Genomic DNA, 108403 nt, shown 5'->3' on the forward strand with positions numbered 1-108403 from the left:
TTCATGTCATGTTTCAAATATGCGTAATACTTGCTTTTAGATTGACAATGTTCGGAAGTATGATCACAGCCACCAGATCAAGATGTGTGGGCTTTGAGCACAAGGTTAAGCTTTCGCCGGCTGGATGAATTGTTGCACAGACACCAACAGACAGACCGAAATTTTGGCGTTCAGATGTCCGAAGAAAGAATATCGTCTTTGAAAGGAAAGAAAAAAAAGGCTGACAGACTAGAGTACCGTAAGAATCGTCACCTGGGTGCGTGCTATTGCATTTACCGTGAGGAGAAATGTCAGATACTCAAAATAACAATGGCTCAAGCCCCGGAGCACGATGGAAGAAATTAGTTTAAAAAGCATATATTCACAACATAGATGATCTTTCATTTCTACACCTAAAGCACGTCACGGTTGTTTTTTTCTTCGACATAACATTTTTAGAAGCCTCATAAGATAGGTCGTCATGTTTTTTGTACTCCTGATTGGGATGGAGTTTTTCGCACATTCTTCAAGATGTGGAGAGTTCAGTTGTTTTTTGCAAAACGTGATATCACTTATATACTTTTTATGAACCTTAAATTAGCAATTTTTATGTGCTGAACATTTTATGACTTCTGAAAGAGCAAGTTTTATTGTTGATTGAAATGCATTATGTACGCTTGCTTAATATTTACTTACCTTCTAGAGTTCATGAGGAGTAATTTGAACGAGTGATGGTAACCACTTTAAACGTTTAACGACAAAGAAAGTGTGTTAAAAAATCTCTCTTAGACGTTGTCGTGGTACAAAACTGGAACTGTGCAACTTACTATAACACTGATTACATATCTAAAATGGGTGTTAAACTCATGTAAACGGTAAACGTTTCCTTGCCCTAAATTGTAAAATAAATCCACTTTTTTATTATAGAAGCTCCCTTATTTCGTAAAGGTACCTATCTTGAAATGGCAACAGAGCATCCTACTCAAGCCCGTAATATTTTATGCGAAAGCAAAGAATGTGATCGTAGTATAGATATACCCCGCAAGAGGCAAAATGGGTGCTCAAACGAATGAAAATAAATATATTTTTTCACAATTCCATACCATTTGGCCCCAACTCATCTAGGAACTCACACATATTGATGGAAAAAAATTGACTAAATTCTCACCTAGAAGTAGGAGCAATAAGTGTAGGTTTCTCTTGAGCTCGTTTATTTCGCGCTGGATTTGTTTCGCCGTGACAACATAAAAAACACCTCAATTAGCAGACAGCGGGGCACGTTTATGTGAAAAAAATACCAGCAGCACAGGCACAAGCTGGTTTTAATGTTTCGCCACCGTTAGCTACGAAAAACCATGGCGCGGGAACTGCGCATGCTGTATGAAGCTCCACCATTTTTTACCCTAGGATTTCATGACAAGTAAAGAACAATTCAAGCACCTAGCGACCTTAGCTTGGTAGCGATTTGGGTGGAGCTACAGGCGTAGCAAGTGTTTCTTTGGAGTTATCTCTTCATCTAAAGAAGATCAAGACCACTGAGCCTCCCAATCACAGGTGGCGTTGGAGTGGTACTATCTCAAGAATCGAGTTTCGTTTGTCTCACAATGCAAATCAAATAAGCAGTGCAAGTTCCACGTAGCGCATGCAGGAACACATGGTAGCAGCACTGACTAACAATCAGAGGCTTTATTGCATCGATGAGATTGCGTGGAGTTAACAAAACTTTGAGTAAGTGCTGCTCCTGTGCATTCCTTCGCTGTCAAAGTACGTCGACGCGTAGCTAGTCGCTCAAGAATTTGCCAGCTCACCTGTGAGAACGACGGGCGAGGCAGTGTTTAGGCAGCGTCACGGGCGTTTCGTCGAGCAGCAGAGCAAAGGGGGCAGCCTGGCAGCACATCAGGGCTTCACTGAGGACGAAATGGCGAACCCCTCAAACCGTGTTGTTGTTGTTGTTGTTGTTTCCCTTTGCAAATGGCTCGTACCCAAAGAAGGGGATTGGCTGATTATAAGGTGAATTTGCCCTAAACTTTCAGCATTGCGTCATTCCTACAATTTTTTTGTAACTTAATTTTGATTTGAAATACCGATATCAAGTTTGCAGAAAAAAAAAGAAAAATAGTGAGACAGCAATTTAGCAAGAAAATCGTTTAGTCGCAGTGATGTATTCTTGAACGGCGAATAAAACATCCCTATGGCTGAAACCCAGTGTGGAGGCTCCAAATGAAAGAAGATCAGGTTGTGATAGTTGCAAGCCCAGTCTTTGAAGAGGTGGTGCTAGTATGCTTTGCCTCAATAAATCGAAACGGCAACAATGTAATAAAAAATGACTGATCGTTTCCTCTTGATTACAGTAAATGCACATAGGGGAATTCAATATGCCTGATCTATGCAAGTAAAAATTGAGGGAGGTAACGTGGCAAACCGTGGTCCGTGGTGCCCGCTGCGCGTGGGTAGTCCTTTCTTCTTCTATGGCCTTGGTAATCAGGATGAAGGCTATGCATATGAGGAATGATATTTCATTCGAGGATGTCACCCACTATAGCGGATAGGACAAGAAACAGTTAGCAGGAGGTTAAAAATGAGGACGACGTTAGGCGAATATGGGAGCCGAACATAAAAGAAATGAATATAATAATGAAACCAGTGCTAAGGCTATGAGAGTCAGTGTGTGCCATAAATAATAACTTGATTGGTGTTAATGATCTGGAGAAAATTTGTTGCAAGAAGAATGTTTTCGGCAAAAGGAACTCCGACAAGAAAAAAACTGAGCTCTGCCAGGAACTTTTTTTTCAAATATATATTCAAATTGAGCGGAGCAGCAAAATACTGTTGCTTTAGACGAATGCAGTGTCGCCAAGCGACGAAATGTCTCGAGCTAATGACATTGATAATACCATCGGCACTGCAGCGTCGATGCATGTTGTTCTCTGATTTGAATAGCGCCTGCAGAACACAAGGAAACGTGCTTGAATTTCATGGGGAAATTTCAACACCGATGGAGCTTGCGCCCCTGTCAACCACCAATTTACATCGCTTCGTGGCAGCGCTGTCCAGCCGCATGGCACCTTATCGACGCTCACCTGTCCCCCTCAACCAATGCGAGAGATACACTGTCGTCATTGAGGGCTATCTCTTCAATAATAGTTCGTACTAAAATTCGCAATATTAGTTAATTTTAGCTTGCATGAGTAATATACTGAAGAAAATGCAGCACAACTTCATTTAGTACTCGGCTGATCTCCTACATTGGGTGTGAGCCATCAGAGAACGATAAAAACAAGAGGGCGTTTTTGAAGTGAATCATAGATGCGTTTTTTCATTGAAATGGAAAATAAACGAAGGAGGTTTTGTCACACAGTTACTTGGTGACGGCTACCCCTTTCCACTTGATTGGTACAAATATAAATATAAAAAACAATAGCATATATACTGTACCACATGAACTATATATATATATATATAGATATGTGACGCTACAAAATGGAGACACGTCGTGGTCCAGATGCCATGCGTTTATTCTAATGCACGCGCACTTCCTCTTCGTCGGCTTCTCCTGGAATCACCTTGTGAATGCGTCACACTTCCCCCTCCCCTCGAGAAAGTCTCAGTTCAGAAGGTTCAAAATAACGCCGCAGTTTGCTAACATGCACAATGTCAGAGTTTCTACGTAAGGGTAGCACGGAGCGGTTGATCCCATAGTTCACTGTTGAGACCTTGCGTAGAATCTTGTAGGGTCCTTCCATAACAGAACTCAGTTTGCCGTTGTTGGGATGCCATGGTGTCTCGTAAAGGACAAAGTCACCGACTTGGAACTCCATCGGAAGAAATTTTCTATCATAAATGACTTTGTTCTTATTATGGTAGGCGATAGAATTGGTAACTGCAGTTTTTCGCGCTTCTTCGACGGTTTCTTTTCGTTGTTCCAGTACAGTAGGATAAGATGGAATTCCATACATATGAAAGGAAGGTGCGTAGCCGGCACTTCGTGGGGTGTTCTGTTGTATTCGTCAATTACCTCCGGAAGCAGCTTAGTCCAAGACTTCTGTGGTTCGTCATTGATCTTACATTTAAGTCTCGTTACGATAGTCTGGTTTGTCCGCTCGTTCATGCCGTTGCATTGTGGATGATGAGATGAGGTGAATAGTTGGTGTATACGATTATGTTTTAAAAACTGCTTGAATTTTCCTGCGGTAAATCCTGTTCCACGGTCTGAAAGGAGCTTCCGTGGTTTTCCAGAAGAAAAAATTGTTTTTAAGCATGAAATGTAGGCGTCACTGTTCTCACTTTTATGAGCAAACGCCCATACGTAGCGAGTCGCATGATCAATAACCAAGTGTATAAACCTTTTTGACGAGCCATATCCAGAAAATCCTCCTATGGTGTCTATTGCAAAGAGGTCGAAGGGCTCTTCAGCTGGAGGCAGTGATTCAAGCGTCCCAAACTTTTTTGTTTTCGTCTTCTTGCATCTCTGGCATGTATCACAATGCCGAATGTAAGTGGGAACATCGGTTACCATATGCGGCCAATAATATTGCGGAGACAGGAGTGATAGCGTCTTTTTCACTCCGACATGCCCAAAATGTTGATGTGCATTCTTCAGAATGGTTGGGCGTAGTTCATGGGGCACGTATATTTTCCGTAGTCCTTTTCTTTTAACGATGATGATGTTATTTTCCAATGAGTGCGTTCCTTTTGGACGCTCATTGTTGCATCGCTGAAGGTCGTCGTGTGATAGAAGATTAACTATTGGGGCTCTGGAGAGCGCATCTGCTTCGACATTACTTGTGCCCTTTTGATGTTTGATGTTCACATCATACATTGACAGTTTCAAAGACCACCGGAAGAGACGACCTTGAGGATTTTTAACATTCTTCAGCCACTGGAGTGCAGAGTGATCTGTTACAACAGTGAATGACTTTCCATGAAGGTAGCAATGCCATTTATCAATGGCATCTACAATGGCAAGACATTCTCTTTCTGTAATAGCATAGTTCACCTCGTGCTTAAGTAGTTTGCGGGAATAGTAAGCAACAGGATGTTCTTTGCCTTTGTCATCAGGTTGTTTCAGCACTGCACCGATGCCTTCGCCAGATGCGTCACAGTACACAGTACATGGTCTCGAAGGGTCGTATATGCGAAGCCCAGGTTCTTCAGTTATCCGCTCCTTCAGTTCACGAAAGGCTTGCTCGCATGCTTCTGTCCACACCCACTTGCTGCCTTTGTGGAGTAGTTTTGTGAGTGGAAGAGCGATATCGCTGAAGTGGGGGATGTACTGACGGTAGGTGTTTACAGTGCCCAGAAAACGCTGGAGATCTTTTTCTCGTTTTGGTGTAGGAAATTTGAGTATGGCAGCCACATTACTTTGCTTAGGTGTCACTGTTCCTTGTGAAATTTTGTGGCCCAAGTATTCAATGCTGCAGCGTGCAAATTGGCACTTTTTTCGTTTGAGTTTTACGTTCTCGGTTTTGAGAGCTTTCAATAGCGCCTCAAGGTGTCGTATATGATCATTAAATGTCTCTGAGTATACGACCACATCGTCAAAGTAATTAATAACATTGGTGAGCTGATGTTTCGCTATTATTGATTTCATGGCTCTTTCAAATGTAGCTGGAGCGTTCTTCAACCCAAACGGCATTACCAACCACTCAAAATGACCATCAGACGTGACAAATGCTGTTTTCTGAACATCGTCAGGATGCATTTGCACATGCCAGTATCCCGACGTTACGTCCAACGTAGTGAAAAACTCCGCCTTTCCTAAGTGGTCAAGAATATCATCTATACGTGGAATTGGTTGAAAGTCGGGCACCGTTATGGCATTGAGTTTCCGGTAGTCAATACATAGACGAGTGCGTCCTTCACCTTTCTTTTCTGCTAAAACGACAGGTGCGGCGTAGGGCGATAATGAAGGCCTCACAACACCTTGCTTGAGGAGAGCGTTAACCTGTTTGTGATCTCCACTTTGTCTGCCTGTGAACATCGGTATGGTGCTCGACGAATAAGGACAGCATTGGTAAGTGCGATCCTATGTTTCTCAGTAGTGATGCACCCAATATCTGTCTGAGATTTCGAAAATATCTCGTCATACTTGCTTAAAAGAGAGTCGAGCGCCACAGACTCATGCTCTGATAAGTTTTCTGAAGTCGGGGTTCGCATCACCGGGGCTTGAATGGTTCTCTTTTCATTGTGATGCGGAAGATTCATATTCTCACGTGCTTGTGTCACTGACTTGCTTTCCAGATTTACAGAAATATTGAAGTATGAAGCGCTGTCTAGGCCAAGAATTAATGGCGTTCTCATGCCTCGCAGCACATGTGCATAAACTTTCTTGATGACGTTCCCAATTTGTAACTGAATGTTTACGCGACCCTAAGTTCGAATGCTTGATGCAACTTGCTGGACCATGATGCTGGAGTCTCTCATCAACTGAAGCTTTAGCTGTTTGTACACATCCTCGCTGATACAAGTAATTGTTGCTCCTGTATCGAGAATTGCATTTACTGGCTTTCCGTTGATGAGAGCACTGAAGTGTACTAATGAAACTCTGGGTCGCCTTCCTCGTTTCCCTGTTCAGTATCAATAGCGGACACATTGCCGCGACGCGGACATTCGTTGTGCCAGTGAAACTGTCGTGGGAAACCAGCAGCTGAGCAGTATCTACATTCGTTTTGCGGGGCACGCGGTTGAAGAGTTATTGTCGGTTGCTGCGATCTGCTGAAGAGACGTGGAGCTCTTGATGCGATACTAGCGTTACGAGTAAAGGAAACTCCTCTCACCCGTTTTAAAGATGTCTCGACCCGTTGAGCAGCGGTGAGCCACTCTAATGACGGGTTGAAAGACAGTCCGGCGAGCGCCAGTTCCACATCAGGAGGAACACCATCAGTCAGTCCAGAAATGATGTGGCACTCTTTCAGGTCAGTCAAGGAACCCAGTCACATTTTCTCGTCGTAGTAGTCCTTGATGGTCTGCCCTCCTTTCAGTCGGTAGTGAATGAAGAGACGGAAGGCATCTCCGTCAGTCGAAGCAAAGCGGGCTTGCATGTCACGCTTGATATCGCCCCAAGTTGTCTCGCCGTTGCCAAAAATCTCTGCCAGGTACCACTTGAACGCTTCCCCTTCAATGTATTCGTTGAAGTGAGTGACCCGATCGCGGTGAGTCCATGATGCCTCGGCTGCCTTCATGTCGAAAAGAAGAAGCCACTTGTCGATGGGGACGTCTTCTGATGTTCCCTTGAACTTCTGTATGTTGAGCGGGGGCTTTGGCTTAGCCATGGCACGTTGATGAGGTTGATCCTGTCGGCTTGTGTGACGCTACAAAATGGAGACACGTCGTGGTCCAGATGATGATGATGATGATGATGATCCTTGACACTCTGGCGCACACCCACAAAGGGGGATCGGCCAAGAACCGGGCGGCAGGATCTTAACTAAAAGGCTAATGGTTTTTCAAAGAAAACGTAATTTTGGGCTGAAAAAAAATATATATATAGAAAGAAAAGCCGAAAATCGAAAAAGGAGTATATCTGAGCAGGGAGCGATGCAGGCCATCAGATGCGATTTGAGACAGAGGTAATGGTGGGTCTAAAATGATATATATATATATATATATATATATATATATATATATATATATATATATATATATAGGCAGATTAACATGGCAATCGCTTTGTTTCAATTATGTATTCAAATACCGCAGAGCAGACGTCCCTGTGGCTATAACCGAATTTAATGCTGCCAAACGACAAAATTACTGCCACATTTAATTCTAATCCCAATTTTTCAAGTGGAGCTACCAGGTATCTTTTCCGCTGATGAGAATACCGGCGACAGAACAAAAAGAAGTGATCTATCGTTTCCATTTCTTCGCAAGTCTGACATAAAGGTGACGCCTTTAGACCAACTTTATGCAAATAATAATTCAGTTGAGGAATTCCGCAACGCAATCTTGTAAAAGTAACTTCCAAGTGCCGTGTTGCACACCACTGTCTATTCCAGCGGCATCTTAGATGTGCGAAATCTCGATATTTATCCAATGAGTAGCAGTCGTATTCACGCAAACAGAGGTTTCTAAACCTTATTGCTGTCGCGTAAGCCGTATCAGGCAAAATCGGGATAATGGGACCGCTAAGAGATACTGTCGCTAGTGCATCCGCCATCTCATTGAGATATATACCACGATGACCTGGTACCCATAAGAGCTGCAGTTTTTTCAAGTTTGTCGGTATGAGTTGTCGAAACATGTGCATAAGTGTTAAGTTGGCTCCTGAAGACAGAGCAGCACATACTGAAAAAGAATCTGTAATTACGACTGCTTCCGATTAGCCCGAAGGAAGTTTCCGTAGTGCCAGTACAATAGCAAATAATTCTGCCATGAATATTGGTGTCTAATCTGGGAGTCTAACGGAAAAGGACCAGTCATGGGAACGTGAGAAGATACCTGCCCCAGCCTTTTCATTTGATACGGATGCATCAGTCGCAATTATGTTGTTCAAGTTCACATGCGCCAAGTAATCCTGCAGCCGATCATTTAAATATTGAAATGGCATTTGCTTTGCGTTAGAGGGATAAATATTCTCAAATTCTATCTTAAGATGGTCCAGATGCCATGCGTTTATTCTAATGCACGCGCACTTCCTCTTCGTCGGCTTCTCCTAGAATCACCTTGTGAATGCGTCATATATATATATATATATATATATATATATATATATATATATATATATACATAAGGGAAGGAAGTGTATACACAAGGGCTCGTTTTTCCGTGTTTTAACACAATATTAATGAGATATAACAGACAGTAATGACAAGGAATGTACAGGGGAAGTTATTAGAACCAATGGAATGTAAATAAGAAGAAAGAAAAGCGGATAAAAAAGTAACCAGCCGTGGGCAGGAATCGAACCTACGACCTTCGAATAACGCGTTCGATGCTCTAACCACTGAGCTACCGCAGCGGCCTTCCCTCCATCCACTTTTTTGGGGTTTATATGTGAATTTAGAAGTAGGAGTGACAGTCAGCGCCATCTATAGGCCAAACGACGAGTGTGAAAACACTGTTTACATATGTTTGGCGTCACGTAGCACGTGAACTTATTATGAGCGGGCAGCTGGGTAATTGTACCTCTTTATACAACCTAAACACACCTAGTCTGCCAGTACGAGACCCTCGTTCATTGAAATAAGGGAAGAAGTGTATACCCAAGGGCTCGTTTTTTCCGTGTTTTAACACAATAATAATGAGAAATAACAGACAGTAATGCCAAGGAATGTACAGGGGACGTTAATGGAACCAATGGATTGTAAATAAGAAGAAAAAAAAGTGGATGAAAAAATAACCAGCCGTGGGCAGGATTCGAACCTACGACCTTCAAATAACGCGTTCGATGCTCTAACCACTGAGTTACCACAGCGGCCTCCCCTCCGTTCAATTTTTGGGTTTATATGTGAACTTAAAAGTAGCAGTGACAGTCGGCGCCATCTATAAGCCAAACGACGAGTGCGAAAACACTCTTATGCGCATGTTTAGCGTCGCGTAGCACGTGAACTTATTATGAGCGGGCAGCTGGTTAATTGTCCCTCTTTATACAACCTAAACACATCAAGTCTACCAGTACGAGACCCTCGTTCAATGAAATAAGGGAAAGAAGTGTATACCCAAGGGCTCGTTTTTTCCGTGTTTTAACACAATATTAATATGATATAACAGACAGTAATGCCAAGAAATGTACTGGGGAAGTTATTAGAACCAATGGAATGTAAGTAAGAAAAAAGAAAAGTGGATGAAAAAATAACCAGCCGTGAGCAGGAATCGAACCTACGACCTTTGAATAACGCGTTCGATGCTCGAACCACTGAGCTACCACAGCGGTCTTCCCTCCATTCACTTTTTTGGGTTTATATGTGAATTTAGAAGTAGGAGTGACAATCAGCGCCATCTATAAGCCAAACGACGAGTGTGAAAACACTCTTATGCGCATGTTTGGCGTCGCGTAGCACGTGAACTTATTATGAGCGGGCAGGTGGGTAATTGTCCCTCTTTATACAACCTAAACACATCAAGTCTGCCAGTACGAGACCCTCGTTCAATAAAATAAGGGAAAGAAGTCTATACCCAAGGGCTCGTTTTTTCCGTGTTTTAACACAATATTAATGAGATATAACAGACAGTAATGCCAAGGAATGTACACGAGAAGTTAATAGAACCAATGGATTGTAAATAAGAAGAAAGAAAAGTGGATGAAAAGATAACCAGCCGTGGGCAGGATTCGAACCTACGACCTTCAAATAACGTGTTCGATGCTCTAACCACTGAGCTACCACAGCGGCCTCCCCTCCGTTGAATTTTTGGGTTTATATGTGAACTTAGAAGTAGCAGTGACAGTCGGCGCCATCTATAAGCCAAACGACGAGTGTGGAAACACTCTTATGCGCATGTTTGGCGTCACGTAGCACGTGAACCTATTGTGAGCGGGCAGCTGGTTAATTGTCCCTCTTTATACAACCTAAACACACCAAGTCTGCCAGTACGAGACCCTCGTTAAATGAAATAAGGGAAAAAAGTGTATACCCAAGGGCCCCTTTTTTCCGTGTTTTAACACAATATTAATGAGATATAACAGACAGTAATGCCAAGGAATGTACACGAGAAGTTAATAGAACCAATGGATTGTAAATAAGAAGAAAGAAAAGTGGATGAAAAGATAACCAGCCGTGGGCAGGATTCGAACCTACGACCTTCAAATAACGTGTTCGATGCTCTAACCACTGAGCTACCACAGCGGCCTCCCCTCCGTTGAATTTTTGGGTTTATATGTGAACTTAGAAGTAGCAGTGACAGTCGGCGCCATCTATAAGCCAAACGACGAGTGTGAAAACACTCTTATGCGCATGTTTGGCGTCGCGTAGCACGTGAACTTATTATGAGCGGGCAGGTGGGTAATTGTCCCTCTTTATACAACCTAAACACATCAAGTCTACCAGTACGAGACCCTCGTTCAATGAAATAAGGGAAAGAAGTGTATACCCAAGGGCTCGTTTTTCCGTGTTTTAACACAATAATTATAAGATATAACAGACTGTAATGCCATGAAATGTACTGGGGAAGTTATTAGAACCAATGGAATGTAAGTAAGAAAAAAGAAAAGTGGATGAAAAAATAACCAGCCGTGAGCAGGAATCGAACCTACGACCTTTGAATAACGCGTTCGATGCTCGAACCACTGAGCTACCACAGCGGTCTTCCCTCCATCCACTTTTTTGGGTTTACATGTGAATTTAGAAGTAGGAGTGACAATCAGTGCCATCTATAAGCCAAACGACGAGTGTCAAAACACTCTTATGCGCATGTTTGGCGTCACGTAGCACGTGAGTCTATTGTGAGCGGGCAGCTGGTTAATTGTCTCTCTTTATACAACCTAAACACACCAAGTCTGCCAGTACGAGACCCTCGTTCAATAAAATAAGGGAAAGAAGTGTATACCCAAGGGCTCGTTTTTTCCGTGTTTTAACACAATAATAATGAGATATAACAGACAGTAATGCCAAGGAATGTACACGGGAAGTTAATAGAACCAATGGAATGTAAATAAGAAGAAAGAAAAGTGGATGAAAAAAACCAGCTGTGGGCAGGAATCGAACCTACGACGTTCGAATAACGCGTTCAATGCTCTAACCATTGAGCTACCACAGCGGCTTTACGTCCATCCACTTTTTTGGGTTTATATGTGAATTTAGAAGTAGGAGTGACAGTCAGCGCCATCTATAAGCCAAACGACGAGTGTGGAAACACTCTTATGCGCATGTTTGGCGTCACGTAGCACGTGAACCTATTGTGAGCGGGCAGCTGGGTAATTGTCCCTCTTTATACAACCTAAGCACACCAAGTCTGCCAGTACGAGACCCTCGTTAAATGAAATAAGGGAAAGAAGTGTATACCCAATGGCCCGTTTTTTCCGTGTTTTAACACATTATTATGAGATATAACAGACAGTAATGCCAAGGAATGTACAAGGGAAGTTATTAGAACCAATGGAATGTAAATAAGAAGAAAGAAAGGTGGATGAAAAAATAACCAGCCATGGGAAGGAATTGAACCTACGACCTTCGAATAACGCGTTCGATGCTCTAACCACTGAGCTACCACAGCGGCGTTCCCTTCATCCACTTTTTTGGGTTTATATTTGAATTTAGAAGTAGGAGAGACAGTCAGCGCCATCTATAAGCCAAACGACAAGTGTGAAAACACTCTTATGCGCATGTTTGGCGTCACGTAGCACGTCAACCTATTGTGAGCGGGCAGCTGGTTAATTGTCCCTCTTTATACAACCTAAACACACGAAGTCTGCCAGTACGAGACCCTCGTTCAATAAAATAGGGGAAAGAAGTGTATACCGTAGGGCTCGTTTTTTCCGTGTTTTAACACAATATTAATGAGATATAACAGACAGTAATGCAAAGGAATGTACACGGGAAGTTATTAGAACAAATGGAATGTAAATAAGAAGAAAGAAAAGTGGATGAAAAAATAACCAGCTGTGGGCAGGAATCGAACCTACGACATTCGAATAACGCGTTCGATGCTCTAACCACTGAGCTACCAGAGCGGCCTTCCCTCCGTTCACTTTTTTGGGTTTATTTGTGAATTTAGAAGTAGGAGTGACAGTCAGCGCCATCTATAAGCCAAACGACGAGTGTGGAAACAATTTTACGCGCATTTTTGGCGTCACGTAGCACGTGAACCTATTGTGAGCGGGCAGCTGGTTAATTGTCCCTCTTTATACAACCTAAACACACCAAGTCTGCCAGTACGAGACCCTCGTTCAATGAAATAAGGGAAAGAAGTGTATACCCAAGGGCTTGTTTTTTCCGTGTTTTAACACAATATTAATGAGATATAACAGACAGTAATGCCAAAGAATGTACAGGGGAAGTTATTAGAACCAATGGAATGTAAATAAGTAGAAAAAAAAGTGGATGAAAAAATAACCAGCCGTGGGCAGGTATCGAACCTACGACCTTCGAATAACGCGTTCGATGCTCTAACCACTGAGCTACCACAGCGTCCTTTCCTTCATCCACTTTTTTGGGTTTATATGTGAATTTAGAAGTAGGAGTGACAGTCAGCGCCATCTATAAGCCAAACGACGAGTGTGAAAACACTCATATGCGCATGTTTGGCGTCACGTAGCACGTGAGCTTAATATGAGCGGGCAGCTGGTTAATTGTCCTTCTTTATACAACCTAAACACACCAAGTCTGCCAGTACGAGACCCTCGTTCAATAAAATAAGGGAAAGAAGTGTATACCCAAGGGCTCGTTTTTTCCGTGTTTTAACACAATAATAATGAGATATAACAGACAGTAATGCCAATGAATGTACAGGGGAAGTTATTAGAACCAATGGAATGTAAATAAGAAGAAAGAAAAGTGGATGAAAAAGTAACCAGCCGTGGGCAGGAATCGAACCCACGGCGCTGACTGTCACTCCTACTTCTAAATTCACATATAAACCCAAAAAAGTGGATGGAGGGAAGGCCACTGTGGTAGCTCAGTGGTTAGAGCATCGAACGCGTTATTCGAAGGTCGTAGGTTCGATTCCTGCTCACGGCTGGTTATTTTTTTATCCACTTTTCTTTCTTCTTAGTTACATTCCATTGGTTCTAATAACTTCCCCTGTACATTCCTTGGCATTACTGTCTGTTATATCTCGTATATATATATATATATATATATAGTGAGAGTAATATTTCAATGGTCCAGTTAGTCTTCGTGAAAGTATGGGATATGGCACAACGGGAGCGTTGTCAACAAGGATAAATATATTTATTTCCCAACAGTTTCGGGAGGGGTCCTCCCTTCATCAGGGGATGAGTTATACTGACATGAACTTCTAAACTTTGTTGCTGCCGCGTCCCTCTCGCCTTGAAAGATGTTTGCGAGAGTGACAGGGAACTAAAAAAAGAAAAGAAAAAAAAACAAAAAATGGGGAAGAAAAAAGACGAAAAAGAAAAAAAGAAAGAGGAAGAACCACTGTCAACACTGAGAACGAAAGCAACTGTCTGTGTATGTCCACATACGGTTCTTATCACGTGCTGTTCAGTTCTCGACGTGTGTCGGGCCCCCCAAGATTGTCGCCGCGGTGGCGGCAGGGTCCATGATGGCGTGCGTAAAGAAAGGGTTTCCCCTTAACGGGTCAGTCGGCGTGCGGGGGGCGTAAAGAAAGGTTTTCCCTTTAATGGGTCGGTCGGCTCATTTACCTTTTCTCTTCGTTCGTTTCTCTTCAATGGTCATCAAGTGGTAGGCGATTGTAAACACTTTGTATGTGCATGTGGAGAAAAAAGGAAGAAAAAAAGGAAGAAAAACAAAAACAAGCAAGGACAGTGTACACGTACGAGTCATTCTCTCAGCTATCATTCTCAGCTATCGATCTTTGTCGCCAATTTCCTCCGGGCTTACTTCTCGGAGGCAGTTGAGTTTTCCGGGGTCCTCGTTGATGCCGGCTGCTAATGTTCGAAATTTGAAAATAAAATATGCCTGACGCTGTTCGCGCTCGCGTCTATTTGAGAAACCAGACTGCAAAAGAGTTTCGCTGATATTTTCAAAACTGTGGTTTGGCAGGTGCAGATGTCTAGATAAAGTAGCTTCGGCAGTGAAGTGGCATGGTAGCGGTGATTACTGAACCGCAGCCGAATCGGCGTGTCTGTTTGGCTGATATATTCTTGTCCTCAGATGTTGCAATGTAGCATGTATATTACGTTACTGGAGTCACAATTAAGGCTTTGAGTTATGCAGATGTTGAAATCCGAGAAGTTCTCTTTGGATTCACGTGTTGTGACCTTCTGTGGGCATAGCTTGCATTGAGCTTTTCCGCAGGGATGGCACCCTGATTGAAATTTGGAGGTGTTTGTCTTTGCTTTGACAAGATTGTCCAAGTCGGCCATTTCGAAACAACATATCAAAGTCAGAACGAAGGGCACTTGATGAACTACGAAAAAATGCCGGAATTACTATCAAACCGGCTGATAAAGGGGGCTGCATAGTAATTCTAAACACGTCGGACTACTTAAAGGAAGGGGAACGACATCTATCAGACACAAAATTCTACAAAGAACTTCCAACGGACCCGACTTCCGAATTCGAAAGGGAGATAAAATAACCTTAAAGAATCTCCGCCGGGACAAGAAAATTACCGGCAAAATGTTAAAAGCAATGTTACCGGCCCATTCTGTTCCCGGTCGATTCTATTTGCTCCCCAAAATAGATAAAGCAGGCAATCCGGGACGTCCGATAGTATCCAGTAACAGCACATCAACAGAAAATATATCAGAATTCATCAATTCCTTAATAAAAAACATTCCCCCAAAAATTCCCTATTCCCTAAAGGACACAAACCACTTCATCTGCGAAACTTGAAGTCTCGACATCCCAGGCGGCAGTTTTCTGGTGACTATGGACGTCTGCTCACTGTACACCAACATACCCCACCATGACGGAATAGCGGCTATGGTTTCTGAATATGTAAAATCTGACTCATCAACCAGTGTAAGTGGCGAGGTACTGTTTACACTTCTTGAACTTGTACTAAACTATAACCATTTGAGTTCAATGGCAAGCATTTTCTTCAGGTCACTGGCACTGCAATGGGCACGAAAATGACCCCAAACTTTGCGAGCACCTTTATGGCTTCACTTGAAATCCCATTCATTGAGCGACGTACCTTGAAACCTTTCTACTACAGAAGATACTTAGACGATATTTTTATGATATGGAACCATGATGAGGGAAGTCTTTTCCGATTCATAGAGAATTTTAGCAAGTGCCAGCCATCAATAAAATTCACGCACAAAATTTCTAAAACTAGCATTAACTTTTGGACGTCACTGTCACGGTCAAAAATGACCGCTTGTCAACAAACCTTTACAAAAAGCCTACAGACCGTCAAATGTGCCTACATTTCAACAGCAGCCACCCAAAGCATTGCAAAACGGGTATTCCATATTCTCAGGTCTACCGGTATCGAAGAATATGCACCGATAAGCGGGAATTGGACAGACACGCGGAACACCTAAAGCATTCCTTATTGAAACAAAATTGTCCGGAAGACATTATTGACGATGCCATTTTACGTGCTCGCCACATGAACAGGAATTTTAATGATGATTGTAGTGGGTCATGCAAATCTCGGCACACACATTGTCAGTGCTAAGCACGAGACGCTCGGCCCGGACTGTCGCTGATTTTGATAGCTAGGCCTACGCTCCTACCTGGTCTCGGATAACAGTTTTGACTGTCTCCGTTCTATATTATAATTGGTGGAGTTTGCTGGGTCTCCTTGCAATCCTGGAGTTGCGAAGCCGGACTCTACCTGCTGTCATGACCACTGCATCTGCCACAAGCCCTCCTCCTATGGCTTCCCAGGCCATCGTGTGCTCCGGCGCGGTCCGTCAGCGGGATCCTCCCATATTCAGCGGCACTGACGACCACGACGTCGACGACTGGCTGGCTACTTACGAACTCGTGAGTGTCTTGAACAAATGGGACGAAGCCACGAGACGGGTCACTGTCGGCATTTACCTCAGTGGCATTGCCCACTTAAGGCTTCGGAACCATGAGACCGACGTTCCCACCTGGGCAGTATTCAAAGCAAAGTTCAGCGAAGTATTTGGTCGTCCTTCTGTCCGCAAACTTCGTGCGGAGCAGCGCCTTCAGTCGAGATCTCAACTGCCTGGTGAGAACTTTACAAGTTACATAGAAGACGTCATTGACTTGTGCAAGCGCGTCGACGTGAACATGACAGAGGTTGACCGCATCAAGCATATTTTTAAGGGTATTGACGAGGACGCTTTCCAGATGCTCATTTCAAAAAGCCCTGCTACTGTCGCCCAAGTTACCAAGCTCTGCCAAAGCTATGATGAGCTCCGCCGGCAACGTCTCGTCACCCGCCGTGCTGTCCCACATCAGGAATCGATGTCCGGCTTAACTCTCGCAAGACCCCGTCCTCCTCTCGCACATCAAAGATTTCGTGCGCGAAGAAGTTGCCCGCCAACTCTCGCTCATCTCTGGCCTACCGGAGCGCAGTGCACCGCTTAGCCCTACTCTACGGACTATTATACGAGATCAAGTGTCTGAGGTCCTTCCTCCACAGCTGGTGCCACCAGTCAATGCACCATTGACGTACGCCGAAGCAGCAGCACGACCACGACCACGGACGTTCCAAGCGCCGCCTCCACAGCCTGCTCCTGTTTATGCCGCCCAGCCGCCACGACCTCCAATTCGCCGAGTCCCTAATCCATGGCGCACTGCCGACAACCGACCGATCTGCTTTTCGTGTGGTCTACCTGGGCACGTCGCACGTCTGTGCCGCCGCCGCCCACTCCACTCACGTGAAAACCTACGTCCATACGAAAACGATTACACGTACACTCAATACTCCCCAGACCCCGAATTGTACGCTCCTCGTCCAAGCCACCGACCAGCTCCTGATCGCCGATCACCTTCTCCACGTCGACGCTCGCCCTCCCCGATGCGCCGACGCCCCCCCTACAATCGACGCGGAAAACTAAATGACGCAGTGCCCGAGGCAAGAACTGCGTCCTCGTCGCAAAGCACAAGCCCTCTTCGTTCGCCGCCGAATGTAATTAATGCCGTCCTTGAAGGTGTACCCGTACTTGCCCTTATTGATACTGGTGCCGCAATTTCTGTCATCGCCGAAAAAGTTTGCCGTTCAATTCGAAAAGTGACAACACCTTACTTGGGTTCATGTCTTCATACTGCCACTGCACAGCCTGTGCAGCCTGTGGCCGCGTGTACTGCCAGACTTGTAATTCAAGGAGTGCCCTACACAGTTCAGTTCGTAGTACTCCCGCACTGTTCTCATGACATCATTTTAGGTTGGGATTTTCTCTCCCATCACCAAGCCGTGATTGATTGCGCCCGTGCCGAAGTCGCCTTTTGTCCCCTTGGTGATGCGCTACCAGTGCACGATCGCCCTTCCGACGCGAAGTTGGTCATTAGTGACGACACCCAAATCCCTTCACGCGCTACTGTCTTCGCACCTGTGTCGTGTTCCACCGTCGTCGACGCTACCGCATTCTTCACGCCTTCCGCTGCTTTCGTTCATCGCCACCTATCACCGCTCCCAACCGCTCTCGTTACTCTTCAAGGTGGTGCGACCAACGTGCCTGTGAAGAATCCGTTCCCATTCACGATTACGCTACTTCGAGGCGAATGTATTGGTTCGATAGAATCATTCGAAACCATCGCTACACTTGACGTTCCTGATGAATCATCGGAAGTCAGCGCCCTCTCCTGTAGTTCCGCGAATGACCCTTCCACTACTGACATTTTCAACCGTGTCATCGACGAAGGCCTAAACCCACAACAGAGGTGTGAGCTTTTGAGCCTCCTTGACAAGTTTCGACCATCTTTTGACAGTCACAGCGCTACTTTAGGTCGCACATCTACCGTATGCCACCAGATCGACACAGGTAATCACCCACCACTACGGCAGCGACCATACCGTGTTTCGCCAACTGAACGCCGTATCATCGATGAACAAGTAGGTGACATGCTAAAGCGAGGCGTCGTTCAACTGTCAAACAGTCCTTGGGCGTCGCCGGTTGTTTTAGTTAAAAAGAAGGATGGCAAGATACGCTTTTGCGTAGATTATCGTCGCCTAAACAAAATAACACGAAAGGATGTTTATCCTTTGCCTCGAATTGATGACGCCCTCGACTCATTACAAGGCGCAGAGTTCTTTTCCTCCCTTGATCTACGCTCTGGGTACTGGCAAGTGCCCATGAATCCGGATGATAGGCCGAAAACAGCATTTGTTACACCAGACGGCTTATACGAATTTAACGTGATGCCATTCGGGCTATGCAATGCGCCGGCAACATTTGAGCGCATGATGGACACTATCCTACGAGGCCTCAAATGGAACACGTGTTTGTGCTACTTAGACGATGTAGTGGTATTCTCACCCGATTTTTCCACGCACCTTCGTCGCTTGGAACAGGTTCTACGCTGCCTCTCTGCAGCCGGCCTCCAACTCAACTTGAAGAAGTGTCACTTTGGAGCGCGCAAGCTGACCATTCTCGGACACGTCGTGTCGAAGGATGGCGTTCTTCCTGACCCCGCTAAGCTACGTGCTGTTCGCGAGTTCCCGAGGCCCACGTCTCTCAAGCAGCTGCGTAGTTTCATTGGGCTTTGCTCATACTTCCGCCGCTTCGTCCGAGATTTCGCCTCGATCATGGCGCGTCTGACAGACCTACTTCAGGGAGACCGCAATCTATCTGCGTGGTCTCCAGCTTGCGACAATGCCTTTGCGAAGCTCCGTGAACTGCTTACAACACCACCCATACTGCGTCATTTCGATTCAAGCGCTCCCACAGAAATCCACACAGATGCTAGCGGTGTCGGTCTTGGCGCTGTACTCGCCCAACGAAAGCCTGGTTACCAAGAATATGTTGTTGCGTACGCGAGCCGCACTCTTACAAGAACAGAAGCAAATTATTCGGTAACTGAGAAAGAATGCCTAGCGATTATCTGGGCCATTACAAAATTTCGGCCTTATCTGTACGGCCGCCCTTTCGATGTTGTTACCGACCACCACGCGCTCTGCTGGTTATCCTCCCTCAAAGATCCCTCAGGACGCTTGGCACGATGGGCTTTACGGCTCCAAGAGTACGACATCCGCGTCATTTATCGCTCAGGCCAGAAGCACGCCGATGCCGACGCTCTTTCGCGTTCGCCTGTTTCTACTGATATTGCGAGTGTCTCCATCCAAGACAACTTCCTTCCACTATCAGGGCCCATCAACATGGCTGCGGAGCAGCGCAAAGATTCGTGGATTGCGTCTCTGATGGATTACCTATCTGAAAAACTCGCCCACCCGCCATCTCGAGCGCTACACCGACAAGCCTCTCACTTCGCCATCCGTGATGGAATACTTTATCGCCGCAACTACCACCCTGACGGTCGCAAATGGCTACTCGTCATACCCAGGCATCTCCGCGCCAGCATATGTGCTGCTTTCCATGCTGATCCGCAGTGTGCGCACGCCGGTTTGTTTAAAACCTACGCCAGGCTACATTTTCGGTTTTATTGGCGCGGCATGTACACATTCGTTCAAAAGTACATTCGATCTTGCACAGAGTGCCAACGCCGCAAGCACGTTCCTAGCCGTCCTACTGCACCAATGCAGCCGTTACCGTGCCCAGTGCGACCATTCGACCGGGTTGGAATAGACCTTTATGGTCCTCTACCATATACATCAGCTGGGAATCGCTGGATTATTGTAGCGATCGACCATCTCACGAGATATGCAGAAACGGCCGCTCTACCAACCGCGACGGCACGTGACGTTGCGTCTTTCCTGCTGCAACGTTTTGTTCTGCGTCATGGCGCTCCACGTGAACTTTTGAGCGACCGAGGCCGCGTCTTTCTCGCGGATGTTATTCGAGAACTTCTTGCAGAATGCCATGTAATTCACCGCTGTACTACCGCATATCGCCCACAAACAAATGGCTTGACCGAGCGTTTCAACCGTACTCTTGGCGACATGCTTTCTATGTATGTCGCCTCCGACCACACCAACTGGGATCTTATCCTTCCTTACGTAACGTACGCTTACAACACGGCACCTCAAGCGACGACAGGCTTTTCTCCATTCTTTTTACTTTATGGTCGAGAACCATCATCTCCAATTGACACCATTCTCCCCTACCGACCCGACTCATCCGAAGGCACACCACTTTCCGAAGCCGCGCGGTATGCGGAAGAATGTCGGCAATTAGCTCGCACCCTTACTACACAAGAACAAGGGCTACAGAAGTTTCGTCACGACGATGGACGGTCCAACTACCAATTTTCGCCCAACTCTCTTGTTTGGCTGTGGGTGCCCCCAGTGCTGCTCCTGGTACCTCTACAGTGTTTGTCAGCAGGTACCATGGACCTTATCGCGTCATAGAACAAACTTCCGCTGTTAACTGCCTCATCGAACCCCTCACGGCCACTGTGGACCTGCGTCGCCGAGGCCGCGAAATCGTACATGTGAATCGCCTCAAACCATATCACGAACCACTTGTCCTCACGACACCTTAGAACACTTACTTGGCACCATCTTCAGCGAGGGGGAAATATGTAATGATGATTGTAGTGGGTCATGCAAATCTCGGCACACACATTGTCAGTGCTAAGCACGAGACGCTCGGCCCGGACTGTCGCTGATTTTGATAGCTAGGCCTACGCTCCTACCTGGTCTAGGATAACAGTTTTGACTGTCTCCGTTCTATATTATAGAATGATATATTTAAGGGACCAAACAGAGTGTCTAAAATGCCTTCCCAAACGAACCTTGTACTAACTTACTCCTCATCAGCGCCACGAATTAACAACATACTTTGCCGCCATTTAAACATAATCAGGCAAAGCAAACGACTAACTTCTATTTTCGCGAAGCCACCTCTCGTGGTGTAACGCAGGGATAAAAATCTGAAGGACATTCTTGTCAGAGCAAAGACAAACACCTCCAAATTTCAATCAGGGTGCTATCCCTGCAGAAAAGCTCGATGCAAGGTGTGCCCACAGATGGTCACAACACGTAAATCCAGAGCGAACTTCTCGGATTTCAAATTCTGCATAAATGAAAACCTTAATTGTGACTCCAGTAACGTAATATACATGCTACATTGCAACATCTGCGGGCAAGAATATATCGGCCAAACAGACACGCCATTTCGGCTGCGGTTCAATAATCACCGGTACCACGCCACTTCACTGCTGAAGCTACCTTTATCTAGACATCGGCGCCTGCCAAACCACAGTTTTGAAAATATCAGCGTAACTCTTTTGCAGTGTAGTTTCTCAAACAGACGCGGGCGCGAACAGCGTGAGGCATATTTTATTTTCAAATTTTGAACATTAGTAGCCGGCATCAATGAGGACCCCGAAAAACTCAACTGCCTCCGAGAAGTAAGCCAGGAGGAAATTGGTGACAAAGATCGATAGCTGGAGACCATGCTTTTTTCTGACTGACTCGTACGTGTACACTGTCCTTTCTTGTTTTTGTTTTTCTTCTGTTTTTTTCTTCCTTTTTTCCACATGCACATACAAAGTGTTTACGTTCGCCTACCACTTGATGACCACTGAAGAGAAACGGACGAAGATTAAAGGTAAAAGAGCCGACCGACCCATTAAAGGGAAAACCTTTCTTTACGTCCGCCGCACGCCGACCGACCCAATGAGGGGAAACCCTTTCTTTACGCACGCTGTCACGGACCCTGCCGCCACCGCGGCGACAATCTCGGGTGGCCCGACACACGTCAAGAACTGAACAGCACGTGATAGGAACCGTATGTGGACGTACAGTTGCTTTCGTTCTCAGTGTTGACAGTGGTTCTTCCTCTTTTTTTTCCTTTTTTGTCTTTTCTTTCCTTTTTAGTAGGCCCGTGTGCTCAGATTTGGGTGCACGTTAAAGAACCCCAGGTGGTCTAAATTTCCGGAGCCCTCCACTACGGCGTCTCTCATAATCATATAGTGGTTTTGGGACGTTAAACCCCAAATATCAATCAATCAATCTTTCCTTTTTCAGTTCCCTCTCACTCTCGCAAACATCTTTCAAGGGGAGAGGGACGCGGGAGCAACAAAGCTTGAAAGTTCATGTCAGTATAACTCATCCCCTGATGAAGGGAGGACCCCTCCCGAAACTGTTGGGAAATAAATATATTTATCCTTGTTGACAACGCTCCCGTTGTGCCATATCCCATACCTTCACTATATATATATAAATATATATATATATATATATATATATATATATATATAGAGAGAGAGAGAGAGAAAGAAAGAGAGAGAGAGAAAGAGAGAGAAGGCAAAAGTTTTCCTATATGGGCAGAACAAACACGAAAACCACACGCTCACTTTGAACTTTGGTCCACTCAGTATTCGTCACAAATATTCGTTTCTTCGAAAAACGGCTGCAGCACCTTCATTGCTTTGCCGTTTGTTTTGAATGGCCATGAATCTAGTATTTTATTCAACCCGAATGGTCGCTCAGGATCAAACCTATGCAGTTCTTGCTTTAGTCGCCTTTGGTGTGTGTCGTGTTTTGGACAGTCGAACAAAGGTGACAGATATCTTCATCGTCGGGGCCGCGTGAACATGCTGGCGATGTTGCAGGATAAATACAAAGTGGGAAGTGCTTTGTGTAAGCAGTTCTGAGTCGTAGGCGATGAATGAGTGTGTCGATACGTTTTGGGAGGTCACGGTCGAATTGGTATTCAAGATTAGGATCAACAGAATACAGGATTGATTCCTTTGTTTTGTCTGTGAACCAGGTAGACAGGCATAATTCACGTTTTGTTGTTCTTAAAATTCTATTTACTTACTATTGAGATACCGGAATGAGGCAGGTTTGAGTAGAGTTATGAGTGGTTTTCGCCAACTCATCCGCCATTTTATTTCCCCTAATTCCGCAGTAACTGGGAACCTACTTAAATGCCACTAGATGATTCAACTTCGTAGCTTCTGAGAGCTCTTTTAGTATAGCGTATACTATGCGCACATCAATGTGTCTTGAAGTGGCACTTTCCACACATGCCAGTGCTTCCAGAGAGTCTGTAATTACCACCCATTTTCTTGGTGTCCTTGATAGTTTAATAAAGCTTATGGCTAGCAAAATCGCTACGAGCTCCAACGTTGTTGAAGAAGAGAGGTGGCCCAACCGACATGCACATTCTTCGTGCAATTCCGGAATTATGAATGCTGATGTCACTGTCTCTTTGGTGACGGAACCGTCAGTGTACACACGTGAGTGTATCCTTGGTACCTGTCAAACAGATAATGTGATGCCAACTGCTGAGCGGCAACGATTGGCACTTCAAGTTTGCTGCGAAGTCCTTCTATTGACGTCTCAATAGTTGATAGCTCAAGGAGCCATGGAGAGTAGTTTTAGTCCAGTGGCCAATCTGTCGACACAGGAAGCCGGGAAATGTAGTGTTGGTACACATGCTGTATTTGTGCTCCAGCATAGTTCACGACGTTGGATATGAGCGGATGGGAAGGGTGTTGCGTGACTAGACGAAAGAGGTGCCGACATGTCTCCATATTTCTAATTATTGTAAAGTTGGGTTCTCTTGCCTCTGCCAGTATCAAAGAACTTGTTGTTGCCTGTGGAACCCCCAGACGTATGCGTAAGCTTCGTGCTTGTAACAGCTGAAGTCGGTGTAGCGACGTCTGAGAGATGTTTTGGAGAACTGGCGCAGAGTAGGCAATTTTTTGTCAGATTAGTGCACAATGGACATGAAGGAGAGACGCTGAAGTACCGCCCCATTTCGTTCCCGCGATGCCACGTATAACATTTATGGTGCTGTTCACTTGATTTTCTAGATCAGCAATATGCTGACTCCATATGAGTTGGCTATCTAAGGTAACGCCAAGAAAGCAATGCTGTCTTGTGATTTCGATTCTTTGGCCGTCCACAAAAAGCTTCAAGTTTTTCAGTCTTTTTCTCGTGAATGGCAGAACCACAGATTTGGCGTGAGAAATCTGCATGCCTCGCTCTTTGAGGTAATCACTTATTGCGTCTAGTACTTGTTGAAGCCGATGTTCGATCACTTCCAGTGATTTGTGAGACGTCCATATGCATATGTCGTCTGCATACATGGATATGTTCAAGGCTTCGGGCAGTAATTCTGCAAGACATGCAGTTGCAGCATTGAAAAGAAGCGGACTTAGAACGCTTCCTTGGGGTACACCTCTGCTCATGTTGAAGCGATCGCTGTCTTCGTTATTGGTTGAAATGTATATTTGTTTGTTACATAGGAAGTTGGCGATTCATTGAAGGATACGACCGTAAACCCCGAGGTAAGCCCGTGAAGCACAGAAAAGTGGCTCACAGAGTTGAGCACCTTCTTAATATCTATGAACGCCGCAACAGCCATGTTTCCACAGCTCATCTCATGTTCTACAAATGTAACGAGGTTGAAGACGCAGTCCATGGTGCATCGCCGTCGTCTGAAGCCAACCATCTGTTCTGGAAGTGAGTTGTTAGCTTCAATCCGCCGCTTTAATCTTCTGTCAACCATTTCTTCTATTACTTTAGGTACAGAGCTAGTGAGGCTGACCGGTCGGAATGAGTCAAGCGAAAGCGGTGATTTACCGGGCTTCAGTAGTGGGACGATTCTCGCGACCTTCCAACACAATGGAACGTACGCCTTCGTCCACATGTCGTTATATATCCGCAGAAGAACTGGAATGCCGTTGGGTCCTAGATTTCTCAGAACACTGTACGATACATTGTCGGGACCAGTGGCCGGTCTTACGCGGGTTAGTGATAGAGCAGTGCGCAACTCTAGTAGAGAATACGTGTTATCCAGTTGAGCATGTGATAAAGTGTATGCATCCTGGATTTGCTGCTCTACAGAACTAGGCAGTGCAGCAGTGTTGTGAACCAATTGCCCAGTTCCAGTCAGCATTGTGCAAAACCTATTACAAACATCATGTTCGGATAATCCAAAAGATATGGCCAATGCTCTGAATGGGTTTCGCTGAGATACTGGGTGACTTAGAGCAGTGGTTGTTTGCAAGATTTTTGGATTTTCGGAAGTGGAGTAATTGGGGTCACTGAATTGCAGAAATCATTCCAATTTTTCCGACCTAACTTTTGCATGTGTCGGTTAGATTGGGTGTGTGGCCTGATTCCTCTTACAATCTTCAAGCCTCCCAGTGCGGCAATAGCGATGTTCTGCTTGCCTTCTAATTACTCGTAGGCGCTCATAGTCTGCATCTACACTGGAATGGCCTGCTGGGAGAGCTGTAAACCTTGTCGCACGGGAGTAACTGCTTTTAATGTAGGACGTAAATGTATCCAATTCATTGACTTCCATGAAGTCACGTCCAGTATGTTGACGAAATTGTTTCCAGTCAGTTAGATTTGAAATCAATGTGGTCGTTTGCACTTGCATTCTCGGGTGTTGCATACGAACTGCGTAATGATCACTCCCTCGTGTTTCGAGGTCTGTACACCAGTTCATATCTCGTGCAATGTCAGGAGGAGCTATACCAAAATCTAGACAGCTGGCATAATTATTACTTTTTAAAAACGTTACTGATCCATCATTCAGTACAGCAAGACCACATCAGTCAATTGCTTTTTCGAGTGTTCTCCCACGTGAATCGGTATGAGTACTGCCCCAGGTGGTATTGTGCGCATTGAAATCTCCACAGACGAGGGCAGGTCCCTGGGCCTTACCGAACAAATGAACCAGAGACGATTGGGAGATGCGTGTCGATGGTTGCAAATAAACACAAATTACGGTGATGGTAAGTTTCTGGAACTGAATTTTGCACCCTACAAATTCTGGCACGTCCGATTCCGACGAGTATAAAACAAAAGAGGGTATGTCGTGCCGTACGCATAACAGTGCCCTGCTCAAGCCTGGATTTCTTTTTCATGCATATGTGACATAGTTAGAAATCCTAAGGTCAGGGCAAACGCTGGTTTCATTTAGACACAGAACGGGGAAGCTATATTGAGCAACCAGCTTCCTAAAATTTGCGCTTTTGGACCTAAGGCCATTCGCATTCCACTGAAACACAGCTGTGTTGCGGAAACAGTTGTTCATTTGTATAGCCATTTTGCTATACAACAATTTTTTATTGTACTGCTAGAGGCTTTATTGAAAGGACTGTGCTCACTAAGTCATTGGCCTGTGGAAATACACGCAGGATTGCCTTCAAAGCAAGGAAGAGCATCGACATAACCATATCCACATCACTTGTTTTCAGTGCACGTTGCTGTTGGGTCTTTGGTTTTGGCGAGGTGAAAGGTGAAGACGCTTGGTTATCCTGAGTTGCTGACGGTTTCGGTGTCCTGCTGTCGCTTGTCTGCCTTTGAACGCTTGATGATCGTCCTCTACGGTTAGTTTTGGCTGTACTTTTGTTTTTCTGAGCTGAAGCACGCTTGGTTACCGTCGCATACGACAGTAGTGATGTACTATTTTGTGATTTTAAAGTCAAAGAGAGTGGATGCACAGTTGCAGGGTACGGACAAGGCGATCCCTTTTTTGGAGCTCTTCCAAGTAAAATTTCTTGTCGCTTCAGTCGAGTAGCTGCCAGGTGTTTCGAACAACCAGCATATGACGATACGTGGCCTCCATTGCGATTGGCACTTTTCGGATGATTCTTACATGTGCATTCTTTGTAATTATGTGCTACTGCAGAGATTTTGCAGCGAAGTTGTCCATGGCACGATTTGGCAACATGTCCGTATCGTTGACAGTTGTAACATCGTGTAGTGGGCTGTAGGTACACTTCCACCGGATGACTTGTGAAGCCTAGGAGAATACGAGGCGGCAGTGGCTTGTCGGGGGAGAACTCAAGAATTACACTGCTGAGAAAATGTGGCTATGCTGAGCCATCTAGACGACGGAGCCATTTAGACTGTCTCATGACTGAGATTACACCACTGTCTCTTAAATATTCAAGCAGTTGATCTTCACTGTATTGCACTGGTACTTGTCTAATATTTCCTAGGTTCCTCACATACGACTGCGGTATGTACGGTGTCACTTCAAGAACAGCAACATGTGTTAACTCAAGAAGTCTGGAGGATGCAGTAACTGTAGAGACACTTACGGAGAAGTTGCCATTTCTGTTGACACGAAACGACTCCACTTTCTCTTTAGCAGCAGATACTACTTCACTGGCCAAATTGTTCGAATTGACTTTCCAGAACGAAGCGCTAGTGTCTGTCAGCTTGAAAATTACGGGTATTCCCACTGGTCGGGCTTTCTTGTACGTGACTGTTGTCAAAGGCCTGTCTTCTGCTTCTACATCACGGTTCATTTCTGCGGAGTCGATGATGGTTGCATCTCTGTAATCCTCTTGATTATCTGTTCGCGCCCTTCTTCGTAGTAACACACTCGTCGTCGGCGTTAGGTGTCGTCGAGGGGCCGTCACAGTCCTCATCGGGTCCGTGAAACACGGGATTATCTAGCTGTTCGAACGCATTCATCACTTCGGCTTCATTTGAATGGCGCCGAGAAGAATAGCCGCCACCAGTAGCCGAAGCTTTCGGACGTCGTGGCAGCCTAACATAAGGCTTCAACGCCTTGGAGATGTGGCGCCTTGTGCACCGCGAAGGTGGTGGCCAAATCTTGGCAGTAAGATGCAGAAGACGAGTAAGAAAACTTACAAAATTGGCGAAAAAACAGCAGCGCTAGAAAACTCAAGCCCAGTGATTCTTTACTTCGTATTCCTCCCCCGATAGATGCGTTATTTTCTCAGGAGCACCATCATCATCACATGGGCTCTTTGGTGCGTCAGTTCTCGTTTCACCTGCTGAATAAGCAAGAATTTTTTTCCGCTATACTCACACTATAAGCTAGGTATATAACAACCTCCAGTACGGAACTCGTCCGGGTTCCGAAGCTCATGCGCTTCACGTTCGTCTCGCTCTCGCGCGCAATCCGTCGTTTCCAGTTTTCCTTCTGCTGTGGGTAACACTCTTACCACAGATGACCACAGTTTTGTGTGTCACAGCCACAGGACACTGCCAAAGCATAAAATTCAGAGCAATCACTCCCATACACTTCTCAGAGATGACATATCTTTGTGGATAAATTACGCCACAGTCGAGCCAGACTATACCAAATTCACATTTATCAGATCATCACTTATTTCGAACTTGTCTTTTCGAACACGTCAGTGGTACAACTTCAACGCTATGAAAAAATCATGACTAAATTAGGCAGGAATAACCAGTACACGTGATATAATATATTGGATTTTATTATTTTCAATATTCACTCCTTGGGAGCCCCTTCACTAAGTCGTTGTCACAGGAATATCAGTTCCGCTGTAGAAATATTCTTGATCGAACCAGGGTGGTTCCGACCGGCAATATCTGAATCAGTAAAATATTGTGTTCTAACCAACTTATGCATGATGCATTATATATAAAATATTATGTAATCGCTGCTATCAAAGTTTTTGTTTCTTCACCCACAGTGGGTGTGAACCATATATATGGGGCATCATCATCATCATATGGGATTTTGGGCCGCGAGACGTACCACAAGAAAGCTTTTTTTCTCTTCCCGGATGTATTACCAAAGGGAGTGGTATGATTAGGAGGACCCCACGCAGAGCGAGTAGAAACAAGAAACGACCGCTTGCCATTGCATGCTTTCTCCCATGATTCCTTGTCGTCTTGGCTATCGTATAGTATAGGTGCACGCTTCTCAGTTTTCTTGGTAAACTTAACGACAGCCGTAAAAAGAATGATCTGGTTTGTTTTCGCAAAGCAGGCGGTAATCAACACGAACAACTGCAGAGAAAAGACGTCGGACGTTGTTGCCTTGTGCAGCATCCAAAGAGGCATGGTGAGTAGTAGTAGTAGTAGTAGTAGTATTTTTATTTACAGTAAGCCGGATACAGAGCTCACTGCAGGGGCCAAGGGCTAAAGGCGAACAGCCTGACGAAGGCCCTTGTCCCTCCGCAGTCCGTGACAGTGCAAAGCTTAAACAATATATATATTCAATACATTGGTTTCAAGCAACCTGAAATTGTAAACACAAAATTCAAACATAAATAGTATAAGAAGTTTACATAGCACATTTTAAGAATTAGAGGTCACTCTCATTATAATTCACAACTAAACAATATCAATGAAACAACTCAAAAACAGACACAAAATGCATGCCGATACAATGAATTCCGCTGTATACATTCGTATAACTGACATAGAAGTTTATGAACAATTCAAGCATTTGCAGAGGCATGAGACTCCATTACGTAGTTTTGATAGTGTAGACCCGTGGTTATGAATAAGTTCTTTATTTGTTTCTTGAAAGTCGCACTACTAGCCCTAAAGTTCAATTGATCTGCAATGGTATTTATATTCTAAGGTACCTGGTAAGCAATACTTTGTTTTCTATACTTGGTTGTTGTTCTAGGAGCTCGTTCCTTTTGTTTTCGCATACTGTAGTGTGGTCTTTCGGTGCAACTTTCTTCATATAGCTTAGTCTTTTGTATTAACTGAAGTAATTTAAAATGATATAATTGATCAGTTCTGAGTATGGAATGTTTAATGAATAGTGGAGCAGTGCGCAAGTCTTGTAGATTCCCCCTGTAATTTTCAAAGCAGCGCTATATTTTCTTTTGTATAGTTATTAACTTATGGTAATTTCCTTGTGATGTCGTTCCCCAGACTAACATCCCATAACTTACTTTAGAATGGAAGAGTGCATAGTACATACTTATTTTTAACCTCAATGGGATTAGGTGCATTGTTCTAAAAAACAACCAACTATTCGCGCTAATGCGGTGATCAGATGATTTACATGTGTATTCCAGTTTAATTCCTCCTGAAACCATACACCAAGAAACTTTTGTTCCCTAACATGTGCGGTGCAGTTTCCTTCGAATTTTACAGCTATGTTACTAATAGGTTTGTTTATAGGTCGGAATATCATATAGGTTGTTTTTTTGCATTCAAGTGCAGTCCATTTTGCCTTAACCAAATTGAAAGATTGCTTAGATAATTATTTACACTGACCTCAAGTGATACTAGATTGTCTGATGAAAAGAAAACATACGTATCGTCAGCGTACATTATAAGTTCAGGAGAATGAGGTATATCGACAATATCATTTATATAGACAAGGAACAATAATGGCCCCAGTATAGACCCTTGGGGGACTCCTTGGTTCAACTTTATCTTTGCAGAAATAGTGTTATTCAGTTTTACATATTGATAACGATCTTCTAGGTAACTTTTAAACAGTTGTAGTGCAACTCCACGCACCCCATAACTTGATAATTTATGAATCAATGATTTGAATTGTATCGAGTCAAATGCCTTTTGAAGATCGAGGAAGAGCCCAAGAGTATAATCTTTGTTTTCCATATTTTCGATTATCTTATCTTTGATTTACAGTAGAGTTTGTTCTGTTGATTTATTTTTTTGAAAACCATACTGACTTTTTGTTATTATTTGGTGCTTATCAAAAAAGGATGCAAGTCTATCATAAATAACCCCTTCAAATATTTTTGATATTGTTGGAAACACGGATATAGGTCGATAGTTCGCTAAAGTATAGATATCACCACCTTTATGTACTGTAGTGACTTTTGCGACTTTTACCTGCTCTGGAAATACACCGTTAGTGAGGGTGAGGTTGATAATATAGGCCAAGACTTTAGATATCAATGGTGACACCATTTTTAACTCAACAGAACCTATCTCATCGATCCCTGATGCAACATTGTTTTTAAGTTTTTTTCTAATTGATCTTTCTACTTCAACCGGATCTGTGGGTGCGAGAAAAATAGAATACGGCAAAGGAGATTTATCAGGAGTTGAAGCATTATCTCGCTTTTCATCCGTTAAAATGAAGGAACCCACATTTATGAAATGTTCATTCATGGCATTGGCCCGGCTTTCACCACTGAAAATCTGACCATTAATTGTTAGGTCCTGTGTCCTATTACAACCCTTTTTTCTGTTCGTAAGCCCATTTATGACCTCCCATAGCTTCCTCTGGTCATTGTAAATGCTTTAAAATAATCTTTCATAGTAGTTCTGTTTAGCGATCCGTATTTCTGAATTGAAAACGTTTCTATATTTCTTGTACTCAGCTAAGGCGTCTGTGTTCCGCAAACGGATGAAATCATGATACAATTTATTCTTTATTTTTATGCGCCGGTAAAGATCACGATTTATCCAAGGCTTTCTGCATTTCTTATTTCTGCCACGTGAGCGCTTCTGAAGTGGAAATGCCGCATCATAGCTAGTACTCAATAACGTCATGAATGTGTTATAAGCATCATCAGGATTTTCTTGTCTATAAACAGTGGTCCAATCTATGTTCTGAACTAGCTGAAAAAAATGTTCCTGAGTTTTGCTGTTTTTATTTCGGTGGAAAGATGTCTCTGTTTTCTGACCAATTTGAGAAGTAACTCGTGTAAGAAAGAAGATGGGCATATGATCACTTATGTCATACGCAAATACCCCGGATTTTATATTCTGTGAACTTAAATTTGAGGCGCATATACCAAGGAGCGTAGCACTTGTTGATATAATCCTAGTAGGTAAACGTATAAAATTTGTACTTCCGTATGTAAGTAAGAGCGCTTCAAAATCTTTGGCATAAGGATCATTGGAACAGAGGTCAAAGTTCATGTCACCCATAACTATGCAAGGAGTATTCCTGCGAACAGTGGATAACACAACATTAAGAAACTCAATAAAATTTTTTTGTGGCCAGGTGGTGGCCTATATACGCCAATTACTATGAATGGGCTAACACACATTGTAATGCATTCAACATCATCATTCATAACAGTATACTTATCAAGCAGTTCACTCGAAAGCGTATCCTTAAAATAAATAGCAAGACCTCCACCTTTTTCTGGTTACGACAGAGAAGTTCATGACTATAGCCTGGAAAGAACGGCGCATCTTCTTTAAAAGTAATCCATGTCTCGGAGAAAACTAGCACATCAAATCCGATAGCTATAGACCATATAAAATTAGCAATGTCGTCGACCTTTCTTTTTATGCTTCTACAATTTATATGCAATGCTTTAAACAAGCCTTTTCCGGATGGAAATGCCCTATTAAAGTCTTCAACACTGTAATACTTTTGGTTATTTACAAGATCAGTCATAGTGGAATGTTTTTCAATTTGTTATGACATATGTCACATTAATTTCTAATTTTAGCCAGGTTGTCTCATCCGCAATGTGTATCGCTCGCGATCCTTCATTTTCGCGTGCAAGGATTTCGCCACCGGATGTCCAGACAAATTTCCACGCGGCTTCTTTCTTTTTTTGTATTGCCGCTGCAAGCAATGCCTTGCCCTTCTGCGTCAAATGCTCTTTTACAAAAATGGGCGTTTTTTTGTCATCCCCAAGCATAGAACATTCGAGCCTCTTCCTACATTTCGCCAGTATGTCGTCACGTTTTGTTCTTTTTACAAAACGAACGAATATTTTCTTCACACCAGGCTTAGGAGTGGGAATCCAGTGGCATGCGTCAATATCAGACAGATCAACTGCCGTGCCGACAGCTTCGCTTATCTTTCTTACAACATCCACTGGATCATTCCCGACCGGCGCACCCTTTATCTCAAGATTGTTTAGGCACTGATATTGTTTGAGCTCATCGCATTTTTGTGACAGTCTCTTATTTTTCGCTTTCAATTCCCTGTTTTGTCTTATGAGCTCTTGCATTTAAGCTCTCATGTTCTTAATTTCAGTGGGTACATCTTCCACCTCACTGCAGGTGTCAGAGCAAAAGGCTATCCAGTCTTTAATTTCCCGAATCTCACTTCTAAAATCGCATTTGAAATTTTCAAATGCCTTCGACAGCTCTTTTAAATCCTTTACATCTGCTGCGTTCTTTTCCGCGTCTTTCCCCGCACTTTTAGCGGAATCCTTTCCCATAGCAAACCAAGAACACTTCCCTCAAAGCAAATACACTTCACGCTGTGTTCGGCAGCAGTGCACAGGCACAGGAACAAACTTAGACGTGAGTAACACCGTTTCTCACCTGCGAAAGCAGAAGATTTGTTTCGTTGCGTCCGGTTCGTGCACTGCCGCCGAACTGCGTGGTCCACTCGGCGATGCCGTCTTTTTAAGCGTTTTCCAGGTCCAGGTCACGTGAAACGTCCAGGTCACGTGAAATTCCAAGCGCAGGCGCAGAACCACGATGACCAAAGTGGTGGCGACGCGACCCGCGTCCGTGCTGCGTCCGGTTCGTGCACTGCCGCTGAACTGCGTGGTCCACTCACGTCCAGGTTACGTAAAACTCCAAGCGCAGGCGCAGGACCACGATGACCAAAGTGGTGGCGACGCGACCCGCGTCCACCTGCGAAAGCAGATTTGTTACGTTGCGTCCGGTTCGTGCACTGCCGCCGAACTGCGTGGTCCACTCGGCGATGCCGTCTTTTTAAGCGTTTTTCAGGTCCAGGTCACGTGAAACGTCCAGGTCACGTGAAACTCCATGCGCAGGCGCAGGACCACGATGACCAAAGTGGTGGCGACGCGACCCGCGTCCGCCTGCGAAAGCAGATTTGTTACGTTGCGTCCGGTTCGTGCACTGCCGCTGAACTGCCTGAGTATGAAGATGCTGACTTGTAATTAAGAACGATACCTATAATTCCTCGCCAACAACCTTTCCCACTCCCTTACTGCGAAGCGGGAAAACAAATAAGAATATAAATCGTGGTGTGTTAGTATCTGCAGGCTTTATTGTATTATGGTGAAGCTGTTCTGTGATGCCAACTTTAACTCCACAATTCGCTTAAAAAGTGTGCATAAATTCCTTTAACGTTCTATACCGCATTTACTAATATATCGAACAAAATGAAGGTTTCCAGCAAACAAGATATTTGAGCATTAGATTTTAATAAAATTTGAAACAGGATAATTCCTCTGTAAATATTAGGCGAAGCTATCACTAAGCCGCGCAAGCATTGAAGCGGTGAGACTTGGCGATTCTAAAGTCTGAAACACATGCTTTTAGGTTGTTTCTAGGCCTTAGGTAGGTTATTCCCATTAAAATGAGGCGTTTTAAAGCGGCACTCTTTTATAAAACAGGACAGTGGTCACGACAAGTCAAGTGGTAATGGTGGAACCAGCCTGAGTACCCAGACAACAAAACATCGTCTTCTTCCAAACTGAGTGATACACCCTGCCTTTCTGAGTAGCACTCATCTTCTTCATTACATTTTCCTCCTCTCCTGAAAAAAGCCATCCTGGCGACTCATGGGCAGGAGACAATAGAGGGATCGTAATACGGTTTTAGATGGTATATTTGGACGGTCTAAAGTCAACAGCGTTGTTGATAATTGGGCTTCTCAAGCGGCTCCACGATGTAATTGACGGGTAAAGTTTGTTTAACCACACGGTAAGGGCCGCTATACTTGTACTTCAGTTTCGTTGAGAGACCAGGACTGGTTGAAGGGATGCGAAGCCAAACAAGGTCATCCGATGCATAAGAAGCCGGAGGCGTCGGGCTATCGTAGTGGTGCTTCTGGTGTTGCTATTCAGCACTTGTGAGGGAGCGGGCAAGATGAGGACACTCTTCCGCGTATTTAGCAGCTTGTGACATCGTCGTCGACTCAGCAACATCCAGGCAGTAAGGAAGGATGGCATCTAGCGTGCAAGAGGGCTCGCAACTATAAAGGAGGAAGTGTGGAGAGAAACCAGTGGTTGCCTGGACAAAAGTATTAGGCGCGCATGTTACAAAAGGGAGAATACTGTCCCAGTTGGAGTGATCGGTTGCGACGTGCATTGACAGCATATCTCCTAATGTACGGTTGAATCGTTCCGTAATGTCATTAGTTTGAGGATGATACGCGGAGGTGGTGCGATGAATGACTTGGCATTCCTTGAGAAGCGATTAAACGGCGTCCGACAAAAACACACGCCCTCCGTCAATCAGGAGTTCACGTGGTGCACCGTGACGTAAAATGATCTGATCCAATATAAAACGACCGACGTCACTCGCTGACGCAGAAGAGAGTGGGGAAGTTTCTGCGTAGCACGGAAGGTGATTATTAGCCACGATTACCCAGCAATTTCCAGCCGGTGTAATCGGAAGAGCTCCATTCAGATCGATATCAACACGGTCAAACGGTCGGGCAGGACAAATGAGGGTTGTAGTGGAGCTGGAGGACTTGGAGTGGGATTCTTTCGGCACTGCCAAGCGAGACAGGAACGTACCGACGAACGAAGCATTCCATGACAGTAGTAGTGGTGGGATAGGCGGGTGTTGGGTTTTAACACTCCAGCATGCGCATTGTGGGTCGGCGTGAAAGTGGTCCACATGAGTAGAGCAATAATAAACAGTTCAGCAAAAATAGTGTGTGTATCATGCTTCCCGGAATTGAAGGAAACGCTTACAACAAAGAACATGCATTACGCAAATTTGGTGTCACCACCTCTTTAAGTCTACTCCGCTAACTTTTGAACAGGGGCCGGCGACTCCAGGGCCATCGGGTCGTAAGGCCTTGTTACACTAGGTGAAGCCCCAAACTCAAACTAAAGACCCACACGTGCGGCCTTCCAGTGCCTCTCAGGAGGCAACGAAAACAAAAATGGTACCTCTAGTGCAGCAACACTGGCGCGGTTCTCTGGACCGTGCCAAAAAAACAAAAAAGCCAATAATGGGGCCGGACGATAGTCCTGCCTCTTGAACCCTGTAGTACACTAAACCTATTAAAATACACACAGCACCGTCCTGTGCTAATCATGCCGACACAAATACTGCAGTGGAATATTCGAGGCCTTCTTCTAAACCTCGATGTCCTACGGGAACTGCTCCACAAACTCCATTCATAAGTGCTGTGCGTACAAGAGACCCACTTGAAAGAAAAACGTGCAATTTTTTTATGAAATTATACCATTTTTTGAAGGGATTGAGATGATGCAATGGCATTATCGAGTAGTGTAGCTGTTACTGCTAACCAAAGAACAGCATGCAGACATGTGCCTCTTCACACTTTCCTTGAGGCAGTGGCTATTTGAGCCGTTATCTTCAATAAACTCACCACAATTCGTTCTGTCTACATACCTCAACACCGCAATTTACAAAAAAAAAATTGCCCGCAGCTTCCTTCGGGAGAACACTGAGGCGGATGCGTAGCATATAATTGGTTAACGGGGTGTTAAAGTGCGACTTACTTGGGTCGATGGCTAAATTGGTTAACGTGGTTGTGAAATGGGGTGTTAAATTGCGACTTACTTGGGTCGATGGCTAAATTGGTTAACGTGGTTGTAGGAGGGGGTGTCAAATGAGTGAACACGTACACACGTATGCGAAAGGACGGCGCTGGTCGAAGGGACGTCGATCATTGTGTTTGTGGATTCGTTGGAATTCATTTCACCGCGACCTTGGACGTCGACGCGCCGTACAAACCAACCGACGAGCGGCAACTGAGCGAGCGAGCGCCGACCTTGAGTATATATACAGCGCGACGGCCCATGCACTGTCAGCTGTTGAATGTTCTCGAAGGAGAAGCGCGCGCGCGGCACAGATGGCGACGGCGCGACGGCGCATGCGCTGTCAGCTGTCGAATGTTCGAGAAGCGGTGCGGACGGCGCAGACGGCGCACTACAAGGCGCGAGTATCAGATGCTTCCGCATCTAAAACATGAATGACAGTTCTTAATAGACGAGCTACGAGAATTGCATCTAATACTTGGGGACTTTAATCCACATAAGAGTCTCTGGGTTTACTGCCGTTGGATGCATGAGGTCGCCTGATTGAACAATTTCTTTTTTCTTCCGCTGCGTGTTTTTTTTTAATCGAATGTCCCAATGTATTACAAACTCGCAAATAGAACATTCTCTTCAGTTCGGCCATTACGACGACGCAGGCGGCGCCATGCAGCCATGCTCTGAAGCTGTCACACGGTAAAAATTTGCGACGCAGTTGTTCGGTGTCTCAGAAGTTATGAACCAATGAACGCTTCTTCACGCTTTGCGACGCTCACGTGCACGCTCGCGACATCACCGTCTCGTCCACCATTTCGACGTACCGTCGCGCCGCCTACAGTCGCTGGAATGGTCGAATACTCAGCATTGCATCTCCGTCTCTTCTTTCCCTCCCTAATTGGGAAGCTATAAGGAATCCATATGGACGTGACCACTTCCCAATAATTCTAAGCACACCAATAGCAAATTCATGTCCTTCACTAGATACTTAATGGTAGAGGGAGGCAGCCGACTGGGAACAGTTTAGAAACCTCACTGTGTTAAGGTAAACTGACCTGTGTACCTTAAACATAGAAGCTGCAGTTGACAACACTACAGCTTTTCTGATCGACTATGCAACAAAACGCATTCCACAATCAAATGAGAAGTCTGGAAAACGACTTGTGTCATGGTGGAATAACGATTGTCGAAACGCGCGCAAGAAACAAAACAAAGCCTGTAGGTTGGTGCGCAACCAACAGCAGAACACCTCACTAACTTTTAAACTATAAAGTCTGAAGGTGGGAGGACGCGGCAACAATGCAGACGGGAAACTTGGCAAAATTTTCTAGCGGGTATCACTTCCTATGCACACGAGGGTAAAGCCTGGAGCAAGGTCAGTAGAATTATCAGAATATAGACATATTCGCTCCCACTGGTGAACGCACAAAGCAAGAGTTTGGAAGATCAGGCAAACTTTCGGGGCGAACACTTCCAACACGTGTCCAGCACTTTGCAATATTCTGAGGCCTTCCAACGCTATAAAACAAGAATGGAAAAGCAGAAGCTAGAGCAAGAATGTACTAATTACGAAGCTTATAGTGAACCGTATTGTTTACCTGAGCTATAGGCATCTCTAAACTGCTGCGACACGTCTGCCCCTGGTTCCGTTCGTGTATTTCACGAAATGTTTAGAAACCTACCTGCTGAAACAAAGAGCACCATACTTTCCTTTTACAATGTTAAATGGTGTTCAGGTGCGATACCTGCTTCCTGGATAGAAGCCATCATTATACCCATTTTGAAACAGGGCAAGTGCCTATCTTCAGAGGTGAATTACAGGCCCATGGCATTGACAAGTTGCATATGTAAACTTTTTGAGAAGATGATATATACACTTCGTTGAAACAAACAACTACTTGAGCCGTACCAGTGAGGGTTTCGAGAAGGCAGATCCACCAGTGAACACCTGGTACGTATCACGGCCGAGATCCGAGACGCTTTTGTCCACAATGAATATTTTCTATCAGTCTTCCTCAATATGAAAAAAGCTTATGACACGACATGGCGCTTTGGTATATTAAAAGACCTGCATCACCTTGGTGTGCACGGTAGATTGTTCACCATAATCGAAAGTTACTTGTCCAACCGGACATTTCGTGTTCGGGTGGCCAACGTGTTGTCCCAAACATTTGTACAAAATACAGGTTTGCCACAGGGTGGTGTGCTTAGTTTCACTCTTTTTATTATGAAGATAAGTTCCTTGCGTCTTTGCATTCCACGAAATATATTCTATTGCGCATTTGTCGACGATGCAAATAGGTTTTAAGTAATGCAATCTTTGAATGTGTGAGTGACAGGTGCAACTAGTTCTGGGCAAGATCACAACATGGTCAGTTCAGAATGGTTTCAGCTTTAATGCTCAAAAAAGTACTTGCGTCCTGTTATTTCTGAAGCGAGGCCTTTGTGCTGACCCAGACATCCACCTTGATGGTCAGCATTTCTCTATGAAGACGGAGTACAAATTCTTAAGCTTAATCGTGTATAGCAAACTGACATTCATAACACACATTAAGCGTTTGAAAAATAAATTCACAAAAACAATTATTATCCTAAAATGTCACAATGCACATGTGGTGGTGATAAAAAGTGCCAGATTGATTTGTACAAAATCCTCATTCGCAATCGCTTAGATTACGGGGGCAATAATCTATCAGTTTGTAACAGAAAGTGCCTTACAAATGCTTGATCCTGTCCGTCATCTAGGCATCCGCCTAACTACGGGTGCTTTTCGCACTATAGTCCCATAGAAAGCCTCTACGCTGAGTCGAATGACTGGTCACTTCATCTGCAGAGGTCCTACATATCATTTGTATGTTTCATAAAGGTGAATGCAAACAAGGATCACCATCTCAAACCCCATAGTCAATAACGTGTCTTCCTCAACTCTTTTTCACAACCGCTCTTCGCTACGACAGCCCAACACACTTCGTGTGAGGGACCTGACGGAAGAAACGGGTGTGCCGCTCTTCGAGCAGCATCTGGCAGCCCCCTCAGCAAATCTCCCGCCTGGGCAGTGGAGAGTAATAGATTTTTATGTGTCATTCATGGAAGTCACGAAACATGTACCTATTAAACATATCCGAACATACCTTCTTGGACTGTAACACAAGTGCACCTGTCCCGAGTTCTTTACGGATGCATCTAAATCTCACACTTGTGTGTCATACGCAGCCGCCAGTCTAGTGGCTAAGGTACTCGGCTGCTGACCCGCAGGTCGCGGGTTCGATTCCCGGCTGCGGCGGCTGCATTTCCGATGGAGGCGGAAATGTTGTAGGCCCGTGTACTCAGATTTGGGTGCACGTTAAAGAACCCCAGGTGGTCAAAATTTCCGGAGCCCTCCACTACGGCGTCTCTCATAATCAAAGGTGGTTTTGGGACGTTAAACCCCACAAATCAATCAAATCAAATCACTACGCAGCCGCCAGTTCATTTTATTCATATGTCGGCGTTCTTCAGTAAATACAAGCATTTTCACAGCAGAAGCCTATGCGATTCTTGCAGTTATAAAACACTATAAAGAATTAAAACTACAAAACGCCGATTCCCTGAGTGTGGTAAAGGCTTTGGAATGAATGAAAAACACACAAATCATGTCCTCGTCTCACTATACACAATAATATGCGAAGCTCAAACTCTTAGACAGCATATTGAGGTGTGCTGGGTGCCAGGGCACCACGACATCCATGGAAGTGTGTTGGCGGATCAACTAGCAGCATCTACCCAGGAAAGCGCTGCCAATACATCCATAGCTATTCCTGCACTTGACATGAAGCCATATCTTAAACGAAAGGCAGCGGCTATGGGACAGACAAACGCAGAAAAAACGTCATCTGATAAAGGCACATCTAGGGAGCTGGTCGTCAGTTTCGATATCACGCCACACACAAGTCACACTCGCCAGATTAGGTATAGGATACGCGCACATTGTCCAGTGATGATACACCTTTATGAGATAAGTGCGGTGAACCACTCACTGTCATTCACATCTTCATTCAATGCGCTGAGTTAGACACCATTAGAAAAAATCACTTTCGTTAGCTTCCCGCAAACAAACTCCTGTGTATCTTCAAATACGTAAAGACCGATTTTGAAATATGAGTCATTGTTTGCATTTTTAAATGATATTCATAGCTTTCATGTCATATATCAAGAAAATCCATAGGACGGCCTCTCCACAGAGGCTGTTTTTGCGGTACCTACTAGCAGGAGCACCCGCTTCCTTATTGACTTTGGCAACAAAAACCTTGAGGAAGCATACTTGCCTTTTTTCCCGATCGCTCACTTGTACGTACCATTGTTATTTGGAAATTATCCCACACCCTTGGATCACACCACATATCAATGCCATAAATTTATAATCTATACACACCATTTATGCTTGCATATAGCACGTGCTTTCAGGCCTCTATACAGGCACAATTCACCCTATCATCGCAATCATTGGTCATTCCTTACATAAATAAAGGGCATGGCGCTTTTTGGCCACGTATGGCCCTCGCGCCTCTAACCTCCACTAATCATCAGTTATCATCATTCTTACCAGATTTCTTTCTTCAACAGTCAAAACGTAAATTGCTGCATACTAATATTGGTATTCACGCTCTAATTTTTTTATCGAAATGTACCTTGAAAAGCCGAACACGCTGGTTCAGCCGACAAAAAAATGCGGCTAGCAGATGACAAACAAAAGTGTACATGACGTGTGTGCCTTGTGAAAAGAGTGTATCGCAAAGTACGTGCACCGCATGTGCAGTGCTTCTGCCGATGTGCATTACGCGACGCTTATAGTGAGTTCGCGTGTTCAACCCAAGAGTGCTCTCGCCCTGTACGTGTATTTTCACTTATCTTGTGAATGAAAGACCGCATTCTTGCGAAACCACTTTACGACACCGAGAATTCTTTTTATCCAATGGCCACTCAAACACGGCCACTCACAGAGGTGGTCGCTCACGCGTACATAACGCATCGCCTGCGTGAGATAAACGCAAAAGCCAGTTCGGCACACTTCATAAACTCTTCACAAGAGGAAGAGGCAGTGGTCGCATTTGTACGCGGAACATCTCGTGTCTGTCGCTGTAAGCCTTTGGCAATAAAACACGCTCAGAAGGGAACGCTCTTCAAGAGACGGCCTCGATCATACCTTATGAACGAAAGAGAAAAATAAAGCAAACATCACACGCTCTCTCTGTGGATAGAAGGCCAACGCTAAGTGAGCTATCACCTGCTTTCTTCGCCAAATAGTACTAGGCCAGACGCAGGTCGGCTTGCAAGCAAAATTATGTGGACGTCGCAAACTTACCTACGGTCTAGGGCTATAGTTTTGCTCTTCTGCCTCTATGTCTATGGAACCAACAAAGAGCCGAATATGGTACCATGTCGAAGTGTGATCGTGCACTTATTTGAGTGGAGGTTCGACGACATTGCCGAAGAATGCGAGAGGTTTCTTGGACCGCGTGGCTACGGCGGTGTTCAGGCAAGTCGCACATTTTGTCGTCATGCTTATAATTACCTCGTAACACATGTACACTTTTCACACATACTTATACAGACCAAAAATTTTTCTACCACCATGCGTTAGCGACTACTTCGTTATATTCTTTAAAGAGCCTATACGTTACGGTTGAATCGGAGTTCCTCGGATTGTACATGTAGCATGCTGTGAGAAAGTTACATCTGAGGCATAGGCAGATAGATAGATAGATAGATAGATAGATAGATAGATAGATAGATAGATAGATAAATAGATAGATAGATAGATAGATAGATAGATACGCCTACAAGCAACATCAATGGTAAACACACCAGAGAATACGACGTTGCGGTCATGATTTATGTATTCAGTCTATAACTTAAACGATGTGCCACTGGAGCATTGGAGCATGATCTATTAGTTGTTGGAAAATAAAAAAAAAGCCTTAGTAGCTGTCAGCTCGTGTGAATAGAATGCACTTGGTTCATGTTGCTTTCGGCGTACCTTATATACCTAACGTAAGATTTTAGCCAAGCTATGTGGGCCAACCTGCATACAGACCCTTGCTTAGCCGACGGAAAAAAGGCGGACCAGCATTCAGGCCCCCTCTACCCTGCCCGCCTGAAATTGTGCGGTCTTGCTTATTGACATATACACACACACACATACAAACGCAGCCACGAACCAACTTAAAGTGCGGCTGAACACGCCACCCGCGCCTCCTAGCCCCAAAAAATTGTTAGCTATGCTAGTGTTGCAGGGGGCTCAGTCGTCTTTGCCCACACCTGTCGTCTTTGCCCACAAGTTATGCTTAGTAACTGAGGGTCTTTGCCGCACCTAGACGTTCACTTAAATTAGTTATCAACAAAAACAGTACAACCGTTTTTATAGTGTTATCAGGACGTTTGTTTAAATAAAGCGCGTTATCGCCTTTAATGCATGGCATTTTTCTCTTACACGTTTTTTAAAAAAGTCCCAAATTAACACGTTATTTAGAATACTAATATTCGATGTTTAGGACCACGATTAAAGCGTTATTGAACCAGCGTGCGCCGAACGTGCAGGGGGGTGTCGTACATTGCATACACAAGCTTGATCGTTATTCGGTTGATTTTCGTTACACCTTGGCTCATACCAATTTTTTGTTATCAGAATAATTATGAATATATCACGGCCCACAAAGTCGTCCACAGCTACGTAAAATCGTCACTAAATGAAGAAAAAAAAATGCCAGGCTTCCACGGAACGCGCAGCACAGTCGCGAAAGCTGGTAGAGAAGCCTTAAATAGACTTTTCTGAACATTGTTTTGGTAGGTGCTACAAGCACGATTGCTGTGTACCCACTACGCAATAAATAAGCATACTTTATGAGTAGTGGGCCGGCATTCATTATGCTATCTTCAGTAATTCTTCAGAGAATCCTGATGTACACCACACATTTGCGAGAAATTTTGTTCTAATTTTTCGTGCAGTGGTTGACGAAGATGAAGAATTAGGTCTGAATTTTGGGTATGCTCTGCAATTATTAGGTAATCAATAAAAAGCCTTGTGATCGGTTGCAGCGTTGGATGACCCACTCGTTACGCAATTCGCATTGTGTGACGCCTGGTTGTTCCTATGCTATTTAAAACGCTTCAATACTCATATTAACGCGCTTCCTTTCCCAACATCAAGCCTGCCTATAGGGCAAGTTTGCAAGCGAGTTCCAAGCTCCGGCATGGCTCGGTGGCACAATACTGCGCTGGCACGCAGGGGACCCGAGTTCGTATCGCACTACGCCTTTTGTGTTTTTATTTACTGAGATTTATTTCTTATTTTGTGTGATAGTAGTTACCGACACCGGCGGCGACGGACAACTACAGCACCGCACGTGACCGGTGTTGTGATCCCACAACAGCTTTCGTTGTAATATCACTTAACGACAGAGCGAATCGCCATAGCTCTGCGAACATGTTTATGGCAATCACGAGCTGCAACATGGCTTGCGCAGCCTCCGTAACGACATTTCGTACGTTACAGCACGACGTTTGGCTTTGCACGCTTGCGCACAAGCGCCGTTTATGCGCACATGGATAAACGTGGCGCTCTTACGAAAGTAACGCCATTGCTGACGCCACGTATGCTGTGCTACAACATTCTAATGGCATATCAGTGATGCTTTGAACGAGGAATTCCAAAGAATAGAAATTTTCACAGCATTATGAAGACGTGAGTTTTGTAGAATTTATTAAGCTAATTAACATGGAAGGTGGTGGTACCATGAGCGGTCTGTTTACTGACCACTAACATGACACACAAACAATTAGGAGGGCGTCCAAACTGCTGAATGGAATGACTAGTTCACTTTAGATTGCCTTCATGTGCACAACTTCAGCATGACAGGGGCGGGGTGAGAAAATAAAATGTACAAAAGCCTACAATCTCCGACAGCTGCGAAGAGCCACTTTTTTATTAATAAGTTACGTTTTTGCGTGATTGAACATTTCATGTGCATAGCACTCGTTAAAAAAAGGCGACAAAGGCGTTACGGAACAAAATCGAGCAGGCCTGCTCTCCATGAAATTTTAAAATTAGGATATTATTTTCGAATGGTTCATTTTGAGACGTACAGGGTTGCGAACAGTTTTTTTTCAGCTCTAACTGTTTGTATTTATCATCAAATTCTAGAAAGCTACTGGTTTTACGGATATGCGCAGCTTTGCATGACGTGCATCAGTATCAAAGTAGCTAATGTATGGTTTTGCTAAACCGCCTAATACATCTGTGATTAGCGGCACTGCCAACAGGTGTCTAATGTTTTAGAGGTGAGAACCGTGCATGTTCGTCGCTTATTTAATAATAGCTAATAAAGAAGCCGAGTTGGATACACTTTCTGAGGCCTCCCATAAACATTTGTCTCCGTTAATGAGGTTTGTAATAAAGAAAAGGCGCAGTGCATATACCAGCTACCATGACGTAAGACGGATTCAATCCACCTTAACCTGCACTTTTGCTTGACTTGGAGCCTTCGTCTCTTCTCACAATGTGCACTCAGCAGAACACAGAAGTTAATACTAAGCCTTCTACGTATGAGAGCGAAACTAAATACCGTGCTCCTCGATATGACTTTACCCATACATACAGACATTGACATGCCCAGTATACAGAAAGTCACAGCTTTGCCGCAAGGACGAAGCAATGAATGCGATAGCAACAAATTGGAAGGTCACGCGCAGAATGACAAGCAGATTGAAACGTGCCCCGCGTTTCTCACGCAAAATGACGCACGAAACGTACCTACAGGTACATATGAACGCGAATAAGCATCTCAGTTGTTACTTCGCTGTGTCTGAAAAGCGCGCCCTTTTCGCAAATGGAGGCTGTGCAACAATTGCAGTGACCTTCGTGCGCCCGGAAACTACAACAGAACCACTCCGGCAAAATCCAAAGGCTAGTCAAGATGTACGATCAACCCCACTGCAAGATAGAGGAGACCCACGCTGAGAGAGGCGCTGCCGAGCGTGGCGCTGTCAGTCAATGTGGGGAGAAAACTGGTTGCTCGAGTGTTTGGCCCTTCCGCTGTCCCTTTCAACCTACTTGAAAACGCGTTGCTTTGCTCGTACGCTGCACGCGTTCTGCACGTGTTTTTGAGAGTCTCGCGTCGCGCGCGGATATGATGTATACGCTCTGTCCGCATTTAATAGGATGCCGCAATCGAGGATTTTTTTTTTGTGGCAGCAATTTGGTAAAAGGGCAGCGAAGCAAGTTGTAGCAAACGACGCCGTCCTCGTCAGAGCGAAGTGCGTTTCGCAAGTGAAAGACGACGCTGTTTACGACGATAGAGGTGAATAAAACTTTCTGTACGTTCATAATTATATACCTGTTTTATTTGGTGTGCTGTGTGTACTATGCACTATGTTTGTTACTGGATGCATGGGTAAGGCCGCTTCTCGTGCTTTAGGTTAAGTGGTTCTTGCGCTGTGACTGCTATTAGTTGGGATACCTTACTTTACTAGCACCCACCCAAGTTATCGTGCGGTATATACACAGCACTTCAAAAATAAATGGTCTATTTGGGGCTTCTTTCTCACCCACAAGGAAAATTGATATCTATCTCGCGTGTCTTTCCTTGCATTATCACCGTTCTCATCGCGGGTACCTTGAGTTCACGAACAGCGTGCGTACCATCATGATGAGCGCCCAGCTTTCAGAAAAACTTTTTTGTGTGTGTCTAATCTGCAGGGGAAGAGCGCATTGCTATACAGACATTTTATTTTGGTCACGTATCAAAAATGCACCGCGTTGTTCGGGCTGCCCCTGCACACTCAATAACAACTTGTTCACTGTATCTGCCAACGGACGTGCAACAACGGCCAATGCATTTTTTCTTTTTTTCATAGTTCTCGTGGTCGTGTCCACTCAAGCGGGAGCGTCGCATCTCCAGCGGCAAATGTAATTACATCGCTGGCATCTCTAGCGAATCAAAATCGCTTGAAAGCGAGTCATAGACATCGAGGAAAGCAGAATTTTCTTCATCTTGCATTGCTGGGTCGTCTTGAGCAATACCTTATGGCACAGCCTGCTCCACAGAATTTTGTGCTGATCCGGCTGACCTCACAGAATGACGCTTCCACCTAAGCAAAATAAAGTTGTGGCAGAGATTAGATCGTGGCGTTCACAACAACGTTCATACGTTGGAGTTTTTTTATGCAGATATTGTACGGTGATCATCATTGGGCATATCTGTAGTGCGGCAGATAATAATAGTTTTTTTTTATCATCTTCAAGTATAAACTGTACAAGAATTCTGAAGATGAGTAGACGCAGTTTCCGTGATCCTGTTAGTAACGCCTTACATTCACAAAATAAAACAAGTACTACATACGAAATCAAACTCTATAAAAACATAAACGATGGCAAAACGCCTAGTTAAAACTACAATTGTGTCCATCTGTGTGCACAGAAACACTTCATACAAGAACTTCACGGAGAAAGCAATAAAAATTTATTGATTAAACGTTTTGCACTGTCCGTTGCTTGAATCATTTTTACGTTGTACTAAAACTATCAAAAAAGTAATGTGCTTGTTACTAACTGCGTTCCAATCTTACCCTTAAAAGGTAACGGTGCTAAAGTGCCATGTTCGATCAAAATCCTTCTATTTTCGCTTGACTTCATAATTGCGCATACGCGGAACGAATTATCGCTGAGCTTGAAACGAGGAATCAAGAGCCCTTAGAAAATGCTTTAAAATGCATAGATAGCTACGCGCTTCACTGCCTATCATACCTCTGCGCCATTTCCGCGTGAGGTGCCCGTTTCTTGTAAGCCGCTGGAAACAATGTCGGCACATAAGACGGGTGCCGACTTGAGTCATTTTTGCAGTTTCTCACAAAATGTCTGCTACAAATTATTGTCCAAGCTTTTGGCAACCACACACTTCCGCCGGCGCTGCGTAGATATAGAAATATATAACAACACATTACTAATACCACATGCGTACACAGCTTCAACTACTACGTCCCCAAAAATATAGAATAATAATAGCAGCGTAAAATATTTTTTTTTGCTATTTTTAACAGCGCTCTAAAGATGGACGTTGAAAATTTACACATTTAAGATGGGGACGTGCAGTTCCCAGAAACTACATATATTAGAGGAACGGTGACGCAGAAATAAACACCTGTTATTTTTAATGCATAGTGCGTCTGCTAATTTTCATGAAAAAATTGTTTACTTACTTATTTCGGCGCACTGCTTTAATCCATTCCTGTCGTCTGTTTGTTTCGTACCATCGGTTTGGGAATCGGTAGAATTTCACTGGTGGAGTCGACCCCTTCGTGTTTGCATGGTTATTGTGACTGTTGACGACGCCGTAATAGTTTCCCCTTTTCTGTTAAGGTGACATCGCGGAACGAGGGACGTTTCACGTGCAGCGCGCGCTTCGCAAATGCGTGGAAGCCAAAGGGAGCGGAAGGGTCGGAAGGCGCTACTGTTGTGCGCTTTTTCTGGCAGGGGAAAGGCAATCGCTGGCGTCGCCGGGCAAACTTGAGCGGGTCTCCCCTATAAGGGCGCGTGTTTGAGCGTACACCCCTTATTCCCCAGGTGGGCCAAAGTACGCGTGAACGCTAAGAGCCGCCGCACGCTCACTGTGCCATCTTGCTGATAATGCTAAAAATACAGCAGCCCCCCCCCCCCCCGAGATAGCAGGAAACAGCGGTGAGTGGTAGATATAAATAGCTTACGGTTTGTATGTCCTAGGAGGTACCCCACGGTGGTTCAGTGGTTAACGCCTCGCATTTACGACGCGCCGGTTGCACGTTCGATGCCACGTTGTGGAGTCCTTTTTGTGGAGTGTTGTATTCCTTCCGTATATATATATATATATATATATATATATATATATATATATATATATATATATATATATATATATATATATATATATATATATATATATATACATGTACGGTGCATGACATCGACGCTGACGCCGGCGGCGAAATCCAGCCGAGAGCGTTAATGTAATTGCCATCGCAATAAAAGCATGACGAACGTAAGGCATATCTTCTGGCAGGTCGGCTACGAAGGTAACAGCTAAAACTTGCAGGTGGCTCTACGCAGTTCCAACTTCAATAAAGAGTTTTTAGCTTTACAACGGGCCCTCGTCGTGCCGGAGAGATTAAGCCTTTCAGTCTCGACGTGTGAGCAGCCCGCTGCGCACGAGCACACGCTCTAAAGTTGACAATAAGGATTTCGATCAGCCGATATATCGGATATGCCGCTTCTATGTTATCGGGGTTGAAAATACAAAAAATATTAACCTTAGCAACTGTCACTGTTTTATTCATTCAATTATTTCATCATACCGTTTTCCACAATCGATACCCATGTGTTTATTTTAAACAGACATCACCAGTGAATGAGCACGGTATGGTCTTCGTAGAGAAAGAGAAACAACCGTGGAACGAAAGGTATCGGCCTGTCAGTTACGAAATTGAAACTCGCAGTGGAAACGAGACTCAATTCCGTGACATGGTTTGTCGCTGCAACAAAGCCGGCGTCAAGTTAGCGCGCACCTACACATTGCTGCTCTTTTTTGCTTAATGCTTTCATATTTCTTTTGTAGACATGTATTGTCAGGAAACCCGTATTGTACGCGAAGGCTCTGATCAGAAGCAAAGCAAACATAGTACATAAAGCTGGTGTGATAGGGTCCTATTTAAAGAAAAAAATATGTCGATTTATTGTACTCGTGCTGCATACAGACGCTGCAAAGAAGAAAGGCACATAAATTGTACTTTTGCGAGATTGCTTCTGGTATTAGCAAAATCAAGAATTGTTCTAATAGTTTTCATAGGTGAGTTTCAAACCCGTTCTCACGGAAATTTCTTATCTGATGTATAACTTCCTAATTGTTTGACAATAGAACGCGCAGTTTTACGCTGTATGCCCGCCACGGTGGTATAGTGGCTAAGGTGCTCGGCTGCTGACCCCCAGGTCGCGGGATCAAATCCCGGCTGCGGCGGCTGCATTTCCGATGGAGGCGGAAATGTTGTAGGCCCGTGTGCTCAGATTTGGGTGCACGTTGAAGAACCCCAGGTGGTGAAAATTTCCGGAGCCCTCCACTATGGCGTCTCTAATAATCATATCTTGGTTTTGGGACGTTAAACGCCACATATCAATCAATCAATCATTTCTACGCTGCATGCCTTAAGAGCGCAGTAGATGTCATTGTGTACACTAGTGCACCTCCACCATAGCGATATAGCCTAGTGCATGTAATTCTATACTTCACGCAGTGGGGACGTAGCCAGTGGGTGGTAGCGCCAGTACTTGATAAGGTAGTTTATCTTTGACCTTACGTACAAGTTCCACGAAGAAAAAATGAAGGCCCTTCTCACCTCACTGAGGCACGAATGACCCGTAAAAGTAACTTCCTCAGCCACTCTCATGTGCAGAAAAGTTTGGCGTCATGAGTGCCGGCCTTTACTCACCGTGTCTTCTACGCACTGCCAAACGTCTTTCTTGTTTTTGTTGTAGTTGGTGCCTTTTTTTAAGTGGTGGCATCGCACAAACTTATGAAAGCAGTGTGTGCTAGCACAGCATATAATTGAGGTTCTTTAGGACACGTTGGCGGGTTAGTTGGCCAGGATTCATAATTAACACGCCGAAGCGCAACACGACAGGGCCTCAAAAAAACACGACACACACACAGCGGGTAGGTTTACCTTCACCGCCAGTCCAGCCCCAATATGCTCTGTGTGCTGCGGTGTGGGAACGTCAGTTTAGTGGCCGCCTGACTCGCTGCCTTGTCGTAACCATGTCGTAAACGATGATTCGTCTGTGAGAACCACCTTTTATTCCTGTGGTCCTCAGTCTATTCTCGATGCGACCTTGAAAACTCGAGGTGCTTTCGCTTGTTTGCCTCGCTTGCAATCGGTCTCTCAACCACTGTTCACAATTTTAAGCGATGGGTCACAGTCGTGCGAGCCCATCAGTCATTATTTTTAGTTCCTTTCACACTTGCAGTTTAACTGTTTACAGCTGCGACTGAAACGTTATGTGCTAACGTTTTTTAGACACGTTCGGGTGCGCTTTGCGGAGAGTATCCTTAATTTTTCCCTTTTCTATATGCTTGCATGATACAGTTCCCTGCTGATAGAAGCAGATTTTTCCTCGCAATTATGCGCCATTTGCTGTTGTCTTGTGGGCTGAGATGCACAATGTGGACGCGACATTGCTCTGTTCATGATTTTTGGCAGGAAAGTTCTGTATGCTTCCAAGACTGCTACCACTTTGATGTCTAGCGAGTGTGCGAATAGGCAACAAAATATAAAGGCAACAGAGCTGTCCTGTGCAATAAATTCGATACGACAAAAGCACGTAAAATGGCAGGCTTCCTCGAGAGCAGCCCCCCTCCCTCAGATAAATGAAAGGACAATGAACAAGATATTGTAAGGTTGAAGTAACAGCGTGTACCCACAAAGTGCCTCAAGAAGAAAAGACGCAACAAACACAAGCGGTCTGCGTCAGACCTTTTCTTCATGGGGGGGGGGAGTCATATGTGTTTGTGTTATGACATTACCTTGAGCACAATCTACAAACTAAGCGCAAATTAAGTCTTTCTTGTTTTCCTCTTCAGCCCCGCCGCGGTGGTGCAGTGGCTAAGGTACTCGGCTGCTGACCCTTAGGTCGCGGGTTCGAATCCCGGCTGCGGCGGCTGCATTTCCGATGGAGGCGGAAACGTTGTAGGCCGGTGTGCTCAGATTTGGGTGCACGTTAAAGAACCCCAGGTGGTCGGAATTTCTGGAGCCCTCCACCACGGCGTCTCTCATAATCATATGGTGGTTTTGGGACGTTAAACCCCAAATATGAATCAATGTTTTCCTCTTCAGATAATACCACATATAATAAAGTTTCATCTTGTGCTTTCATATTGTTATGGATAAGACGCGACGCCGTATCGAGGAGGCTGTGGATGAGATGTACTTAAAACCAGCAGTAATGGCGAGACTGGTTCACCAGTGGTTGAGCGGTGACCACCCTTCGTCCTCTTCGTCAGGCACACACGCGAATTGTCCCACGAATTGTCAACATGCATGTAGCATAATCCCCGGCGGCAGAAGCGCCGTCTCGGCGCATCTAGATGTCAACGTCAGCGGGAGAGTGGTATAGCTACTAGCGTGCCACATGTACGATATCGGTGGTCGGTGAGGCAGTTGAAGGCGATGGGGCAGCAGAGGCAATTTGGTATGTCAGAGGAGTAATTTCACGAAACACTCAGTATGGGTCCATGTAGCGGGAAATACGTTTTTCCGACAAGCCAACTTGACGGGTCGGGGACCACAGCAGCACCAATGATGCGGGTAAGAAGTGCACGTCGCGGTGCTGTTGATCGTACAAACACTGCTGGTTTTCTTGAGAGGCCAGGAAGCGAGCGCGAGTGATTTTGCGTGAAGGGCAGCCCGAGTGCTACCGTCAAGAGCATATTTGCTGGTCGGTGTCGTGGTAGACAGAATGACTAGGGTAATGTAGGTTCTCGGCTGAACAACAGAAAAAATGGGGAGTGAGTACCAGTGTCATGGCGAGAAGAATTATAGGCAAATGTGACGTACGGCAACGTGAGGTCCTAGTCAGTATGGTTGGCAGAAACATACTTAGTGAGCATGTTTGTAAGAGTTTGATTTAGACACTCCGTGAGTTCATTGGTTTGCGGCTAGTATGGCGTAGTCAGCTTGTGTCACGTTTGCCAGGATTGCAAGATGGCGGCTATCACCTTCGACAAAAGGTGCAGCCACGGTCTGTAAGCAGCTGCCTTGGGGCTCCGTGTTGCAAAATCACCTCCTTGAGGAGGAAGTCGGCGACATCTGTGGCGACATCTGTAGCGCAGCTTGTTGCAAGAGCTCGTGTGATGGCATAACGCGTGGCGTAGACGGTGGCCGTGGCTACCCACTTGTTACCCGAGGAAGAAAAGAGAAAAGGGCCAAGTAGGTCCAAGCCAACACGGAAGAGTGGTTCTGATGGTTCAACACGGAAGAGTGGTCAAGTGGTTGAAGGCATCCGGCGGGAAGTATCGATGGTTTTTTGCGGCGCTGGCATTTCTCACAAGCTGCAACGTATCTTCTGAATGAGCGCGCAAGCCCTGGTCAAATTAAGCGTCGGCGTATTCGGTCGTAAGTTCATGACTCACCAAGGTGACCAGCAGTCGGAAGGTCATGAAGCTCAAGTAGAACTTCCGAGCAAAGGTGTTTTGGAATGACAAGCAGCAGGGCCGGTCTATCCGGCTGAAAACTTTGGTGGTATAATACACCACCATAGAGCACGAATTAGCGATGGGACGGATTGGAAGATGGTGATTCGAGGCGCTCAATGATAGCGCGCAAGGACGCATCAAGGACGCTCGTCACCAATGCATGTCGTTTGTGAAAGGGAAAAGAAGCCAGGCTCGGTGTCGGTGTCAGGCATAGAGCTCGACTCAGCAACCGGGTAGCGGGACAGGCAGTCTACGTCCTGGTGTAGACACCCGGAATAGTACGCCACTGCGTAGGTACACTCTTGCTGTCGCAGAGGCCAGCGCGCGAGCCGGCCAGTAGGATCCTTCAGTGACGAAAGCCAACACAGTGCATGGTGGTCCGTTATTACTGAGAAACTCGTGCCATATAAATATGGGCGGAACTTCGTGATTGCCCAAACAAGAGTAAGACATTCACGCTCTGTTATTGAATAGTTGCGCTCGGCAGCTGTGAGAAGGCGGCTAGCGTAGGCGATGACTCGGTCGTATACCCGCTGGCGTTGGGCTTGGACGGCTCTAATCCCGTGACCACTCGCATTATTTGTAACTTTTGTTGAAGCGGACGGGTCAAAGTGGGCCAATATAGGTGAAGTCGTGAGGACGGTGATGAGTTGAGAAAAAGCGGAAGCTTGAGCGGAACCACACGTAAAAGTCACGTTTTTCTTCAGGAGTTTGGTGAGTGATCGAGTGATCGTTGCAAAATCTTTGACGAACCTTCCAAAATAGAAACAAAGTCCCACAAATCTGCAGACGTCCTTGACAGACTGGAATGTAGGAAAGCTCGTGATGGCACGAATTTTCTCTGGGTCAGGCTGCACACCTGATGCGTCAACAAGGTGGCCCAACACCGTATTCTGCTGGCGGCCCAAAACGACATTTCGATGAGTTTGGTTGAAGGCCAGCAGTGCGACAGATGTCGAGAACCGCTGACAAACGCTGGAGCTGTGTCTCAAATGTAGGCGAATATACAATGACATCATTCCAGGTAACACAGGTATGTTGACCACTTAAATCCTTGCAATAGCGATTCCATCACACGCTCAAACGTGGCTGGGTTGTTGCATAGCCCAACCGGCATCACCTTGAATTAGTATAGGCCGTCGGGAGTTAGAAAAACAGTCATCTCTTGGTCTTTCTCGTCCACCGCAATCTGCCAATAGCTAGAACGTAGGTCAATTGAAGAAAAGTATCGTGCGCCATGGAGACAATGGAGGACGTCATTAATTCGGGGCCAATGATAAACATTCTTTTTCGTGATTCGAATAATATGGCGGTAATCAACGCAGAAGCGCCACGTGTCATCTTTCTTTTTAACGAGCACAACAGGAGGTGCCCAAGGGCTCGAGGAGGGTTCAATAATTCCTTTGGCTAGGATCTTGTTGACTTCTTGAATTACCTTACGCTCCATGGCATACACCTGGTACGGTCGGCGATGAATGGGAGAAGAATCAGCTGTAATAGTGCGGTGCTTCACGAGGGAAATCTGATCGAGTGGAATGCTGTCGATGTCAAATATATTGCGGTAGGAAGCCATAAGGCGGAATAGGGCGTCGGACTGCTCAGGTTTGACTTTCGAATCGATCATGGGGCGCAAGGCCGCATCGAGGAATGTGGCATCCTGTGGGCGACATGAAAAATCGGAGCATGCGTCAGCTGCAAAAGCGGCGACGTGGGCGTCTAATAAGGGTCAAAGCGTGGCGACTGAAATTCTGTGTGGTAGCACTTGCTGCGTGAAACCAAAATTTATAATTAGCAGACATGTTCGGTTAGAGGCCATGGTTACGACGGAGTGTGGCACAGTGATGTCGCGCGCCAGGAGAACATCAGGAATAGACGTTACGACATAATCACCTTCAACAACAGGTTAACTTGTTGCCAATTCAATGAATTTGAGGGCTTCTGGCAGTATCCGACCGAAGTTTGTGATACAAAGGCTTTCGGCAGCTAGGGGCGAGAATCTTGAAGAAGAGGAAGTTCTAAACGGAGAGTGCCAGCGGAACAGTCGATCAGGGCAGAATGCGTCGATAAAAAGTCCATCGCGAAGATGAGGTCATGAGGTCAATGTTCAAGCACGGTAAATAAAACAGGAACATGACGGCCTGCAAGGCTAATACATGCGGTACACATTCCAATGACGGCCACAGTTCCACTATCGGTGACACGGACGGCCTGTGTTGTGGCAGGCGTGAGTACTTTTTTTTTGGCGGCAACAGAGACGAGCACTCATAGACACCTGAGCTCCAGTGTCAAATAAAACCGTCAAAAAAAGTCTGCATTCAGTCACCATCATCTCCAAAACAAAGGCAGTACATACCCCCTGAACATTCTTGTTATATTAAGTTATCCTTTTATATCTCGAGTTATTCGCAATAACTAATTGCTAAAAATGTAACTTGTCATCATATTTAAAGTATGTGGTGGGCACATGTCACTGTTAGTCCACTTTTTCTGAAGAGATACATTCTTTGTGCTTAAATTTATTGCTTACATATTGACACTTTTTATTTATCTATTTATTTCATTACCCACAGCACCAATTGGCATTACAGTTGGGGGAGAGTTTATGAAAGGTAGAATACAATAATACATAGTCAGCCAAACAAATAATCAAAGTCACCTGAATCCCAATCTTCAGAAGAAATTCATATATAAATCGGAAAATGTGACACACCCCAAAAATGCAAAGCAGTAATTCTAACATTAAGTAAAACAAACATTTGAGAGTGTAGAGGCAATACTAGAAGGCAGTTGGTTTCATCTTAAAATTTTTTTTGTAAAAAATTATTTTGAAATACGTCAGTCATGCATGCAATTTTTCTTATCTTGAACCTATGGTAAACAAGGTCTGAGACATAGTTCGGTGCAAGTAAATATTCCACGTTATCGATTCCGACTTGACAAAAATAAATAGCATAAAAGAAGCCAATTTGAGTTTCGTAAAGAATTTTTTCACAGTGTGTTTATTTAAAACTTTTCTCACGTGTCAATGGAGCGTCCACAGTCACTCAAAACGAAATATTGACTTGCTGTTGACTGTATGAACTGCGTGTGCATTGAATAACTTAAATGAGATGATAATCAAATTTTAAGGAGTTCGGTCAAAAGTTATTGGTATGCAAGCTTTTCATGTACATGTATTGTGACTAATGGCCTATAGAACGACTGCTAAAAATGGTGTCTATAGGTCTCTGTGCGCGTGGGAACGGAGGCTTTTAGCAATATTTCTTGCAAACGAGACACCAAAAAATGTACTTTGTAAACGTAACCCAGTTTCCGTTCTGTCAATACTGAATCATTAACATAACAGCGGTAAAGAGCTCGTTCCGCAGACATTCCAGCGTAGGCATCGGTGGCTCTCAGTGAAAAATTGTCTTGTCCATGATCGAAAATTGAGAGAATGCAAATAAAACAAATATTACAAATTTTTGGGTTTGAGTGATGATCGAAATCATGCAGGCCATTTGCATGGCAAGCAAGTGCTCTACCACATAGCTACGCATCTGCTTGGAAATGAAGCATGAAGAACTTCCTCTTGTTGGAAATGCAAGAAAAATAACTGTCATGCTTAACAAATACACGTATCCTACATATATGTTTCACAGCACACATTTAATATCGCAGCAGTATTGCATGATACTAGCGTGCATTGTCATCGGGCATCACAACACGTTATTGCCAACGTGACTTCATGGTCTAAATACAGCCAACCGTTACAAAAGGCACACACGTTACTGCGCGTATTCCATCACTACTGCGTAGTGGGTGCACAAAGTTTTAAAACATTTCACACACATAATAGTGAGATGCGCGTTCTGGTGTGTGAGTTGGTACTTTATCTTAACTTAGTTGCGCGAAAAAAATTTGAAGTGCTAAAGGAAGACACCTGGACACAGCGCACACTGACAACTGAAGCTTCTTTGGAAAAAATAGACATATGTATGTGGTTACGAGAACACGTGAGATGGAAAAAAATGATTAGATGAGCAGACATCTAATCATTTTCTTTAACCGTGGGGACATCGTGTGGTGTACGGCACTGTGCTGTCGTGTGGGAAGTATTATTTAAGATTCAATAATATAATTGCAGATCACAAAGCTTCTCTAAAAGGACAACCATTCTCTAATCAATCATCACATTGTAGAGAGTGTGGCTGCGTGCCCTTGTTTGATGATACGGTAGTTAAAGCTAGATTCAGTTACACGGTAGCGCGGGAAATCGAAGAGGCGTATTTCATAAACAAAGATGCGGATTCATGTGTCACGTAACTCTCGCTTATGTTACTTGCTACTCAGGTAGCTTTTCTGGAAGCACACCATTTATACAATCTGTCTGCTCATCTAATCAAGTTCTTTCACCGCACGTGTTCTCGTAACCGCATATATTTATATATGTCTGTTTTCTCCAACAAAGTTTCAGTCGTCCGTGTGTGCTGTGTCTAGGTGTCTTCCTTTCGTATTTCAATTTTTTTGTGCAACTCAGTTTTACATTATATTTCTCGTTCTTTAAACTAGGCTACCCTTTTTTACACAAAATGCATCCATGTGCGAAATCTTCATTGAGACACTTTCAACATTCTCAATCACACAGTACTATTCTACAATTAAAATTGTTTCACTAGCATCATGCAATAAAGAGTACACACTGAGTGATTGAACTACGCACAAGAAACAGGATCAATAGTGCTATCACGTTAAACTATGAAAAACAGAGTTTAATGGTCCCCCAGTTTTTTTTTCACACAAAAGCAAGCCCTTATGCACCAGACCAGTTTATTTGTCGGCTTGCGTAAAACTATCTACAGTGCTCACGGATTAAAACGTGACATCACATTATTTTGTGTAACTAAGTATGCGGGTATGCGCAGTTCCTCAAGATAAACACGCGATGTTGCAACATCAGTAACGATAATGTTGCCTGTGGTGCACGCATTCCAGTGAAATTTACACTTATATCACCCTGATTGTAGATGGTGGAAACAAAATTACGGGCTATTCTTAAGTTTTTCTGTTTAGATACGTGACATTGCACCCTGCTTTAAATAATCAAACTAGCACCAAAATTTTAGCTGCGTGTCCTTATCAAAACACACGTAAATATAAAAACAAGTGGAACGTAGACGAAGAATGATAAATTCAAACGCAAGACAAATTCAAACGCGGGCTCATAAATTTCATGACACCCTTGGAGTTGAAGATATGCAACTCTTTTTTATTTGTGATTGCGCAAGTTGTAATGTATCCTTGGTAATTCCTCAAGCGTTTTAATGAGAAAAGCACAACACAAGTATACTTATATCAATATATTTATAAATGTACAATGGCACGAAACCCAAATATTCTTGGCGTAGATTTTTCAATTAAATAGAGCACTGTCTGGATCAAGTGAAAAAAAAAGAAAGTGTTGTTGTACCGCTTAAACAAAGCAGCTTAATGACGTGACCACGATTATCATGAAGTTATTTACTCAGCAAGCATGCAATGCGCTATGTTTTCGAGTTATCACAATAATTATGAGCAGCACGCGAAAGTAATGAAAATGATGAACTTACCTCAACATTTAACCGAGACTTGTCTTTCAAGGAGCTTGTTAATCCTGATAACTTATTCACACCTTAAAGCCACCACGTCTATTCGTACAGCTTTAGGAAGAAGTTTTGAAGGAACGCTTGCCCGCAAGCGTGGGTGTCCATTTTTTCCCACGAAAAGTGGACGATGGCCAATCCAGTGGCGTGCACACGCACACGCACACAAAAACACTTCCACGTCCGTCCACAGTTTCGCCACATACAACGCAGTAGATTCCTGAGAGCTGCGCGATTATCTTGTGTAAATTGGAGCAGTGGTTGAACACGAAATAAGAGCAAGAGGAATGAAAATGGACCAACTCTATCAGCACTGCACCCATGACTCCAGCAAGCAAAAAAGCAACAATGGTGCGGACAGATACAGTGCATGCAGGCTTGACAATGAACATTGCAATAAACATTACATTACTCCTTGAGATCAACGATTTACACACTTTACACTGGAACAAAATTTTTCTGAGCCCATTGGCGAACAGATTTTCATTTTTGTAACAATTATTGACGCAATTTCATCACCATGCGACTGAATGTTTTCACAAACTATTTTCTTCGACGTTACTTGAAGTGGGTCGCGGGACTCTCTTCCCGCCTGTGTCGGCAGACTGGTGTAGGCCACGGCAGGGCTGCACGGTGCCTACGCGTGCTTCTTCGCACAACTTTCTCCGAATTTTCCACCCATCCGATGGGCGCCCTTTTTGTATTTTTTTTACTGTGCGCACTCTTTGCAACCTTGCAGTCTGGCGAGTTTTTTCGGACAATGAACTTCAACTTCCTCCTGCGGGCCCAGAAAGCTGCACGTGCAAGACCTTTGAGACAGGCATTCCGTGGAGCTGAAATCACTGCTTCGTGTGCGCTGGCTTCGAAGACACGTTTCAGCCAAACTTTTATCTTATTTCACAAGCATTTATAATGATAATAATAATCAATCAACCAATAATCAATCAATCATTTTTTAACGTATGCAAGAACAACCGTAGTGTCTTTCGTGCTGGCACGCGCGAAAAAAAAACATAAACAAACAATACATTACAGACTGTCGACAGAAAAGCAAATCCATAAAGAGAGCAAAAACGAGCAGTCAAAAAGAAATCAACGCACAATGGGAACAAAAAATAAAAGAGTAGATATTCATGGAATGGGACTGAAAAATAATGTGAATTATACATAACCGTGCCGAAGGCTTCCTGAAAGACGGAAAAGGGAAGAATCTGTGCATGTGCAAATCTACGTTAGGACAGGGCAGCCCGCACTGACAAAAAAAAATGACTGTAGACTATGAAAAACATAACGAATCAAGAAAGTTGACGTTAGAGAGACTCGGCATTCTTTAAAGGATAGAGTGTTGAAAGAAGCTGGCAGGTACATGCAACGGTCGATTCTCTCTGGATAACTTACGCGGAGTTTGAAAATTATTACAACCGAGAAGGGCAGAATATCTCACCCTGAACTAGCTAGTAAAGAAATAACAGCTCAGCACTATTTTGCCGGCCGTTAACTGATGGCAATTATAATATTCTAGCAGTGTGTAAAGGATTCTAGTGAAACGATGGGGGTAAATGCTTATAAATTTTTTCTAGACTCACTCAGTGGCGCTACTGGTGGATTTCCAAATCAGATATGCGTATGTACTCAAGTTGACCACGACATATCGCGGTGTACAATTTGTAGAAGGCTGTAGGAGAACCGGATTCTCAAGAGATGTTAATTAAGACAACAGGGAGAGAACGAAGGCCTCACTTGGCCACACATTTATTGCAAGTAGAAAAAACTCAGCATGCTATCAAAAAGAAACCAAGATAACTGATCTCATAAAACTTACACAACGACACAGTATTGAGAGCATAGGGCATTGAAACGTTGGACGCTTTACGAGATACAACAACAACAATATTAACAATAATAATAACAACAACAACAACCATAATAATATAATAATATTACACTCATATCATTCTGACATGGCCGAAAATATCTGGCCACAATGAATGAAATGCTAGCGTCTGGGTGCCCATGAGAATCTTTATACGCGAGTGTGCAATTGCGCAGTTTGGTGGGTTGCACCAGCATACATATCTTATAGGTAAATGCACTACTGTGTTGGTGTTGAAAGGATACGTTCGCAAACAGTTTTAATTGTTACGCGCCTGCACAGCAAGGGGCTGTTTACATAATGTAGAGTTTGGCTTAGGCATCATGCCAGCCCGCAAAAATGTGTCATACAACTGGTATTCACAAGGCAATGTTTAGGCTAATCCTGATGATGGCACGTGTGCATTAGTGACCTCGACCAAGTAATGACACACCCACACAAAATAGAAGTTTTGTGAATTCGGCAGCCTACGTTAAATCTTGCTCTAAAGCTTCAGCATTTCGTTACATGGTCTAATAATTATGTATCACCTGTGAGTCAGTTGCACCTTTCTTAACGTGCATGTCTATGATGTGAGATTTACTTGATGCTTGCAAACATTACACTAAACTAATTGTTCACTAGTGCAATCATAAAATTTTCAATAAAAGTTTACTATGTGCACAGCCAGGAACAATATACATAGCCAAAGGAAACGCAAGATGTATTTTTGCAATAAATTAGTACAACTTTCATCTTGAATGTAATCATAATGGTGCCTGCATGTTGCACTCACGTAAGTTCTTTTTTGTTCTTGAAAACACTCCCTAAAACATTGCATCGCACATGCAATCATAGTAAATGGCTGCTTAAAGCAATCGCAAATGAAGGGTCAACAGGATTAATTGAAATCTTGTTATATGATGGGAGCATATAGCCATCCAAACCTTCAAATAAACAGAAATTTGGTCCACCAATGTGGAAGCTAAAAGTGAATTGAAATTACTATTTCTTGCTGCCACTTTAAACAATGCATTAATGTGAACAATATAAGTTGCATGCATTTTGTCTTTACATAAAACTCTATAGTATTGCTCTATAATAATAGCGAGGTTCGGAAGCTTCAATACGTTTTGTGACTTGACACAATTTCTTCCTCGTAAAACATGTCTGCTCTCGTATACATAATTTACGTCGTATTAATAACAACGTGTACGAGTTAAATTACAAATGTACGAGTTAAATTACACGAATGCATGCATATATGCATTCAACTGAGTTGCAACTATCACGTACACAAAGCTGACTTGAAATTTGGGTTTTTTCGCATGGCAGAAACAACATATATAATTAATACCTCTATTGTTGTAAAAAATAAGCAGGTCAGCTTTGTGTACAAATTGTTATATATTACAATCCGCATAAAAGTGTGATCATGGTGCTAAATATATACGTGGTTGATCCCAAATAAGGGAGCATTTCCGCATATAAGGATCCACTTGATATGTTATATATGATGTGGCCGTGCCTTAATTGGCCGGATTTGACTCCTTATACAGGCCAACCGTGTCATATATGGCTGTATATAACCCCATACATGAACCGACTCCGCCAGATATACATCCATATATGGAAAATAGAAGCCACATATGCTGACATATATGCTTATTTGAGGCCACATATGCTGCCATATATGCTTATATGTGGCCACATATAACCTATATATGGGCCATGTATGGCGTTTACGTAAGGGTAACACGCTCGTACATACGGAGCCAAGCAGTAGTCAACGTCAAGCCCAAGTTGTGCGGAGAATGTACCGGAATCACACGGGTAGGGCATCGTCAGGCATTTAGTGGCTGGAGCTACAGAAGGAGTTGCTGATGGGCTATTGTCATTGGTAGCCATGGCTGGAGACTGAACGATGCGGTCACTGCGAAGCTTCGTGGTGAGGACGGGGAACGTTCCACATCCACCAAATATGTTACGGATAAGACGCGACGCCTTATCGACAAGGCTGTGGATGAGATGTACTTAAAACCAGCAGTAATAGCGTGACGGGTTCACGAGCGATGACCACCCTTTGTGCTCTTCGTCAGGCATACACGTGCATCGTCCCACAAAAGGTCAACATGCATGTAGCAATTTGAAAGATCGTCAACCTTGAGTGCAAAATAAATAGTTTCGCTTTCAAAAGTCGCAAGCGTATCTTCGACGCTTGTCATTGAGCTCTTATTGATTGCCAAAGTATCGAATGCCATGTTGATAGGTTGAGAAGTTTTCTTGATACCCCTTATAAAGCATTTGCGTCAGTATACTTGTGGATTTCAGTCAAGACTTCCTGATTACAAAAGAAAATACTTCACATCCAACAAGCACAGGTGCACACACATTACCTCACCACGTTGGCACAACTAGAAACACAAGAAATATTTGGTTAGTTTTCTGACACTTGTCAAATGCTTTTTAGATGCGGAAGCATCTTATACTCGCGCCTTGTAGTGCGCCGTCCGCGCCGTCCGCACCGCTTCTCGAACATTCGACAGCTGACGCGCGCGCACGCGCCGTCGCGCCGTCGCCCACCATCTGTGCCGCGCGCGCTTCTCCTTCGAGAACATTCGACAGCTGACAGCGCATGCGCCGTCGCGCCGTCGCCATCTGTGCCGCGCGCGCGCTTCTCCTTCGAGAACATTCGACAGCTGACAGCGCATGCGCCGTCGCGCTGTATATATACTCAAGGTCGGCACTCGCTCGCTCAGTTGCCGCTCGTCCGTTGGTTTGTACGGCGCGTCGACGTCCGAAGTCGCCGTGAAATGAATGCCAACGAATCCACAAACAGAATAATCGACGTCCCTTCGACCAGCGCCGCCCTTTCGCATACGTGTGTACGTGTTCACTCATTTAACACCCCCTCCTACAACCACATTAACCAATTTAGCCATCGACCCAAGTAAGTCGCAATTTAACACCCCATTTCACAACCACGTTAACCAATTTAGCCATCGACCCAAGTAAGTCGCACTTTAACACCCCGTTAACCAATTATATGCTCCGCATCCTCCTCAGTGTTCCCGCGAGGGAAGCTGCGGGCAATTTTTTTCACCCATATCAAGAAGACGAAAATGATAATAAACATGTCCACTGCGGAGCCGTCATGCCCATTACTGTTTCCAGTCATGTCTAGCTCCTTGTAGGTGTGCTCTTTCGGTAACATTGGTGTGGCTGATGCGTCTCGAAGAAGGGTTCGAGCGAGTCGCTTCTGCTGTTCGAGAAAGGTGCCTTAACACAGCTCGCCCAGTGGTTTTTCGTATACAGTCAGCTGACAATAGACCCGTCAGTGCGAATGCGGTGTGATTGTGTGCCGCGATATTGTCCGCAAAAACGTCGCATGGAGCAGGAGACCAAATATCTGGAATAGGAAGACGTAACAATTGCTCGACTTCTTGACTATTGAGTCAAGCTGGCTTATTATATGCGTAATAAAATTAACAAAATAAATATTGCATTGCCCTACTTCTTGTGAGCAATTTGCGCCAAATAAGTGAAAATATATCCTAGTTATACTTAAACCTCTAAAGGCTTACAAATACAATTAGCATAATTTTCTTGGCTGTTGGGCCGGATTCACTGCCTTGCTGAGACTCACTGGTGCGTTTCTTACATCCCTCTGTGACGACCCTATTTCCTTATCTCCACCCAATATTTGATGTATCTTGTCGACAGCGCAAGTGTTGTTGACCTGCCACTGAACCGATATTTTTTATCAAAGGGATGAAGTGATAGAATCGTGGGCACTAATTTATTCCTGCTAAACGCGGAGAAATATTCACACGCGCCTTTATTGTTCCCACTTTTTGTTTGATTTGGTTTTCGCCCACAGAGCCTGGCTCTGGAATGCTCAGCGCAAACTACACAGTTAGCGAAGGTTCGCGACCGGCAAGACGCGAACACTCGAGATTATTCTAAAGCTTGCACAAAGACCAGTGATCACTGATAAGGCTGATATATTCAACATTACCACTAAAATTCGCGACGCGCTTGGCTGCTTGTCAGCTGATCGATGGCCGACGCTCCGTTCAACGCTCTTACTGCCAGTGTCTTGCTCGCTTTACGTGGCCACAAGTTCTGCCCAATAAAATGTTCAACCTGAAGACCCAGTCTTCTCCCTTCAAACTTGCAGCGCCTAGAACCTTTCCAAGCCACCAGAGTGTTCACTTTTGGATACCTTTTTTTGTGTGTGGTTTCTACCCCGCCTTGGGCCTCAGATGCTGTTGCCCCTTTGGTTTTGAATGTAGATACAACAGTTTTATATAACCTTCCCTAGCTACCGACCAGCCAGAGCAGACCTAACAGGCAAGCACGTACTCGTGCACATTCCAATGGATAAGAATCTGCACATTCGAAAAAAGATCTAATAAGACGTCTACAAATATGACAATTTCGTTTTTATTGTTTCCGCAGAGTGTACGTGGACGTCGTGATTAATCACATGACTGGTCCTTTGCAATTAAAAAAAGGCACAGCGGGCAGCAGCTTCAACTACGATGAATACATCTATACCCTGCCATACCATATGTTCCCGATGACTTCCACGTGAAAAGGCAGTGTGGCAGCAAGTCCGGTGGTATCGATAATTACGGAGACGTAAATCAGGTGAACAAAATGCGATGCTTAAGCTGTCTGTATTAAGACAACACAGGGCATTCAGTGAAAACTGCTTCTAGCCTTTAACAATGCAGAAAATGTAAATATTGCACATTTAGCAAGTACTTCCTGCAAAGATGTGTTGGTTGTTTCAAATATCAGTAGCCACACACAATCCGCAGTTTTTTTTGCAATCTATACCTGTTTTCTATGATGAGCGCATCACACATGTCATCAAAGACAGCCATAACAATCTTACTAAATTTGCAATCTGCGAATAGGACATTTTAGTAAATCATACGCTGCACGTGTCCCCGTAAAAAACAGACAGGTGGTCCTGAACACCATTCACGGTTTCCACTATATTTGCATTAGATAGGCATTTCTGACTCACAAGAATGTTTCTTAAGTTATTATTGAAAAAATAAGGTGTATACCTCTAGAAGCATACATGTTGGCCGCTATAGCACTTAGCCACCAGTTTCCCAATTTCTGAACTCTAAGCAAACTTAGCAAAAAATTGTGTATTTGTTGTTCCCCATATAATTCTTCAATAAAGATCCTAAGGAATGCTACATAAATAGTATAATATTTCACTGTACAGTAGAAGTATTCTAGAGAAAATAAAGCTAAAACCACGGAATCGCCCGAAATACCTGTTGATTTTATTAATATGGTGGGTTTAACGTTCTAAAACCAACATATGTTTGTGAGAGACGCCGTAGTGGAGGGCTCCGAAAATTTCGACCACCTAGGGTTCTTTAACGTGCACTCAAATCTGAGCAATCAGCCCTACAGCATTTTCGCCTCTGTCGAAAATGCAGCCGCCCCAGCTAGCATTTGATCCCGTGACCTGCAGGCCAGCAGACGAATACCTAAACCACTAGACCACCGCAACAGGGCGCCGAAATACCTGGGATACAGGCATTTCTTGTTGAGGGAAATTGAAGCTGGTAGCATTAAAAGTAAGAGAATACTAATTGATCTGTGCGTCATTTGCGCTTGAGCATTACGTGACTTTTTACATTATCAGATTCGAAAAAAAATCTGCCTAGATTAACAATAGTGTTTGAGTTCAAGAAGCTTTCAAAATATTCGTTTCTATTTTTGAGTACCTAAAGGGCGTTGTCTACCATGCTGAATTCAAGAACGTTGCCCATACAATTCAAGAAAAATTCTTAAAATTGCTATAGCAAGTAATACGTTATATAATGCATGACATATACCTAACTCATCCTAGCGCTCACGAACCTGAACGCTATGCACCACTACATTTAGAGCGAGAAAGACGGGGCAGCTAGTCGACTCGGTTGTGAAGAACGACTTAAAGAGACAAAAATATAGAACTAAGCTGTATATGACCTGAAATTAGTTACTGTAAGTGATTTTGCGCGATGAGTTTAACAACGGGCAAGACGTTCGAGCTTTGGAACGTTGCACAGCCTCTTCAGCAATCCACGTAAGGACAAGGTGCATGACATCTGAAGTAAAAATTTCAGTGACTACTTGAAGATTGAAAGAAAGGTGCAGATAATGGTAGTGTGAAATTATTAGGTTCCTTGTGACTGTTAGCCTGAACTATTTCTAACAACCTGCATTCATCGTATAGTTCAATGCCACACCGCTGTGTAAATAAAAGGATACAAGTGCTGTCTTCAAGAACACACTGAAGGGCTAGTTGCCAATGCATAACTCAGAACAGTAGCGCAAAGAAGCACATAAACTGCGGCACATCGTGATGGAACACAGACCTAACTATCCCGTTAGCACCCCGCCGCGGTGTTCTATATTGCCTAAGGTAACCAGCTGCTGACCTGCAGGTCCTGGAATCAAATCCCGGCTTCGGCGGCTGCATTTTTGATGAAGGCACGTTTTTTTCAACTGATTAGAAATTAAAGGACAGTCAAAGATGATTCAGAGGACAAGGTTATTGATTAGAAAATGGATTCAAGATGGAACGTCAATGATAGTGAAAACTGGCTTTAAAACCAAATAAGAACGAGGAAAAACAGAGAGAAAAGACAAAGACATCGTTGTGTCTTATCTTTGTCCTCGTTTTAGTACCAACCAACTAGCTCTGTTCAATACCGTTTTGACAATTAGAATGAAAGTGTCATAGTACCAGGGAGATGCCAGTTAGCCTGACTAAACTAATTAATAAATGTTCTCATTGCATAGTGTTACTCTTATTTGTTAGCAATTGTTTTGATGCTTCTCTTGTTAAATGCTTCATGCCAGTATTTTCTTAATAGGTGCACTTCCAAAATCAGAATTTTCGATGAATTTTCAGCAACATATAATAATAGGTAATTCAAAGCCTGGTAGTGTGTTATTTAAAATTTGGAGCTGGAAATGCCCTCAGCACACTGGAAATGTCCTCAGCACACAGTGGGTTAAAGTGTTGCTCATATTTTTAGCCTTAAAAATATTTTTTTTGTAGAATATCAGTATGATAATGTCAAATCTTGTAGCAAACATTATCTATCTTCATTTAAAATCGATCTAAACACAAATAATAATAATAATAATAATAATAATAATAATAATAATAATAATAATAATAATAATAATAATAATAATAATAATAATAATAATAATAATAATAATCATGATGATGATGATGATGATGATGATGATGATGATGGCGATGATGACACAGACGACAACCACAGCAGCAACAACAAGAATAATAATAATAAAAGTGATTCTGATGATATTTATTTGCAATAGAAGGAAAATGGTGGTGATTCGAGAGAAGAAAATATTGTGCAGCTGGCACTTGTGGCTCAATAATGTAAATATCAGTGGACCTAGTGTTCAATATACCTAAGTCATGTTAGTAATGTAAAGTTTTTAATTGTGACATTAATGTTTTGCTAGTAGTACTAAGAATGGCTAGACTTAGCTGGACATGTCATGTGACTATGTGTTACATGACAAGATTTTAGTCACATCATTACCTGTTGTGTTTTTTTGGTGGAAACAGGTCCCTGATCAGTTGTTAAATTGTTTACAGAGGGACCATGTAATGTGACTAGCTATTGTACATTGGAGAATTGCAGTCGTGTGAATAAATGATATGTAATTTATATTCGTGTGACTGCATGTTGTGCGATATTTAGTCACGCGAGCAGTTATGTAATTCTAGTCACGTGGCATGGGATCATTATTTAGGTTAGAGAGTGAGGCAGAAGTTGAAGAGGTGTTGTAGGCCCGTGTACTCAGATTTGGGTGCACGTTAAAGAACCCCAGGTGGTCTAAATTTCCGGAGCCCTCCACTACGGCGTCTCTCATAATCATATAGTGGTTTTGGGACGTTAAACCCCACATATCAATCAGAAGTTGAAGAGGACAAAGCAAGTGTGTACCGGTTCACAGTGATAATAATCCTTGTTCCCACTGCCCAGTGCTACTAAAAGCTAAAGAGCTCCTCTTTCAAAACCACAAAACAAGAAACGAAGAGCACTTGTGTTTCGGTATGTGCTGTTCATGCAGCGATGGCCATGGCGTAGTGTACATGCAGTGATGGCGTAGTGGTTAGAGCATTCACCTCGCAAGCAAAGGCTCGTGTTTCAAATTCCGGTGCCACGCAGTTCCCAACAGGATAAAAAATCCACGTGGTGATGGAATGGCATTACGAGGCCTGGGGTGCGGCCTCACCAATAACCACCGCCGGGAACGCACTCCCTCACCAGAGAAGGATTGGCGACCCTGGTGCAGTATCTGGCCACTACCTTCCACATGCATACGTCAAATAACTCACGGCTCTCAGTCCCCAGCAGCTGCGAAGCAACTGACCACGGCGGCGGTCAGATCTGCAACGCAGCAGAAGGTGCTAAGAAGAATCTCTGGATCTGGACAGGCCGCCATTGGAACCTGAACTTGGCAACGTTTAACGCTAGAACCTCATCTAAAGCGGGAAGTCTAGCTGTACTATTTGAGGAGCTGGAGGGTGTTAAATGGGATATAATAGGGCTCAGTGAGGTTGGGAGGACAGATGAGGCCTATACGGTGATACAGAATGGGCACGTCCTTTGCTATCAGGGCTTGGCTGATAGATGAGAACTGAGAGTGAGGTTCTTAGTTCACAGAAACATAGCTGGCAACATAGAGGAATACTATAGCATTAATGAAAGGGTGGTAGGTATTGTAATTAAACTGAATAAGAGATACAAGATGAAGGTAGTACAGGCTTACGCGCCTACATCCAGTCATGATGACGCTTCAGTTGAAAGCTTCTATGAAGACGTGGAATCAGCAATGAGTAAGGTAAAAAACACATTATACAATACTGATGGGAGACTCTAATGCAACGGTAGGAAAGAAGCAGGCTGGAGACCACGCAGTAGGAGATTATGGCATCGGCACTAGAAACGCCAGAGGAGAGCTACTAGTAGAATTCGCAGAACGCAATAATTTACGGATATTGAATACCTTTTACCGAAAACGGGGAAACCACAAGGGGACATGGAGGAGCCCTAATGGCGAAAATAAGAATGAAATAGACTTTATAATGAGGGCACACCCAGGCATCGTGAAGGATGTGGAAGTGGTTGGCAAGGTACGATGCAGTGACCATAGAATGATACGGTCTCGAATTCACCTAGACTTGAGAAAGGAACGACAGAAACTGATACGCAAGAAGCCAATCAATGAGCTAGCACTGAGAGGGAAAGTACAGGAATTCAGAGTCTCGCTTCAGAACAGGTACTCGGCTCTTAGTGAGGAAACCAACCTTAGCATAGCTACAATGAATGATAATCTGACGAGTATCATTACGGAGTGTGCATTGGAAGTTGGAGGCAGGGTAGTTAGACAGGACACTGGCAAGCTTTCCCAGAAAACGAAGAACCTAATTAAGAAGCGTCAAAGCATGAAAGTGTAAAGTACAACAGACAAAATAGAACTGGCAGAGCTTTCGAAGTTAATAAATAGGCGTAAGGTATCTGACGTAAGAAGGTATAAAATGAAGAGAATTGAACACGCTCTGAAAAATGGAGGAAGCGTCAAAGCAGTGAAGATAACACTTGGGATAGGCAAAATCAGATGTATGCTCTAAGGGACAAAGAATACAAAATAACTACCAATATGGATAGAATAGTTGAAATAGTGGAGGAGCTTTACCGAGATCTGTACAGTAGCCGGGACAACCATGACTTTCGTACTATGAGAGCTAGCAGTAACCCAGATGACACCCCACCAGTAATGATAAAATAAGTCAGAAAAGCTTTGGAGAGCATGAAAAGAGAAAAATCTGCTGGTGAGAATCAGGTAACATCAGATCTGCAGAAAGATGGAGGACAGATTGTGTTAGAAAAACTAGCCACCCTGTTTACGAGGTGTCTCCTGACGGGATAAGTACCAGAGTCTCGGAAGAACGCTAACATCATCTTAATACATAAGAAAGGAGATGACAAGGACTTGAAGAATTACAGGCCAATTAGCTTGCTCTCTGTAGTATAAAAGCTATTTACAAAAGTAATTGCTAAAAGAGGAAAGAAAACATTAAATTCAATCAACCAAAGGAACAAGCAGGATTTCGAACAAACTACTCAACGATCGACCACGCTATCAATCAGGTGTTAGAGAAATGCTCAGAGTATAACCAACCACTATACATAGCCTTCATAGATTACGAGAACGCGTTTGATTCAGTAGAAATATCAGCCGTCATGCAGACACTGCGGAATCAGGACGTCGATGAAGTATATATAAACATCCTGGAAGAAATTCACAGGGGATCAACTGCTACCACAGTGCTTCATAAAGAAAGCAACAGAATACCAATCAAGAAGGGTGTAAGGCAGGGGGATACAATCTCCCCAATGCTATTTACCTCGTGTTTACAGGAGGTTTTCAGAAGCCTAGAATGGGAACAGTTAGGGATAAGAGTTAATGGAGAGTACCTTAGTGACCTGCACTTCGCCGATGACATTGCATTGCTGAGTAACTCAGGGGACGTATTGCAACTCATGATTGAAGAGTTGACAAGGAGAGCAGAAAGGTAGGTCTTAAAATGAATCTGCTGAAAACGCAAGTAATGTACAACAACCTCGGAAAAGATCAGTGCTTCGAGATAGGTAATAGCGCACTTCACGTTGTAAAAGACTATGTCTACTTAGGGCAGGTAATAACCGCGGAGCCGAACCACGAGCTTGAAGTAACTAGAAGAATAAGAATGGGGTGGAGCACATTTGGCAAGCACTCTCAAATTATGACAGGTATATTGCCACTATCCCTCAAGAGAAAGGTATATAACAGCTGTATCTTGCCGGTACTTAGCTACGGAGCAGAAACCTGGAGACTTACGAAAAGGGTTCAGCTTAAACTGAGGACGACGCACCAAGCAATGGAAAGAAAAATGGTGGGTGGAACCTTAAGAGACAAGAAGAGAGCAGAGTGGATTAGGGAACAAACGAGGGTTAAAGATACCATAGCTGAAATTAAGAAGAACAAATGGACATGGGCTGGGCATGTAGCGCGTAGACAGGATAACCGCTGGTCACTAAGGGTAACTAACTGGATTCCCAGAGGAGGAAAGCGGGTAAGGGAGAGACAGAAGGTTAGGTGGGCAGATGAGATTAAGAAGTTTGCCGGTATAAATTAGCAGCAGCAAGCACAGGACCGAGTTATTTGGCGGAACATGGGAGTGGCCTTTGTCCTGCAGTGGACGTAGTCAGGCTGATGATGATGATGACGATGGTGATACAGCAGAATCATCAACAAAAAGTGAACAGCCTCGTAGGGTCAAGTATTGCCTTACGGACAACTAGTGGGGCCTTCGCTGATTTGCAAAAGAAATGGTCATGCTGTATTGTGCACCTAGCAACCGTGCTTTCAGTAGACATTTAACGGTACTTTGAAACGACCAGTGCTGCGCTCACAGTCGTTCGCTTTCTTGAAGAATTGTTGAGGCATGCACCAAGAGCAGAAGCAGGCTAGCAGTCCGATGCGCACGCAGCCCGATAACGATATCACAATCTGCCCTTAAAGATGAGGCTGAAGCTTCTTCCAGTTTTAAAAATTTTTTCATTTTTATGGATCTTTTGATCATGAACCTAACTGTTGATTTTTTCAATGGCAACCATCTACGTTGATGCCCACACCAGAGTTTCTACAAAACAAGCTGTTTAACACTATCGCATAATAATTTGCTTAGAGTGTTCATATCGCAATAACAGAACGGGACCAAAGTTGAACTGTGTTTTCCCTCTGCTGAGAAAAGATATTTCAAATAAATGTATTACATTGATATTTATTTATAGGTGGCGTTAAAATGTACAAACGGTGAAAGAATAGGAATGGTGGTTCTAGCGGCCGTACATTGTACGTAACTATCTATACAACTCTTTCCCCAAAAAGTTAGGCTAATATCATTGTTCTTGGTCTAAAATATGTATATCAATAAAACTCTAATAAAATCGTGAATGACAACCAGGACTACCTCTGCATTATTATCAAGACACGCCGTGCTATGGTTACCTTTACTTATTTGCCGCATGAAAAGAGAACAGAATGGTATTGGGTTATTCTGCTTAGCTTTACAACCCTAATTGCCTGTCTTATAATATAAAGGTAAGTCCTGGCAGTACTTCAGCGCTAGAGTACAGTAAATATTGCCAGGCTTACGCCGGGCATCGCTAGGCCCCAAGAAAAAATGAAGTATTTTTCAGTCTTAGTGCAATATTCGTAACCAAGAAGGCGACGTGAAAATACTTGTCTATTTTCTGTGGTTCATTTGGCTCTGTCCATTCCTACATGTGCGCAACAGTGAATTCCTCGAACTTTGTGACCTGAACCATGCTAGGAAGCACGTTAGAGCCAAGATCTCGAGTTCCTGAATCAACTCATCAGTTTGGGAGTAGTCGAATTTCGTGTCAATGCCGCAAAACACATGTGGCCTGCTGACCTGAAAGTTATCTACGCGAAACTCTACAACCTCAGCACAGAGTTCTTCACTGGGGGAGCCATGCCGTTCATCTTCCAGAATCGATATGGGTCAAGGTGATCGATATAGGTCAGGTGATCGATATGGGTCAAGGTGAGCTGATCACCCGCTGGGACTAAAACGAAATGGGCAGAGTGACAGAGTTCAAGTACGGTGCCAAGCTTGGTATGTGCAGAGTCAATCTGTTCTACTGTACTCTGCATGTGAAATCTGACAAAAGAGTGGAACGTAACTCTGTAGCTTAAAGAATTCATGAACATTCTGCGTAGTTGTCCTGCACATGTGCTTCCTGTAGAGTTACTTTAAAGCGTAACTCTGGGGAGCCCGTTCCTCTGTAAGGTGACGTCGTCGTCGCCGCCATCGTCATCGCCGTCAGTGGCGTCGCCACTCGAACGATTGCGCAGTTGCGCAAGCACCGCTACCGTGTAGAGCAGGTGCCAGTACGTAACGAAAATGATGTGCCACATAAAAGGGGGAAGCACTCAAGAGGGCTGGGTAAGCACCCTGCCGACGATTATTATTCTACCACGGGACAAACAATCTGCACATGACGCTAGCCGATGAATTTCGCCGTTTGTGGTCGCACAAACACAAAGCTTTCACTGCAAAGTGTTGCGCCACGATTGAGCAGACACACATTTTATCTGTCTCAGTGCCTAATGCTCGCTCCTTTTACGCACATGTCACGGACACACATCACGATCCAATGTTTGGGCATGCCTCTGTGCCGTGTGTTGCTGAAACCTGGATAAATCCGAAACAAGCCTTCGAAATCGTTGACTAGCATTACTGTTGTAGCTCTCGTAGAGGCCCCAAGACCGCAGCGGGAGTGGCTATCTACCAGCGTACCACCATATATATATATATATATATATATATATATATATATATATATATATATATATATATATATATATATATATATATACATATATATATTGACGGAACTACTGGTACGTAAATTGAAGTTGGTGGATTGTGAGCCGCCAGCTTGGGCAATGGTTTGCTGGCCGTGGCGGCGTACATTTTGACCACCACTTTTACCAAGGACATCGTGCGCTTCCTGCGCCTCGCCTTAACGGTACATCGGCCCACAGCAATGTTAGTTGTAGACGACTTGAATTTAGAGATAAAAATAACAGTCACTTTCCTACCACTTGTGCGCGAGTACATCCTGTCTCTCACCGTCATAACTTATCCCACTGATGTGACGACCTCGTGAAACTCTTGCATAGACCTTGTGGTCGAGGACCAGGCAATTTCGCACCAAGTCGAACATATCTTCGCTCACTTTTTTGATTATCCATCTTCCTTCGTTATAATAAAGAATCGACAGCGCTATAGGGAGAGAGAGAGAGTTTAAGAAAATAAATAGTGGTATGCAAATGTACATACGTAAATGTTTCTTCCAAATCGGTTATCAACACGTATCGCGACATAAAAACACCTAAGCAGCTGCACTCAGGATTTTCATTACACAGTATCATAATTGTCAAGTTTTTTAACTTTGTACTTCTTATGTATGATATGTCTTAGTTATGATAGCTCTTATAACGTATCTGATATTTATGGTACGACGTGCTTTAACGCAGCCAGCTGTATATAACTGATCTATGTACTCTTGTCACCAGTTAATAATGCAACAACCACTTATGCAAGTTGTTCAGTGTGACATAGTTTAAATAGCCTCTGCACTTGTTTTCTGTGCATAAAGTGGAATGACAGAAAAAGAAGTTATTTGAACTCCGCCATTTCTTCAGGTGAAGGTAATGTTTTGAAAAGGGCATTGGTGCTTCGAATTTACAGTGATTACGTGTTCTCTATTTAAAACAAAAATGGGACTAGCGATAGCGGCTGAAATCAAACAAATTGCGGCGCTAGTTTGGTTTAAAATAATTTTTCGTTTGAATTTTTATTTTTAATTTGAATAGCCAGTGGTGCGGCATGAACAAGCTTGCAAGCACACGGAGCAGCGTTGGCTCCTAGATTCGAGAAGGGTGGCTTTCCTTCGACGGGAAAGATGGCGGACCTATGCCCAACTCTGCCCCCGTGGGGAGCGTAGACAGAAACGGTAGTTGCACATGACTTACAATGCAGTCACCAGGCTATGCGAAACCACACAGGATGGGGAAAGCTTTGGTGAAGTGAAGGATACAATATAGTGAGAAGAAAAAGATGCGGTTTGCCTTGAAGTCACCTCTGGCCGCTACCTAAAGGACCGTTGGAATTTTTTTTCATTCTTACTCTATTGTACTACTCTTGTTTCTATCACTTACCAGTGATAATGAAAAGTAGGAGAAACGAGTTTTTTGGCACATGATGTTCGTGTAAAAAAAATCAATTACGATTACAATCCCGCCTATTGAGAAATATGAGTGCAGCTTCGTGTTGTGGCAAGGCTAACTGTGCTTGAACATCTGGCTTCCGGCAAGGTATTGAGTGCACCATAACTTTTAATTTTCGTTTAATAGGACAACACCCCCTGAGCCATTATTTGTCCCTCTGCAGGTAAGCGAGGCACCCAAAATGCCTGGCGTGTGTACTTCGCTGATGATGCATCTGCCTTAGGATGAATAACCACGCCTGCACTTCGAAGTGGATTTGAAGCTCTAAAACACGTACTCGTTACACAATTAGTGCGGTGACTGCTTGTTATTTCACTTTTCCACCATGCTATATCAGATAGTTCACCAGATTTATTGTCGGACATGACGCCTTTATAGTCTTTTTGCGTTTCAAACTCCAGCGCGGCTTTGTGATAGAATATTCGACAGCCCAAGACCCCTGCTCCAAATCTGCATTCGATTCTGTGCAGTTATCCTTTGCTTATATTTTTCTCAATCCCACCCGTTGCGCCACCGACAGCCACGGTGTCGGCAAGCTGCGCTCTATACACCAGAACACAGCAATCTCAGTGCTTGCTGCCATAATGAAAAACGCGTGGCGCCGTCTGTTGCAAGCGCGGCGAAGCAACACTCTCAACTGCCAGGCGAGCAGACGCTCTGCAAATCAAACGCAAACTTCACAACTTGAGTCCGGCTGTAAGCATGTTTCGCGCTATTCCTTTGCTAGAATTTTCTGCTGATTTCATGCGAAACGTTGAGACGTTCCTTCACAGTCCGAAATGTTTGCAGCACATGCATTGGAGGCTGCAGAAGCAACTTCATCGCCCCGCCACGGTGGTCTAGTGGCTAAGGCACTCGGCTGCTGACCCGCAGGGCGCGGGTTCGAATCCCGGCTGCGGCGGCTGCAATTCCGATGGAGGCGGAAATGTTGTAGGCCCGTGTGCTCAGATTTGGGTGCACGTTAAAGAACCCCAGGTGGTCTAAATTTCCGGAGCCCTCCACTACGGCGTCTCTCATAATCATATAGTGGTTTTGGGACGTTAAACCCCACATATCAAGCAACTTCATCAGGTACGCATTATCCGACTGAAAGAAACGCGAACAGCGGAAAGCGTTAACTGCGGCGCGGCTTGGCTGTCACAAGGTCAAATTTATGCCATAAGCTGGTGTCAACGTAGCGCTAGAATCTGGCTTAAACTTACGCTCATGCACCGCATGTGTATCAAATGCCAGTCCTGCCGGGCACTCAGAACACACATGTGGTGCATTGGTGCCAGCCAGAACAAGGTTTTAAAATACAACGATGGCACCGGCCGAATGCACATGTAGATTCACCGAGGGACAGTCAAGGCATGTCGCAGTTCGACGGAGTCGAAAGGCATGATTTCTGCGCCGTTCACATCTCTTTGCAAAGCGATAGTAGGCCGTTACAGTTGTACTAAACCTGCGCGGTGCGTGCATGCACGCGTGAGTCGTAACACTTATATCATACTATTGACATGCGGCCTGCGAAAGATATGGCAATAGTTTTGTGCTGCATACTACAGGCATACTGCACGCAAATCGCTGTTGTAAAGTGGGACAGCTGGAGTCGGGCTTGAATAAACGCATTAACTATACTTACTCCCACATTTCACTGGGCTCGTAGTTTTTTCCTTTCGATTGCAATTATATCTTAAGGCGGCGGAGGTCACCGTTTTTTGTTGTGGACGGCAATCTGTGCAATCGCAAAACACCACACCAGCACGATTCCCGAGATCAGCTGTGCACTTCACACGCAGTGCTCACACGCAGTGCTCAAAACCAGCTCACTTCACACTTGCGCTGGTTGTTCTCGCATCAGATGACAGCGCAGTGGTGCCCAGATGACATATTATAAGCAGGCGTAGCGTTAACAGGCGCGTTTTCGCCTTTCAAACTCCCAAAGCCACTGCTTGCCATGTTAGCGAAGTACGCCTTCGTAGTTTAAAACAAATAATGGCGTCTCTGTAAGCAAGGGTATACCGCCGAAGGCACCTGCATGGGTGCGAGATCGGCGTGCTCTCGTCTAATGTACCTTAACTAGCGCGCTAACGCTGAGTTCAATCGTACGGCTCTCTACATCTGTGGGCCAAGAACATCAAATATTTGTGCAAGCCTTGAACGTTATCGATTGTAATCGCTGGTCCTTGAATTTTTTTTAAAGGTTATAGCTTTCGGTATCACACCTGAAGTAAGAGATGAAGCTCAACATTCGCAACTTCTCAATCAATTATGCCTGTCACGTGTATGATTAGTGCATAGGTGCACCAATTTGTTGCTTCACCATAACCTCGCACTAAAAAAACGCTCGCGTAAGTATCTTTTCTGTTTTACCGCCAGCAACATGTATGAACTGCTCTTTCAAGATACCCTTCAGTATAAAAATATTTACGTGTTTTAAAACACGAGTGTCAGAGAGCAGGAACTCACCGACTGTTTTACTCTGGCCGAAAGCAAGCGTTTAGTAAACTTATTCCATGTGTTCATGTAGAAAGATCACCGAGCTCTTGATCTTCATTACGGTGAAAAGAGCGAGTGCCATTACTGACAAGTGGTTAGTAAACGTTCACAACATTGAAATAGAGGTATGCTTTAGTAAACGCTTAGTTATAGAAGCAGCTGCTATATTGTTTGCTAATTGAACACACGTGATTCACAGTCCTGGCTGTACTTTTTATTTACGCACAATTGAAGGAGCTGTGCTGAGAAAACGCCTCAGACAGTTGCTTAAGAATCTTCGAAGCTTCAGTGAGGCCTGGTACTTTCTTCCGAGTGGTGATGCGCTGACTTTTAGTGCCACCGTGCAGCAAGCGCGGGAGGCTGCCTGGTAAAAATTGCTGCACCGCGTCAACAAATGGTGCCGATCAGTTCAGTGAACATCTCTGACATGTCTGGCCTTTGGTGTATTCTTTCTCTCTCTCTCACTGGAATGTCTGTTTGTAGCGAAAGCCTACTGAGCTCAGCAAATAAATTGGGTGATTGTCCTCGTCTAAACGGAAATCTTCAAGTCAAATCACGAGGCTGTCTGCGAGCTGCTGTAACTACATCATTGACGTATCTTTTGCCTTCGCTGACCGCCTAGTTATCAACATGGTACATTTATGGCTTATTAGAAGTGATTTCACCCCACACGCGCACAAAACCACCATTAAAAACGCCCGTACACGAAATATCACGTGCCCGGCAATACCCCCTTCGTAAATGCACGCTCGCGCTCTTCATCTCGTTCATTTGCCGGAAGCCACGCAACTGGCTGGCTTGTGTCACGTGATCCGTCCACTTGGTCAGATCATGCCCCGCTATCACTTCAAGGTCAGAGTGGTCGGGAGCACTCTGATACAGAGGCTTACGCTCTGAAAGAAGCAACCGATGGTAGTCCGACCGCTTGAATTCTTCCAACCGAAGGCACACATACTTTTCAGGGGCCTCAAAAATGCCTAACTGAACACGTCACAAAAACGTGTTTCGGGGCCTCTTTACAAACTGCGAGGCTGGTCGCTCTTGGAGGCTTAATGCGGTCACCTTGGCTGATGCTAGGTCTCTCCTTGGCGTTGACTGAGTGGAGTTGCCGCACAGCCCGTTACAGACCTTTCAATAAATTCTTAGCTCCAGCGCCAGGAACCCACGTACACACCTGGTTACGGCCCTTTCGGTAGAAGCGCGGGCCTTACTAGGTCCAGCTCGTGCTGCGTCGGGCAAACTCGGACGGCGGCTGTGCAGGCTGTCTCTATAGGCGTCAGATTCAGGAATTTTGTGGACATGCTGCGTCACCTGGTGCCGCAGTTTTGAGTAGTGCAAGCACCATCTCCCGTGCACAGTTTGCAGCGCAATCACGTGCAACTACAGCGTACTAAACGAAAATTCAGCGAAATATTAGGAGTATTTGCGCATTGAGAACTTGAAAAAAAGAGCTACGAATTCCTCTCCGCTAGCCGAACGCGTCACTGAACCACTATAAGGTGCTTGCGGATTCTCTTGCCAGAATGACGGCGAGAACAAGAGCAGACGCAACAGCTCCGCGCTCTACAAAACCTACCCCAGTCGACGCTACTGTTGCGTTGTGAATTGCCGCGGACGTAAAGGACTTCAGTTTTGCTGATTTCTGCAACTTTTACGAAGCAGAACGGCGAGAATGCTCGATACGGGCCGTCACAAACGTGTTGGGTAAACGAATTACTCGCGTTCTCCCCAGCCGGCCGCATGAGAAAGTGTGATAACGAAAGCGATATAATAATGCGCTCCAAAGTTACCACGGAGAACCCTGGTAACTTTGATTATGAAGTTTAACAGAGCCTCTTGCCGCGGTGCGCTATATGCAATAGTAAACAGGTGATGCGTGCTGTAATCATCGCACACGCCGCTACCACTGATAATCTGAAGTGGTCGCCACTACGCAGCGTTACCAATGAAAGGCTTTGAAGGCTCTAACTTCCTGCTTTAACCAGGAAATGTGAACACGTACGTCACACACGTGAACCGCAAATTGATCGCGACCACAATAAGGTTTCTTTTTTTTTTGCTGTTTGTCTCCGCGATTGCTGGAGCTATCTCGGAGGCCTCGGTTTTGCCTTTCGTTGTTTACTGAGAAAGTGGACAAGCACGTAACCCCCCCTTGCAGTATATAGAAGCGGAAGACAACCGTCAACTTAACACTCCCGTAGCGAAAATCCTGATGGCGGTTTTTATCAGTCTGATACAGTTTTCTATCAGTTGTACTCAGTTATACTAGCGTTGTATCAGACTGATATAAAGTCTTACCAGTGCTACCAGCTTTTCTATGGCACTGACTGGCCATATCTATGACGAGTACTAGGTTAGAGGTTTTTATTCTTGTTAGTCTATATATATATATATATATATATATATATATATATATATATATATATATATATATATATATATATATATATATATATATATATATATATATTTCTTTGTTTCTTCTCTTCTTTTTTCTTTCTTTCCTTCTTTCTTTTTTTAGTTTTCTCACACTCTCTCAAACATTTTTCAAGGTGATAGGGACATGGCAGCAACGAAGCTTGGAAGTTCATGTTAGTATAGCTCATCCTCTGATGAAGGGAGGCCCCTCCCGAAACTGTTGGGAAATATGTATATTTATCCTTGTTCACAACGCTTCCGTTGTGCCATGTCCTATACCTTCACGAAGACTAACTGGCCCACTGAATCATTATTCCCACTATATATATATATTGTGAGGAGGTTTATTCGCGGTCAAAGACAGCGACGAGACAGCGTGAAGAACCGTCCAGCGATCGGCACAGCAACGAACCGACGAACCGAAGCACGAGCCGAGAGAGCCGGGCGTTGGCGATGCTGCTTGCTGCAGGCACATCTTCTTCTTCACACTATATATAAATATATATATATATTTATATGATCCTGCCCACGGCAAGCTATCCTTTCACACACTTTGTTTTCTTCTCCTTTACATTACAATTGGCTTAATAATATCCCCTATACTTTCCTTGGCATTATTGTCTGTTAAATCTCATTAATATTGTGTACACGCAAAAAACGAGCCCTTATGTATACACTTGTTTCCCTTATTCATTAACGAGTGTCTCGTACTGGCAGATATGGTGCCTTTAGGTTGTATACGAGGGACTATTGGTCAGCTGCCTGTTAGTAATAAGTTCACCTGCTACGTGACGCCTAACAGGCTTATAAAGAGTGTGCCACACTTGCCGCCCTGGCTACTAGTGGCGCTCACTGACACTGCCAAGTTTAAATTGGCATAGATACCCAATGAAGTGTCTGGAGGGATAGCTGTCGTGGTAGCTCAGTGGTAGAGCATCGAACGCGTTATTTGAAGGTCGCAGGTTCAGATCCTGTCCACAGCAAGTTATCCTTTCACCCACATTTGTTCTCATTCACATTACAATTGGCTTAATAACTTTCCTTATACTTTCCTTGGCATTATTGTTTGTTAAACCTCATTATTATTGTGTAAACTCGGAAAAACGAACCCTTAAGGATACACTTCTTTCCCTTCGATCGAGCTGCCCGTTCTGCCCATACTGAAAGCGATGAAATATCAATTCCGCTTTCCAAAACTGACGCTGCATGGAAACTCCGCATGCTTGCTCGCAAGCGCACCACGTCACAATGGAACGAGCCCCATTTCATTCATGCATGGTTAGGTACTTTAGACCCAACTCTCAGTATTCGAATTCCTCCGGAATTACGCCGACGAGACGCTACTATGCTGTGCAGATTATGGTTTGGCGTCACATTTACCAATGCGTACGCGTTCCGCATAGGAATGGCTGACACTGCTGCATGCGACCATTGTGGCAGTGATGAAACGACTTGGCACATTCTGTGTGAATGCCCACAATACTGCTCGCCGAGACGGTCACTCTGCAAGGCACTAGATGAACTGGACAACCAGCCTCTTTCGGAAGAAAGAATCCTGCGCTGCCGAGAGGACTTTATGTCGCAGAAGAAGGCTGTGAAGGTGCTGCTGCGCTTCTTGCGTTCAACCGGCCTGTCCAAACGACTGTGATCGGAACTTCCTGAATGTGTGCGCATGTAGTTTTTTTGTAATTTATTTTATATCTCTCTATATCTATCCTCTTTCCGACCCTTTTCCCCACCCCCGCACAGGGTAGCAAACCAGTTCGTCTAGGTTAACCTCCCTGTCTCTTCCTTTTATTTATTTCTCTCTCTCTCCCTCCTTTTTCAAAAAAGGTTTACCGACCACACTAGTTATTCCATGTTGGTCCAGTTCAGTCCCACAGATCTACTGTACGCCATCAGGACAATCATCGCTTCTCTGATTTTTAGGTCTGAGTTCGGCCAGCGCTCATCAGAAAACGAGCGGCAAAAGTCGTCTGCATCCTGCTCATGATCTGTGTCACTGTCGACATGGCTGTCACTTATGCCTGCATCGTCGCAAGCCAGATTGTAGTTTGGTCGGCATGGCTTAAGAGCGAGTTTTTCTCGAAGCCATAGGTGTCGTTGGGATCAGGATTTTCATTGCTGTCACCATGTGAATCAATGACACTTCGTATGTCGAGCGTCGCTGTTCTAGAACCCCCGTTACCAGCTGAAGTTTGTGCATCTTTATTGCTAGAGCATGGCACGCTGGCAGATAGCGCTTCGGCCGCTTTTTGATATAGGCTCGTTGTCCGCGGTTCTACATATTGTGATCCAGGCTCTAAGTCGCACTTCCTCTTGTTGTATTGAAAATGGGGTTGACTTGATTCCTTGTTCCACCAAGTTGTACGCGAATTTCAAATAACGCGCTTCATGGTGTCCACGAAAACTGAGGCCGCAGTAGACAATCTAGGTAGGTCCAAGATGCATTGAGAGCGGTAATGTACACCCTAAAAGAAGCTTCACGTTCATGCCTTGCTTGACTTGCTATGAAGATAGAGTGCGCGGTGCCGTCAACTAGGATAAAACATGCAGCGAGACTGCCATGAGGCCCTGATGTCGATGAGATAAACGCATATTCGGCGTAAACAAACGTGAACAACACCTGGCGACACAACTGGTTTGTTTGATATTTATATTTATAGTGCTTATGATAAAAATTGAAATTATATATTAAGAATCAATATTTTGGCATACTTTAAAATAGAAAACCTAATTGAGGTATTTCAACTACACATTAAATTTGTTTTGGTCATACAGCTAATTTCAATGGGTTTGAAGAGTTCCACTGAGGACACCACCATCGTCATTATGACCACAGTGCACGTTCTTTTTTTGTGTGTGTATTCTGTGTTGCTTTGCAGTGCCCGTGCTCTAGCTCGAAGATTACGCCGGCGATATGTTTGCATGCACTCGCTCCCGCGACAATAATAAAAATTGAATAGTCCCAGTCGCTTCTTGTAAGCACCTAGAACCTGAAGATACGTGACATTTCAATCCTCGTAAGTGGTACAGAGTTTGCTGGGAAGATGACACGCATTGCGGCCACTACCACGCTCAAATGGTTAGGCTTTACGGTGAGTTTGCCTCTTCTTATCCACATTCCAAAAAGGGGGGGGGGATGAAACACTCAGTTTGAAGTTATCCACTGATCGTTTTTTATAGGAACCGAGGACGATGCTCTAAAAGCTACAGAAAAACGAAAATCTACCACTCAGATACCAGACAGCGACTCTTCTGAAAGCTGCAGTTCGGATGAAGTGGAAGATTTTTCGTTTGTAGAGGTAAGTTCAATTATTCACGTGCAGCAGATGTCCTACCTAGCGGCGTAATTATTATCGAGAGCCAGCTTTGATATGGACCTGCCGAGTCGCAAACAGAGCAGCGATGCTCTAATGTATACGCACGTGCGCCGGTGCAGTCATATTTACACTTGCAGGTGGTGAGAAAGATCCAATATGTCGAATAGCTACGTTATTCTTATATTGAAGTATCAGTGCCGCTTTGCCACTTTTTTCATACAAATGAGTGGTTTGTGTGGATAGGATTGGCTCGTGTGGATACGATGCACGACAATGTGTGCGCCTTCTTTTTACATGAAAACAAGATATAAGCGGTGAAATATCGTACAATAAAACCTTATTTATTAGAACTAAGCTATTTTGAATTGGAATATTTACACGATGCCGTATTTTTCTGTGTGAGTCTGAATGGATAATTAGAAACGGCGGTCAGCACCAGTCCGGTTAATTTGATAACTTACCTTGTCATGCGCATGCCAATTTCCGATCCCGATTTCCCCGCTTATAGGCGGAAACAACTGCTCTTAAAAGCCACAAGGCAATTCCACGTAGCGATACTAATGAGCTGCAGCTGAATTCAGCAGTCCATCTTCAATCGCTACTTCTATCGAAAAAAAAAAAGAACGGTCTCGGGGTCAAACAAAACGTGTGCCCTCGAGAAAAAAAAACGTGCTTCCCTGCAATACAGCAGTGGCAGCGAAGCATGGGCAGCTTGTCGAATGTTTCTCGCGAGGTCAGGGCGTTATGATTTACTCAGTCTTCCTCGGATAATAAACAAATATAATGAAGGCCATTATGGCGGAATTCAGGATGTATACAAACCACTGAATGCCGGTTGCTCCAGCAATTTGTGCACTTGCAGTGCTGGCAGAGTTCTTGCTTGCAACGCCTACTTCGAAAACTAGCTCGGTAGCTTCAATGGTCATGCTTTTCAGCTAGAACATATCGCCCATTTCAACACACTGGCCATCATGAAATTCTCAAATTTACCAAAAAGAATTGGTGAGTGGTCGTATCAATACGAACCTCCAAATGCCGGTTGCTCCAGATATTTGTGCACTTGCACTGCTGGCAGAGTTCTTGATTGCAACGCCTACTTCAAAAACTAGCTCGATAGCTTCAATGGTCATGCTTTTCAGCTAGAACATATCTCCGATTTCGACGCACTGGTCATCATTAAATTCTCAATTTTACCAGAAAGAATTGGTGAATGGTTGTATCAATACGAACCTCCACATGCCGGTTGCTCCAGCAATTTGTGCACTTGCAGTGCTGGCAGAGTTCTTGCTTGCAACGCCTACTTCAAAAATTAGCTTGGTAACTTCAATGGTCATGCTTTTCAGCTAGAACATATCGCCAATTTCAACACACTGGCCATCATGAAATTCTCAAATTTACCAAAAAGAATTGGTGAGTGGTCGTATCAATACGAACCTCAAAATGCCAGTTGCTCCAGCAATTTGTGCACTTGCACTGCAGGCAGAGTTCTTGTTTGCAACGCCTACTTCGAAAACTAGCTCGATAGCTTCAATGGTCATGCTTTTCACCTAGAACATATCGCCAATTTCAACACACTGGCCATCATGAAATTCTCAAATTTACCAAAAAAACTAGCTCGATAGCTTCAATGGTCGTGCTTTTCACCTAGAACTTATCACCAATTTCAACACACTGGCCATCATGAAATTCTCAAATTTACCAAAAAGAATTGGCGAGTGGTCGTATCAGTACAAACCTCCGAATGCCGGTTGCTCCAGCAATTTGTGCACTTGCACTGCTCGCAGAGTTCTTGCTTGCAACGCCTACTTCGAAAACTAGCTCGATAGCTTCAATGGCCATGCTTTTCACCTAGAACTTATCACCAATTTCAACACACTGGCCATCATGAAATTCTCAAATTTACCAAAAAGAATTGGTGAGTGGTCGCATCAGTACAAACCTCCGAATGCCGGTTGCTCCAGCAATTTGTGCACTTGCACTGCTGGCAGAGTTCTTGCTTGCAACGCCTACTTCGAAAACTAGCTCGATAGCTTCAATGGTCATGCTTTTCAGCTAGAACATATCGCCAATTTCGACACCCTAGATATCATGAAATTCTCAAACTTACCAAAAAGAATTGGTGAGTGGTCGTATGAATACGAACCTTCACATGCCGGTTGCTCCAGCAATTTGTGCACTTGCACTGCAGGCAGAGTTCTTGCTTGCAACGCCTACTTCAAAAACTAGCTCGATAGCTTCAATGGTCATGCTTTTCAGCTAGAACATATCACCGATTTCGACACACTGGCCATCATTAAATTCTCAATTTTTACTAGAAAGAATTGGTGAATGGTCGTATCAATACAAACCTCAAAATGCCGGTTGCTCCAGCAATTTGTGCACTTGCACTGCAGGCAGAGTCCTTGCTTGCAACGCCTACTTCGAAAACTAGCTTGGTAACTTCAATGGTCATGCTTTTCAGCTAGAGTATATCTTCGATTTCGACACACTGGTCATCAATAAATTCTCAATTTTTACCACAAAGAATTGGTGAATGGTCTTATCAATACGAACCTCCACATGCCGGTTGCTCCAGCAATTTGTGCACTTGCAGTGCTGGTAGAGTTCTTGCTTGCAACGCCTACTTCGAAAACTAGCTCGATAGCTTCAATGGTCCTGCTTTTCACCTAGAACATATCGCCAATTTCAACACACTGGCCATCATGAAATTCTCAAATTAACCAAAAAGAGTTGGTGAGTGGTCGTATCAATACGAACCTCCAAATGCGGGTTTTTCCAGCAATTTGTGCACTTGCACTGCAGGCAGAGTTCTTGCTTGCAACGCCTACATCGAAAACTTGCTCGGTAGCTTCAATGCTCATGCTTTTCAGCTAGGACATATTGCCAATTTCAACATACTGGCCATCATGAAATTCTCAACGTTACCAAAAAGGCTTGGTGAGTGGTCGTATCAATACGAACCTCCAAATGCAGGTTGCTCCAGCATTTCTGCATTCTCACTGCAGGCAGAGTTCCTGCTTGCAACGCCTACTTCGAAAACTAGCTCGATAGCTTCAATGGTCATGCTTTTCAGCTAGAACATATCGCCGATTTCGACACACTGGCCATCATTGACTTCTCAATTTTTACCAGAAAGAATTGGTGAATGGTCGTATCAATGACGTGCTGGCGCAGCGAGGAGCAAGTGAGATGTTGCCTTCTTGTCACTTTTGTGCTGCAGCAAAGCACGTATTGCTTTCCGCAGGCAGAAATTTCAGTTGACCACACCTGCGTTTTTTTTCTTCCTTTTTCTTTTTGTTGGTAGCAGCGAAGTTCACCATTTCTTCGTGTTTGCAGCCAATTTAAGACCAGGCATTGCAGAAAAACATAACCTTTGTAGCCGCAAACTAGCCGGTGCAAGAAATTATTATCCTGATTACTTTAAAGAATTGAAATTTGTTTGCATCCTATTTATAATATCTTCTGTTATTCGAAAATGTGCTTAATTTTGAGATTTCTCGCGGCACTGCTGGCTTCGAATTAACGAGGTTTTACTGTATCCTGGGTTGACTGTGCATTCGCAGGAAACATGACATCAAGCTAATGCTCAACAGAAAAAAAGGCTTTTGACAAATATTTCAAAAGAAAAAAAAGAATCGGGACCTCTTGTTTGGAGACGTTGACAAAGATGGTGGCATAACGTCTCAAGGAAGATGTCAATTCGCTGAGGGCTGAAAATGCTTAGTTATTAGAGTGCATTAGGATACTTGAAAGGGCTCTTTGCTAGAAAATTTCCGAAACAGGTTTGGTTATAATTTCCTTTTAAGTTATTGTCATGCACGGTTGCTAGTGTTTAAACATCAGTAGGTTGCAGCTTTCTTATATCGATAATTCAATTTTGCTGTAAATCAGAATGCAACCTAAGCTTATATCCCAAACGTGGCAGTGACGCACACGTTATTCTAATCACTTGCAGGTATGCTTTTTCGTACTGTCGCAGCATGGTGTACGTTAAAGAACACCACATGGTCAAAATTTCTTAACCCCAAAACTATGATGTCCCTGGTCATCACATCATGACTTAGAAACGAAACACCCAGCCTATTATTTTACTATCACTAGGTATCTCATCTGCATGCAATATTTGTCATGTTATTTGGCCTGCTAGGCTGCGCACCCTAGTCTTTTCAGTCAGACCTAGGATGCAACTGTAATGAGTGTGCGATACGCTTTTTTTGCATGCTCTGCTTTTTTATTGCAGATGAAAAGCTCGTGGTTTGCGAGAGCTGCAGCCGCACACCGACACCATTGAAATAAGCTGCGCCTTTGGCACTACCAAGCCCTGCTACTGTGCAACCATCATGTATTGCCGCCGTCCGGTCACCAGAAAGCGTGGCCGTGCGGCCGCCATATACCCCACCGTGACGCCGCCACGCACTGCCACCAAGACCACGGGCACCACTGAAGTTTTTGATCGGCAACGAGTGGTCTCCGCAAGTGACAGGGAGGACGATGAACAGCCGGGGCGAATCGTGAATTATGTGCCCACTGACGAAGAGGCATTATAAAACCCTGTGCACTTTGTCATACGACTGTTCTGCAGTAATGAGGAAATGTGTATTGACATATTGTTGTATACACATTATCTTCGATTTCCTTTATAGGTGCAAACGGGCCGAGGAATGGCCATATTCGAGGGCGTTTAGAGCCGTCTCATGAGCATAAAAAGTGAGACTTGGTTTGTGCGTGAGGCAGCTGCGGCCATTTTTTCAACTGCAGGCCTAGTCGGGTGCTCTGTCACTGGTGCAGCCTCCAACCGTACTGAATAAAGGCGAAACTTCCCTTGGACAAGGAAAAGTACACGGTGTTTTCTGGTAGGAACAATTTCCCAGTCTGCCCAAAATTTATGAAAGTGGTAGGCTCCATGCTTGTGCATATCAGGGAATTCGGTGAAGGCTCTACTGTCAACTTGTGTTGTAACTACAAAGGCTTCAAGCCTCGTATTTTTGCCTATTGTAGTTGGGCGCCTTTATGCAAAATCAACAAATTAATAAAAATAAAAAAGAATACAATGAAAGCACTCGCATTTATTTATCATATTTGCTTCTTAGTTTCGACATAATTGTCACCAAAAAAGTGTCCATAATATGCTCGTTTTTGATCATGCAGATTTCTTCAATCATTATTTGAAGAAATCGGTGCCAATTGCTGAGGTGAACCAACAGATCAAGATCCTGAACAAAGCGATTGCGAACAAAATTAACTACCTCAAGAAATCCAAAAATTAGTTCATCAAGCATAAAATAAAAGGTTTTATCTGATTTTTGTGTTCACTTTTATTAACTATCCTGCTCACTTTAAAGCAGTGGTGAGCCCACCAGTCAGCTAAGCACCAATGCACTTATATAAGAGGTTCTACTGAATAGATGGGGGCGCCTATATACTGGTGCACCTATAGACTGGTACACCTACAGACTGGTACATCTCTCAAGAAACTGATAGTCTATCAGTTTTTCTATCAGAATTTTCGCTAGGGTCTAACAACAGTTCAACGCACAGGAAGTGAGAGATCAATAGAAAATGCAGCTGGAAAGACGAAAATCATCAGGGCCACTCGTGTAGCATAAAACGAGCTTCGTAACACTGATCTTAAGACAGATTGCTCTTGTATGTACTTGGTCACTTTAGCGTCGTGTGTATGCCCAAGTTTAACGCATTTAGGCGTTAAGAACGCACGTTGGAGTGCTTGCTCGAACTCGATGTCATGCGATGCTCGCTGGCACTTGAATTGCAGCGCACCAAAATAACTGAAACGTCTTTTACGTTGTACCCCCGTTTGATTTGACGAGCTTCCTACTTTTCTGAAGTGAGGTTGTATTGACGGAAGAAGCTTTGTTGGTCCTCGATTTTCATAACACCGCGCCCAACACCAACAAAACAGCAGGACCTATGCACGTTCGCTTGCGGATGGCTCTCTTTGCACTACCTAATTATGGCTGGCACGTCGATGGGGGGCTGGTGGCAGGGTTTTTCGCAGCGCCGCCTGGGCAGAGTCTCGCGTCCATAGGCGAGCATAACTCCTCGGCACATATGCGGCTACGCAAGTTTAAACCCATGTTGTGAGTCGCTATTGCTTGCTTATTTTTTGGCGGCGATGCAGGCTGTGTTATTTTTTTGTTTCTGTGTTTTCTTGAGGATGCTGGATGTCTTACCCCAAATTTTAAGAGCTCCGCTCCTAATAACAATAGATATTACCTTCCGTAAGCTCAGGATTGCGTCTCTGCTAGTGTTGAGGCCACGTGCACATGATGAAATATTTTATAAATAAAAAGTGTAGAGTTCGCACTTTTTTCTGTTTTTGTGGTCACATCATTGTTGATATTTCTTCTTTTTGCCCATGAACACGCAGTGCTTATGGTCGTATTTTCCGAATTCTCATGGTTACCATAAAGAACTGACAAAAAACATTCCATTTCTTTTTTTCTACGAACTGCAGAAGCCCAAGCGCACTAATTATGACAAGCTGGTGTTTTACCACGACGATTTGGACGTGCAAGAGCATATTTCTTCACATTATAAACAGACATTTTAGTGACCGCAAATTTCATAGCCTCTCCAATATTGCGTTCGTTACCTGCAATGTAGGCCTTCGCCTTGTAAATTAGTTTTTTAAAATCTTCTGATTGCTTACTCCGGCCACGGACAGGCCACCTTTTTGAGACAGCAGAAATGTTCCTACGGAAGTACTTTCACTGTTAGGTGCAAGTGTGGCTTTTTTTACTACTAAATGCATAAGCCGAAAAACAGGTGAATTTCACGGAAACCTAAAGCCTGTAGAACTGTCTTTCACGTTTCAAACATCATCTGCTGAAATGGGGCAATTCCTATTTGTAATGTGAACTCAAAGGAAGAATTTCCTTTAAACAATACGTGTTATCCAAGAGCTATTTGGAAAAGCCCGCAGCAAATCCAATAAACAAGTGTGGCATCGAAATTGTAAGGAAAACAACTTACATAGCCGCATTGAGTCTGTTTCAATTGTGTTTTAGTTGCTTTGCAATCAAACTTTCGTTGCATGATTAGTTATTTCTCGGCCAGTTGATATTACCGAAGAAAATGATACTGTAGGACAGAACTCGAATGCGAAGCTGACGTGTCGTCTTTCACCCTTCCTTCTGTCTCTGCCTGTTTCTTTCAAGTTTCGTGCTACAGTATCACGTCCTTCTTTCGCGTCACGAGTGCAGATTTGCACTGAAGCAGAATTTATGCAGAGATTAAGGCACAAGTATATTTCTTCAGGAAGATGAAGCTGAGCAGTAGAAGAAAAGCTAAGGGATTTTCGAAGGCTTTCATTAGATGCCAAAAATAAGAAAACGTGGCCGACAACCCAGAATGGTGTGCCCTGAGCCTAGAAGGTCCACTAGCTGTTCAAACCGTACCATCGCCCTTACTCGCACAAAAGGAAGAACACCACCTACGAAAGCACGAGGATAGCATTGACCTTGAAGCGAAACCTTGATATATTGATAATTTACAGCCATTTAAACTTATTTTGCGTAGCCAATTCAGGTCGCAACGAAATGTCCACGTCAATATTAGCAAGACCCAAACTTTACTTGTGAATAGCGGCAATGGTGGGCTACATAGATTCTGATTGATATGTGGGGTTTAGCGTCCCAAAACTACTATATGATTATGAGAGACGCCGTAGTGGAGGGCTCCGGAAATTTCGACCACCTGGGGTTCTTTAACGTGCACCCAAATCTGAGCACACGGGCCTACAGCATTTCCGCCTCCATCGTAAATGCAGCCGCCATAGCTGAAATTTGAACCCACGACCTGCGGGTCAGCAGCCGAGTACCTTAGCCACTAGGCCACCGCGGCGGGGCGGCTACATAGATTCTAACCGCAATATAGGTTTGATGTAGTAGTGCGACGAGAAACTCATTAGCCAAAGTGGGAGCAAGCTATTGGCAGAAAAAGCTGTGTTCTTTTTTTACTTAAACTGGACGTGGATCTGTTAGCAAAGAAAAGAAACCTCATGTATACTTTTCGAATGGACACTACATTGAAGTTGAAGTAGTTTGCGCCTAAAGTTACAATGAATATTTAGCCAAAAAAAGCCTTTCATTATTGCTTGAATTATCAGCTTGAAAGTGATAACAAAGTTTGCAACGATGTTATGTGAAGTACAGGGAATATTATTAGTCATTATTTTAATATAAGCTTGAAAGGAGAAAAAGCTAACGAAAAGATAAGTTGCCGTAGGTAAAAAGCGAATATGAGGCCTTCGGATACCGCGTCCGATGCTTCACCAACGGAGATTCCGCGGCCGTCATACTCCCGCCCGCTTTGTGTAATATGTATTTGCATGTAAGTGCGCATTAACAGCTACAAAATATGTGTGCGGCATCCTTTGGTGCAAAAAAAACGCTAGCACTTCTCTTTGTACGTCTTGCACCCGGTAATGCAGCATGGTACGAGGTGCAAATATAACAAGGTATTCTGACATCACTGTTCAGCACAAAATGCAACATCTTAGGCAAGCACGATGATGCTTCAGTCAAAAGTATTTGTAGTATGCTCAGTAGTCAGCAAGCTTTTCGGGAACGCTTCGCTGCGTGTCTTGAAACAGCTTGATCGGCGCTAGCACTGCGCGTAGCTTTAGTTTGGTTGCCGAGATGTTACCTATGCATGCCGACATACTTTTCAAGCATACCGAGGTATTATCTTCGCAACAGCTCCCAACGCTTCGCTGGCGGCATCAGTCAAACTAGTCCAGGTCACACGTTATAGCGTTCGTGTTAAGCTCGCCGACGACTGTACAATGAAATAGAAAAGTGCTGATCCTTCGTACGAGAACGAGCTAGCTCACCTGCTGTACACACTTGAATATTTGAAATGTCGAATTGGTGTCGGCAGAGCCTACAATTTTTGTGGTCGCACCCGAATACACTGATTGCTTATGTTGGAGAAGAGACTGAAACCATTCGCCAACTGAGACCATTCTGAAACAGTTGGTAAAGCCCGCATGCATTCTTGCTTAGTGTGTGCAAGGGGCACCAATAAAAATAAAAACGAACATGCTAATACCGGACACTAGCGCATTATTACTGCGACCAAGCAATTTATTTAATTCTTTATTTGATTATCATGCATTGATTACCAAGGACACAGATTAAAGAGGTAGAGAGCAAGCTGGCAACTGCCATCTGAAGAGGCACAACGCCTGCTCACGCTTTCGGTAGGAAAAAAAACAGAGGAAAGGAGGAGAGGAGAAAAAAGAAAGAAGAGAGGGAATTAAAGAAAACTAATGAAGACCTACACAAGTATAAGTAAAAAAATGAAGTATTCGACTATAAACGAGTAGCTAGGTTCATTTTGTCTCTAAAAGTATAGAGCTCAATGGGCCTGGTCGCGTCGGGAAGCACAACCTCTCGGAAAAGGGTAGTCGTCTAGGGTTGTGCGATTAAGACCCAAGAGTTTATATTCCTCAATCAGCAAAGCCCGCTGCGTAGCAAATGCGGCACAGTACGCTACGAGATGCTCAAAGGACTGTCAAGACACCCTTGACGATGTAATCGTTCACGCACCAGAACAGAGCCCGCTCTTACATTGTATAAGGGCGCTCTGGAACGACCAGGCAAGTCATGGCCACGAACACGGAGAGAGAACGATGCGTTCACCGCATGATGGTCTGGGTGCTGCTTTAGAAGGTGTCGACGTATAGGCAGGTGAGCATTGTCCGTCGTACATGGAATTACCGTACAGTTACAATCATCATGGTTGCAAGACGAAGCAAGGCGGTTCACTTCTTCATTGCCCGCAATGCCCACGTGCGAAGGTGCCCACTGTGCAGCTAGGCATACCCCACGTGAGAGAATATTGTTGTCGGATTTCATGATGCTGCATAAAATAGGGTCGTCGGTCTTCTTGCGGCTGAGTCTGCTATGTACAGCACGAGAGTCAGTAAGAATGATAACTACGTAAGAAGGGGTACTAACATCGAAGGTTAAGGGCGGCATCAGTCGCTAGTAGCTCGGCTGTCACCGACGATGAGGGGTGTCGTATTTTAAACAACCGCCTGATATTGGTTGAAGGGCAGAATAAAGCTGCAAAAGCGCTCAGGCTATCGCTGCGTACAGAAGCGTCTGTAAATACTTTTCGCATAGTCTTGAAATTTATTTTTTCAAATAGGTGTGAATAGGCTAATTGGTATAGTTTCTATACAGTTTGGCCACACGTTTTGTGTATTCCTGGAATTGGTGTGGTAGAAGGGTAGGAAAGGCACAAGGGCTATGCTCTTTTAATGTTACCAACTGAATAGTTACGTCGGAATTGCCAGTGCTAAGCCAAGCCCAACTAAGCAAATAACACTGGATTTAAAAGTACAAGCTATCACAGTGAATAAGCTACAGATGGCGGAGCTTCCTATAGATGTATGGAGCTTAGATGTGCTGTACTTATTTATTGTCTCGTTTCTCATCCAGGTAGAGACAGATCTACAACCTCGCAGAGCTGCACAATGTCGCGGGTCTCTCCCCTGTCACCAACTGGTGAGACAACGGCTATCATGCAATGGCATTCGGTCGTGGAAACGCAACGCTTGTCGCCATCAACTACGAGGACACCCAATTTTGCGCAGTTCTTCAGACTTCTTTGCCACCGGGAAGATACTGCGACGTCATATAAGTCATTATGATGTCAAATCGCTGCACAGAAAGGTCATTCGTTGTGAGACCAAAGGGCAAGCTCAGTATCACGGTGGAAAACTGGTGGGAGGATACCATGATTGCGCTGCACGTTGGCGTAAGACTGTATGCGGGTACCATGTTTAGGCAGGAGCAAGCCAGCCACAGTTTTTGGCGTGGTTTCAAATAAGAAACAATTTGTGACGCAGTAAATACGGACGTAAAAAAGGGCACTTGACCTTCGCCTTCAAAATCAGGACACAATATCATAAACGAGCTTCGTGCTTTTCAACTGGGAGCCCAGTTATGGTTCTTGGTGCATACCTGAACGTTGACGTAGGGAAACGAACGATATTGCAGTTACATTGACTTTTTCAGAATACCATTGAATGCCTACTGCTTTTACAGTACCCTCTACGCCATAATGATTCATTTTTATAATCAGTGAAGGGGGGCCGTTGGGGGGCGCTGACCAGCGCGGACGTCTCCGCATCGGCTCTGAATCTTTTGCTTTTTTCGGGTTTTTTATGGAGTTTTCAACCCAGTTCTCTGCTCTGAATCTGTGTATAAGGAGGTTTTGCGCACGTGGATACCCGATTTCTGGACTTTGGGTGCGTATTTGCCATTTTTCGACCGTTTTTCTGATCGGAACGCCGCGGAAGAGGGCTAGCCCTAACATTAGGCTTAGCGGCTTTGCCGCTTCGCCGCCGTCAGTTAGGCCTAGTGACGAGTAGGGCGGTTGCTCACACTTTTCCCGAGAAGATGCAAGTTGAAGTGGAAGGCGAAATGATCGAGGAAGAGGAACTCAGCGATGCGGGCTGGAATTTTGTGCGCGGCAGGTCTTCACAGCAAAGAATCGGCGGGCACGAACCCGACGAAGGTTCTAGAAGATATGGCGTCGGTTCTGGCGCGTCTTCCCGCCGCGGCCGTTCAACACTGAAAAAACGGATTATTGCGTCCTCTCGCATGCCCGACTTGCCGGAAGATCACCGACGGATCGTCATACGACCGCGGGATGGTTTGGATCTCAGAAAAGCAGGACACTGCAAAGTTGCAGAGGCAATCATGGCCGCTGCGAAGATCACTTACGACGCTGCGGGAGAAGACGTAGTCTGCCCCAACGTTACACAGAATATCGTCGTGGTTAGTACGCCGCTGGAGGAGCACGCGAAGAACTACGTGCGCATTAAGCAAATCAAGGTTGGAGAGAAAGTGTACAACGTCAACGTCTACTACTCCGCGGGTGACGGCTACTGCAAGGGTGTTATTCGGAACGTGGACCGGGAAATCACCGAGAAGGAACTCAACACTATGATTGTGCATTCCGGGAATCCGACTGCCATGCAAGCCAAACGCATAAAGGACACTGGTTCCGTGGTCATCGTATTTGAAGGCTATGAAGTTCCGAATCACGTCAAGTTTGGAGGTGTTCTTCTCAAGTGCTACCTGTATAGGCGGCAGGTGGATGTGTGCTACATATGCGCAAAAGTAGGCCATCGAGCGGATGTATGCCCGACGCCGGAGAAGAAAACCTGTCGTGGATGCGGGGTGGAAAACCCCACGGACTCACACGAGTGTAAAGCGAAGTGCAAGTTATGCGGACAGGGTCACCCAACGGGTGATCGGACTTGTAAGCAGCGCTATCAGACTCCTTTCATCGTGAGACAGCGACGAAGAGAACGGATTGAAGAGTCAAGACGGGAACGACAGCTTCCCGGAAGATTTGAAGATTTTCCTCGCATCGAAGAGCGGGGCGACCAACGGCGGAGCCATGGCTCTACCCATCGCTCAGAGTCCGCTGGCCCTAGGTCACAATCCGGCTCAAGGCCTGGTCATCTCCCGGCGCAAACAACATGGGCGCAGAAGGCTGGTGGTGTGAAAACACAGCAGGTAAGTGGGGGTAGTCCTACATGGCAGCCGGGCAGTGAGGAACTTAAACAGATGAGAGAGGAGAATTCTCTTCTAAAGGAGATGGTAATGACACTTAAAGAGGAGATCGGAACGCTGAGGAAAGCTTTGGAGGCTACTAGTAAGTCGGCTCCTGTTGCTATGGAGACTTCGGCAGGACCTGCAGGTCGCAAACGCAAAGCGGTAGGTGATGTAGCTGTTTCGGACAAGGACGGTTTTGAAGCGTTTCGGGAGACTATGGAGAAGTCGCTATCGGAGATCACGAACATACTCCAACAGCTTCGAGTGGACGTAGGGGAGCTCAAGAAGCAGAGCGCTGATCACGGTAAGCGACTTCGAGCATTGGAGACTAGGACTGATGAGGTCCAAGAAGTTACGCCACAGGAGAAAGGGCAGACGCCGCATCTCCCTTCGCCACAGTCAAAGGCTGGGGCGGATGGAAACGCAAAATTTGGCAGCGAAAATGGCGGGGCAAAATAAGCAGCACCCGGCACTCCGCGTGTGGCAGTGGAACTGCTGGGGGTTTCAAAGAAAAAAGGCGGCATTGTGCCAATTTATTAGAGCTAGAGAAGGCAAGCCACATGTCCTGTTGCTGCAGGAGACTCTCCTAGAGGGGATTACCCTCTCTGGGTATGAGACTTTCTGCCGCAAATCGGATGACGGCAGGGGGATAGCGGTGTGCGTTTCCAAGCAAATCTCGGCTCTCGTACATCACGATCTTGACAAGCGATTTAAATCAGAATATCAGTGCATTGAGCTTCTCCCCGGGAGGCGACTGCTCAAGGGGTTGCTAATTTTACATGTTTACAGTTCCCCGAAACGTTCGAAGGACCGCTTTTATGCCCTTATTTCAAAGGCTATGAGTCTCGCGAACCGCGGGAAGATCCCGCTTTTGGTGTCTGGAGATTTTAACGCGCCACACACTGCGTGGGGGTATCCAAAAACTACAACGAAGGGTGACTCACTTTACAAGAGCACGCATGACTTGGGCATGATTATGCTGACTGACCCCCGTTATCCGTCGCGAATAGGAAATTCAGCTTGTAGGGACACTACGCCTGATTTGACTTTTACAAATTTTCAGGATCACTGCGAGTGGACTAATTTATATGAACACTTAGGTAGCGACCATTATATACTAGAAACTACGCTGTCGGCAACTGTCACAGCTAGCAGGAAACACACTATAGTAGACTGGGATCTTTTCCGCGATATTCGTAAAGATGGGGGCTGCTGGGAAAATCTTGCGGATTGGAAACAGAACTTATCTAGCGACGTTAAGAGGGCCACAAAGGTCATCGTGACGCCGCCAGAGATTGGAACCATGGATAGCAAACTTGCCCACCTCTTCGAGGCCAGAAATGGCCTTAGGGAGCGCTGGAAACTGAACAAGCTCAATCGGCGGTTAAGGCGAAGGATTGCTGAAATTAACAGGGAGATCGAGACCTACTCCATGCAGCTTGAGAGAGCGCGATGGGAGGAGACATGCAACATGGTAGATGGACAAATGCGTGTTGGGGGGAAATGGAACTTGCTTAAACATCTGATGGGGCCCGAAAAAAGCAAGGGTAGTCAGTGCCGGGTGGTCGACCGCATAGTTAGCGCGGCTCTCAGAGACAGCTCAGAAAAGGAGGTTTGCGATATGCTTGCAAGCAAATATTTGCCGCTTAGAGGGATGGATCCCACCCTTTCCAAGCCCCCCCTCTATAGTGGGCGGATGCAATCCAAGCTTGATGAGAATATCACGACAGCTGAAGTTCGGATGGCGCTAATGGATCTCAATGGCAGGTCGGCACCCGGGGCTGACCAGATCACTAACAAGACTTTGAGGAACCTTGATGACGCCTCAATTGACTTTCTCACCGACCTTTTTAACAAACACTGGGCTGATGGCACGTTCCCCGAGGAATGGAGACATGCGGAGGTGATCCTCATCCCTAAGCCGGGCAAAAAGCCCAGCCTTGACAGCCTCCGCCCCATCTCACTTACATCTTGTGTTGGAAAGGTCTATGAGCATGTTCTGAATAATAGGTTCTGTGCATTTATCGAGGATGAGGGTCTCCTCCCTCCGAATATGGTGGGTTTCCGTCCACACCTCTCAACGCAGGATGTGATGCTTCTCCTTAAATCTCACATCATTGACGACAGCACTCGCGATGCCAGGGCCATACTTGGTCTCGATCTGGCTAAGGCGTTTGATCACATATCTCATGCCCACATATTGGAATCCATAAATGACATGAACCTGGGTGCGCGATTTTATAATTTTGCCGCTGCTTTTCTCAGTGACCGAACGGCTACTCTTAAGTTGGGGGAGCTGAAGTCAGAACGGTACGAATTAGGTTCACGTGGAACCCCTCAGGGGGCAGTCGTCTCCCCGCTTCTTTTCAATATTGGCATGACTCGCCTTGCTCGCGAACTGGACGAACTCGAGGGGTTGGAAAGTGCGCTCTACGCGGATGATATCACGGTGTGGGTCCGAGGCGGTGCCATAGGGCGCCTTGAGGACAGATTGCAGGAGGCGGTCAACACGGTTGAAAGAAACATCAGTCGTATGTCTTTAAAGCTTTCAAGTAGTAAATCTGAGCTATTAATATACAGGCCCACCAGACAAGGACGGCGACCTAAGGACTGGGTCCCCCCTGAGCAGGTGGATGTGACATTATTGACTGCTAGTGGGGCTAAAATTCCCAAGGTTAGCTGTATCAGGATATTAGGCATGCTCATTTCAGCGGATGGACGTAACACGGAAACTTTACGTAGATTAGAGCAACATACTGCGGCTACGCTTCGCCTCATTATTAGAGTTTCTAACAGGAAAGGAGGCATGAAGGAGGACAATCTTCTTCGCCTCTTTCATGCCTTCCTCATGAGTCACGTTCATTATGTTGCGTCTATGCATCACTGGCTCGCTGCAGAAAGGGAGAAGCTCAATGTACTGATCCGTAAAACTGTTAAAAGGGCACTCGGCCTTCCAATCCGAACTAGCACGGAGGGGCTGTTAGCATTAGGAATTCACAACACGTTGGATGAAATTATAGAGGCTCAACGCACGGCGCAGATCTCTCGCCTCTCGGTCACCCGGGCGGGTCGGGAGATTTTGGCACGTGCCGGAATTTCTACAATACTCCAGGAAGAGCGGATGACTTCTCTTGACTCCGCCGTTAGACAGGCACTCGTAGTTTATCCTATTCCTAGGAATATGCACCCTCAATTTAACGTCGCAAGGAGAAGGGCTAGAGCCAAGAAAATTTTGGAGCAGGTGCACTCGAAGTCGGGATCGTCGACCTTCACGGACGCTGCGCGTGCGGATAGGAATCGTTATGTGGCCGTTGCGGTCTCTGAGCGAGGTACAGTAATGTCGGCATGCTCTGTCAAGGCAACCTCCCCAGCAATAGCTGAACAGGTATCCATCGCACTAGGGCTTTTGGATTCATCCCGTGTTCAGATCTATTCTGATTCCCGTTCGGCGGTTAGAGCCTTTGCCTCTGGCAGGGTCTCCCCACCTGTTGCTAGAATTCTCAGAGGTAGGACCATCACTCCACACGAGATCATTTGGTTCCCGGCCCATATGGGCTCCACGATCAGCGGCATCACCAACTCCAACGAATTGGCCCACGCCCGGGCGCGAGGACTTGCCTTCCGCGCGGGGCTTCACGGCCCTGGCACGTTGGACCGCTCCGCCCCGCCCGGGGCCGATCCTCTGGATGGGGGTGCGGCTGATCGAGGGTCGCGGGACGTTCTAGCGACATTTAACGAAGTCACTTCACATTATCGTTTGAGTCGTAGGGTCTTTCCTCCACCCCATTCGCATCTTACCAGAGGACAAGAAGTCACGCTCAGACTTCTACAGACAGGGGTTTACCCCTGCCCAGCTAATGTATCTATTTATATGGATATATCTCCTGACTGCCCGGACTGTGGGTGTGTGTGTACATTCGAGCACATGATGTGGGACTGCCCCCACATACCCAAGGAACTCAAGGCGCAAATCATCCCAAGACAAGGGTTTTATTCCGCCATCAAAAGTACGGATCGTCACCGTCAGCTTCGGGCAATCCAAGGGGCCCACGATGCCGCAGGCAGGTACTCCCTGCCTGTTCCAACGTGGGAGCGGCCCGCAGGGGCGTCGGGGTAAAACCCGGCTCTCCTCCCTCGGTGTACAATAAAGTTATCTATCTATCTATCTATAATCAGTGAAGGCATACTATGCCTCCCTAACACAGCATGCGAACTTGCGCAACTGTTCAGATTTTCTTGCATGCTTTTGGCGATGATATCAACAAACATGTATGATGCTTTAGAACGGATGTGCCGCCAAAAATACCCACTCGTTGCACAAACTGCACCGTCTGATGCCTGACCCGATACTACGCTTCCGCCAAGCAGCATTACAGGCGTTACAAAAACTCATTCCATGGCATAATGTTCATGAAGGGTGTTTTTTTTCGAAGCAGCTTTAAGAAGCAGACTGTGGTAGAATACTTGTCTGTGGTAGAACACCAGACTGCCCGTATTCAGTTCTAGTGTAGACGAGAAATTTTTCACAATTATTTTTATTTTTATCTTTCTCAATTTCTTCATCTAAGGCAAGATTATGACTTTTTCGCCCACAACCAGGGGCACCGGGGTCTTCTGTCAAAAATACAGAAGACAACATAACACCCAGGAGACATAGGAGTCTTCTGTCTTCTTTTGTGGGCTTCCTACGCTACAAATTGTTTCTGATTTTTCTTCTTGTTGTCTGCATGAATTACTGTTGTTCGTACGTCTGTTCGCGGGATGACCAACATCTGTGCGCTTACATAGTGTGAACGAAGGTAAGTGCAGCGTGAGATAAAACAATGAAACCTCGATAGAAAGGCAATCCTCAAGCCATTAGGCAAGGGCCCGGGTGGGCCTATTGCGTAATCGCTTTAACGGAAAAAGTGTTTCCGATCTCACCACTACTTCCATATCACCAGTTACTGGTTTAAATCTCCTTTGGATGATGCGGAAGGAGCCTCCGCTTCTTTTTGCTGTCTCTTGAACACGCTGCAAGCAGCTCTCTCAGTGCGCAGGCCACGCGCTCGCATTTTCCTTCTCATAAAACTTGATAGTGTACATATGTAATGCCTATCACGTTGTTATCAAAGCAGATCGCCTACATTCCAACCAAAACTGTAGCGGCCCAGACACAAATTTTTCTCCAAAGCAGTCTGAAGAACTGGCATGGCGTAGCTCTGTCGTGGAGCTATCGGCTGCCACAGAGAATGCCTGAGTTCAATTCGGGCCTGAAAATTGAATTGCCGTCACTTCTGAAGGGATATTTCGCTCGTTCACTAGGCCGCCGACGTTGACATGAGATATTTTGCTACATGGCCACTTTCAAGCTGTCGATTTGACGTTTCCCAAGTATTTTCTGGCTGTCCCTAGTGTAAAGATTGTGAATCACCCAGCTGTAGTGCATACCAGAAGGCGTCGTATGGGAGTGAATTCCACGCGCTACTAGTGTAAATGGTTTTGTGCCGTAGGTTACAGTATGTTCAAGTTATTCTTGTCATGACCTGTGAATCAAATCATGTTTGTTATGTGCTTCGGTCCTGCTATTGTAATTTTGGCCAGGAAGGAAATGTTCATGAGAGCGCCCAGACGGAGGCTACTATATATATATGGTAGCCTCCGTCTGGTCGCTCTCATGAACAGTATATATATATATATATATATATATATATATATATATATAGGAGGCCAAAGCGCTTTTGGTTCAAAAATAAATGCTTGGCCTTTCCGAGATACGTGCCGACAAGTGCAGTTTAACCTATATCACTGTACAACGCAATAACTGTATAGCAGGGTACCCTTCAACTGCGAAGTCTTTTTACCAAAAAAAAGCTGTTTCGGGTTTTCTTTTTCACTAATAATTCGTGCGAGAAACAGATGAAGAAACAGATGTGTGTTGAAGGAAGGAAGAATGCACGGAGTGGAAGAGAAGAAAAGGCAGGAATGCTAACGAGTCTAGAGGGACCGGTACGGTACCCAACACTGGTGGATAGGATAGCGCAGTCTTCGTAACGTAGAGAAATTGCAAGAGGTAGTGCGAGCACACACAAAAACACATACCTCACGGTGACGATAGCGCCATTCATCTATAATTGCTGGTACAAGTAATGTCTTTAAGAGGTTGAACACTTCTTTCTTCACATTCACCCTTTTTGTCGTATTTATGGAATATCTTTGTATCAAAGTTGATTGCCGCCCGAATGAATTGTCGCAATATTTCTTGAATTTGACTAATACAAACGAATGAAGAAATATTTATCACGTGCTTTCAGCACATTTTGTTCCCGTTATTCTCGGCTGGCCTGCTGAGCGCTACACAGAAAGGGATCGCTTGGGAGTCAGAATGTGCGTGAGTGGGCGTCGTAAAACGTCATCACTCTCTCCCGGCGAGAATACGGGCTATGTCAATAACGCACAATGTTAAAATGCTATAGCGTGCAGAGCTCTTGACAGCTCCCTGTAGAAATCATCGCGTCTCATCCAAATGCTTCTCTTTACGTTGGTTACTTAGCAGCAACGGTAACCTGCTCGGTGACGACAGAGAACTGGCCCCGCATGCCTTGAAAAGAGTGATAACTAATTATTGCTCATGTATAGCGTCCCAAAAGTCACGATGCCATTTTAGAAAACGCCGTAGTCGAGAGCCTTGGAAAATTCGACCAAGTAGGTTTTCTTGGCGTTTACCTAGACAGGCACACGGACCTCGAGAATTCTCACCTCCATTGAAAAAACTGCAGCCGCTGACACAGGTATTCCATTCCTTAACATTCGGTTTGGCAGTTGAGCCGCATAGCCATTATAGCACTGTGCCGGGTGCAGTGAGAGGAAGGATGGGTGTGTGTGTCAAGAGAGCAACTAACGAAGTAACGATCTGGTACGCCGCTTTTATAGCCGTTTTGCGGAACACGACTGCACGGCACCGGGTTTCTACGGCATGTGCTGGTTGATTGTTATCCATGTACGAGTGCTAATTTTGGACTTCTGTATCAATACTTCTGCAAACATTGGCGTTATAACAGCAACGCAATTACTGATCTTCCTGCATTTTTAGGCAAAACTACCAAGTGACTGAAAACATCAGTGGTCCTCCATGCAGCAAGGAAATTCTGCACAAATGCTAAATAATTTTTTTGTCCCTACCCCTGAGTCCTGTTTGCGCTTTATAATGCGGAATGTGACAAAAATAACTAAAATTCATGCTGCAAGCAAGTCATGGCTTATTTAAAGACAGCTTCAGCCCTGTTTTTCTTTCTGCAACATAGGGAATAAAAAGTAAAAAGTCAAACTGCAGAAAAACCCAAAAATCAAATGAACAAAAGCGACTATTTTTGCGACGAAGGTGCTTCCCTTTCCTGTTAAACTTTTACAGTCAACAAAGACATTTTTTCTAACAAAGCGTGTGATTTTCTACAAGGCTGATAGGTATAGCCGAGCAAGGGTTTGTTACCTCAGCGTGCTCATTGTGCGGCTCCGGAAAGCGACGTAGATGAGTCACTTCTATGGGAGGTGAAATATTTTCAAATATGCGTCCAGGATAGCTTAGACAGTTACGGCGCCATGTCATCTCAAAATAGGGAGTTTTAGAATACCGTTTGCAAGCGCTGTGGGCGTGGCGGGCGCCATATGAATTTTATAATAGCGTTCGCCCTGCTGCAATCCGCAACGCACGATCGCAGCGACACCGTAGTCGCGAAACCAGCGCCTGCGTGCCACATGCGGACCGCCATCACCGCCCGTAGCCTCAAAACCAGAACTTGCGGGCTACGGGCTGCCATTACCGCACGCAATTTTGGATTTTTTGCGTGCGGTCTGCGAACGCGAACGCCGACTTGCGTTACGACGCATGCGCAGTGGCAGCAACCGCACCACTAGGGCTCACGGTGCGCTATTCTAAAACTTCCTGATGACGCTGGTATGTTGGCAAGCCAGTTCATCGCAATCCTAGGACTCTGTCTAGGATAGGAAGGCAGCGGCGTCTTCTCTTTCTCTTTTACTCCTTCCCTGTCCTGTATTTTTTCTGGTGTTGTGCTGTAAGTAAGTTCACGAGTTATTTGAACTTGCGCGGGCAAGAAAAACTTCATCCAGCCTTCTCGAAGGTAATGACCTCATCAATCTCTTTATACTTATTTTGTAATAAGCACAATAAGTTCATAGATTATGAAGGATTCGTCAGAAACATCTTGACTTCTTTTGCTTCCAGGATTATTTCATCTACCATAGAAGTAACCCAATACGTGTGGTCCACTTGACGGAACAAGTTGTTAAGATCTAAGAATGCGAGATAATCTGCGCTTGTTAAGTGATGCGCGGACGAGCCATGTTGTCGACGGGACCGGCAGGTCGAAGTACACGCAGCTGGTGCTACGAAGGCAGTACACGGCACTAAGTGAAAGCCCGCGTTCATATGACGCCGTACTGTTCCCGAAGAAATGAAATTGAATCACCCCTGGAATATCTCGATAACTTTTCGTTTTCGCCATGTTCATTGTATTATTGGTGTCTGCTACCGGCCGCCAGATAGTCGATCTGACTTCATAGATGTTTTCAGTGATGCTACTGAACAGGTCATGGCGAAGTTTTCCCGGTGTTTCTTAATCATATGCGGTGACTTCACTTACCCAGGCATAGACTGGAAGACGTTATCAATTACTGCTCAGAGTAGTCGCACCCAAGCACCTTCGTTTTGTTCAGTGCCTTCACTATCATCCCCTCACCCAAGTAGGGCATGAACCCACTCGCGGTAACCACACATTAGACCTCTTCTTGACTAACAATCTGGATTAGGCACGTGTTCATATCTTGGAAGAAATAAGTGATCACAGAGCCGTACATTGCTCGATCACTGCACCAGGCTTTGACAAAAGAAAAATAACAAAAGAAACACTTAACTATGCGCAGACAGACAGAAAAAATGAATCGCAAGTTAGAACAATTTTAGTTGAATTTTAGCTAAACTACGCAAACCGTACAACCGATGAAAACTGGTGCATATTTCGCAATCACCTTAAACGAACAGAAAATTTATGTGTGCACAGACTCACGATAAGCTCACGCGTAAGTGATCCATGGTTCACTCGCGATGTAAAGACTTGCATTAACAGGAAGAAAAGGGCATATCAAAAAGCAAGTCAGTCAGATAAGCCAGCTGACTGGCAAAAGTATAAAGAAATCTCGAAACAAACAGAAAGAGTATTTATTGTAGAAAAAAATGAATATTTCAACTGCACTCTACCAAACTCTTTAAAAACAGATCGAAAAAGGCTTTTGGAATGTTGTTAACTCCAAACAAGATCAGTTGGTGCCATCTATGTTGGGTGCCGACGGCGACGTGCTAACATTAGATGAGTGTGCCGAGCAATTTACCAAGTACTTTGCTGGAATCTACACAGATGAAGATCCTATTATTGTCCCTTGACCCTTCTGCAACCAGCCATTGCGTTTAGCTTTCCATCATTCATTATGTTCTCCTACGGTGTAAAACAGGCTTTTGACCGCTTACCGTTCATGACCAGCCTTGGCCCGGATGGCATAAGCGCTAAACTTTTAAAATGACTAGTCACACCTCAGCGATTGTACTTTCTTTATTATTCCAACAGTCACTTGACTCTGGATGCGTACCAGAACACTGGAAAATAGCTCATGTTCTGCCCATACCTAAGAGTGGTGATAACAGTGCCTTTAAGAACTATCGTCTTATATCGTATACCCCAATTAGTTGCAAACTGCTAGAACATGTAATCTACACAAACGTAATGGCGCATCTCAACCGAAATAATCTGCTCATAAACAATCAGCATGGTTTCTGTCCGAAACCCTCATGCCAAACACAGATTTATGAGTTGGTATTTGACATTCACACCTCACTGTGCTCGTCTCTTATTGTTGACAATATTTTATTGACTTTTCAAATACCTTCGACCGCATTCATCATAAACAACTAACACTAAAAATACGCCATCTCGATCTTGACGAAACAACACGATGGCTTGAGGAATTTCTAAATAATTTTTCTCAGGTGGTTCAAATAAACGATTATAAATCCAGTCCAACACTTGTCAAGTCTGGTGTCCCTCGAGGAACAAAAATAGGTCCGCTTTTTTTATATGTATTAATGACATAACATCAAATATTAGTTCAACAATTCGCCTTTTCGCAGACGATTGCATTATATGCAGAAAAATAGCTGATCATAACAACATTATAGCTCTACAATTTGACCTTCATAAGCTGACACAATGGTGCAGCAGATGGCCGATGCAAATTAATGCAGAAAACACTGAACACTTGGCATTCAGTTCTGCTTTGAAAGCACAATTTAATGCTTGTGTACCAAATGATAAAGTAGTAGAGTCAGTTACAACGGTAAAATACCTCGCCGTCCTTATGAATTCAGGACTAACATGGGCTGACCACTTAGAACACATTACTTGTAAAGCGCAGAAACGACGTTTATATCTAGGCGAGAGGGACACCAGGCTTCAAGCATCTTATCATCACACTCACGATTTAAAAGCGTTTCATCTTTGAAAGCAGAGCTGAATATGCCGTACCTTGCTGTGCGCAGGCAATTTTCCAGATTATCCTTTTTCCATACCCTGTATCACTCTAACACCTCATTTGCCTAAACGCATATTTTGCCGCCACCCCATACTTCTAGTCGCACCGATAAGTCTTTCAATGTCAACCCTATCTTCGCTCGTACAAAAAAATTCAAAAATTCGCCTTTACTTTTATCGAAAAGGCACGGAATGAATTACCTGCCAGAATTGCTACAATAACTGAGCTTTCTTTGTTTATTTCAGCGTTACTAACCAATTCGCAGCCCTGTTACTTTCATTCATATTTGTTTTATAAATATATATATACATTTATATATATATATGTATGTATATATATATATATATATATATATATATATATGTATACTTGTACTACCGTGCAATTATTCGAAAAAATTGTATTCTGTTTATGTTCCCCCCCCCCTACGTAATGCTCCTAGTGGGCCTTTAGGGTACCTGAATAAATAAATAAAGAAAATAAATATAAGGCAGAAATACGAGAATATTGCCTGAAAAATAAATATCTGATTTTATACCCTGCACACTGGAGGAGTGACAAGAAAAGAGCAGGGTGTATCAGGTAACAAACGGGTGTTAAGAACATCATACTCGAAATCAAGAACTGGTCATGGACAGGGCGCGTAGCGTGAGGGCAAGATAACCGCGGGCGTTGTCATCAGGCTGATGATTATGATGATGGTTATGACTGGAGACGAGGCTTGCGTAGATAGAAAAGTAAACAAGATGAAAGTTAGAGAGCAGGGAGGTAAGTAGAAACACAAGCGCAGAGGAGTTTAATAGTATTGAACGAGGCGAATGCTTCGCAGTAACTTTGACCACCTCTGTGGCATGAAGCTTGATCACTCAGACATCGCAAGGTTGAATGCTCAGAAACTGTCTGGTTGTCGAGGCGCGCAAACACTGCTGAGAGGAACTGGCTTTGACGGTCAGTTGAAAAGCGCCCTTACAATGTTTTTACGAAGTTGACAACTGTGCGGTAACGTATTGGAAGGGCAGAAAGCTGCGGCTGCCCCGACAGGGCGAATATTCGCTTTGATAATTGACCACAGGCATTTCCACACTTTAATAAGGTGCACTCATCGCTTGAAACAAATGCTTCCGTAGGAGACCACTAATCGGCAATGAAGATGGCATTCATGGACCTCAGTCTCAGACTTTACTGGCATCGAAAAGAGGGCTATTGATAGTGCCACAAAAATATAATGCTAGCAAGGGCTGAAAGAGATCATGCGCAACGTTTGACTCGGCAGCTGCGACATCTTGTTTTCTTATGTGATAGACAAATACCCGCTAACACTCGAAAGGGTAGCTGGTGACGAAAAGAGGGCTACCCGTGTGTGTATCTGGTAAGACAAGTGAAGCTTTGCGCGCATGGTACTCGTTGATGTGCCAAGTGTATATCATAACTCAACGTTCCTACGCAAGGTCTGCAGGTTCTTCTGACCCGCATGCCTTACGCGAAATTACCTACACCGTAATATATTGGCCCATGTACAGGGCACTTCATGAAATGCGTCCAATATTATTTAAAAATTACGGAAAGGAGGCATATGTGGGCTACTTGAGGCCCTCGCACTGGAGAAGAAGGATAAGTGAGCATCAATCAGCTGTCAC

General features: G+C 44.5%; 1 pseudogene; it reads left to right on the forward strand.

Annotated features, from left to right (window-relative positions):
• Positions 1 to 42030: 42030 nt before the first annotated feature.
• On the forward strand, positions 42031 to 88856 carry LOC142803105 (alpha-amylase-like; annotated as a pseudogene).
• Positions 88857 to 108403: the final 19547 nt, after the last annotated feature.

This window comes from Rhipicephalus microplus, chromosome 3, assembly GCF_043290135.1.
Source record: "Rhipicephalus microplus isolate Deutch F79 chromosome 3, USDA_Rmic, whole genome shotgun sequence".
Taxonomy (NCBI): domain Eukaryota; kingdom Metazoa; phylum Arthropoda; class Arachnida; order Ixodida; family Ixodidae; genus Rhipicephalus; species Rhipicephalus microplus.